The sequence below is a fragment of the Cetorhinus maximus genome, chromosome 4 (genome assembly GCF_964194155.1).
Source record: "Cetorhinus maximus chromosome 4, sCetMax3.hap1.1, whole genome shotgun sequence".
Lineage (NCBI taxonomy): Eukaryota > Metazoa > Chordata > Chondrichthyes > Lamniformes > Cetorhinidae > Cetorhinus > Cetorhinus maximus.
Window position 1 is genome coordinate 27,149,248 of NC_135882.1, and position 144,179 is coordinate 27,293,426.

Genomic DNA, 144,179 nt, shown 5'->3' on the forward strand with positions numbered 1-144,179 from the left:
GTGAGTAATGTGTCCTGTTTCACAGGCCACTGCCTGTAATTATCTCCCCTTGCTTTTGCAGACACATCTGTGAAACTGCCAAGAAAGTCCATAACCCAGGGCCTCCAATTAAGCCCCGAGGGAAGCTCAGAAGAGGAATCTGCTGAAACCCTCCCTGAAGTCCCATCACAGCGCTCACCACATCCTCTACCAGCACAGAAACACACACCTTGGTGGGACCTAGCTTTAGAGTAGCCTCAGGATCACAATCTGGTGAGCATATCACACTTTCTGATCGACTGCGGGCGACGGCAGGAACTTCCCAGGTCTGCTGGAGGCCAGAAATTTGCTGAGATCAAGTCAAATGACAAACCTCTGGACTCAGTCATGTCACAGTTTCTGAAGCTGCAAAGGCAAGCTTGGGAACATCAGGAAAGGATGTCCACTACGCTCCTCAGGTTGCAAGGCATGATGGAGGAGTCCTCTGCCTTCAGGCTGAGGTTACAGCGCCAACATGCTAAAGTACTAAGGTCAACACTGGTAGGATGACGGCCGCCATGGAGACCTTGATCCAGGATGTCGCTCCTGCACTGTTTAGTGGGCTGAACTCCACAACCAACGACATAGTCAGCCTCCAACAGTGTGTACGCAGGAGTGGTGCAGGGCAGCCCGATCCCAGCTACCCCTGCTCCTCAAGGAGTCAGCCAGAGGCCCTTGGGCACCCCTAGGGAAGTGTACATCCCGGGGCTATCCATCCAGGTGACTCCGGGATTGTCAGGCCCATCCGAATCCCCTCTTCCTGTGACCTCAGCAGCCCCAGTTCCACAGGCCGAGGAGGGTGCTACTGCCACACAGCTGGACCCCAAAAGCAGGCGGGGCCCTCCAGGTCACAGCCCCCCAGAGGATGCCTGCCAATGTCATCACAGACAGAGCGTAGCAGTCAGCAGGCTGCCTCCACCTCCGGTGTGGATGTCCAGGGGGCACTAAGACATAGCAACAAGGTTAGGAAAGTTAAGAAGATGTAATTGCACAGCCTTGACAGGGTGTTAATCACTTTTACATAACGTTCACTATTGTCAATAAACTCCCTACAATGTCTCCCTGCCTATGCCTCCTTGTTCTGATGGGCAGTGTTTATATCACTCAGGTGTGAAACCTTTCTGCACAAGATAAAGGCAGGTGCCTCTGTCCAGGGCTTCTTCCCTGTGCTTTGTGCAGCCTTCAGACCAAAGTGACAGCGCAGCCTCACACTCCCTGGCTGCATTACTGATGCCTGTACCGTGATGGTGCGTGTCATTGCTGCCAGAATGTCGTGGGCAGGTGTTCACAGAGTTCCATCATTCTCTCTGTGTGCTCACAGCACTTTTAAGATGTGGCTGGCCCCCATCACTTCAGCATCTGTGACCAGTCATGCTGTGCTCCTGAAGGGCCCAGGTGCTGAAGGCAGACAAAGGGCAGCTGCTTTTAAAGTTTCATGGCTACATCTCCATGATATGCCCATGATCACAGAGTGCAAGTGAGCTGCCCTCGGCCAGGCAGGATTTAGACATTCACAGAGGCTATGTGAAGATCTATGGAGTGTCCTCACTGCATGTTGTTGTCATCCTCCTGCAATCGAGTGACTATTAGGGCCTCCACTGCATCTTCATGACAGGACCTCTATCACAAGAGTGTGTGAGTTGCCAGAAGCCAGACTGGAGTCAAACGTTCACAGATGCAATCTGAGGATCTATGGTGTTTCCTCACAGCATTTCGGCCTTATCCCCCACATATCTTGAAGCTATAAGGGCCTCCCGAGCATGCCTGCCTCATCTGGCCAATGTGGGGGCCTCATCACCAACATTGTTGCCTTCAAGGACCTCCTCACCATCATCACCATCAACGTTCTCCTTATCGGAGGAGACCTCCAGCTCCTGCATCTCCTCCTTGGCCATCTCCTCTTCCTGTTGCGGCACCAGGTTGTAAAGGACGCAGCAGGTGATGATGATACGCGACACCCTCTGTGGACTATATTGCAGGGCTCCACTAGACCAGTCCAGGCATCGGAACCTCATTTTCAGCTTTTTCTATATTGCTGTGGGCTGTCTTCTCCTGAAACAACAGAGGAGCATTGATTAGTCCGCTCTGTACATGCAGCACCATTGCAGCCTGGCCAGCCCCAGCTGAGAAGCACCTGGCAGGGCACTTCCAAGTTGTGGCCCTCGAGCCACAAGGCACTCAGCCCAAGCAGTCAGGGCTCACACCCTTGGACCGCTCCGGTGTCATTGACAGTTGGCACTCAGACTTTAGCGCTCCTGAAGTCTACGGGAAGACGGCCAGACCTTAACACATCTGCAGACTGACCCACGCCAACACGGCACTCACCTTCCTGAGCACAATGGGTTAATGAAGCACTTGTGGCACTGCACCCATGTGCATTGCACAACATGGCTGCTCACCATTGCTGTCACTTCCTCCCATACCCTCATGGTGAGGTGCGGCGGCCTTCTCCTCCCATCCCTTGGGGAAAGGGTGTCCTCCCTGGCAGCCATCTCCTCCAGGAGGACAGCGAGGCACTCATCACTCACCCGAGTGCCCACCTGACCTGCCCTTCCACCTGTCGTGTCCAGCCGCACCTGGGTCCATCGCGAAGGTTCAAGCCTTAATTGGCCCACCAGTGCAAAATGGTGGTCGGAGACCGATCGTGGGCGGAGGTCCATTTCGAGGCCATTTCCAGACCCACCCTCCACGCCTGCCCGAGGAGGGGGAAATAGTGTTTTTGTGTGTTTCGTGTCTGTGCTTTTAAAGTTTTGTCTTGTATTAAATAAATGAAGATTTACAAGGGAATGATAGTCCAGAAGAAATCTGTTTGTCTTCAACCTACTCCCACGATGTCCAACTGGAAACGGTCTAAACACTCACATTTTTAGACACAGAAGAACTCGCCCTCAGGCACACGCTTTCCTTGTTTCATGGAGATTCGCCAACCATGACCACTGTTGTGATTTTCTAGATTGAGATCTTCAACTTGGACAGATTGGATACATTTTGATGGCATTTAACCAGGCCTGGTCAAAGGCCATTACACTTAAAGGGAACATACTACCTGCTGGAAAGAAATTGCAGAATTTTCTGGTAGCAGGTTTTCCCCAGTCTGAATCAGCGGCCATTCTTAAGTACTGTCCCCCAATTAAAGTAGCTGCTTCAGAATACAAGTCAAAGGAACTCCCACGTAGTAGTCTCTGTGAAGCCACAGTAGTGGTATTATTTTAATAATAGAAAAATATCCTTATGTATTGTCTAAATAGACCCAGAAGGTGGAAAGCAACTCTCTTTCTATAACGGCCTCACATCATGATCCCAACCAACAGACACCATAGGCAGATTTTTGCAGCCTCGTTGTGGCAGGGGTGGAGTCATAAAATGCAGTGAGCCTTTCAAAATTTCATTGACTTTGGCGGGACTGTGAAATCCAGCCAGCGCAAAATTCCACCCCATGAGCTGAATTTGCGACTTGCAGCAGGGAGGCCATCAGCATGTCAGGAACCTAAAAGTTTCAGCAGTGTGCGTGTCAGTGACATTTTAACTCAGTCCCAGCATTTGTATCTGACTGCTGGGCTGTGAAACCATGAGCTTCCTGAGGCACTGGTGCTAAGTCATGCCCAGTAACTAATCCACTGCCTGTATCCCCTGCGAACTCGAACGCGGTCCTTATCTCCCTCTGTCCTGTAGAGCAGCAGATGGTTGAGGTTAGGGCTGCTGCTGCTGCTGTTGGTGTTGCTGATGCTGCTCCTCATAAGAGATGTAGGTTAGAGCTGTATAAGCAATTCCATTGCTGCAGTGAAGGCTGACAGTAGGGAAGCACAAAACATTCCAAGGTAGCAGGAATATCCTCTAAATTATTAGAAATCGTCTCTGAAGGAGTGGAAGTGCATCTAAGAGTGTGTGAGCAAAAGCTTTTCACCTTAGGTAAAGAAGCTGCTGGCATTTCTCAGTTTGGCCAATGTGGCAACCAAATTAGAATTCATAGAACCAGATAATGGAGGCCAGAAATATCCCCATGGATCTTGGAAAATACAACACTAGGGTTATCATGGGATGTGTGAGCGATAGTGGGATTTACCGTGGGGATTACGAATTTAAAGGCTTTCATGTCTGTTCGTTTTCCCAACCCAGTTAATCTCTGCTGCCCTCTCACCTTGAAAAAGCTGGCGAGTTCCTGGGAAACCTGTACATCACAGTGTTGAAGTCAGAATCCAGGTTAAATCTCCATTTTAAACACATATAAACAACAGACCCACCTTTCCCAAGGGGGTTTCCTGCATAAACTTTGGTTAACTGTGTAAGTCAGTGGGTTCCTTCGACTCCTAGATACACGGGCAGTTTCTGGTCTTTTAACCTGCTGCCCAAACAGAAATCCACCTGCCTTGACGGATTCAAATTCAGCCCTATAAATCAACGGTAATTTATTCTATGAAGAATATTCACCTGTATATTTCACACTATGGCCAGTCAATCCAGACATTACCTCTATGGCCAGAGAATCGCACCTGCTTGGAAACAGTTGGGCCTGGACACGATGGGAACTGGGGACTGCTTAAAGAAGTGCAGGACTTCTATCTGCATTCAACTCGGCCAACATGTGGCAAACAAATTAAAATTAAGAGAACCAGGCAATGGAGGCCAGAGATATCCCCATGGGTCATGGATAATACAACATTGGGTTTGTAGTGGGACGTGTGAGCTGTCAATAGTGGGACTTAAGTGTGGGGATCACAAAGGTCAAATTGAAGGGCCTGGAGTTATTGACACAGATTTTCAATTTGGAAGGCTGATGACAACTATTCTAAAATGAATACTTTTGGCTTGCAATTGGAAACTCTAGTCTAATATGTTCAGAGCAGGTAAAACAACAGTATTTGTTAATTACAATGGACTGGTGAGTAGAAGAGCTTTAGTGTGAAGCACTGCTCTCCCTTCTGGTTACTAAACTTGACAGAGAGTTCAACAATTTGAATGAATGACCATTAGAAACCCATATGGTTACAAACTCCTGAATATACACAAGTTTAATAGCAATAAAACATTAAACATTGACAGTGCATCAATAAAGTAACAGTGTTTTTGAGCCATGTGTGAATCTTTCACAATGGGCACCTATAAATTATAGCCAGTATTCAGCCAGTCACATGAGTGACTGCAGTACACAGGTTCCACTTTAAATAAGAAAGGAAATATAGCATCTTTCATCACCTCAAGATGTCTCAAAGTGCTTTATAGATGAGTAAATATTTTTATGGAGTCGGGTAAGGTGAGAGCCAATTTGCATTGAAGGACCTACAAACAGCAATGAGATACATGTCATACAATATTGAGGAATAATTATTAGCAAGGATTTTGGGAGAACTCCCCTGCATTTTTTTCAAATAATGCCATGAGATCTTTTTATGTCCACCCAAGAGGCCAGGTGGGTCTAACATCTCATCTGAAAGACAGCACCTATACCGCACTTCACTGAAGTGTCAGCCTGGATTATATGATCAAGTCTCTGAAGTGGGCTTTGATCCTTCAACCTTCTGATTTAGAGGCAAGACTGCTGAGCCAATAAAAAGTCTTAAGACTTTATTGCCCCTTTACTAATCTAAAATCATTTGATATCTTTTTTCCCATCTACTAATGATTTCTCAACAACATTCTTAGATCCCATTAGAACAACACATGAAGGTCAATTTCCTAGTTCAATACCTGTAGCTGTGTCCTGAAACACAATAGTTTAAAATGTAGGACATGGAACACAAAACTGGGGTTTATCGCAGCATGTTTCTTGGACAAATCCCCAGTCAATTTCTTTATGTTGTTAGTTTACGTGTTAACTGATCAAGATATAATACCATCAAAGAGTTCCAATCTACCTCAAGCCCTTCTCTCCACCATAAAGAAATAAGATGCACAATAAAATGGGTATTGATCTTAATAATTGAAAAGTTCATCAGTCATATGCCTGTATTCACCCAAGTACACAATACTTTGTGTAAAGGTTTTAGGCAAAAGTAGATATTAATATAAATGCATGCAAAAAAGAGCAGTTTCCAGGGTCTGTCATATCACCATTTCATACTGTAGAAACATTGTATTGTTATTTGCCCTGATTAATAAAAATACAACTTGATGCATCTGTCAAAATAAATGGCTGTCATTACAGTGAAATGCTCAGTATACAGCACAATGCAATTTGTACCTATAGATGAAAACATTTTTGATACATGTCTGACAGTTAAATATCCTATACAATAAACAATTTGCAATAACTTTTGTCAGAAATCAACTGCTTTTATTTTGGTTTTCACTCATTAGTTTGTTGATTTTGGCCAAAGTTACATGACTGACATATGAAGTATTATTTGTGAATATTCCTGTGAAGTAGGTTTCAATTTCTCTCATCAATTCTGGCATAATCCATTCAAAAAAGCAACATTATGAAAATGGAATGTTAAAGCGCAGATAGGGATGCAGTTAGAAAAATACGTTATTTTTAAGTTGCCTATTACTCCATTATTTTCAATCATCCCTGAAAATATATTAAGATCCCCTAATAATTAACTGGGATCTCCTGTAAAGAAATGTCTTAGAGTCTCAGGTCTAACAAAATGAGGTTAAAGTAAAATAATCTAGGGTGCGATGTTACAATAATGGGCACTAGTAAGGAATTGATGCTAATGAGTCAGGAGGCTTTTTAGGCTCCAAAGCTCCAAAAAAAAAACAATTATTGCATATTGTGTATTGAACACATTAAATAATAGCTCAGTAACATAGCATAAATAAAATAAGAGTTATATTTATGACTTTATCATTCCCTAGCGTAACATATTTGGGAATTCTTGCAACTACAGGTAACAGGAAATAAAGCTTCCAAGTTTAGGTAGCACTTTGTAAGCAAACATTTAAAATAAGCTTACTAGATATAACTCATAATTAAATCATAATAATTGCAACAAAACATAAAATATTAAATGTCTGGATTCTACAGTGCCCCAATCTGAACATAACATGGTTTTATTTATTTTGCATTTGAGGAGTTACTGCCCAGTGCTGAATTACATTGTTCTAGATCCTTGTCTTCCATCACTGCACTTGATCTTCAGCCTGCATTAGTCTTAAATACAGATATAGATATCTGTACCATTCTGGATCCGACTGCAGCGTACACAAAAGGCTACACCAAGACTGGTCTTTACATCATTATTGCACATCTACATTTGGTTCAGGGAACAGGCGATAAATTGATGTCCAAGAGACTCATGCTGGCGTATGTCCAAGGTCCACAATTTCAAAATTCTTTGATGCATGTTCAAAATCATCCAGCAGCACATTATTCTCAAGCAGTCTATATAATGAAAACAATGTAGATGTGATACAATGGTTAAAACCACATTGCCGCTAACACATTATGGAAATGGTATTGACTAAAGTTGTACTGCGCGGATAGTCAGGTAAATGTTTGTCTTCGTGGCCAGGAGAAAATCTCTTATCCATTATAGGCACTGCCTGAATTTTTATTCAAGGGACTAAAATTCAGGCAGGTTTTATAGCAGGTGGATGATTTGTTTCATCAGATTATCGGGGAAAGCAAAATATTACCCCAATAAGTCTATTAAATAAATGAGATGCAAAATATTTTCTAAGAAAAGTCATTACTTAAGAAATCTAAGTAATTTCATTTCATGAGATCCATATTAATAGTTCTCACAATCAGTACAGAAATACGTCATATCAAGTCGATTACTCAGCACATCAGAAAGTAGAGTTACAGGACTGAAGAACTGGCTGGCGATCGTAGAACTATTAAAATGTCTAAATAGGAATTTGTTGTTTAAAATCTCCAAGAAGTATGTTTTTAATTCATTATCTACCGCACACCACCATCCACCCTCATTCCAGTGACAGTCTTGACAGTGTAACTATAGCATTTGTTCATCTAGCACCTGACTCTTTCAAGGGATTAGTCAGTCTGAAGCTTAGTAGCAATATGCCATCATAATTGTCTTATAGTTTAAGAAACTAACAGCAACACTATTTTATTTTACACTACTTTAGAAATAAATAATTAGTTTTTATTTGGTGATGATAAAATAAATTTTCAGAATAACAATACCAGTCACAGTTTAGCAGTCCTTTAACTTCTGACCATTTATATTATACTTTTCAGGAACAGATCAGGTTTAGGACTCCCTTTGTTTCTTGATGCAGAGTTAGATTTGCCACTTTACAAAGCCAAATACTGGTGATTTGTAGACAATGAGACAGCAATGGTTCAAAATACTAATTCTATCCCATCTTCAGAACATGTGCCTATGCTTGATTCCTCAGAAGCTTTCCCTTGCAGCTCAAACTAATGCATTATTGATGTTGAGGAAAGATTTCCTCTGTATGTTATGTACATAAAAACACTTCATCTTATTTATTATGGACACGTTTACATTTTTGCTACACACAGTAGACAAAGTATATCTTCCCTGTGATGCTTAAATAAACACCAGCCCTGATGCTATAGCCCTGAGTTAACAACTTTACTAAAATAATGAGCAGAAGAATTTCAGACAAACACATTTCAGCATTCATACTTTAGTGTCCTACAGCATAATTTCAAGGCCGCTGGGAGCTACTTGATTGGATATCAGGCAAAAGACTGCACTCTAATTAGACAAACTCAGTTTATGACTGCAATGATAGAGGGAAATCAAATTGTTTAATATACATAGGATAGGTCTTTAAAGGAGACTGATTCACAGCTAATACCTCTGTAAAAAGAGTAATATACAATGGAATCATAAACGAACAAGGTCATTGCCTTCTATAGAGATTCTTTGTGCCACCTATTGGCATTTCTGCTACATGGATTTTGAGACCCCACTTGCACATGCTGTCTGAATCTAATGTATTTGGCCTCTTTATATGCCCAAGGGACAATGAAGCTGCTTACATTTATCATCAATGAATTTCCAAATGTAATAACATTTTATTGCTGTGCTTCAAATTTGAAACATTTTGTGATTTTTAAGCAAATGTTTCTGCTTCAAGTAAACAATGCAACACATAGTTCACAGCTTATACATAAGAGGTAAAGTCATCCATTACATAGATTTATGCGGGTATTTATTGATATATATGCAGGATTTATTGATCTATCTATATATTATATGTTCTCTATTATATAATATATAGGTATTTATCTATAATCATCTATATTTTGCCACGTATATATGCATATGTACACATGCATAAAGATAAATTCATGTTGTAACCTGAATCAAATCAGAAAAGTCAACATTCAATTTACAATGCATGGTCAAAGCCCAAAAGATTTAAACATCAGGAGAAGGCGTGTCCCAGTTGGTAGATGGAAAGCATCTCGCACTTGCTGCTGCAAAGCGCATATGCACATCAAAGTTGAATATCGCTTTACCCTCGCTGTTGGAGGAATAATGGAAATAATGGAAAATGGACTGAAGAACGTTCTTAATAACCAAGGCTAGCTGGTATAAAACAAAAAGCAATTTACTTTTATCAAACAGACATGCTAACTTGCTTGAAGAAAGAGAATGCTTGAAAGCTAGGATATTTCTATGAAACATTTTCCTTTTTAATTTCTGGTGAAATACCTAAGGTGCAGTATGCAACAAAAATGGTTTCTCTTTTATTAGGCTTGATTAAAAACATTGGTTCATGCATATTTTTCTGCTTTATGCTGCAGAAAGATTACACTGGCCTACATTGATTATTATAGTGACAGCCATGGCTAAGTTGGTAACATTCTTGCCTCAGTCAGAAGGTTGTAGCTTCAAGTACCACTCCGAAGACTTGAGCACAAAATCTGGGCTGACACTCCAGTGTAGTACTGAGAGAGTGCTACACTGTTGGAGATGCTGTCTTTCACATGAGACATTAAACCAAGAGCCTGCCAAAAGATTCCGTGGTACTATTTTGATCCTCTGGTATCCTGACGAACATTTATCCTTCAATCAGCATCTCTAAAGCAGGTATCTGGTCAGTTTCACATTGCTGTTTGTGGGAGCTTGCTGTGTGCAAATTGACTGTCACGTTTCATACAATAACAACAGTAATGCCACTACAAAAGTACTTCATTGAGCCTAAAGTGCTTTGCGACATCCTGGGGTCATGAAATGTGCTATATAAATGTAAGTCTTGAGCATTACATCTATATGCACTACATATGAATATATATTGCCATACTTATTTCACAACTGTTTGAGTGGCTTATATATCAACAAGACAACCAAAGGTATGGCTGATTATATCATCACTGCTAATTTGAAAAACATTTATCATGGGTCTTGTAGAAAATAAAACAAATTTTAAAAGCTTTGTTTCCTTTTCCTTAAAATCATGGCAACTATTTTATCCCTTAGCTCCTTCATGCATTTCATGTGATAGAAACATTATTTGTTTATACAAACAGCTAGGTCAAAAAGCAACATAGCAGGTCCCCATCCCATTAACATATGTATAACATGCAGTCTTCCTAGATGGAATTAAAACAGACACTATAAAAATGTATTTGGTTTGAGTAGAAGCTCTATCTCAACATCATGGAATATTTTTCGTTGCATCGTGGAACCCTACAAAGCTCACTCCTGATGGTATTAAAATATAGAATTGTTTGATTATTTGAAATATTTATTTCAAATGGCTCTTCTGCCTCTTCCTCTCCTAAAGGTATTGACTCTTGTTGGTCTACGGGTTATACAGTTACTAACCACACCTTATTACCTCTCTGAAATGGCCACTCTGCAGCTTTGAGCTTGAGCAGGGAGTGTCGGCAGGTTATTTGAACAACAGGGATGCGGTGGGGGAGGGGGTACTTGTTACTGCTGAGGTAAATCCTGTCCATGTTTGACATCTGCAGTTGTGAACATTCCAAAATGAGTCAATGGAGAGAACTGGCTGATTGTTTTTCCCTTTCTTAGCTCAGAGGTCGCGGAAGTCAGTTAGCAGGGTGGCCACCTGAGGTCAGCTGTCAGAAATCAGATCTGTATGGATTTCTACCACATTAGGGCGTTTGAATATCCCCTAAATCATTGGAAAATGCCAATTGCATTTAATATTAAGGTTTTTCCCCCTCATTTTCTGGTTAAGGTAACTGCTGACAAAGCTTCTCAAGGTTCCACAGTGCATGCATGATACGTTAGCCAGAAATGAAAGGAGTACTTGAAAAAAGAAAAGAAAGAGGACATTTGACCAAATGAGTAAATATGGACATGCAGTTCTTGTTTATGAATAGTCTTTATCAAAAATCAATTGATACTGACCGCTGGACAGATTTATCATTTCTGGACAGCCTGTGACTCGTCGTCGGGACTTCTTCGATTTCATCAATATCACACGCATCCGCTGCATCCTGTGAGTAGCTGTGCTTCATGACGAGGATACTCCGTCTGCTTAAAGACTGGACACTGGGCTTCACCGGTTGTGGCTGTACTTCTGAGAGGATGGTGGCATCACGGGTGCTGAGGTTACTACGGCTACCTTTAACGCTGGATATCTGGGAACCACAGTGATGGTCATGGATGCATTTCGAAGATGAGCGCCTTAGTTTATGGTAATTCTCAAAGTCATCCACAATATCCCCTAGATCAGCTGCAGCCCCTTTTCCTTTCAGTGAACAGAGTTCGTACTGTGTAGGTTCAAAAACCTCCTGAAAAACTGTTTGGTCAAAGTCTGGTTTTCTTTGGATGAATTTTTTGCGTGGTTGTTTGATCTGAACTATAACGGAGATAACAATGAGAATAATCACAATGAAAGATGTGACCCCGATTACAGTCCCACTAGTGTTGGTAAGCTGGTCCAGCAGACTCGTCTTTCTTTTCTCTGTATGAGGGAAAGAGAAGCGAAATTAATACAATTTTAAATTCAGAATTCAATAATAAAAACTTGACTTAAAACTGCAGCATCCCTTTCTTGGACACTGTGATATCAACAAAAAACAAAATGCATCAACAATTACGATCCACCTAAGATCAAATGTCCTGGTTCAATTCGTGTCAAAGAGATGAATTATGATTCAACGGATAGTAGTAATAATATCTCAGAACAGTTCAATGTGGTTGAATTTGAGCTACTGTCCCTGGATGTTTAAAATGGTGGCACATCATATTTTTAGCCCAAGGAAATTGTGAAGGAAATTGGGCGATTCCTTGATGTTTTCTTCTGTATGTTAGATTTATAAACCATTGATTATGAACTTATTCAAACTAGTATTTCTAAGAAACTATCAGACAATATCTCTACAGATCCATGGACTGGGCTTGAATCCAAGTCCTTTATCGACTACTGTTTAGGGTCATTTGTGAAATGAACTTAGTTTCTCCAAGCAATGTACTGGTGGGCATGGGTTCAGAGTAGCAAACCACTTATAATCTGGTGTTAACAAACAGGCTAGAGTATGTTACACTGGCTTTCTACTGACAGGGAGCATAGTAGAAAATCACGCATACCCTGCCTGCCATTTTTCAACTTCTACAGTTGATCGATCGAAAATTCTGAGCACTCTACCTGCAATTTTCTAACATCCACCAGCTGAATTTAAGACAATACTGATGATGTGGGGCCTTGAGAAAATTGCCTGACCCTCAGAAAAGTAAAAAGGTGACGTCAGGAGAGAGTTACATTGGTACAGTAGTGCATTATGTAGAGAGTTTTGACTGTATCGAGGTTCTGCTGTAACAGACCTGAAAATGCTTAATGCAAGGTGTTGTAGGGTGGCCGAGTTGCGCTACTAATAATAGAGTTGATCTGCATTCTTGGGTGGAAACATTAAGTTTATTTACAATGTAATCAGCAGCAACTACACGTGTGCTTTCAACTCCAACTCTATCTCTACACTGCTGAGGTAGCCTGCGCTAATTCCTATTACTACAGATCATGTGATCTTCCTTAACAAGTATTATTCTTAAAGGTGCATTACACACTAAATAAAACCTTAATTACTACATTCCTCCCCCTTTGAGATATACATATTATAATTACAAGTACATATTTTTTAAGACAACATGATATTTACACTGGTTAAGGAATTTACAGATTCAGTTTTTCATATGGTTTCCAGGTACGTGTGGAATGTCACAGCTCCACAACTTCAGATGCTTTGTCAGGAACCTCCTTTTCCGGAGTTGCCTAAACATCAGGAGCTTCAGTGGGTACTTGCAGTTCTGTATCCTCAACTCTTACAGGGACATCAGACAAGTCAGTCCTGGGTTGAGCATCCTCAACAGGAAATGCAGACCCGGTCATGGTCACTGGTGGAACAAAATCTTGGTGATTTGTCTCTCTCTTCTTAAATGTTCCACATGTTTATGGATGATCGGCCTGTCACCTCCATGTGGTAAGATAGAGGTCCAGTCACCACACTTATTTCATCCGGTAACCACCTTGGCTCTTCCCCAAAGTTTTTCACGTGTACCGGCTTTCCCACGGTAAATTTTCTCTCCGACTATGCCAGTCGTGTGTCTAGTTTTAGGGCCTCCCTGACTCCTTTCCACCTTCCCCTCTAAATTCGGCATTATTAAGCTCAATCTCCTCCTGAGATGGCATTTCAACAATAACTCCGCAGGTGTGACACCTGTTGTTGTGTAAGGGGTAGCCCTGTAATTAAAAAGAAAGCATTATAGCTTGGTTGCCAAGGAACCACCAGTTAGCTTTTTCATGTCTGTCTTGAATGTTTGGACCGCCCTTTCAGCCAGTCTGTTTGATGAAGTGTGCAGTTTTCACATGAGTGAATATCACTGTGGCTGCTAAAACGCTGAAACTCAGCACTGGTAAATAACGTGCCGTTATCGGAAACTACTACTTCTGGTCGTCTGTGAATGGCAAAACTCTGATGTAGTTTCAATTGTAGCAGCCGACGTTGGTGACTTCACCTCATATACATCCAACCATTTTGAATGGGCATCGACAATGAGCAGAAACATTGTTCCCAGGAAAGGTCCAATGTAGTCAATGTGTAACCACACCCAGGGTCTACCTGGCCACTCCAATGGGTGTAACGGAGCTATCACTGGCAACTTTGGCAGTTGCTGATATTGCACACAGTCCTTTACTGATCTCTCTATTTTGCCATCCATCCCAGGCCACCATAGATAGCTGTGTGCTATAGACTTCATTGGGGAAATTCCTGGATGTGCACTGTGTAGTTCGATTAAAAGTGGTTCCCTTCCCTTTAGAGGAACTATCACTCATGCTCCCCACACTAAGATGCCATCCTGGCTGGTTATTTCATGTCTTCTGTTGAAGTACGGTTTCATTTCATCAGATACAGACTCCTGTAGCCAACCCTGTAGCACTTGTACTTAAGATAGGACTGGGTCCCAACTTGTCCAGTTTCTGATCTGTCAAGCACATATTGGCGAGGATCCTAAGAAATTTAACAGTAAAACAAGTTCCTGTGGAACTGGGACATGCTCATAATTTCCTTGTAAAGGCAAATGACTAAGGACGTTGGCGTTTGCGATTTGATTGCCAGACCTAGGTATGAAAGTGTATTCATATCCTGCCAGAATTAAAGCCCATCGTTGTAATCTTGCTGAAGCTATGGGTGGTGTAGCCTTGTCCTCACTAAATAATCCTAGCAATGGTTTGTGGTATGAAATGATTGTAAAATGGCGGTCGTATACATACTGGTGAAATTTCTTGACACCAAAGTTGATGGACAGACCTTCTTTTACCATCTGAGAGTATCTCTTTTCTGCTGTAGTGAGCATTCTTGACAAGTAACCTATTGGCCGTTCTGTGCCGTCATACATTAGATGAGGGAGCACTGCTCCCACTCTGTAGGGAGATGCGTCACATGTCAGCACCAATCTTTTCATCTGGTCGTAATGCACTAATCGATTAGACGAGTGCAACAATTGTTTCACCTTTATGACAGCTTCTTTCTGGGGCACATTCCAAGACCTTTTTGAGTAGAGAATGCAGGGGGGCCAGCGCTGTAGACAAATTGGGTAAGAACCGCCCATAATAATTGATCATTCCTCGGAATGATTTGAACTCTGTGGTGTTCTTTGGTGCAGGTGCCTCTCTTATGGCTCTCACTTTCTCTTCAACCGAGTGGAGGTCCTGTGAATCTGCCTGGTGAACCAAATAGATTTCTTCCTTCGCTTGGAACGTGCACTTTTGTTTTTTTAGACGCATTCCAGCTTGCAAGAAATGATTTAAGGCTTCTTATAAGTTTGCCAAATGCTCCTTTTCAGTGAATTCTATCACCAATACATCATCTAAAAAGACTACAACCTGGGCAGTCCCTGCAGTAAGCTGTCCATTGTTCTCTGAAAGATGACACAAGCGGAGGAGACACCAAAATTTAATTGCGCATATTGGTACAAACCTTTGTGAGTATTAATTGTGACAAATTCCAGGGAGGTATTATCCAACTCTAGTTGTTGATAAGCGTGACTCATGTCAAGCTTTGATAATGTTGTCCCTCTTGCCAGCTTGGCATACAGATCTTCAGTTTTTGGAATGGAGTGCTTGTCTAGCTTGGCTACTTTATTAACTGTCAGTTTGTAGTCTCCACAAATTCGGTCGGGTTTAAGAATAGGGACTATGGCTGAGAACTGAACAGGTTGTATAATGCCCAGTTTCTCTAGTCTGTTCAGATCAATGTCGACTTTTTCTCGTAGGGCATATGGCACTGATCCCGTCTTCATAAAGTGAGGAGTTCTTCCAGAGCCACATGAGCCTTGGCCTGGAGGCCTTGGTTTTTCCCCAGTTCATCCTTAAAGACAGTGGTGTACTTTCTAAGTAGCTCTGGTAGCCCACTTGCTCTCAACTAAAAACTTTCAGACCATTCTAACTTAATCTCCTTTGACCAATTTCACCCCAGGAGGCTTGGCCCTTCACCTGTTATCACCATCAAGGGTAGTTTTGCCGATTGGCTTCCATAATGGACAGTTACTCTGCTTATGCCTTTCACTTGAATGTCTTCACCTGTATATGTTTTTAGCTTGGCGCTGTTTCTTCTAAACTTAATAGATTTTCACTATTATTCAAATGTCAGAAGGTATGTTCCTCAATTACTGTAGTGGAAGCTCCCCTGTCCACTTCCATGCTAACAGGTTTGCCATTTACTTTCACTGTGATAAATATTGAATCTGTCTTTCCAACTTCCAGATTAAACAATGAGTAAATGTCTGAGTTTGTTGTTTCAGGCTCTTCTACATTGTAGATTTCATTGGGTTTCTTCTTTTGTTTGCAAGCCTATTTGAATCTTTCCTTGCATTGCCTCATCATATGCCCATTTCTATGACAATAGTAGCATTTGATTTTTTTAAACTGCTAACTGCTAAAAGACTGCTTCCACCTCTAATAAAATTGTTCGTCAATTTCGCTGCTAAGTTATTTTTCTTCATTCTTTGGCTAGCGGGGGCTGTTTCCCGCTTTTCGGCTTTTTCTTGCATTTTTCGGCTGATGTTTTCTGCCCGATGTGGAGGATGGTGCCATTTTGCGCACCCTGTCGTGCTTTTGAATTTCTTACTGCACGTTCCATGGCCAGTGTTCTTTCTAGCGCTTTCTTGAAATCCAGTTTCACTTCGGACAATAATCTTTTTTGAATAGAGTCCACTTTTATGCCACACACTGAACGATCTCTGAGCATGTTATTCAGGGTCATGCCGAACTCACAATGTTGCACTAGATGCTTCAAATTTGCCATGTAGCATGCAATTGTCGCACCTGGGGCTCTATTTCGCAAATTAAACCTGAACCTCTGCACCATGACTGAGGGCTTGGGTTGAAAGTAACCCTTCATGATGTCCACCAATTCATCAAAATTCTTAGAATCTGGGGCACTGGGCGCCGTCAAACTTCGAATCAGACTGTAGGTTATGCTCCCACAAGTACTCAAGAGGATCGCTCACCTCTTCTCTTCCCTCATAATCTTGTTCACTTGAAAAAAGAACGTGAGGTGTGAGACCAATCGTCTGTGGCTGGTTCAAAAGGATCAACTCTCCAAAATTGTGGAACTTTGAGAGGGGATAACCGCTTCAATTCTAATGGAGCTTGCTACTTACAATCACTAGATGAGGAGTAGTGCTGATTTCTTTTTAACTTGATTTCTTCTGTTAAATCTTCTCCCATCCTCATTGCCAGTTTGTTGTAGGGTGACCGAGTTGTACTATTAATGATAGAGTTGATCTGCAGACGCTTCTTGGGTGGAAATATTAAGTTTATTTACAACATACTCAGCAACAATTACACGTGTGCTTTCAACTCCAACTCTATCTCTACACTGATTGCTGAAGTAGCCCATGCTACTCCCCTATCGGTTATGACAGATCATGTGATCTAACTTAACAAATATTATTCTTAAAGGTTGGCGAGATTCGGGTTGTGGAGTGTGTGTGTGGGAGTGCGGGTATACATGGAAGTGGGGTGTGTGTGTGGGAATGGGAGTGTGTGTTGGAGTGAGAGAGAGTGAGAGTGTGATTGTGTGTCTGCCATACTCCCAGTTTCAGGTTTCTCAGTCACCTTCACCCCCACACACTAACACATACTCACACCCATTCACACCATGGGCAAAGGTAAGCGAGTGAGCACCCTGAGATTGGGAGTGAGCCAGACACACATTCTGACCCTCTCATACTCTAATGGTCATTTTTATTAATTGCTTTTTAAAAAATTATCAATTGATTGCTTTGACATTGTTTTGTTTTTGCTCAGCAGGTTGTTTCTTTACTTCGTGCATCAAATGTATTTTGAAATTCAGTTTAATGCTGTGCCAAACCTTTTCTCTCCGAAATTTGCTCATCAGCCCCTTGAGTGAGAAAATAAAATTGAAATTTAGCCCCCCCCATGCGAAAAGGTCGGACAGGCCTGTTATGGAGGAACCTGGCGGTTCACATACACAAATCCTAAAGTTGATAAGGCTGTTAAAAAGCATTAAGCATGCATGGTTTTATGAATAGAGACATACAAGAACAAAGAAGTTGCACTGAAGCTTTATAAATCATTGGTTCAGTCTCAGCTAGAATACTGGATTGGATTTTCCAATAAGAATAACAATAACGTTCACTGTTATAAAGGCATTAAAAAAGACAACAACTTCAGGTGTCTGCACATGCCCAGCTAAAGATAGAAAGTCAGAAGTTCCTATCAGAGATAACCCACTCCTGCATAGGGTGAACTGTTATTGTCCTTGCTGATAGAATCGATGTAAAAATCAATACAATGGTGTGAACTTGAGGTACTCACTCATTGGGCAGAATTATGCCCTCGGATGGCAGGCGGGCCCCACAGGCTCGGCAGCGGGAGGACAGCCGACACCCGCCGCCGAAACGGGGCCTGCCGCCATTTTTAATGGGCGGGCCAATTAAGGCCCACCCAGCGGCCTTCCTGACAGGAAGCGCTATGCGGTGGTGAGAGGGAATCCCCAGCTGTCAAAGTGCGCTCTTTCGCGCATGTGCGCAAAAGAACGCATTGCTCCCTGAGACTAAGTGCTGTCTCAGGGAGATTAGTGACAGTGCACAAAAGTTAAAAAATAGAAAAATAAAAATATTATTAACATGTACCCCTCATGTGACAATGTCACACGAGATGGGACATGTTAATAAAAACAACATAAACTTTATTACACTTTTAAAAAACGGACATGAAACCCAATCCCGCCAGTGGATGAGGATTCATGCATCATCAGGAGCCCGCTGGGGCTCCTGGCCTGCCCGCCAGCCTTAAGTTTGGAAGAGCAGGTCTTTAATGATCTTAATTAGCCTGTCAATGGCCTTAATTGGCGATTGACAGGTCAGCGGGTGGACAGCTGATTTCGCTGTTCGCCTGCCTTCCTAAAAATTTAAATGGACTGGGATGACGTCGGGGGTTTCTCCCGACGTCATTCCGTGTCATTTTCCCATCGGCGAGCGGGCCCTGCCCCCAAATCGCCGACGGGAAAACTCTGACCATTATTTATGAACTAAAGTTGGCAGAAAAAATTATGGCTGTGCATTAAGGGGAAAATGATTTTTAAACAGTGTCATAAGTGATGATTGGTGCCAAATAACCTCTCTGACACTGAAAAAATAGATTCACAAATGTGGATTCTTATTCCCGCAGAAGATAATTAGTGTTGGAGATCTTTTTACTTTTTCTACCTGTCTTGTCCAAGGCTATGCTCCCTCGTTTTTGAAAGTATGATTTTCCAAACTTTAAACTGACTGGAAATTATGCAATTTTGAAATGAGACGAAGCAAACTGCTTAAAAATGCAAGATCATTTTGCAAGGCAAAGGTGAAAAAGCAAACAAGATGCCCTCAGGGGTGTGTGAAGAGTGGGACATTTCCTATAATTCAAAGACCCATCGAAACTCATCACTGTCTAGGGAAGAGGCATTAAAATGCAAAATGCTGGATATTGAAACAATAGCTGCCACAGGCAGACGAGCCCCAAACCTCCTGGAAATAGACAATGGTTGAAGTATAACAAGCCAGATTGGCAACGACTGCAGAGATTGCAAGTGACTCAGGGAGTACCAAGAACGTTTTTAGCAGAGGAAACAGGCTGAAAAGCCACGCTTTATCCCTCTCTCTCTCCTTCGGAAAAAATGTGTCACCCGGTTTGAGAAGTCAACTATAATAATTGCAACATCTTCTACATCTGACTGCATGCAAGAAACTAGCTAACCCAAATTGGCCACAGCACTTAAAAGCTATGCCCCAAGGAAAACCAAAGGACATTTAACCATAAATTCTTTTAACTGTTTTTTATTGGGCTCTAACTTCCCTTATTTTTGATATCTGTGTGCGTGTGATGTCTTGTTTTAATATTTATCCTCGGGTTTAGTGTTTAATAAATTTAGTCTTTCTTTAACTCAAGGAAACCTTGCTTGATTGTCTCCTTATCGCTCACTGCCTAAATAGTTAAATACATTTGGATTTGAAAAAGGCATATCCTTGTGAAAAAGAAACTTAAACCTTTGTTGTGACCAACCAAAGAGGTTGAATACAGAAAAGCCAGTTCACTCCTTCTCACCTGGTCACAACAGTCTCTCCATACTTCCCCTCTTAATCCCATCCGAATTTCACAATCATTACTTTGCTTTTGTCACATAATTTAAATCTAAAGTATATTTCCAGCTTTATACTTCCTGTTTTTATGCTGCTTAGTCCAGTAAGGATTCTTCAATCTGATTGGCTGAAGAGCCTCACTGTTTCTTTCCCCTTTCATAGACACATATAGAGTGTCAATCACTGAATTAATCTCCGAATTAGTGAAAACCTGTGCTCTAAAACCTACAAAAAACTTTATGGATAGCGATGATGAGGAGAAATTTCTTCACGCAGAGAGTGGTGAGCCTGTGGAATTCGTTATCACAGAAAGTGGTTGAGACCAAAACATTGTATGTTTTCAAGAAGGAGTTAGATATAGCTATTGGGGTGAAAGGGATCAAAGGGTATGGGGAGAAAGTGGGAGCAGGCCATTGAGTTGGATGATCAGCCATGATCATAATGAATGGTGGAGCAGGCTCGAAGGGCCAAATGGCCTACTCCTGCTCCTAGTTTCTATGTTTCTATTAATGAGGTGAACAATGAGCATTGTTCCTTAGCTGTTGACTGCAAAATCTGCACCATTGTGTCTAATTCTGGACACTACACTTTAGGAAGGATGTCAAGGCCTTGGCGAGAGTGCAGAGGAGATTTACTAGAATAATACCAGGGATGTGGGACCTCAGTTATGTGGAGAGGCTACAGAAGCTGGGGTTATTCTCCTTTAAGAAGAAAAGGTTATAGGGAGATATCAATTCAAGTATTCAAAATTGTGAACTGTTTGGGTAAGTAGATCTGGAAAAACTGTTTCCATGGACAAGAGGGGCACAGATTTAAGATAATTGGCAAAATGAAACAAAAACATAGGAGAGGACATAAAATTATTTTACACAGTAAGTTATCATGATCTGGAATACATTGTCTGTGAAGCTGATGGAAGAAGATTCAATAGTGGCTTTCAAAAGGAAGTTGAATATATTTGAAAAGGAGAAATTTGCAGGGCAATGGGGAAAGAGCAGGGAAGTAGAACTAATTGGATAGTTATTTAAATAGTGGACATAAGCATGATGGGCTGAATGGTCTCCTTTGCTATATGAATCTATGATTTTATAACTTGTTTTATTTTTTATCAACTCATTCTTAATATTATCGACCAGTTTCTAAATTCATCTTAGTGATTGTCAAAAATGGTTGCTATCTTAAGTATATTAGTTGTAAATTAGAGAAAAACAAATGGGGAAAAGTGGCATACATGAAAATAAACAGCAGACAAAACAGTGAAGTTAATAGCCAAATGGTTCTAATGTTTCACATTCCCAATCACAAATTTATAACTGGTATAGTGTACAAGCTTGAATATCAATGAATTGAAATTGCTCACAGTGATCATCTTTGGTAACCTAGGACTGTATTTTCCTCTGTTCAGGAGGAAAAAAGGATTAAAGCTTTACTTTTCTTCATTTAATCCCCTAATTAAATTGTGGGAAATGTGTGTTTGCTGAAAATCTGATCCATTAACAGAACCGGTCACCAAATACAATGCACCTATTACAAATCATCCTTTAACTCTTCTCAGACAGCTGGCAAGGCACTGAACCAGCATTAATGTGAGAAAGTTTATTGATCCAGCTGTGGAGTGCTAAAAAGCTGAACAAAAATTACACAAATTTCAAATTACACAAGAGGCACAGCTTATCCAGGCATGCACTCACTGTTTTACGAATATTTCCTTAAAATTAACCATATAATCCTCATCTGCACAAAGCAATGACTGCACAAGGCATTTGTTGTAGTTTCAATACAAGAATGTACAATTTGATGGTTTATATCTTAGAAAATGTAATTGAGATTTTCTTATCAGATTCAAATCTCAACCAGAAAATTGGGCAGAGATGCAGAACACAATATTCCTGCCCACTTTATACATTGTGCATACGTCTGGGGAGTGGAGAAAGTAGAAGCAGCCAAGAAACACTCAAAGGAAACAGCTGGGAACTGCACTGAAGTATTGAACTGCAGCACTGAACGTCCTTCATGCAACTTTACAATGGTCATACCAGGACATTGTGCAGGACTGTTTAAGCACTTGAAAAATGGACATCGAGAGTTGCTATAGGAAATCGAGATGGTAAGTGTTTTTTAAGGACACCAGAAGTAAATTTATTCTGCACTTTTGCATCATTTCTGGATTTCTTTTTTGCTGCCACTTCAGATTAAAAGAGCCTTTATGCCAATTGCTCTGCTGCTTTCTTCTCCACAGCACCCCACCTCCCACCAGCTCAAGTACTGACACCAATGGATTTCCAAACAGGAATCACTTAACTGAGGTGCTTGGAGGATCAGGCAGAGCACCAGAAGGATGTCAAGCCATTCAAGCAGTATTGCAGTGATCAGTGCCAAGCTGTCAATATCCACAGATCCACAGCTACAAACAGCATGAGGGAGGGGAGTGGAGTTGAGTGGTAAATATCTGTTGATGTTCATCTGTTCTCCCACCATGCCTTCAGTTGCAGGACCCAAGAAGAGCTGAGCAAATATAGGTTATGCCTCTTTTGACAGTGTCCTAGGTTGACCTTATAGCAGATGAGCAGGGGAACCATTGCTGGAAATTCAGTTGCACTGCAATGTTCTGCTCCCGTGCTCCCTGCACATGTTCAAATCTGCACTTGAAGCTATGCATAATTATGAGAATGAGCTGATCATGAAAAATAGTACTTCACCATTGGTTAGTGAACAGTCCTTTCAATATATTTGGATCCACCCACCAGTCATATTTGCATCTAATGAAAGTAAGTTTTTATAAGTTTAACAGAGGTTATTTGATACAATGGCACAGTGATTTTTTGGTGCCTGACCAACATTCTAACACTGATCAGGTACGTAGAGGGTGGCAAATAAGGTGATAATTCATCACAGCTGATCTCCAACCACTTTTGTGACTACCCCTCTGTCTCTTCCAGGTGTGTACCCATTAAATTATAAGTTTTGCATTCACATGAATGACCACAACTGACAATGATGTGAATCTGCTGCTAATCTTATGCTGATGACTTCTGCCCAGAACCCTCATTAGCCATACAAGGCAAATTGGAAGCCAGAAGACTATGTTTCATTAGGCTATCATCACTAGAAAGGCAGAAAATACAGTTCTAGTGCAGCCGAAGTGAGTTACACACATCTACAAGACACTGCAGAAAGGTTCTTACAATCTGTAGAACATTTTGAAGACTGGTAACATTTTTTTTATTCTTTCCTGGGAAGTGGGCATCACTATCAAGGCCAGTATTTGTTATACATCCCTAATTGTCCTTGAGAAGGCGGTGGTGAGCTGCCTTCTTGAACCACTGCAGCCAACGTGGTATAGGTACGCTCACAGTGCTTTTTGGCAGGGAGTTACAAAATTTTGACCCAGCGACAACGAAGGAATGGTATTATAGTTCCAAGTCAGGATGAAGTGTGACTTGGAGGGGAATTTGCAAATCATGGTGTTCTCATGCACCTGCTACCCTTGCCCTTCTAGGTGGTAGAGGTCACGGGTTTGCAAGGTGCTGACAAGGGATATTGTTGAGTTGCTGCAGTGCATCTTGTAGATGGTACACTGCTGCTACTGTGCATCGGTGGTGGCAGGAGTGAAAATTTAAGATGTTGGATGGGGAGCCAATCAAGTGGGCTGCTTTGTCCTGGATGGTGTCGAACATCTTGAGTGTTGTTGGAGCTGTACTCACCCAGGCAAGTGAATAACAATCCATCAGATTCCTGATTTGTGACTTGTTGATGGTGACCGGGCTTTGGGGAGTCAGGAGGAGAGTTTTTCTCCACAGAATTCCCAGCCTCTGATGCACTCTTGTAGCTATGGTATTTAGATGGCTGGTCCAGTTCATTCACAGATGCTATTGATAGATATTTTCAATGGTAACCCCCAGGATGTTGACACTTGGGTTTCAGCAATGGCAATGCCGTTGAACATCAAGATGGTCATTGTCTGTCACTTGTGTGGTACGAATGTTACTTGCCACGTATCAGCCTGAATGTTGTTCAATTCGTGCACCATTTGGACACAAAATGCTTCATTATCTGAGGAGTTGTGAATGATACTGAATATTGTACAATTATCAGCGATGGAAGGAAGGCCATTGATGAAGCAGCTGAAGATGTTTGGGCCTAGGACACTACCCTGAGGAACTCCTGCAGTGACGTCCTAGCACTGAGATGACTGACCTCCAATAACCACAACCATCTTCCTTTGTGCTAGGTATGATTCTAACCAGTGAAGAGTTTTTCCCCGATTCCCATTGACTCCAGTTTTGCTAGGGCTCCTTGATGACACACTCAGTCAAATGCTGCCTTGATGTCAAGGACAGTCACTCTCACCATGCTTCTTGAGTCCAGTCCTTTGTCCATGCTTGGACCAAGGCTGTAACGAGGTCAGGAGACAAGTGGCTCTGGCAGAACCCAAACTGAACGTCAGTGAGCAGGTTATTTCTAAATAAGTGCTACTTGATGGCACTGTTGATGACCCTTTCCATCATTTTTCTGATAATTTAAAGTAGACTGATGGGGCAGTAATCGACTGGGCCAGATTTGTCCTGTTTTTTGTGGACAGGACATACTTGGTCAATTTACCACATTGCCGGGTAGATGCCAACGTTGTAGCTGTACAGAGGCAGCTTGGCTGGGGGCGTGGCTAATTCTGGAGCATAAGTCTTTAGTAATATTGCCTGAATGTTGTCAGGGCCCATAGCCTTTGTAGTATCCAGTGTCTTCAGCCATTTCATGATATCATGTGGATTGAATTGAAACGGCTGAAGACTGGCATCTGTGATGCTGAGGACCTCTGGAGGGCTGTGAAGGATCGTCACTCGACACTTCTGGCTAGAGGTGTTTGCAACTGCTTCAGCCTTCTCTTTTGCACTCTCCCATCATTGGGGATGGGGATATTAATGAAGCCTCCTTCTCCAGTTAGTTGTTCAATGCCCAACACCATTCATGACTGGATGTGGTAGGACTGCAGAGTTTGTTCTGATCCGTTGGCTGTGGGATCGCTTAGCTCTGTCTATCGCATGCTGCTTCCATTCTTTGGCATGCAAGTAGTCCTGTGTTGCTGCTTCACCAGGTTGGCACCTTATTTTTAGGTACGCCTGGTGCTGCTCCTGGCCTATCCTCCTGCACTCTTCATTGAACCAGCATCGAGATATCTTGAAGAGGTTTGAATGGTGGCTACCAATGCTCACTCAGTGCTTTGAAAGAATACTTTCACAGGGGTTCCAAGATTTATTTGTGCCCTCAGGACTCCATGACAACAGTTGGAGCATCCTGGATGAAACACAGAAAGCCCTTAGGATTTCTATAGTGAGGGCCCCTATTTCAAATGTCTCTGAACTTGTCACATGCTTTAGATGTTTAGAGGCTGTTATACTGCAAATCCTCCAGTATTGTTTCATATAGGAAGGTGATGGACTTCTCCACTCAGAACAAAACTCTGCACAGTTTTTGCTGGCTACACTTTCTAATTCCCTAGGTTTCAATAGCTCAAAAATTCCTCAGGGCTGCCAACATTCTGCACCATAATTTCAAAAGAGAACCAGCAAAAAACCCAGAGATGCACCTGAGCCAGTTATGCTGCTTCTCTGGGGTTTCCACTGGTTTCACAATGAAGATATAATGTAGGGCCAGCAGTAGCTGTCCAGTACATGAAAACTAATAGGCAGAGTTTTCCCAGACCAGTAAAGGCAGGTTCGGGAGTGAATGGGGGGAAATCCCTGAAATTGACAGCAGGTTGGGATTCCAACATGATTCTGCCTTTCTCCGGCTTCTCTGTAGGCTACTTTGAAGTAAATTGGGGAACCCCCTTGGATCTATCAGGAAAGTCATTAAGACATCGTTGAGGTTGTTAAGTGACACATTTGGAGCAGTTTTAACCCTGAATTCTGGATTTCCTAGACAGGGAACCTGTTTCCTGACCTGTCAAAAACTCACCAGTGTCAAACAGGTGGGTGCACAGAGGGAACGCAGTGAAACTGACAAGCTAGGAAGGTTTTGATCAATGCACTGAAGAGCTCCAGCCATGGCCGCTGAAGTCAAAAAATTTCTTCTCTCAGAGAGTGCTTTCGCCGCTTGATTCATAATTGGAAGGCATTTCACTTGTCTTGCACTTCAGCTTTAGCTGTGCTTCCCCGCTGACAACTTTCAACATGGCATGGGAGCATCTCATGCAGCTCCACCTTTCACCTCTGCCGAAGGTCTAGAGCAGAGGCCACACCACCGCCAACTGCTCCAGCAACAGCAGGAGTAACCTAAGCAACAACAGCCTTCATTTCATGTCTCTTCACAGGACAGTTGGGATGCACACTGAGGTCCAGCTGAAGGGAGGTGATATCCCCCCAACACAGGGTCTACAAGTAGAGGATCAACTCTCTCAACATGTCTGAGCAGCAGTGCCTCAGGAAGCTCAGCAACTCACAACAGGTCATGTTGACAGCTGCAGTCTCCTGGAGCAAGGCCTCCTTTCCAGTGGACCAGGTGGGCATGTACTGACAATGGCCAGCAAGGTGCCTGTCCCTAGTGTGTAACCAATTCCCCACCCCGACAAGAGAATCAAGGGTTAGGGGGAGTGGATAGGAGAGTGGAGTTAAAACCACAATCAGATCAGTCATGATCTTATCGAATAGTGGAGCAAGCCAAATGGCCTTCTCCTGCTCCTAACTCTTATGTTCTTGTGTGTCGCTCTCTCTCTCACCAAGTTGTGTGCTTTCTTCTCCTACAAGGATGGAAAACAGAGGGGTGTGAGTGGTCATAACGACTTGTGTTGAGTGGAGTAAGAGACGCCATCTGTAGAGGGTGACTGTGAGGCATGGGTATGAGAGGGCAATTGGCTGAGGGTGAATGTGAGTGTTAGCTAAGATGTGTATCCGAGGTGCCTGGAGAGAGAGTGGAACTGGAAGGTGTGTTGGCCTGAGCAATGTTGTGAAGGAGAATGCTGAGTAAGTCAAAGTGTGAGGCTTGGCACCTGAAAGTGTTATGCCAGTCACCTGCCATGCCCTCCTGAGGTCCCACATGCTCTTGGTGTCCTGTCTCCAGGTTGGAAGGTGCACATCCTGCTGCTCATTTCCTCAGCCACATCCAGCCATGCCTGTTTGACTGGGGAAGTTGTCTTCTTCCTCCCAACCTTATGAGAGCTCACCTCACTTTAGTCCCCTAGGTCCCACAGCAGGACCTCCAGTTGAGAGTGAGAGACCCAGGACAGCCTTCCCTGGTCTCATCTTCAATCCTGCAGCCTCAGAACCATAAGTAGTTTCTCTGACCCATGCCAAGGCCTGTTAATTAGAAATATTTCCTTTAAATAATAGTCACGTCATCCCATCTGCCCTCTTGAACTGATTGCGGAATCCGGATAACAACTGTTTTGCTCTGGTGAAGTGTAATGGCTGGGCACACCATTCAGAGAGTCAGGTTTCAGACCCAAAACCGGTCCTACCATTCTGGCAGGGACTAAAGTGAGGAGATTCTGCCTGATATATGCAAATTTACTGGAGTGAATCATCTTGTGGCACTTCTGGTTAGTTAGACCTTTTCCTCCATCCTTTAGCTCAAAATATTTTGTCCTACAATCTGTTGGAAGTGTAAGCTCATAACGGCATAGGGAGGACAACATTGCATCAGGGACCTTTGTTAATATTGGGACCAATGAGATTCATCGATTGAGAAATGACCTGGGAAAGGAATGCGAAGGACTTAAATTAGAGTTGGTGAATTCAATATCAAATCAAATATAGAGAAAAAAAGAGAGAGGGAGAAGAAGACTTGATAAAATAAGCAAAGAAAATTGTATCTATAACTTTATTTTTTGAGAACTTCCAACAACAATTCACTGCCTGAAGGAATAAGACTTCACACTTTTATTTGTTCCCTTTCTGGGCCGGAGCAGTTGATTGACAGGCATCAACAATTACCATGTTGTTCTGAGGGTACTTATGTTTAATTACTAGATTTATTTTTCTATGATGAGTTTAATGGGCAGTTAATGTGTAAATGATGCAAGTGCATGATACTCATGAGAAGTTTAAGACTGTGATGTGCTTTATACTAAGATACCAATGGAGCGGCAGAAATTATCAAGCTGCTTGTCGTGATTTGTAATTCACAGGGTATCTCTCCACAAACTGCTGGCTAAATTGCACATTAATAACAGCATGCATCATTCACACAGCATTATTTTAAATAAAATTCCAGCCCAATGTCTCTCAAATGGTTCTTGGATGGATCAAACGGCTGAAGTAGCAACAGGACAAAAAGCACTCATTCTTGCAGGGTGCCAGTTAGCTCAGTTGGCTAGATGGCTAATGTGTGGTTCAGAATAATACCAACAAGTGTGGGCTTGATTCCTGTTCTGGTAGAGGTAGGTTTAGGACCTGCCTCCTCGCCCTACCCCTGAGCGTGGAAAAGTACCAAGGAAACAGCTCAGGCTAAAACAATCTGCAGACAATGAGCCAAGGACTTGCCTTTGGGCTGAGAACACATACCATACTACACTTCATTCTTCTGTTCTACCTACTCTGGTAAAGAGGAAGGAGATTATAATGGTTGTTGAGGAACTTGTCACTTCAGCTCAAGAAGTGCAGAAGATTTTCATGATATAGTTTGTGCTCAGATGTGGAATAAAGCGGGAAAAGGGAGAGGCAGATGTCAATACAATGTGAAGCAGCCCTTAATCGGCCACTTAAGTGTTTCAATTGGCCTCCCAGTGGGCTTTCTGCCTGACTTAGTAGAAGCATTTCCACAGATTAATCTGTGAACCTGGGAATTCTGAACCCTGCTACAAGCCTCACAGGCCTGATGGATACTCTTGAAGGGAGAAACTTGCTGTTGTGCAAGTAAAGCAAATCAAGCCGGCATTGTATTGTGCAGATACCTTGTCAAATTCTGCTCAGTTGCCAAATTGGGTCAGGGTGATGGGAATAGTCTGGTACCTAAAAACGAAACTGGTTGGCTTAGTGTAATTGTGCAGGTCATGAGAACCATGTGAAAAAGCTGCCAGCCAATAAGAAAACACAGAATAAATAAAAATAAAGGCTACCAAGGATGCCAATAAATATGGTATTAGGTAGTTTCACCTGAATCTATGTGAAAGTGCTGAATAGCTTGAATAATATTCCTTTATTACATCTGAACTGATTTGCATTTCCTTGCCTTTTTCTCTCTCCTTCAAATATTCCTTGTTACTTTGCCCTCCCTGCCCTCCACAATATATGGGAGAAATACCCAATCTGAGCCCCACTGTTGTTTTGCAACACGGTCTAGCCCTTTGCTGGTAACATCTCAGCATATGAGCTGAGCTGACATGAGTTTCGAGCTGCTCTGGACTTTTAATGGTGACTAAGCAAAAATAGAAAAATAAACTTTGAGGCTCCTTTCACTCTATTTCTCCACCTTGAACTGAACTTAATTTAGGGACTTTCAAATTCCCATCTGTTGCTTCTTTGTGGGCTCATACTATTGACTTTGGTGGCAGGTGTGGAATAGTCCAAAATCTTCCTGCCTTTTAAACTCACTGGGGTAGAAATCTGTCTTGAGTAATGTAAAACAGGTGGTATGGTGGTATAACCAATATTCAGTTCCACTAAAACCCCAAGGTGAATGTTTACTCACTGATTCAGGCCTTACCTGAAATTCATTTTCAACTTGTGGACAGTCGTGGAAAACTGCCATGAGTTCCTCATTAATGATCTTTGTAAGGCTTTAAATGAGCAGAAACCATCTTTGCTCCTAAACTTTTGCTCACAGTTTAGACTCTAACTTTCGAGAGATAATTTCTCAGATCACTGATAAATACAAATGAACTGCTTGCCAGCACTTTACACCTGTATTTTGCCATCAATTTACTCACATCTCTGTTTTTGTAACTATTATTGAACAATGGGAAATATGGCTCTAAAGTCAGGTGATGGCATCATTACTGCTTTCATGTTATGTACGAGGACACTTAGTATAAACCAGAAGTTTACACATGTGGGATAAATTTATAAATAATATAAAGAATAAAACTTTGCTAAGACAGGGTTAATTAGAATATCCTGGGGCCACCTGGTGAGAGCCCAACTGTGAGAAGGTGGAAGGTCCTGAAGATGCCATTACATCATCATGCAAGCTAGTGAGACATCTCAAAGGGGCAGAAGTGCCCCAAACATGAGATTAGTGGACAAACTGAAGACTGTGGACCTTCAGCTGGTAAAGGTTTGGGATTTACTTGAGGAAGAATTGAGTTCTTTTGACTCAAGATGGCTTCCAGACAGGCAGCCCCTGAGGGAAATCCTTACTGTGAGCTTCTATCCTTCCTCATCCACTGCCATCCTTTGCCTTTTTTCCCTAAGTTTCCTCTCTTCCACTGCTTAAGTTCCCCTAGCTCTAATCTTAGGTGTATTTTAGCCTGACTGCAAGATAACTGCTATTTTAGATTGGCACTCTCATCCTCTGTGTTTGATCTTTGCTTTTCTCAATGAGCACTGGATCTTTTCTCAACTTTTGGCTTCTGAATGGCTGGACTTCTTTGGATATCAAAACTATGTTTCTGCACTGGCCTGCACTAAACTACACTGTAAGACTCAGGTGTTGTGTCTCCAATCCGGTGCTCAGTTACTTACATTTTAAAGTATCTTACAGCTCATCTCCAGTTGTTATCTATTGATCCTGTGACTATTATTCCTAACCACCCCATCTCACTTCCTCACCTACCTTTCTGCCAATTCCACTCACTGGAGGCCAATCTTTCCAACTTCCTTCCCTTCCCACTCAATTCTTCCAATACTGACCCTGTGGACTGTCCCACTGGATCAGCTATAGCTCCCCTCTCTGCATTTCCTCCAGAATGTCCTTTCCCTTGTGCTCAAGGCCCTTGCCATCCATGAGCTTTCTGTGGATGACTGCATTGGCATCATGGTCTTGGTGGAAAGATGGCTTGGGATAATAACATCTTTCCCCTAAGTGAAGCCTCCATATCAAGCTATAACTTCCATCACCCAAACCATTACAGTGTTGGTGTGGTTGTTATCACCAAGTCACATGTTGGCCAGTCCCCCTACTGCCTCTAGCAGGTTCTTCTCAATTGCTTATCTCACCACATTTCACTCCTGTCTTTCAGTTAAAATTCTCATTCTCTACTGCCCAACCAAGTAAAAAGACTATTTTCACACCAAGGTATCTTCACTGCTTTCCTCCCTCAGTCTCTTCCCTGAGCAACTTTCTATTCTCCATGATTTTAACGTGTATCTCAATTCATCATGCTGTCTCTCCTCTGAGTTCACTGACCTCCATATAACATTGCCTGACTCCTCTGTTTATCTGCTGTGGAAACCCTCATCTTTGCCTTAATTTCCTCTGCACTTGACTATTCTCATGTACTCCTGGCTGGCCTCCCATCATCTACCCTCTATAAACTCAAGGTCATCCAAAACTCTGCTGCTCGAATCCTAACTCACACCAATGGTCCCTACGCTCACTGACTTAAATTTGATCCCCGTTAAGTAACACCTTAATTTTAAAATTCTAATCCATGTTTTCAAATCCCTCCTAAGTCTCACCTCTCCCTATATCTGTAATCTCCTCCAGCTCTACAACCCTCCAAGATATCTTTGATCCTCAAACTCTGGCCTCATGATCACCCTTGATTTTAATTTCTTCACCGTTGGTGATCATGCCTTAAAACCAACTTCTTTGACCACGCTTTTGGTTATCTGGGTAGAGATGGCGCCTGGATAAAATGGATGGGAAGGGCCTACTTACTTCAGCAAATAGGTCAGTGACTAGGGTGCATTGATTAAAGTGATTGGTAGAAAGATTAAAGGGGAGTTGAGGGAAAGTGTTTTCACCCAGAGCAGGTCTGGAACTCCCTGCCTGACAGGATAGTAGAGGCAGGAACCCTCAACTTACTTAAACGGTGTCTGGATATGAAACCTCAAAGGCCATAACCTGCAGGGCTACGGACCAAATGCTGGAAAGTGGGATTAGGCTGGGTGGCTCATTTTTTGGCCGGCACAGACATGATGGGCCAAGTGGCCTCCTTCTGTGCCACAAATATTCTATGTTTCTATGACTCTATGATCTGTCCTAATATCTCACTTTGTGACTCGGTGTTGTTTGATAACACTCCTGTGAAGGGCATTGGAGCTATTAACTATGTCAGAAACACTGTATAAATGAAAGTTGTCACTTTTTTGAATAGGAAACTATGTTCTCCCTCCACAGGCAGAGATCAATGTCTTTATACAATAAAAAGAGAAAATGCTGGAAATGCTCAGCAGGTCTGACAGCATCTGTGGAGAGAGAAACAGAGTTAATGTTTCAGGTCAATGACCTTCCTTTAGAACTGTAGCTCTGAGTGTTTCAGGGTTTTCTATTTTTCTTTCAGCTTCCAGCTATAATACACTTGGAGTACTGGGCAGGTTCCTTGTAAGAAGCAGTAAACTTTATTTACAGAGCTTCTGATGAAGCTACATGCTTGTACCAAGACCAAGGCTAGAAAAAACTCCGCCCCTAAGATTACCCGTACTTAGGGTTGATTTGTCTGTACAGTTGCATGATCCCTATAACAGTTTGAAGGGTTTAACTTGAAATTACTACATTCCTCCCCCTTTAATTTTGTTTTAGCTCTCTATTTGCAAAAATATCCTAACCCAAATCATATACAAATATATACATTTCGTGAAATTGAAGTGGTTTTCTGATTCAGGTAGAGCGACTCTACAACTTGAGACTCTTCCATTAGATTGGCTTGACCAGGAACTGCAGCATCAGTGATATCCTTAGACAATGGCAGTTCAGAATTATTTACTTCAACAGAGACATCTATTCTATGTTGAACTGGCACCTCAAGGATCAAAGGTTCGACTTTGATTTCAGGTGGATTAACTGGTTGTTGGAATGTCTCGACTTCTGAGATGATCCACGTGTTTCCTAACAATCCTGTTTTCCACTTCCACTTGATATGACAAAGATCCCGTTTCAGAGATGATTGTATCAGGAACCCATCTCGCTCCAGTTGCAAAATTTCACACAAAAACTGTCTCTCCCACAGTAAGTTTCCGATCTTTACTGTGAACATCATGATTCGCTTTCTGACTACTCCGGTTCTTCTCCATCTTTGCCACTAAGTTATGGAATACTAGGCTCAATCTTGTACGAAGGCGGCATTTCATTAGCAATTCCGAAGGTGTTGAACGGGTAGTTGCATGAGGAGTCGTGTGATAGTTGAAAAGAAACCTTGAAATTTGTGTTTCTAACATTCCTTCAGATAGCTTCTTCATGCCTGTTTTAAAGGTTTGTGCTGCTCTGTCTGCTAAACCACTCATTGAGGGACGATATGGTGCTGTTTTGGCATGTTTAATCCCATTTAGAATCATGAATCTCTGGAATTCTGTACTACTAAAAGCAATGTCATTATCCGAAACAATGACTTGTGCTAGGCCATGAACAGTAAAACATTGACTCAGCTTTTCAATAGTTGCATATGATGTAGGTGATCTCACTTCATACACATCCATCCATTTTTATTGCACATCGATGATCACTAAAATCATGGTACCTAAAAATGGACCTACATAGTTTATTTGTGCTCTAACCCAGGGTCGACCATGCCACTCCCACGGATGCAGTGGGGCTGAAACAGGCAACTTCTGCTGTTCCTGACATTGGAGACAATGTTTAACCATTTTTTCTCGATCACTGTCTACACTTGGCCACCAGATTTAACTTCTTGCGAGCATCTTCATTTTCAAAATGCCTGGATGCGCACTCAGAAGCTCTGTCAATAGTGGTTTGCTTCATTGTGAAGGGACAATGGCTCTTGCTCCCCATAACAAGATACCATCTTGACAACTTGGTTCAGAATTATGAGCATTGAATGGTTTTAATTCTTCAGAGACCTGTGCATTTGAGCATCCTTGCAATACCTGTTCTTGGACTCTTGCTAAAATTGGATCCTAGTTTGTCTAATTCTTTATCTGCTTCACACAGACTGCAGAGGAGTCCAGGAAATTCAGCACAAGTACAACTTCTTGAGGTACTGCAGCATGTGTAATGCTATCTGGCAAAGGAAAACGACTGAGGGCGTCTACATTTGCTATTTGCACACCTGGACAGTGCATAAAAGTGTTCTCATATGCCAACAAAAGCCAATCTTTGAATTGTAGCAGAGGCTATCGATGGGATTGCTTTATTTTCACTAAACAAACCCAACAGTGGCTTGTGACCTGACACTACGGTGAAGCGCAAATATCGATGGAACTTCTTTACTCCAAATATGACAGATAAGCCTTCTTTTTCAATTTGTGAGTAACCCTTCTCAGCTGCAGAGAGGGTCCTGGATACATATTCTTTGGCCTTTCAGATCCATCCTCCGTCTTGTGTGACAATACCGCTTCCACTCCGTAGGGAGATGCATCACAAGTGAGTATTAATTCTTTTGATGGGTCATAGTGTACTGGTAGACATGACGAGTGTAAAAGCTTCTTGAGTTTTATGAAGGCTTCCTCTTGTGGTACCTTCCAGGACCATCTGGGGTTCTTCTTCAACAGTAAGTGTAAAGGAGTTAACACTGTAGGTAGATTAGGCAAGAAGCGACTGTGATAATTTACATTCCCAAAAAAGACTTGAGCTCAGTGACGTTGGTAGGAGAGGGTACTTCCTTGATTTCCCTGACGTTCCTCTCTAATGGGTGCAACCTTTGGGCATCCACTCGATGTCCCAAATATGTGACTTGAGTCGCTTGGAAAGTGCACTTCCCTTTTTTCAAACATATTTTGGCCAGCCTCCAAAAATCTCTTCAGAGCCTCTTCCAGGTTGGCCAAATATTTTGCCTCCATTGATCCTGTGATCAGGACATTATACAGGTACACTATAACTCAGGGACGTCCTTATAGTAGGCTTTCCATGGTTCTTTGAAAAATCACACAGGCACATGACATGCCAAAGGGTAGGCGTGTATATTGGTACAGGCCCTTGTGCATGTTAATGGTTACATACCCTCTTGATGTGTTGTCCAGCCTTAGCTGTTGGTACGCATGGCCCATATCCTGTTTAGTGCAGGATCTTCCTCAGGCAAGTTTAGCGTACAGATCTTCAATCCTTGGGGCTGAGTATTTGTCTAATTTGGCAGCCTTGTTCACAGTTAATTTGTAATCTCCTTTGATGCAAATGGTTTGACCTGGTTTCATCACATGGACTACGCATGATGCACAGTCTGAAACCTGGACTGGATAGATTATTCCTAACTCCTTCAAGCGGCACAATTCTGCATCCACCGTCTCCTTTAGGATGTAAGGCACAGGTCTTATCTTAGAAAACCAGGGTGATGCTTTAGAACCCACGTAAATTTTTAGCTTGAAGGCCTTTTATTTCCCAACTCATCTCGGAATACACTGTCATACTTATTTTAAGTACTCAGGAATTCCTCCTGTTCTGACTTGAAAAAATTCTAACCAGTTGACTTTAATCTCTTTCAACCAATCACAACCCAGAAGGCTAGGTCTTTCACCTGTTACAACAATTACTGGCAGCTGGGCTGTCTGTTGCCTGTAGGATACAGGTACAGATGTGATGCCTTTCACCTGTATTGCATCTCCAGTATATGTTTTTAGCTGAGCAGTGGCTTGCTCCAAACACAATGGCTGGGTGTCGTCTCTGAGGTATTTAAAGATGTATTCTCCACCACTGTCATTGATGCTCTTGTGTCCATGACTACAGGCTTTCCATTTACTTGAAGGGTAACAGTGATTGGTTCAGTTATGCTGGCCTTAAGATTGTATTGGGAATATATATCAGTATCAATAGCTTCTGGTTCATTCATATTGTGCACTTCATTCAACTTGGCCTGCTGTCTGATTGGCTGGCTTGATCTTGCTCTGCACTGTTTTACAGATGCACTTTTCTTGTGACAATAATGGCACTCTGCCTCTTTAAATCTGCAGATTTCTGGTACATGATTTCCCCCACATCAGTAACACTTTAATTTCTGGAACACTGGTGAGCTGCTTCCAGCATTTCTTTTTGTTTTTTGAACGGTAGGGACCATGTCCCGCTTTGCCATTATCTCCCTAGTTTTCACACCATGCCCGGCAATAGGTTCTCGTCCTAACTGAAGAACGACTCCATGTTGCACATTCTGCAAAGCTTGAGAGTCCTTCTCAGCGCTATCTCTATTACTAGCGCTATCTCCATGGCGCGCTTCAGGTCTATATCAACATCTACAAGCAAATGGTTTTGAATGGCATCGTTGCGTACACTGCAAACCAAATGATCTTGCAACATGTCATTTAAAGTATCACCAAAGTCACAGTGCTCCGTTAACTGTTTTGGCTTCATGATGTATGTTGTGATCGACTCACTGGGGGTCCTTATTCTTGACTTGAACTTGAATCTTTGCATGATCACCAATGGTTTAGGCTGGAAATGTGCCTTCACGAGGTCTATTAGCTCGGTGAAGGATCTAGAATTTGGTGCATTTGGAGCCGTCAAACTATGGATTAGGTTATAGGTTTTGCTCTCACAGACATTTAGAAGAATTGCTTCCAGGATTTTTCATTTGCCACAATGTAGATACCTAGGCGCTCTATGTACTGACTCCAGTCCTCAATGGATGAGTCACACGGGTCAATTCTGCCGAAGAGTGGCATGACTGGCAAGTTTACTTTCCTTTCTTCCCTTAAAAATCAACATATTCACATCCAAGAGGCAATCTACAGCATTCAAGCTGTTTACCCTTTTTGCCAATTGTAATAAACTTGAAGTACCGGGCAGGTTTCTTGTAAGAAACAGTAAACTTTATTTATAGAGCTCCTGATGAAGCTACATGCTTGCACCGAGACCAAGGCTAGAAAAATTCCACCCCTAAGATTACCCATGCTTAGGGCTGATTGATCTGTACAGTCACCTGATCCTCATAACAGCATGAAAGTTTTAACTTACAATTACTACACCAGCACTCGCATGCAGATTTTGCTCTCGTATCAAAGCCTTTACAGTCACTTCCTGGAACCTTATGCCAGCTTCTGTACGGAAGCTTTGGGTGTGATGTTGCACGAGACAGACAGGGGAGAATGTTGTGTGACCCACTACATCTTGGCCCCCTCCCCCAACCCACAGCCACTATGTAGCAAACAGGGAAGCACAGCTGGTCCTGGAAGAAACAGAAAGGGAAGAAATTTCTTGATGGGGCAGTTAAGGCAGTGTTAGGCCTCAACACCTGAAATTTCCCTAATTCCCTGTCAAATTCTGGCCCAATTTTGATTTCAGGTGGGACTAAGGAAGAGGATTCCACCCATCCCCCCCCTACCAAAACACCCCATTGCTAATAAGCAACATTCACTTTTCAATTGGGAACGCAGTGTCCTCTCCTGCTCCAATCTCCATGGAGTCCGAATGGGCCCTTTTTCTGAATTGCCTTGTGCGATTCAAGCATTCACTTTTTAGAAGACTCCAGCACCGTTTCAAGATCCAACCTCTATTCTCTTACAGGTCAAACAGCATTTGTTACTTTCTTTCAAACCCAGTTTACCCTTGACGATGCTGTGGATATACACAAGAATTAAATACAAAGTAGAGCTTGACAGAATTCATACTATGCAGTCAAAGAATAACAGCAGTCTGTCTGTGGAGATGCAATTCAATTTACATGTCTCTGCTGATCAATCAGTGAATTAAGGCAACAAACCTTAACCACTTTGTTTTATAGATCCAGAGCTACTGTCCTTTAATTAAACGGTGCAAAAAATTCAGACCTTTCATTGGCTGCCTTGTTCTACAATCAACCCTTTCTTGTCAGCTGATCAGCAGACCTCCATGATCAATAGCAGGGAGACCTCTCCTCCAGCATTTTATATTTTAACAGTAAGTGAAACAGTGCTCCCATGGAAATAAGCACAGCAAGAGCCAAAATGGATCTTATGTCGTCCAAGGTGGATGACTTGAATATAAACATATTTAAACTGATTACTTTTTTTCATCACACAGTTGTTTAGAAGTATACATCATGCTTGAGGATGTGGGAAGTTGAAAAGGAAGAAAGTCTGAGTATTTTAATTGGACAATTTCTTCAGAAAAAAATGGAAGAGGCTATTACCTTTGCAGTGATTTTCATCCCAGGGGTACACGCAGTTTTGCACGCCATTGCAGACCAATGTGTTATTGATGCACATGTTGCTGTGACAAAAGAAAGCGCTACCTTCACAGGGAGCTGGAAAAGAAACATAGGTAAGTTCAAATGCATCTACCTGTAGTGGAGGGTGAGACATAAACTGCCTGGCAGGCACTTTCAGACAACAACTGCCCCTCTCTAGTTGAGGGCTGAAATTTATTTTTCCCCATGCCCTTCCCCAGATCCCAAACTTGGCTAATATTTATACGTTCTATTCTGATCACTGTGACTGAGTGGATTCTCCGTTTTGAGCTGATCCTTTCATGCCTGTTGACAAGTTATTCATAACTTTCCATGCAAAGAGCGACAGACTGACCAGCTCAAGTGTCACATTGGAAACAAAGGACTCAAACCTGTTTCTGAAGCATTTTTCCAATAATAATAATAATGCAATGCTGCAACACCATCTGAAAACCTGCAAAATTAATTTTTTTAAGTTCAAAAAATTAGTTATAGATTACCACCTATATTTCCAAAACCCAAGCCATTTTATACTGGCAAATCAAAGTGCAAAGTCATGTTAAAAACATAAAAACACTATGTTAAATTCCAGTATTTCTTTTTAGGGAGCAAAATCATTTAACTTGTGTGTTACAAATATGAAACAATAAATTGCCAGCCCATTGCATCAATTTTTTTTTTAATTCATTCACGGGATTTTGGCTTTGCTGGCTGGGCCAACATTTCTCGCCCATCCCTAGTTGCCTTTGAGAAGGTGGTGGTGAGCTGCCTTCTTGAACCGCTGCAGTCCATGTGGCGTAGGTACACCCACAATGCTGTTAGGGAGGGAGTGCCAGGATTTTGACCCAGTGACAGTGAGGGAACGGCGATACATCTCCAAGTCAGGATGGTGAGTGACTTGGAGGGGAAATTCCAGGTGGTGGTGTTCCCATCTATCTGCTGCCCTTGTTCTTCTAGATGGTAGTGGTCTTGGGTTTGGAAGGTGCTGTCGAAAGAGCCTCGATGAATTCCTGCAGTGCACCTTGTAGATGGTACACACTGCTGCTACTGTGCGTCAGTGGTGGAGGGAGTGAATGTTTGTGGATGTGATGCCAATCAAGAGGGCTGCTTTGTCCTGGATGGTGTAAAGCTTCTTGAGTGTTGTGGGAGCTGCACTCATCCAGGCAAGTGGAGTGTATGTGCAGTCTGGCTAACACACCAGGTGGATGTAAGAGATCTGTTAGATTATTCAAAGAGGACCAGGGAGTTCGGCAAATGTTCCCATAACACTTCTTTCTCATCACCATAAACAGATAGGTCTTTCACCTCACTTACTGTTGTGAGTTCTTGGTTTGTACAATTTAGCTGCCGTGTTTCACGATATAACAGTGACGGCATTTCAAGATTAATTTTATGTGAAACATTTTATGACGCCCTGAAGAGCTGTTAAGGTTCTCAATAAATGTAAGTAATATTTTTGTTCTGTAACCACTTTCCACCCAATCACTAGCCACACCCACAGGCTGAACCAAACTATTTGCGACCTTTGCATCCGATTTGACTCATCCTTGCAATTTAACTTTCTTCAGCCCCTCACCCATTCAAACACTCTGTATTCCTCTAATTCTGGCCTCTTATCCATCCCTCACTCCCTTCACCCCACTGTTGGTGATCATGCCTTAGCTCAGGAATTCTCATCCTAAACCTCTCCACCTCACTCAACTCCTTTAAGATTCAGCCAAGACCTACCTCTTTGTTGAGCAAGCTTTAGGTTAATGATATTAAATCAAATGCAGGGGGCATGATTAAGAAGTTTGTAGATGATATGGAAATTGGCCATGTGGCAGATAGTGAGGAAGAAAGCTGTTGATTGCAGGAAGATATCAATGGACTGGTCAGATGGGCAGAAAAGTGGCAAATGAAATTCAATCCAGAGAAATGTGAGGGAATGCATTTGCAGAGGACAAATACACCAGGGAATATGCAACAGATGCTAGGTTCTTGAACAGCATAGAGGAAAAGAGGGACCTTGGGGTGCATGTTGATAGATCCCCGAAGGAAGCAGAACAGGTAGATAAGGTGCTTTAGAATGCATATGAGACATTTTCCTTTACTGGCTGAGACCTAGAGTATAAGAGCAGGAACGTTATGCTAGAACTGCAGACATGTTTTTTGAAGATTCTGTTTGTTTTCAGGATGATGTTCCTTGTAACAGCATGGCTCTCATTTTATATTTGTTGTATAGCGATGCCTGAGTTATTAACTGGAGTCAAGAGCCATGTCAGAAGGGGATAACCCTTGTCGCTCAACAATTAGCTTTTAACTTGGTAGCTTGGTTGGAATAAAAGAGTCATGCAATGAAAGAGTCATGACTGTTGCCAGGAAAGCAGAGACAAAGTTGCATGATGTGCTGACTGTGGTTGCAAAGCAGGTATATATTGAGGGAATTAAAATCCCTTTCAATTGATGAATATTCAGGATTTTGACGAGGAGCATACAAGGCAATATAGGCACAGTAAATAGCACCTTGCACCTGGGGAAGCTTTTCATGTAGGAATAAACCTTATACACTCTTGTACTGCTTCACTCTGTCCACAGGGAAGGAGATGTAAGTGTTTCTCATGGTATATAGTGCCTCAGTGACCTCCCTGATACAACATTGTAACTTGTGTGATACTCTAGCGAACACTATCCCTGCACTATGATGGTGCACATTTTGTCAGAAGGATGCATATGCATCTTGGATGCCGTTCTGGATCCTTGGGTAGTCGCATTGCACCTGATAAGCAGGAGCTATGCGACCTAATTCCTCGGCGAATGTATTATCCTTGTTCACATGCTTGTACTAAAAAAGGTAACCACTAGATGGTGATCTGATCACATTATAGTTGAGCAACCTCTGACACAGCTAAATCTTCAACTATAAATAAAATCCCTTGCTTGCCTTTGTAAACTCACAATTAAATTCTCCAAATATGTAAGTGAGTGAAAATTCAGAAAGTTAGAGCATCGTTTTAAGAAGCAAGTTATGTTTTGCTACTCTCTAATTCAGGTTGTTCCAATGCTGGGTGACGGACATGCTGCTTCTAAACTAATTTCAGTTCTCAGTAATCTTGTCCTACATTTGACATGCTGGGAAACAAGGTTTAACATAGGAATATATCACCACTGCAGTCACAAAAACAATTAAACGCCAGCATCAATCATGCCAGCCATTGTAAGACAAATAATGACCTTTTCACATCAATATTCAAGGTTAAATTTACTCTGCTGTGGAATATTCTTTTTATATCTAGTTATGATTAAGTCCTGAGGTCATGCATCAGGGAACCAAGTATCATCTACTCAATGCAATGTTTTCTCTCAACGACAAATTGCTCTGTAGAACAGTCATACGGACTCTCCACAGATGCTGTTAGACCTGCTGAGTTTTTCCAGCATTTTCTGTTTTTGTAACAAAGTTCAAACATTTGTTTTAAGTTGATTTTTTTTTTCTGCCATTCACCTGTCCCCATTCACTAAGATCATAGATTTCACCTCTCAAGGACTGAATACTTGTCCGCTTATTGCATTGATTTCCATTGAGGTCTATGGAGTCCAATATTAGTATCTTTAATTGGCTGCAACAGTGTGCTTTCACCCCAACTTTAAAATGTCCTTCCAAATGCACCAACGATAGTTTTCTGTTTGCAGTGCCAGTCATACTAGTGTCTCCTATAATTGAGATAACAATTTAACAGACGTTGTGTTGAATTACAAGCAGCTTTATAAAAATTTTAACATGATCAGTTGTCAACTATGGGGAGAATTTTCAGCATGTCGGGCGGGCTGTGCGGGAGTGGGTATGGAGCTGATTGCTGCCTGCAATTGGTTCTGCACCACCGTTTTATGTGCGTGGGCCAATTAAGGCACGCCCAGTGTGAATCGCGGCCCCCGAGGACAGCGGGAGTGGGCGGGTGGCGGTGGGACTCCAATGGCGACCCGACAGCCTGTTGAAAAATCATGCAGGCAGCCTTCCAAAGGCTACCAACGATGGCGCACACAGAAGGATGTCTGAGAGCGCTCTCGGAGAGCAGGCCTGGCAGGAGGGCAGGTCGCCGGGGCATTGTGCCCCTAGATTCTCGGATGAGGGCCTCGAGGAGGTGGCCGCACGGCGCGAAATCATTGTGCCAAGGGATGGGAGGAGGAAGTCCCCCCGCATGACAAAACGTACCTGGGAGGAGGTGGCAGAAGGGGTCAGCGCACACAGTGCGGTGAGATGCACCTGGGTTCAGTGCCGCAAGCGGTTCAATGACCCCTTGTGATCGGGAAGGCTGAGTATCGTGTTGGCATGGGCCACTTAGCACAGCAGTTAGGTGGCCCCCCCTGACCCCCTTCCCCCAGCTGTGAATGTAGTTACTGCATTGAATCATTCACGGCATGTGGCCTTCGCTGGGTGGGCCAGCATTTATTGCCCATGTCTAGTTGACCCTGAGAGGGTGGTGCTGAGCTGGCTTCTGTATCCACTGCACGTGGTACACTTACATCCACAGTACTGTTTTGGGGGTGACCTCAAGGACCTGTACCTCGGCGCAGTGCTGGAACTCCAAAACATGTCAAAGTCAGGCTGCTGACTGACTGGGAGGGGAACTCCCAGGTGGCAGGGCAGCCATCCATCTGCTGCCCTTGTCCTTCTAGGTGGTAGTGCTTCCTTGCTTTGGGAGGTGATACAGTTTGGGTGGCAAATGTGATGGAGGCAGCTTCTGGGCAACAGGGTCAGCCCTGGCTGCTTGGAGTGAGTGTATAGCGGCTCCAGGATCACAATTCACTTGAGCTCTGCAAGGTTTCACTCAGGTGGGGGTGGCAGGGATGCAATGGCAATCCAGGTACAGGGTGGGCTAATCAATGCTCCTGCCTCCTTTTCAGGAGAAGACAGCACACAATAACTCTGAGCAGATGCGGACTGGTGGAGGGCAGGCCCAATTACTCATTCTCACCAGGTACGAGCAGGAGGCTCTCGAGATGGAGAGGCGCCATGCACCCAGGTTAAGCAGCCGCAGTGAGGTTGGGGTGTCACTGGGAGGTAAGAGTGCCGTGCACTGAGGTCACAATGTCTGTCAGTGCAAACCTTCCACTGTTGACTGTTTATTGATTTCAGCCTCCAACATGGGTTTCCCACTGATAATGGAAGGAAGACCACATCCTGATCCAGGGGCCAGGCATACACATTAACAGTGTCTCGACTTCAACTAATCAAATGTCCTTGTTCTTCCTTTCAGCCTCACCGGAGTAACGAGGGGGCAGAGGGACTGTCACTGACACCTGAGTGCCCTGAAGAGATACACGCACCAGTGTCACACCATCTCAGCCAGGCAGATACCAGCCTCTTGGTGGGGATAGTGTCCCGGGGCAGAGCGGTGAGGGCACTTCACACTCGCTTGAGGTGCAGGCGGAGGCAGCGAGTGCCCAGGGCGCCAGCAGTTGGAGGACTGCTGGGGACCAGGAACATGCTCAGTCGATGGCTGATGATGTGCCTCTGTGGGAGGATCTGGTGGAGATACATGAGGGAATGTGTGCCATGGTCTCCATGATGGAGGAGTCCATGCGGAGCATCAGCAATGCAACGACCCTCATGGTCGTGCACACTGCCGCCTCCATGGACAGAGTGACGACTCTCAGGGAGAGGCTCCTCCAGGAGAACAATCAGGGCTTCGTGGGGATGTGCTCGGACCTGCAAGCCCTCACATCGGCATTGACCTCAGCTGGTCAGTATCAGTGTGGGAGATGGATTGGGCGCCCAGTATCCGAGCTAGGTGCCCATCCATCAGTGGTGAGCAGGGAGGTCCGAAGTAACCTCATGTTGGCGCATAAACTGCTTGTCGTCTCTGTGGGCTCCTCACAGGGTTCTCTGGATGCGCCAGCAGCTCCTCCGCCCCGCTGCCAGGGACCGTGGGATCCGATGAGGCTGCGGCGACTGGGGAGATGCCAGCTGTGGCACTGGCCGCTCTCTCCCAGGCGGGGCCAGCACAGGCTCCACGGGCCAGAGGATGCTCGCCAAGGTCATCAAGGCCAACAGGACAGCAGAGTTAACAGGCTGTCTCCAATGCTGGTGCCAGCGAAAGGGGGAGCACCTAGACATAGCACCCGAAAATGTAAGTGTAAGGCACCACGGGCTTCTCACTGGTGGTTTTATGTTGCCCCAGTATTAATTGTTTATTAATCGGTGTGCAGCTCAACACCTCTGAATGAACTTTCATTTCTGTTTTGCTTTATGAAATCATTAAATGTTTTAGTTCTGAATAAGGCTCAGGGTGCTTTATTACTTCTGCAGGTGAAGGGGAACCCATGATGTTATGAGTGAATTGTTTGACATTGAGCTTTATTGACAAGGCACGTTGTTAATGTTCCTATCCAGGCAGATGCTGCTCTCAGGTATCGAGTATGGAGCCTGCAGCCCTGGCTTGTGTTGGAAGTCCATTTGTGGTGGGCTCGCTAAAGGATCATTGGATCCAAAGCCTCCCAGGTGTCCCTGCCTCCCTGGAGGTTGCCCGGGTCAGCATCTATCCTCTCAGCATTCTCCTGTGCATGCTCACCCTTGGACTCACTACTGGACTCATCGTGTACAGCCACAGCATCAACGTCTACATCTTCTTCCTCCACTGTGTACCCCCTTTACAATGCCAGACTATGGAGAGCGCAACATGCAACCACTATCAGTGACACACGATCTGGGGGGTATTGCAGTGCAGGCATTGGAAGCGCATCTTGAGAAGACTGATGGTTCTCTCTACCGCAGCCCTTGTGTAGACATGACTCCTATTGTACTGCTGCTCAGCCTCTGTTCTTGGATAGCAGAGCGGCGTCATGAGCCAATTTTTGAAGGGATAGCCCTTGTCATCCAACAGCCATCCATCCAGCCGGACTGGAGCACTGAAGAGTCTCAGCACCTGGGAGTGTCTGAGGACATAGGTGTCATGGGAGCTGCCTGGATACCTTACACAGACTTGCAGAATCAGCATCCTATGATCACACACTATCTGCACGTTCATGGAGTGGAAGCCCTTCCTGTTGACGAAGGCACTGGGCTCACCTGCTGGCGCCTTGATGGCCACATGTTTGCAGTCAATTGTACCCTGGACACGGGGGAAGCCAGCAATGGCCGCAAAGCCGCTGGCTCACTGTGTCCGGCTGGCCTCATCCCAGTGGTAGTGAATGAAAGTCAATGCACACTTGAACAAAGCGTCTGTCATCAGCTTGACACAACTGTGGACAGCTGACTGGGAGACTCCGCAAAGATCACCCACCGACCCCTAGAAAGAACCGCAGGCACGGAAGTTCAGGGCAGCCATGACCTTCAACGCCATTGGCATGGGGTGTCCACCCATACAGTTGGAGCTGACCTCAGGGCCTATCATCTGACAAATGAAGGTCACTGTCTCCCTTGAGGGATGGAGCCTCTTTTGGTACTGCATCTCAAACATATTGAGGCAGCTGCTTCGCTGCCTATAATCCCTAGCAGCAGGATAGTGGTGTCTTCTGCGGCCCCTTCTGCCTTGCACTTCCTGTTGGCCCTGCACCCCTTGTGCCTGCACCTGTCCTCCCACAGGTGGCTCCCCTGGAGGCTGAATATGGACTCCTGGCCCCCCCCCACTTCTGGCCCTCTCTTCCTCCTCAAAGGAGGTGCCTCCAGTGCAAAGCACAGCTCCCATTCCCAGGGTAAGGGAAGGTGCCTGAAATTTCCAAGGCCCCAAGAATAATGTTTACTCCACAGTCCTGACCTGAAGCCTGTTATTCCTGTACAAGCAGCTCTGAAGAGATTTGAAGCTCTCCTGTTCACACACAAGCAAGTAGCAGCAAGTTTAAAACTAACAAATAGCACTCGCAAGCCCACTCACCCCTCCTATCCCGCCTGTGGATGAGGTTTTTAAAAATGTGGCCTAGCCGCCTGCCCATTGGGCCCGTGCGACGCTCTGCAGATCGCACGAAGCCTGAAAAATCTCGGAGGGTTAATGCCTCAAGGGCAATAAGTGGCCCGTTAATTATTGGTGGGCGCGCATCTTTGCACATAGCGCACCCGCCCACCGAAATATCGCGATGGCGCGTGGTGTTGTCGGGTCACACGCTCGACGTCACCGCGCGTCATTTTACGCGTCGGCGTGTCGGGCCCACCACCGCATACTGATGTCAAAATTCTGGCCTATGATACAGACCACCATCGCCCAGATCCAAAATATAAATGGGTTGTGTGCTCACAAACCACCCAAATACCTGCCTTCTTAGAACTGATGTGTGATATAATAGAAGGAAAATCTAGTGGCGTATGCACACGGTAACTGTAATAAGTGGCAAGTCATTCTGTGGCATGATTCTTAATTTGGCATAACGTGAGCCTGCTTCTTATTAAGCACAAAAACCTATCTGTGGTATGGAGTGTATTTCATATCTAGAAGGTCAAATGCAATGTACTGTGTAGAGCATACATATTCCTTCTGCAGGTGTTAAATATTTAATACACAAGTGTTTTATTTTGTTTTCCACTCCAGCATTATTTAATAAAATATCAAAAGATTGCCTTTTGCCAAGGTAGAGGAATGTAAAGAAATATTTTGGTTTTACCTACTTCTGGCATTTAACAAGAGAAAAAAAAATCCATGCTAAACCAAGTGGTGTTTGTAAATATAATTCAGCGCGTGGATAGAATACAAGCTTGTGAGTTCACCTAATGGATCATTATGAGAAATTTTTGCCTAATCTCATGGGACAGTTGTGGGTAAAAGCATGAGGCAGACTTTTAGCTGCTAAGAGGGGATGGGAGGGGTGGGCTCAGATGCATAAGAAGGGTTAGACCCCCAAAAAATTCCGCAGATTGGAAAACTGACGCGACCTAGTTCACTTCCCAGTTTTTCAGGGATGCATTTGCAGGGCATTCAGGAAAATCTGCAGAGCCAGAGCATGGGTTTCCCGAGCTGAGTGGGACTAATCAGAGACACCAGAGTGAGAACAGAGCACGGAGCCATTAATCAATGAAACAGACAGGCTAGGAAGCATTTAAACAGTGAAACTGCATAGCTGCTGTCCTGCAAATGTGAAAGGTTATTGCTCACAGGACTTGTTTTGAGTGCGCGCTTTCTGTGCTTTACAGGTGATTCCAAATTCTTGGAAGTAATTTCTCTCACCTTGGATTTTGTTCATTTTGGTCTGAATTTCCCAGCTGGCAGCCTTTACCATAACAGAAGCTATACCATACATCTCTGATGAGGAACAAAGGAAGCTGCAAGATCGGCAGCAGCAGGAGGAGGGGGGAGGAAAAGGTTTGCCAGGTTAATACCTGGAATGGGCGGGTTGTTTTATAAGGACAGGCTGGACAGGGTAGGCTTGTGTCTGCTGGAGTTTAGAAGAATAAGAGGTGACTTGATTGCAACATATAAGATCCTGAGGGGCCTTAACAGGGTGGATGTGGAGAGGATGTTTCCTTATATGGGAGAACCTGAGAATCACTGTTTAAAAATAAAGGGTCGCCCATTTAAAACAGCGATAAGGTGAATTTTTTTCTCTCTGTGATTCTTTGGAACTCTCTTCCTGAAAAGGCAGTGGAAACAGAGTCTTTGAATATTTTTAAGGCAGAGGTGGATAAATTCTTGGGACAGAATTTTTCCCTTGTTAGGCGGGCTCAGCTGGGATGGTCGGGAAGCCAACCACCGCCCGCGATCGGCTCCGCTCCGTGATTTCACGCAGGCGGGCCAATTCAGGCCCGCCCTGTGAGGATCACGAGCAACAGCGCTGGGTGCTGCCTGTGCGGGTGGGGGGAGGAGGGAGAGCTGGGGCTTTTGAAGCGTCCGTGGGTGAGGTTTCATGCTCTTTCTAATGCCCGTCAGGGCTCCTGGCCTGCCTGCCAACCTTAAGGTTGGACAGGCAGGTCCATTAATTAGTTTAATGACTCTGTCAATGGCCTTAATTGGCCATTGACAGGTCGGCGGGCGCACAGCTGATTTTGCTGGGCCCCCACCTACCCGAAAATTTAAATAGGGTGCGGAGAAGTCGGGAGTTCCGCCAGATGTCATCCCGCATAATTTTACGCGTCGGCAAACGGGCCCCGTCCCCCGCTCACTGACGGGAAAATCCTGCCCTCTGTCACATGAGACGGGATATGCTTTTAATTCGAAAATAAAGTTTTTATTTAATGTGTATTAACTTTAGGAAACCTCATCCTGCTCGTGGATGAGGCTTCCTAAAAAATGTAAAGGCCGCTTGGCCTTTTCACTTGCCTGCCAACCGTTAGGTTGGATGGGCAGTGTAAATGCCGAGTTAATGAGGTTGTTAATGGCCTTAATAGGTGTTTTAGTTATCGGCAGCCGCGCAGCCATCTCCGGCATGCATCCTCGGAACAAAACACCGCAAGACTGTGCGTTGTCCTTGGGACGCACGCCTGACGTCATCGCGCATCATTTCACGCTTCACATATGCCCAGCGTAATATTCTGGCCTTGGTAAGCGAGGGGGTGATAGGTTATCAGGGGTAGGTGGGATGCAGATTTGAGGTTGCTATCAGATCAGCCACGATCTAATTGAATGATAGAACAGGCTCGAGGGGCCAAATGGCCTCCTCCTGCCCCTTGTCCATATGTTTGTATGTTCATATGAGAAACAATAATAACACCAATGGCACCAGCATCAGCAAGAACACAACAGAAGCTCTCATCTCCATGGTCACATATCCCTCAACAGGAGAGAGGGGATGGGCACAGAGCTTTATTTCAAAGGAAATGATGCCCCATCATAGGGTATAAAGTCAGAGGATTAGCTTCAGAAGAGGAGGAAGAGGAGGGACCTGATAGGGCCACACATCTAGCTGCCAGAGAAGCCCATGATGGATTCATCCAGGCATGGTTGAGATAACATGAGCCATAAGGCACAACAAATACACTACCCTGGCCAAACAGAAACCATTCATACAGTCCGAGATCTCTCCATCTCATTCACACACTTTACTTGTCTTCACTTCTGGTCATAACATTCTCCTCAAGACTAATGTCCATTTAAAAGACAGTAGGCAATAAAGGAGATGAATGGATAACAGGAACTTGAAATAAAGTGCATGATTCATTTATATTCCACAATAAATTAACACAGTTGCATTTTTACACTCAGCCAAGTGTAATTATTAAAACTTTCACCGCTGCTTCCGATTACCCCTAAGTGGTGCAACCTCTGTGGTCTCAACAGAGTGAGAGGTAGGCTGCTCAAACCCCTGCTCTGAGAGATGAGATGCCGATGGTGAACATCCTTTCAGTTTTGGAGGCCATGAGAGCCCCACCAAACACTGTCCCACCAGCACCTGCGCAGGGGCAGATTTGGTCATCAGGTCAAGGGGAAAAGTGTAGGGCTCTGACTGAGGGACGGGGTGAGAAGTGAGAACACCTTGAATAGAGTCCCAACTTCCATGTTCCCTTCCTTCATTTTCGCTCCCCTGGCCCCATCCACACTTCCTTGCTTATCAAGATCTGGAGAGCGCTTTGCTGCACTACAGTGAGACACTGAATGGCTAAGTTGAGGTTTTTTCTTCCATCCTGTTTAAAGTGGCAGAATGAATATGCAGGACATTGGTCTGGGACAGCATACAATTGATTGCCTGCTGCATCTGATGCTCCATGCAGATGTCCACACTTTCCATGGAGGTGGACATCAGTGCATAATGCCTGAGACACCGAAGCATTCATGTTTGAGATGGATTCCTCCAATCTCTCTCCAAGGGTTCACAAAATCTCTGGAAATGTTTGAAGGAACCTCACACATCCTGTATTGCTACTTCAGAATTGTCCTTTTCATGGTTGACCCTGGAGGCTCAGCATTTGCATCCCACTGAGAAGAGTTTGGAGTTTCCCTTCCTTGACCTCTCTGTCTCAATTTCTGGTGGTAAACTATCCACCAATATTTATTACAAGCCCACCGACTCCCACAGCTACCTCGCCTACAGCTCCTCACACCCTGCTACCTGTAAGGACTCCATCCCAATCTCTCAGTTCCTTCGCCTCCATCGCATCTGTTCCAATGATGCCACTTTCCAAAACAGTTCTTCTGACACGTCTTTCTTCTTCCTTAACCGGGGTTTTCCACCCAGGTTGATTGACAGGGCCCTCGACCGTGTCTGGTCCATCTCCCGCGCATCCGCCCTCACACCTTCCTCTCCCTACCAGAACCATGATAGGGTCCCCCTTGTCCTCACTTATCACCCCACCAGCCTCCGCATTCAAAGGATTATCCTCTGCCATTTCTGCCAACTCCAGCATGATGCCACCAATAAACACATCTTCCCTTCACCCCCAATGTCGGCATTCCATAGGGACCGTTCCCTTCGGGACACCCTGGTCCACTCCTCCATCACCCCCTACACCTCAGCACCCTCCCACGGCACCTTCCCATGAAACTGCAGAAGGTGCAACACCTGCCCCTTTACTTCCCCTCTCCTCACCGTCCAAGGTCCCAAACACTCCTTTCAAGTGAAGCAGCACTTCACTTGCAATTCCCTCAATTTAGTCTACTGCATTCACTGCTCCCAATGCGGTTTCCTCTACATTGTAGTGACCAAACGCAGACTGGGTGACTGCTTTGCGGAACACCTTCGGTCTGTCTGCAGGCATGACCCAGACCTTCCTGTCGCTTGCCATTTCAACACACCACCCTGCTCTCATGCCCACATGTCCATCCTTGGCCTGATGCAATGTTCCAGTGAAGCTCAACGCAAACTGGGGGAACAGCACCTCATCTTCCGATTAGGCACTTTGCAGCCTTCTGGGCTCAACATTGAGTTCAACAACTTCAGATCATGAACTCTCTCCTCCATCCTCACCCCCTTTTTGATCCCCCTTTTTTCTTATAATTATTATTTATTTTTAGATATATGTTTTTCTTTTCCCACCTATTTCTATTATTATTTTTAAAATTTACTTCCATCCATTGTTTTATCTCCACCTTTTAGCCTATTTCAATTCCTTCCTCCCACCCCACCCCCACTAGAGCCATCTGTCACTTGATCATCCTGCTTTCTACCCTTAATGTCACCATTAGCTCATCCTTTAGCTAATATCACCACCTTAACACCCCTTTGTCCATTTGTTTATGACTTATTTGGCAATCTCTCCTTTGCCTCCACCTATCACTGGCCCTCTAACCAGCTCCAGCTGTCCCACCCCCCTCAAATAGCTTATATTTCACCACATTTCTTATTCCTCTTTAGTTCTGATGAAGAGTCATATGGACCCGAAATGTTAACTCTGTCTTCCTCTCCACAGATGCTGTCTGACCTGCTGACTTTTTCCAGCAATTTTTGTTTCTGTTTCAGATTCCCAGCATCCGCAGTATTTTGCTTTTATCTAAAAGTTTGGAGTCTCCTCTCTCCTCCAGTGGGGGAGTCTCCTCTGCTGTCCCTGTCTATAATACATATTCCTGCTCACAAGGGATGCATATCTCACTATTTGACAACCTTTAACCTCTATCTCCTATGGAGTCCCCACTGATGGCATCTGAGCTGATGGAGGGTATGAATGAGTCACATGATGATGCTTCCTCAGAGTAAGCAGCCTCCTCTGGCAGACTGCTCATCTTCCTGCTTCAGCTTCTGTGTCACACTTGACAGACTAGTGGTAGATGAAAGAAATGAATTAGAACTGACATGCTGGAATGCCAAAACGTCACCACTGTGCAAATGTTCACATTTCAATTTGTGGTGACAGCAAAGCAGCATCAGTGATTGTTATGTGCCAACTGGCAGTGCGATTTCTAATTCTATCATCAGTTATCTGGGAGACCCCCACCTCTCTATTACTAGTAGCCATCTCCGCCACCTTGCAAGCCTCCTCGTCCATGGTCAGGGTGACTATTACTGAAGGGCCATCCTCCGGTTCTCTGCCTCTCACTGGAGTTGTGCGCTCTCTTCTCCTGCAAGGAGAGAAAGCAGAGTTTTGAGTGTGATAAATGGAAATGTGGAGAGGAGGGGAAGACAACATTTGTGGAGGGTGATTGTGAGGAATGAGGTGGCAATAATAAGGAGAGGGTGAGTGTGAGCATTGGCTGTTCAGATGGGGATGTGAGGAGATGCCTGGAACAGGAAGAATGAGTGGAGCTGCAAGGTCTGTTGGTCTGTACAGGAAAATGTTGGGAAAGTCAGAACATAAGGATGAGCGCCTGAAAGTGGAATGCCACTCACCTTTCCTGCTCTCATGAGGTCATCGAAACTCTTGTGGCACTTGTACGAGGGATCACAATTCTGTTGCTCACTTCATCAGCCACTTGCTTCCATGCTTGCTTGGTTTGAGAAGGTGGTCTTTCCACCTGTCCACTGGTAACAGCACTTCACTGTGGGACCTCACAGCCAGCCACACAATCTCCAGGGAAGAGTTAGAGAATCAGGAGCAGTGGTGGGGTAAGTGGGGGACATTCCTCCCATGTCCGGCTTTCCATCCTCTGGTTGCTGAAGCCGCAGGGATCAATCACTCTGACCCCTGCGGGGATCACTTTAACCAGAAAACCTTTCATTGACAGCAACAGGTTTTCATCACACCCGCACTCTGTGATTCGTTGAGAAACCTAGCGGTGGGATACTAATGCTTTGGTTAACTTAAAGAGCAATGGCAAAGCCCTTTTCTCTCACAATCAGGTTCAAGGCTGGCTGCTGCACCCCACCACACACCCCCATGCCCCCCATCCCACATCCCACCTGTCTGCGTACTGCTACTAGTGAGTCGCTTTCATTCAAATTCAGCACATGCTCTGTGAAAGTGGAGTTGAAAAGGAGAGGGTAACACCTGATGTTATACTCAGGCTCACATATATTCATCTTTCACAGTCTGCAAACAAATACAGTCAGTTTACCAGAACAAGTAGTCAGTTAACTCTACAAGGTCAGCTAAAAGTAAACAAAGGCATTAAGTTGAGTTTAATACTACCATATGCTGCTTTCCCTTCCGACTTCAATACTCCTTTTTTCTGCACCAGGGACATCCTTAGAAAGTGGCAATTCAGGATTAGGCAATTCAACCGAGACATCAGGTATGCCTATTCTAGGTCGATCTGCCACCTCAGGGATTAAAGGTTCGACGTCAATTACAGGTGGAATAGCTGGTTGTTGGAATGTCTCTCTATTCCTTGGATGATCCACACATGCTTTCAAACAATCCGGCCTTCCACTTCCACTTGGAATGACAAGGATCCAGTTTCAGAGTCAATTATACTAAGAACCCAACTAAGTCCATTCCGAAAATTCTGCACAAAAACGGGATCTCCCACAGTAAATCATTAAGCTTTGCTATGAATATCATGATTTAATTTTTGACGACTCTGATTCTTCTCTACCTTCCCTTCTAAGTTTGGAAACACCAGACTTAGCCTGGTACGAAGGCGTCATTTTATCAGTAATTCAGATGGTGTTGAACCCATAGTTGCATGAGGAGCCTTGGGATAATTGAGAAGAAAACATGAAAGTCGAATTTCTAGAGCACTTTCGGATAACCTCTTTGTTCCTGATTTGAAAGTTTTCACTCCTCTTTCAGCTAACCCATTTGATGAGGGATGATATTGTGTCGTTTTAATATTCTTAATTCCATTTACACTCATGAACCTCTGAAATTCTGTACTGTTGAAGACAGTACCATTATCCAAAACAATGACTTCTGGTGGGCCATGTAAACTAAAACATTGGTGCAGCTTTTCAATAGTCACACACGATGTCGGTGATCTGACTTCATACACATTCGTCCACTTAGAATGCGCACCGATGATCAATAAAAACATGGTACCCAAAAATGGACCTGCATAGTCTATATGTAGTTTAACCCAGGGTCGACCAGGCCACTCCCACGGATGCAGTGGAGCTGAAATGGACAACTATTGTTGTTATTGACACTGGAGATGGTGCTTGACCATACTTTCAATGTCACTGTCTATGATTGGCCACCAAACATAGCTTCACACAAGCATCTTCATCTTTGATATGCCTGGGTGCGCACTGTGAAACTCAATCAAGAGTGGTTCTCTTCCTTGTGAAGGGGCAACAACGTTTGATCCCCACAACAAGATTCCATCTTGACAACTTAACTCTGTTTTATGGGCATGGAATGGTCTTATCTCTTCAGGCACTGGTGAATTCGATCATTCTTGCAATACCTGGTCTTGGACTTCTGACAAAATTGGATGCCTGTTTGTTCAATTCCTTATTTTCTTCAGACATGCCGGCAAAGAGTCCAAGAAATTCAGCACAAGTACAACTTCTTGTGGCACTGGAGCATGTACAATGCGATCTGGTAACGGGAGATGACTGAGTGTGTCTGCATTTGCTACATGCACATCAGGACAGTGCGTAAAGATGTACTCATACGCTGATAAAATCAAAACCCAACACTGAATTCTTGCTGAGGCTACTGGCGGAATGGCTTTATCCTCAATGAATAAACCCATTAGTAGTTCATGGTCCGACACAATGGGGAAATGTCATCCATGCAGGTACTGGTGGAACCAGCTTCTATTCTGTGTGATAACATCGCTCCCACATCGTAAGGCCACGCATCACAGGTTAATATTAATTCTTTTGATGGGTCATGATATATTAGCAGACATGATGAATGTAATAGCTTCTTGACTTTCATGGAGGCTTCTTGTTGTTGTGAATTCCATGACCAATGATATTTATTTTTCAATAATAAGTGTAAAGTTGTTAACACCGTTGATAAGTTTGGCAAGAAGCGACTATATTATTTCAACAGGTCCAAAAAAGTCTTGAATTCAGTGACACTGGTAGGAGAGGGCACCACTTTGACTGCCCTGTCTTTGTCCTCTATTGGATGCAACCCCTTGGCATCCTCTCAGTGACCCAAGTAAGTGACTTCAGTCGCTTGGAAAGTACACTTCTCTTTCTTCAATTGTGTAACAGCTTCCAAAAATCTTCTTAAAGCCTCTTCTAGGTTGGCCAAATGTTCGGCTTCCATTGATCCTGTGATGAGGATGTTATCTAAGTACACTACGACTCGGGGAAGTCCTTGCAATAGACTTTCCATGGTCCTTTGGAGAATGATCTGCATGTGCAATCTTCCAAAGTGTAGGTGCATATATTGATACAGGCCCTTGATGGTTACATACCCTCCAGATGCACTGCCCAGCTCTAGCTGTTGGTATGCATGGTTCATGTCCAGTTTGGTGTAGGATTTCCCTCCAGCTAGCTTTGTACAAGTTTTCTATCCTCGGGATAGGATATTAATCTAGTTTGGCTGCCTTGTTCACACTCAATTTGAAGTCCCCACAGATGCGAATAGTTTGATTAGGTTTCATCACAGCGACTATGGGCGCTCCCCATTCCGAGAATTGGACTGGCTGGATGATGCCTAACTTCTCTAAGTAGCACAATTCTGCATCCACCTTCTCCTTTAGGGCATACAGCACAGGTCTGGCCTTAAAGAGCCGGGGCATCACCTCCAAATCTACATATTTTTTGCTTGTAAGCCTTTAATCTTTCTCAATTCATCACAAAATATGCTGCCGTATTTCCTTAACAGCTCAGGAACTCCTCCTGTTCTCACTTGAAATATTTCTGATCAGTTGAGCTTAATTTTTTATAACCAGTCTCGGCCCAGAAGACTAGGCCCTTCACCTGTCACTATGATTACTGGAAGCTGGGCTGTCTGTTGTCTATAGGACACAGGTATTGTGGCGAAGCCCTTTACCTGTATTGACTCTCCAGTATATGTCTTCAGTTGAGCCATGGTTTGCTCCAGTTTCAGTGGCTGGATTCCTTCATTTAGGTATTTAAATGTGTGTTCTCCCACCGCTGTGGCCAAGGCTCCCGTATCTACCTCCATGACTAGAGGCTTCCCATTCACTTGAAGGATAATGGTGATTGGTTCAGTTTTTACTGCTTTGACATTGTATAGGGAATAGATATCAGTATCGGCAGCTTCTGGTTCTGTTATATTATTCACATCAATCATCTTGGGGTGCTGTCTGATGGGCTGTCTCGATTTCGCCCTGCATTGCTTTATTACGTGCACTTTTTTTGTGGCAGTAGTGACATTCTGCCTCCTTGAATCTGCAGGTTTCCAGTACATGGTACCCCCCACACCTGTAACAGATTAACTCCAGAGTCGCTGCTGAAATGCTTCCACTAGGCCTTTTTGTTTCTCAAACAGCTGAGGCTGTCTCCCGCTTTGCTGCTGTCTCTCTGGCTTTCGCGCCATGCCTGGCGGTAGGTTCCCACCCCAACTGAAGAACGGCACAATGTTGCACACTCTGTAAAGCCTGTGAGTCCCCTGCAGCACTTTCCATGGCTAGCGCTATTTCCATGACGCACTTCAAATCGATATTAACTGCTGCAAGTAAACGGCACTGAATGACGTTGTCGCTAACGCCACAAACTAATGGGCCCCTCAACATGTTATTGAGTGTGTCTCTGAAGTCACAGTGCTCAGTCAACTGCTTCAACTTTGCCATATAAGTTGCAATGGACTCTCCCAGGTCCTTAATCTGGAGTTAAACTTAAACCTCTGCATTATTACCAATGGTTTCGGCTGAAAGTGCGTCTTCACAAAGTCTACCAATTCTTTAAAAGATTTAGAATTGGGCGGGTTCAGGGCTGTCAGACTGCGGATGAGGTTTTACATCTTGCTACTACAGACACTTAACAGAATTGCTTTCTGCTTCTCCTTCGCATTTATTTCATTCACCATGAAATAAAAACCTAGGCGTTCTACGTACTGGCTCCAGTCTTCCATGGATGCGTCATAAGGGTTGATTCTGCCAAAGAGTGGCATGACTGGTGAGTGTGCTTTTCTTTCTTTTCTTAAGAACGGGTGTACTCAGATTCATGAGGCGAGGAGCAGCATCGGAGCTATCCCATCCTCATCGCCAAATGTAATGGGCTTGATGTACCAGACAGGTTTCTTGAAACAGGTAACATGTGCTGCTTTCCCTTCTGGCTTCAATGCTCTTTTTTCTGTTGCCTTCTCCAATGTGACTGCCAACTTTAGGTCTGTCCCCTCTCTCCCACCCCCTTGCAGACTTCAACCCTCTCCTGATACTACTTTCTCCTGTGTTTAGTACTCTCTCCACCCTCCTTTTAACTATAGTATTGCCTTTTGATGCTCTCTTTCACCCTCCTCCTGAATTTGTACTGCCTCCCAACACTCTTTCACCCTACTCTCGACATCAGACTATGCTTCCAATGTTCTGTCCAGCCAAACACGTAACATTTAAACTGACCTTTGCCACACTTCATTCATCTGACCCTCAACTTCAGTCTCTGTAATGAACTTGATGTACCAGGCAGGTTTCTTACTTGAGATGGATAACTTTATTATGAAGCTCTTTTAGAAGCGACATGCTTGAACTAGGTCCATGACTCGAAAGCTCCACCCCTCGGATTACTCGCGCTTAGGGCTCATTCGTCAGTGCAATCATGTGACCCTAAAGGCAGTAGAAAAGGTTATACCTACAATCACTACAGTCCCCAAGCTCCTGCTGCCTCTCTCAGGTAACAGTAGTGGTCGGATTTTCGTCACATAGTGGGGGAAAGAGAAGCAGGGTCTGTTTTTGTGACAGAAACCCGACTCTAGTGGAAAACTGATTGAAGTTGAGACTTTCTTGGAGGTGAGCCCTTAATTAATATGGAGGAAGTTTTCCTGTCCAAGTAAAGCTAGTGGGAGCAGGAGTGCAGGTGGGTTTCAGATACCGAAGGCAGCCATCACTGATGCTGTTAAGGGAGAGAGTTTGTGCCAAAGTCTTCACAGCACCAGAGGAAAGTGAGAAGACAAAGGGGAGCCAGAGGATTGGCACCCACAGGGGACAGAAGAGAGTTCCTCTTCCAAGAGGGTGGCAGGAAGAAGCCACCTCATCATGCCATAGGGCCACTTCTCTGTTTGGCGTCATCTCTCTCTGCCTCCAAATCTTCCTCACCCCCGGACTCCTTCCTCCCCCTGGACTCCTTCTCCATCCTCCTCTTCCCCCAGTGAGATGTCTTCTTCCAGGGCCTCATCGTCCTCAAGGTCCACACCTCCCAGGAAAGCCAAGTTATGGAGAGCACAGCACACCACCACAATGACCAGGACTCTTGCAGGAGGATATTGCAGGCTGCCACCTGACCAATCCAGGTACAAGGCCTAGTGCCCTCTAAGCCTGTGATGCCTCATCAGTTGTGAATATGAAATATTTTCCAGTCTTGACAAAGAGAGCATCTGTCACCTGGGTGAGGCACCCTGTGCATGCACCTGTGAGATGCTGCCAAGGTCCACACTGACGAGGTCACAGATTCCTGTGACCATCTGCCTAGAGAATCGCAGTCTCCTTTGACACTGGTTGTCAGACATCTTCAGGTATCTTTGGCTCTGCCTGTTGTGAGGTCTCTTGCTGGGGATGATGGTGACCTCCTTACAGGTCCTCTTATTTGTGTGGAAACCATTGCCAAGGTGGCTGTAGTATTTCCCAATTATCACCCAAGCATCTTTCTTAACTGTCTGAGTCCTTACACAACCCATCTTGAATTCCTGGCTCAGAGTGATGTCTCCTTCCCCTTTGTGCCCCTCATCCCTCTCTTCTGGCCTCCTCTGCTCTGCTCTTCCAGTGGACTCGATTTCTGAGGGTGAAGCATCCATTTCTAGCTGAATCCTTCTTGGTGCTTGTCCAAACAGCCTTGCCCACTGCTCTGATGTCCACATGAAGCCAGTAGGGTGATGAGGCCCTGAACTGGCAAAGTTCATAAGGCTTGCTCCTCACAAGACCTGTGATGTGTTGCTGCAACTTTAACTTCAAAGGGGGTATAAGCACTTTAACCTATGAAAAGCATTAACACTAATCTTTTGAAACTTTCCTGACCTCCATGATTCGTCCCCGATATGGTCCATGCCTGACTTCAGCCAGTCTGAAGCAGACAGCTGCTGAGCATCAGCCGCCCTCAGCACAATTCAAAACATTTTGCAGAGGTGGGTTTTTAACAAGCCCTCAGCTACTCTGATAAACCTGTTTAGAAGAGCAAAAGAGTTTGGAGGCCCGCGGTCTCGCGAATATCACTGAAGCTGGAAACGGGGGCAGGAAAACGCTACCATCATTTCCTGTGTCCGCTCGCCTCTGCTCCTGCCCGAATCAGACTATGAAAATTGGGCCCAAGATGTTGCATAATCGAGAACTACACTATTTTAAAAATATGACAATATTATGTTTGTTCTGAAGAAAGGTTACAGACCTGAAACGTTAGCTTTGTTTCTTTCTCCACAGCTGTGGCAGATCTGCTGAGTATTCCCAGCATCTTCCGTTTTTAATTTTGTGTTCGCTATGATAGGTTGTAAAGGTCAAGGGATTTGGCATGACATAGCATGTGACAATTCGCTTCCTTTGGTTGTGGGAATAAAAATTCAATTCTTTCAAGTGCATAAACTTTTCTATTTTAATCATGAAACCATTTCAAATCAGTATTCATAGTGGTCGTTTTGGTGCCAAGGAGACAGAATTACTGGTGAGCAAGCCAAAATCAAATCAGGTTATTTAATTTCTATTTTGCCTTATGGGTTGATATCCCCTGTATACTCTCACATGTCCTGTGCAGTTCTGAAGAAATATCTGTATCACATTCATCCTGCAATGCAGTAACATGTTGAAAAATAAATTATTGTTAGAATCTTCTCCAGTTATTTGCAGTTTCTTTTCAATATCTTTTTCAGTACCTAGATCAATCACATTGCTGTGTTATTCATGGCAAGAGCACTTTAACAGCCTCATTGTTATTCATTGCAAATGATCAAATTGAAAAATTGCAAGAAAAATGTAGCAGTATGACCAAACTTAAAGATTTGTTTCCAGACTAGCAGCACAGCCAACTTGATCACTGTTTCTGACTTCAATGAATGATTTTGAAGAGAAAATGGTTGAAGATGTCTTTCATAGTCTAACCCAAGTAATGGGTATGGGTATAGATGAGAACCCCACTTCTATAACCCCAATTTTACACAGAATTAAACAGTCAGATATGTAACAATCCTTAAATGTCTAAAATTCTCCTCTGTTGTTTCTTCACTCATTCTGTTCACTTTCCACATTCTTGATTGACAGGAAATATCTCCCAAATAATAGTGACTGTCACTGAACTGAATGCAGCATAAGGCTTATGGAACAAATTGAGAAATGTTTTTGTGAAATTGGTGTAGCCCAGAATGAGTTGCGACTTTCTCAGTGACCCTCTCATGGTACAACATTCACCCAAGTATAACAGTGGCTCCCTTCTATAATGTGCCAAAATAAAATGTTGCTCTTTTATATGTATTATATATAACCTCATAGGTCATGGCTGTGTACTTTTGGCCTACCTGTATACATACAACCTATTGACGAATTGGGACTTAGTGCAAAGGATTTTCCCAGCCTTGGCAGCAGAAAAATAACAGGGAGCCAGATAGGGATGGCTCCACAATATATTCACAGCATCGGGGAGATTTTGCAATGGTGGGACCGAATGCACATGAGTTGCTCGCTGAACAGAGTTGGGCAGCATATTTAAATAATTCAGGCCCTTATTTGAGAGCTATGTTGTCAATGGTGAAGTCCTTGTGACTTAGAGGAGATGTAATTGCCTTGTCAGGTGAGTGAGAACTATGTAAATATTGTCCAAATGTTAGCCAGCCCTGGAATGGAAGGCCCATCATGAGCTTTCCCGATAGAAGAGTTGTCTTTTTTGCTGTCTAATCAAAGTGGACTCGACTGAAAGACTGAAAGCATGGAGTGGATTCTCAAGACACTGTCATGGAGATAGCACTGTCTTGCCACCACTACCTGTCATGATAATAGCTGATTGTGGTTGTGGACTCCAGTATTAGATACTATACGGTACTCTGTACGATGTAAGGGGTCACCTGACCTGGGGTTGGAGGTCAGATAGCACATGTTGGAGCTTGTCTTGATAGAATTCAGATACCGCAGATATGTGTTCATGTTAGGAAAATGTGATATCAATAAAATTAGATCAGCTACAATGTCAACGGCCTGTGCGCATCATTAAGAAACAAGAAACAAGACATGGATGAAAATTTTCTCCCCGTCGGGCGGGCCGATCGGGAGTGGGCGTGGGAAGGCGGAGAACCAATCACCGCCTGCGATTAACTGCACACTGCCATTTTACGTGGGCAAGCCAATTATGGCCTACCCAGCATGACAAGCACCCGGAGGTGCTCAACACTATCTCTACGGGCGGGGGGAGTCCGGGGGGGGGGGGGGGGGGGGGGGTCGGGCCTGCGCTCTTTCGCGCACATCTCCCCGAGGCATTGAGCTGCCTCAGGGAGATTAATTTCATAATGTGAATTTTAAATAATGAAGCTAAAAAATTATTTATACATGTCCTCTCATGTGACACTGCCACATGAGCTGGGGCATGTTTTTAAAATGTTCGAAAAATATTTATTAATGTAATAAACCCTTCATGAAACCTCACCCCACCCATGGATGAGGTTTCATGAAAAATGCGAAGGCCACTTGGTCTCTTCACCTGCCTGCCAACCTTAAGGTTGGATGGGCAGCCCTGTCAATATCTTTAATTGCTTTATTAATGGACTTAACAGGCCTTTGCCAGTTCGACGGGCAGGCAGCAGTCTCAGGTGCGCGCCCGCCAAACTAAAGATCGGAATGACTCAACGTGATGTTGGGACACACGCCCAGGGTCACTGCGCATCATTTTACATGTTGGCATTCAGGACCCGTCGCCACACGCTGAACAGAAGCTTCTGCCCATGGTGTCAGAAGCAAACTAAATGCAACAATGGATGCTCTGAAACTACTGTTTGGAGGCCAATCTTGCCGAAAACTGGAGGAGGTTTTGGCAGCGATTTGAGCTGTACCTCACAGCGACGAGCAGTGATAAATAAGACCCTCAGGTACAATCTTCCATCTTTCTTCATGTAGCAGGGGAAAAAGCCATAGAAGTCTATGGCACATTCACATTTGAAAGTGATGAAAAGCGAAATGGCATGAAAGAAATACTGGAAAAAATTGAAGCCTACTGCAGCTCTAAGAAAAACACCACGTACGAAAGATATTGATTTTTTGCGTGCAGACAACGCAGTGACAACATTAGTCAGCGTGTAATTGAGCTGAGAAAATGAGCTAAACCATGAGAATTTGGAGAGCTTGAAGAATCACTCATCCGAGTTAGGATAATTTGCAGGATCACAAATGACTCTCTGTTTTGAGAGAAGTTGATTTCACGTTGGAGAAAGCAATAGGTATCTATAGAGCAGCAGAGACAGCGAAATGCCAGATTAAACAGATGACAGAAGATGACAAGCCACACACCATCAAGCAGTTAGATGTAGTTAAACAGAAACAGCCCTGGAAAAGAACAAATAGGCAGCCTGAAGGTAAAAAGAACAAAACTGCTATTAAAACATTTAAATGCAGCCGATGCGGAACAGAGCATTTACCACATAGTTGTCCAGCTTACAGATAGCTGTGTAAGAACTGCAATAAACAAAATCACTTCACTAAGATGTGTAAATCAAGGGAAGTACACATGATTGCGGATGACAGTACAGGCACTGAAACTAAACTTTTTGTTGGTACAGTGACAACAAATTCCAAAGACGACGAATGGAAGGCTGCTTTAAAAATTGCCAACATGATGGTGAATTCCAAGCTTGACACAGGTGCACAAGCAAATGGCATTCCCCTAAGCCTACATCGTAAGATAATCAAAGAAAAACAGCTAATTAAAACTAAAGTGAAGCTGTCTACTTATACAGGTGAAAAAAATGCAGTAGAAGGCAAGTGCACACTTAAAGTGAACTATTAAAAATAGTCTCAAGCATTTCCATTCACAGTGGTGAAAACTGATGTAAAACCCATTCTTGGAATCAAAGCTTGTGAAAATCTGAAGCTAATCAAGAGAATAATGACTGTCACCACTGATGACATACTGAGCGAGTATAAAGATGTGTTCCAGGGGATTGGCTGCCTAAAGGGAGAACACAGCATCAAGATTGACAAAACTGCGACACCTAAAATACACCCACTCAGGAAAATACCAGTAATGCTGAGAGACCGACTGAAAGCAGAGTTGGACAGAATGGAGAAACTTCACATCATCAAGAAAATTGAAGAAGCAACAAAGTGGGTTAATCCAATTGTAATACAGGAGTCCTGCACAAACTTACTTCCAGCAGCAAAGTTGTCTCAGGATTATCCCAGCAAAAGAGAAACGCAAGTGACCTGGAAGCGACTCCTTGAAGAAAAGTTTCAGTATTAATTTTCTCTTCAGCGTTTGATCAGAGTACATAATGAAAAATTAGGTGGGGAGAATTGCATGACCATAATGGAACCTGTTAATAACATAGAGTAAAGGAACTGATGCAGTGAAGTTACCTTCTTGGCTTAGCCAATTTCAGACCAATATCACAGATATTGGACAGGATCTTCCCAGTGCCACAGAGGCAGCTTTGAAAGTGGGATTCGGAGCAAGATAAGAGATAAGGGGGTTGAATAGGTATCCTGATGTGTTCCTGCCTCCTAGCAATCCTGCTAGAGTCAAGTGAACATCAGTAATATCCATCCGGTGACAAGCCAATGATGATTAATTAAGGAATTGATTAGATAGAGGGGGAGAACTCTGCCTGGTGATGGAATGGCCTCCCGCTGAGTGTGGAAACCGACAGCTCTGCAGGGGCAGCCTTCAGGCAGCAGGCTGGGTGGCTTTCAGAGCCAAAGGCAATATGCCCCAATGACAGGGCAGTGGGTATGAAAGGCCAGGAGGGATTTCGCCTTTGCTGCAAACCCAGGGCGGGTCTGGAGCTGGAAATGGTTCAGCTAAACTATCACCAGCAGATTCTGCCCATAACATTATTTCGAAGAAGGACGCCTCTACCAAAGATGGCAATGATGGTGTAATGATAATGCCACTGAACTAGTAATCCAGAGGTCCAGTCTAATGCCCTGGGCATGGGGTTCACCATGGCAGCTGGGAGAGTTTAAATTGAATTAATAAATCTGCAATATAAAGGGATATCTGGAATAAAAAATCTATTCTGACCAAAGGCAACCATGACAACTGTTATCAATTGTTGTAAAAACCTAAGTAGTTCATTAATTCCTTTAGGGAAGGAAATCTGCCATCCTTAGCTGGTCTGACCTACATGTGACTCCAGGTTGAGAGCAATGTGGCTGACTCTTAACTGCCCCTGAAATGACCTACCAAGCCACTCAGTTCAAGGGCAATTAGGCATGTGCAACAAATACTGGCCTAGCCAGTGATGCCCGCATCGCATGAAAGGAGAAAGAAGAAAAAAGCAAAATCTTGTTCTCACAGCAAGGCCTTTAACATTGGCCAGGACAATTCAGATTGGTGGAGTGTTGTGTCCCACCATCCGAAGAGTCGGCGGGAAACACATCCCGCTTGAATGAACGTCAACTGGCTGCAGGCCGGACTTCCGCCCCTCACTTGGGAGAAAGTCCCTCCTTAGAGAGCTGCCAGCCAATCAGATTGGCTGGCAGCTCGCTAGACTCTGCAGCAAAAAAAGCTGCAGTGGACAGATGTGGAACTTTGTGTAATCCACGGAGTCTAAGTCCCAGGAGTGCAGGAAAAGCTGAGCTTCCGGGGCCTCAAGGCTGGGTGGGGAAGGCCAGGGAGGGTGGATAGTGGGGGATTGGGGTGTCGGGAGAGAGGCTGGTGTGGGATGGGAGGTCCAGCGGCCTCCAGACCTTTAGTGGGGGGATGCCTGAAGTTAGAAGGGGCTTCTGATGAAGGTGACACCCACCCCCGCTCCTGCCCGAGTCCTAAACCTGATTAGTTTCAGACATCCCCCACACCCGGGAAATCCTCCTGCCAGCCTAAAAATTGAGGCTGGTGGGAAATGGCCCTTAAGTGGTCACCTAAAACCTACCACAGGGGAGCATGTAATCCAAGCCAGTGTGTGGCGCAGAATGACCATTATGCACAGACCTAGCAGCCTAAAACTGAACCCTCCTAAGGCATTATGAACCAACAGCAGCAAAACCTTATGCTGTCACAATCTGCAAATCTGCCCATCACTCTTCCATTGCCATCAAGTTTAAAGACCTCCAATTCAATATGCATGTAGAGAATATGCTAGGAGCAGCATCAGCCATAGCTTAGGTACAAGTAGCAAACAGAATTATTTGCATTTAAACACAATATTGGACGTGTTATAGACAAAGCAATGGATAAGAATGAAATGGTGATGAATGGTTGTGAATAATGAGATAATCTCTATGATTAAGCATGGCAGTGCCCAGTACCTGGGCGCAAGTACAAGGCTAAAACTTTTTCCTCAGCTACCTCACAAACAACACCTTCACTTTAGCAAGTAACATTCATACCACACAAGTGCCAGGCAATGACCCTCTCAAACAAGACATTCAATGGCATTATTATCACTGAATGCCCCGCTATCAAAATCTTGGGGATTACCATTGATCAGAAACTTAACTAGACCAGCCATATAAATACTATGGCTATAAGAAAATACTGGGAATTCTGTGGTGAGTAACCCACCTCCTGACTCCGCAAAGCCTGCCCACTATCTTCAAAGCACAAGTCAGGAGTATGATAGAATACTCTCCACTTGCCTGGATGAGTGCAGCTCCAACAACAATCAAGATGTTTGACACCATCCAGGACAAAACAGCTTGCTTGATTGGCACCCCATCCAGCACCTTAAACATTCACTCCCTCCACCAACAACGCTGAGTGGCAGCAGTATGTACCATCTACAAGATGCACTGGAGCAGTTCACCAAGGCTCCTTCGACAGCACCTTCCAAACTGTGATGTTTACTACCTAGAAGGACAAGAGCAGCAAATGCATGGGAACACCATCACCTGCAAGTTCCCCTCCAACTGTTTTTGATTTATTATTAAACTCCATTGAGGTGGAACGTAGCCACTATAACTGGTTGAATACTGCTAATTAGAGCTACAATTTGAAAAGAAAAAGGGCATATTTAAATATTAAAACAGTTGATATTATCAAAAAGTCATTCATGTTATATAATACAATATTACTTCAGCTCTCTGTGTGAGATTAGGATGTCAGAGTAGGCAATCCGTGTTAACTATGTACAACATGGCCTGATAGTGCCAATTCCAAGAAATGAAAACAATCCAAATATTGCATTTCAAGCTTACGTTCTTGAAAGGATGTGAAAAGCATCTGGAAGTGACTGCTCCGACTCCCCTCATCAGCCCACATGCGAATGACGCCTATTCCTGTGCGAAGCATCAAATCGTTGGCCACGGTGCTGCAGAATTTGGCTTTAAGATCCTCCACTGAATTGCTTCCATCATAGATGGCCACAAAATTGCGCTTACACTCATTTGAATTCTGCATCTCGTAGTCAAGAAATCTCAAGTAAATCTAATGAAAGAGAAAAAGAAATGACTCACATAAGACTCATAACTAAAATTCTTCAAAGTTAACCAAGGGATATGTGCTGGCCTGTGATCAGCCAACTTTGATCTAATAATGAAGAAATACTGGAGGCACATGTAAACTGCTTTACCAAACTGAGGAGAAATTGAATAACTGAAAGAATGGACTAAAGGTTTCTTCCATCAGTCATTCACCCTATTCTCATTTACCAAAATGCTATTTGCAGAGCACATTATTCCTATTCAATCACATTGTAAAGGCACTAGTTCTATGCCTAGTCCAGTATTAAAATAAGATAAATTCAGCAGCCAGTCCTTCAGTGAGAATGTATTTAACTAAAAGGGAACAGACATTAAAGGCCATGTGACTATACTGCAAAGGCAGGTTACAAATGGACAATCAACAGCAATGAGTCAAGTTTTGTATGCCAAGAACCAACAAGACTTTTAACTGACAAACAAGCTGGGAGCTGAAATGAAAATTAATCATAAACAGGCATAATTAAATGACTTTATGAATATGCTATCCAAGAGATATCTGATGCATACGGCCAAACAGTGGTATGTGTTTGTCCAGATTTAAGTGACTGTCTTGACCATTGAACTGATATGTCTGGGTCGACACCCACATCCCTTGGAAATGCAAATTCCAAAACCACTTCAAAGTGTTAATAGGTCCAGAATATTCCCCATTTGTATGTTAATGGACTATTCACGCACCCAGGATGTGGAATTGATGCAAGATTTAAGATGCTACAATCAAAAGTAGTAGGGGTGCAGGGGTGCAGGGGGGGTGGGGGGCGGTGAGGTGTTTTGTCAACCATTGTCACGGGTGCAATTTCCTTGAACTATAAGAAGCTTATGTTTTGGGACAAGGAAACAACTTGCAAGGGTAACCACAGATTGATCACCCACACTGATTGGAACGTACTTCTTTGAGTGGTCATCAGGGTGAGTATTGTTTGAAATGGAGGCGGGTGAAAGGGAACAATGTTTGTGAGTATTGATTGAAATTGAAGGGAGCAGGTTCCTGACGTTTGTATGTTATCAATAAGCAGTTAAAAGAACATTGAGTTGTACTACGTTGTGAGCATTCTCCATTTTACCCCACCTGGACATGCTCAAGTTGGGCTCTGGAATTAGAGCATGAGAGGGAGGTGCGGATTCACCCCTCTACAGTGGTTATAAAGTTGATTATCTCACTCTTCATAGGTTAATTAAATCAATGAAATTGTCAAAATGCGGTGGAATATGATTAGTGTGATCACCCAGAGCAATTACCCAACTTATCACACTAACCAGCTAATAACACTAACTCAATAAATTGTTCTGTAGCAAAGTCCAATTGCAGTTGCCTTATCTGAAACCACTAATGACTTAAGACTCAGAATCAAAGGGCGAGATTTTAACTCATTGAAATCCAATCCATTTACGCAGAGTTAAAATCAAAACCTTAGGGCAGAATGTTACGCTGATTGGGCGGGCGTGCGCCCGAACTGATCCGGCATGAAGTCGCGCGAGATGACATTGGGCGAGCGTCCCAACATCATCCCGCGCCCGCACGATATTTCGGTTGGCGGGCAGGCACAAAAGTCGGAGGCGGGCCCATCAACAATTAAGGGGTCAATTAAGGTCATTAACAGCACAATTGTCTTTAATTTTACATTGTCTGTCCAAGCTTATGGTTGGCAGATGGGCGAATCGGCCAGGCGGCCTTTACATTTTTCATGAAACCTCATCCAAAGGCAGGACGAGGCTTCCGTGATGAAATAAATGAAAAATAAAAATCGGTGGACAGCATTTGCATCATGTATATTTTCGGGTGCCTGATTGGGACGCTTGGACATTTTTTCTGCTTTTCAAAACTCTATTTTTGATTTTTCAGGTCTTCAGCTCCCTGAGACAGCTCTCTGCCTTCAGGGAGCTTTCTGTCTGCAATGGCCCGCGCCCACATTGACGTCAGTGCTCGCCCCCTTCCTGCCCCCACCCAGCAGCACTGAGCTTCTCAGCAGCGTTAATTGGCCAGCCAGCGTGAAATCGCAGTCGGGGGCCAATTGTGGTTGATAGTCCGTTCCCCGGCCGATCCCATCCCACCGATCATGCCTGACCACCAACCTAAAAATCCTGCCCTAATGTCTTTCTCTGATAAAATTTCATCATATACTTTATGATTGCAACCACTGTTAATTGGATCCCACTTCCATTTTAAAATCTGTACTTACGTTCAAGTGTTGGGTAGCTCAGCTGGTTGAGTGCAATTCACTGTTTTGAATCACTGGCCAGACTTTTCCAGCCCCTCATGCTGGCGTGATCTTCTGGTCCCGCTGATGTGAACAGAGATTTCAATGGCTCGCTGGCCCCGCCACGGGGAAACCCGCCATGAGGGGGCTGGAAAATTCTGGTCACTCAGTCTTTTATCCTCTGAGGCCCATAAATTGAGTATTATATCTCAGGATATGGAAAAAAAGCAGGAGATTGCACACAGTGCTCACTACACTGTCACAATAGTTAGAATGGGTGTTCAGCATTAAAAACATGGATCAGCATAGTCCAAAATAGTGTCTGTGTCTAATGGAAACTAAGTCCTGTGAGCAATTTCATTCTTTTGTTTAGATTGTCCACAAGCTGTGTACCATTTTCCAGTAAACCAGGTGGGCAGATAGCTCAAGTACAGGCCATGTCCCGCTGTATTCAACACTGCGCACATCTGACTAACGTCCCAGCAGAGTCTGGCAAATCAACAACAGCCTTTATAGCACTAGCAACCACACTGTTTCACTGACAGTTCTTTCCAATTGCATTCACACTTATCAACCCTCCCGCTTACAAACTTGTGGGGATGTTATTGCATGTGTTAACAAAAATATTTGTAACAACAGCCCTTACTGTCTGCTTTCAGTTACTTAGATTCTTTGGGAAGCACAATGATAACGACAAGAATATGAGTGCAGGTACAATGTCTCAAAACCAGCAATCTCGGCCCAAGTCTGTGCCTGATTTCGAAGAAAGAAATTGGAACCTTAATTCAATGAATAGGAGACACATGAAATTGAGCCAAGCCGGTTTAGGTGGGGTCAAGTGTTGCTTGGACCGCTTGGAGTGTGGTGAAAGACTGGCGCGAAGCCAATAACTACTCTGGTGTGCCACCACGCCAATGCACTACCTAGCCGAATTATTCCGGTAAATTATTTTACTCATTTAATAACAATTCAAATTGTTGCATGGTAGCTTATACAAATGTCCGGTTTTTGGACAACTCCAGTTTGCAGGTAGCCGTATTTGACACGGTACCTGTATTTTGCATCACTTGAATGGGGAGAGGGCATTGAATACAACGTCCAATGGGCCAGATCCATAAAATTAAAATGCGCCCTTTTACTTAACAATCACATTAATTAAATAAGCTGTAAATAATTATATTATCAATTGAAATCAACCAGAAAATGAGGGTGCATTCCAAGTTGATCAAGTGCTACTATTTAAATGTGTATGATTGAAGCTGCAAATGTACTACTCATTCAATATTCATGGTGCAGATGACGTCCTGACTGCATTCATAACATCAGTTACATGTTGTATTCAGAGTATCTTTTGACATTACGGTGTCATCCAGTGAGTCATCCAGTGAGTTACATTGTGTCAGCCAAAGAGTCAATGACCTCAGTGAGGAGCCAAACAGCACCGTGCTGAGAGCAAGTAATGCAGCCAACGCACTCTTCTGGTGGTGGTGTTGGCAGGAGGCCCTCAAACACCACTCACAGAAGGGAGTAGGAGCACATGGTCTGGGAGGTTAACTCCCGGAGTCTGTACCTGAGGACCAGGCAACAGTTGAATGATTTCAGACAGGTGGCCAAGATCAATGAATGCATTTCCACATGACATCTGATTCCCACTGCTCCACCAACCACTCATACTGATTTCAACATTGAATTGTACATTGTCAACATTCACACATTGAACTCTATATAACCATCATTCACACAGTTTGAGCTGTATATCACAGAATCAAATCACAGAATTTTATGGCACAGCAGGAGGCCATTTGGCCCATCATGTCTGCACCGGCTCTCCAAATGAGCAACTCACCAAGCTCCATTCTCCCGCCTTCTCCCTCTAATCTATACTTACTTTTCAGATAACAGTCTAATTCCCTTTTGAATACTTCAATTGAATCTGCCTCCATCACACTCTCAGGCAGTGCATTCCAGATCCTAACCACTCACTACATGAAAAACCTGTTCCTCATATCACTATTGCTTCTTTTACTTATTACTTTAAATTCATGCCCTCTCATGCTTGACCCTTTCATGAGTGCGAACAGTTTCTCCCCACCTACTCCGTCCAGACCCCTCATGATTTTGAATACCTCTATCAAATCTCCTCTGTGCCTTCTTTTCTCTATGAAAAACAGTTCAATTTCTCCAATCTATCTTCATAACTGAAGTTCCTCATCCCTGGAACCATTTTCGTGAACCTTTCCTGCACTTTCTCCACTGCCTTTACATCCTTCCTAAAGTGCAGCACCCAGAACTGGATGCAATACTCCAGCTGAGGCTGAACTAGCGGCTAATACAATTTCAATATAACCTCCTTGCTCTTGTACTCTATGCCCCTACTAATAGAGCTCAGGATACTCTTAACCTGTCCTGCTACCTTCAATGATTTATGCACATATACACCCAAGTCCCTCTGCTCCTGCAGCCCCCTCAGAGTTGTACCCCCTATTTAATACTGTCTCTCCATGTTCCTTCTACCAAAGTCACTTCAGATTTCTCTGAATTGAACTTCATCTGCCACCTGTCCGCCCATTCCACTAATTTGTCTATGTCCTTTTGAAATTCTAAACTATCCTCCTCACAGTTCACAATGCTTTTGAGTTTTGTGTCATCCGCAAACGTTGAAATTGTGCCCTGTACACAAAGATCGAAAGTCATTAATATTTAGCAACGAAAGCAAAAGTCCCAACATTGAACACCACGGCAAACTTTTCTCCAGCCTGAAAAACATCCATTATACATTAGACTCTGTTTCCTGCTGCTCAGCCAATTCCCTATCCGTGTTGCTGCTCTCTCTTTTATTCCATGAGCTATAGCTTTGCTCACAAGTCTGTTGTGCGGCACTGTATCAAACACCTTTTGGAAGTCCATGTACACCACATCAACAGCATTGTCCTTAGCAACCCTCTGTGTAACAACCCTTTACATAATCAAAATTGAACTGTATATAGCCATCATTCATGCAGTGAATTGTATGATGTCAAGATTAGCACATTGAACTGTGTATTGTCAACATACTCAGATTAAAATTATATACTCAACATTCATGCATTGAACTGTGTATAACCAACATTCACATTTTGAACTCTATATTATCAACATTAATACATTGAACTGCTTATAATCAAAATTCATTTACTGGACTGCATATAGCCAACATTCATGCTTTGAATTGTATAAAGTCAAGATTTGGGGAAGGGATGGCCGACATCATTGCCCTCACTGAGCTTGAGGAGGCTGCAGTCGAGCTGGGTGGGGAGGACAGGGATTGCTCCTGTGTGGAGGGGGAGATCACTTCTCCCAGCAACCCAGTACGGATCACAGCTCCATCACTTCACTGACATGTCCCCGCAGCAGTCAGAGGCAGGGACAGCCCAGGTCTCCAGCACTCGGAGGACTGCTGAAGACCAGCCACCCGCTCGGTCTGAGTTAGATTACGAGCCTTTGGAAGAAGCTATCAAATCTATGCTGGAGATGCAACGACAGGAGGTGGAACATCAGGCAGTCACTTAGCAGACTAGAGCAACTGATGGAGGAGGTCATCCACGTTCTGTCTGATGTCATGGCTTCGATATGTGAATGTCTTGAGGTCACTATGGAGTGAAGACTGGCAACCACCATGGAGACCTTGGACCAGCAGTTCTTGCAGATTTGTACTTGCCCCTGCACTCCGTGTCCATACACCCTGGTGGGCACCATCAGGATTAGGCAGCATGGGGACGAGGCACCTTGACCCCCCTCTAGGTGCATTATTTCCTGCAGGAGTCAAGGCGGGCCCCTCGGACACCCATAGGGAGGATGAACAACAGCAGGACATCCAGGGGGCCTCCTTTCAGGAAACTCCAAGGGTGCACAGCCGCTCACAGCCCCCTCTGCCTGTGACCCCATCCGCTGCAGCTTCTCAGGCCACCGAGGTCGCATCTGCCCCTGAGCAGGTGACCCTTATCAGGCTGGGGCCCTCCAGGCTACCAGCCACTAGAGGGCATCCACCAAGGTCATCACAGACATCAGGGCATAGCAGTCAGCAGGCTGCCTCAGCTGCTGATGTCAGGCCTGCACCCAGGCGTAGAACTAGAGTTAGGTAAGTTAAGAAAAATTGATGTCATTTTAGGGTCACGGATGTGTTAGGCATGTAAATAAATTGCAATTTTGTTAATACATTTGATGGTTATGTGAATGTTCCTGTCAACTGAAGGTGTTGTGACTTTGTACTTTGGAATCCTCTTATTTCGAGATTTAGTTTTCCTCCCACTCAGTGATAGTGTCCCACTGTGAGATTCACATTCCTGTGATATCAACCTCAATTGAACTAGTCTCCGCACCCTTTGTGCGATGTCAGGGAGTGTTATAGAGTTGACTTTCCAGACAACCTCTCCTAGTGGAAACATTTAACTTTATTTACAAGACAGCAGCAGCAACTACACATTTGTATCAAACTCCATAACTAAAGAACTCACCTGTAGAGATTCCCCGCACTGTTAACACATTGGTTTGCACAGATCATGTGATCTTGCAACACAGGATTTTTCTTAAAGCTACAGTCCTACATTTCCCAAAACTATAATTACTACATTCCTCCTCCTTTACCTTTTCTGTACATTTTATATTTACAAGGATATTTATCTCAAGACATTACAATATTTACACAGGTCGTGAAATTACAAGTTCGGTCTTTCCATTCATTCCCTGACCCGTGTGGAACGTTGCAGCTCCACAACTTCAGATTCTTTTGTAGAAACCACATTCTCTGGAGCTGCATTAAATCAGGTACCTCATCAGGCACATGCAGTTCAGTGTCTTCGACTCTGACAGAGACATCAGGCATGTCTGTCCTTGGTTGAGCAACTTCAACACGAACCACTGGTTCAGTAATAGTTACAGGTGGAGCATCATTTTGTTGGGATATCTCTCTTTGTCTTAAACGATCCACATGCTTGTGGGTTATCCGGCCCTTCATTTCCATGTGGTACAACAATGGTCCAGTCACAGAACTCACTTTACCAGGTAACCACTTCGGTCCTCCACTGAAATTCTTTACATATACTGCTTCTCCAACAGTAAATTGTCGCTCAAGGCTTTGCAAATCATGAGTCACTTTTTGATTCCCTTGTCTTTTTTCCACCTTCCCCTCCAATTTGGGAAGTATTAGGCTTAGTCTTGTACGAAGGTGGCACCTCATCAGTAATTCTGCATCCTCTTTCTACATGCCCTCTTCTTTCTACCACAGAATTTAGTCTCAGCCTTCTTTTTGACTTCACTGTCGACCAGACTTCTCTCAGATGCAGTCTCAATTTGTCTTAGTTCAGTAGTTGAGCTACCCATAACTTCCATTGTCTACTCACATCTTGGAGAGTTCTTCGACTTTTGCCTTCAAAGCCTCTTGAGCTTCATTTAGCTGATTCTCCAGCTCTTCTGTCTCCTTCTTGTATCTGCTGGCTTCCTCCTGGAAACTTGAATATCGCTGCGTCTTCTCTGCTAACTGGTTCTTCAGTTTGTTGAGAGAGGTGTTAAATTATTCCTGTTTCTCTTCATAACTTTTTAGAGGCACAAACTTTAATTGGGGGGATCCTTGTCGTGTGTGAAAGTCTATCAGCAGGTTTTCCTTTTCTTTGCAAAGTTTGCTCGCTTCGTCTTGAACTCTGTCATTCAGCAGACTCTCTGGGTTTCTTCTGCTATTCTACCATGTTGTTGTTTAAGACAGTCTTTATTTCTTCAGGTTGCTGAATGTTTACATATTCTTTTTTCGCCTTGTTGCAGGCATTGGGCTCTCCAGGCTCTTTCTGAAGTACCTTGCCTTGTTCCTTTACTCAAGACAGGAACTCTTCCAGCTTCCTTTTGAAATCTCATTGACCAATCAAGATTAATTTCCCTCAACCAATTTCAACCTAGAAGGCTTGGTCCTCTACCTTCTAATACCATCACTGGTAGCTGTGCTGTTTGGTGTCTATAATGAACAGTTGGTCTGGTGATATCTTTTACTTAGATTTCTTTGCCTGGGCATGTTTTCAACTGACAGATGTTTGTTCCAAATTTAATAGTTGATCACATTCATTTAAATATCTGAAAGTGTGTTCTCCTACACACAGTGGTAGAAGCACCTGTGTCTACTTCTATTATTAATGGTTCACCATTCATTTGCACTGTAACAAATATTGGCTCTGTCTTCCCAGCTTTCATGTTGAATAATGAATAGATGTCAGAATTGGTTGCATCTGGCCCTCTTACACTATAGACTTCATTGGACTTTGTTTGTTGGTAGGAGGCCTGTTTAAATCTCACTTTACACTGTCTTTTTATGTGTCCACATCTGTGATAAAATTAAGATTATACTTTTTTAAATTGCCAATTGCTAGAACACTGATTGTTTCCACATCAATGAAAGTTATTTTTCGATTTAGTTGCTAAGCTGTTTCCTCTCATATTCAGTTGGCGGGGGCTGTTTCCCGCTTTGCGGCAGACTCTCAAGCATTTCATGCCACTTTCGGCTGACTGTTCCCTCCCAACTAGGGGAGAATGGCTTCATTTTGCACCTCTTGAATTGCTTGTGAATCCCTTACAGCACTTTCCTTTACCACCGTTATTTCTAAAGCTTTCTTAAAATCAAGATTCACTTCAGCCAGCAGTCTTCGCTGTATAGTGTCTTCCTGCACACCACATACTAAACGATCTCTAAGCATGTCATTCAGGGCTTCACCAAAATCACAATATACCATTAGTTGTTTTAATTTTGCCACGTAGGTAACAATTGTCTCCCTCGGGGCTCTATTCAGTGAATTGAACCTGAACCTCTGCACTGTGACTGAGGGCTCGGGTTGAAAATATCCCTTAACAAGGTCTATTAATTAATTAAATTTCTTTGAACCTGGGGCACTGGGGACGGTCAAGCTTCAAATTAAACTGTAGGTCTTGCTCCCGCAAATACTCAGGAGAATTGCTCTCCTCTTTTCCACCCCCGTGATTTTGTTTGCTTGAAAGCAGAACATAAGGCGTTCTATATATTGAGGCCGATCATCTGTGGCTGGCTGAAAGGGATCAGTTGTGCCAAATTGTGGCATTTTGAATGAGTTATTTTATTCTTTTAGTCTTTTATTTTTAACAAACTTAGATACTCACAATCGCTGGGTGCGGTGCTGCACCGAATCTGATTTATCCTTGAAACCAGTTTCCTATAGAGTTGATTTTCCAGGGAACTTTTCTTCGTGGAAACATTTAACTTTATTTACAAGATAGCAGCAGCAACTACACATGTGTATCAAACTCCATAACTATAGAAGAACTCCCCTTGAGTTTCCCCATGCTGTTAACACATTGGTTTACACAGATCATGTGATCTTACAACACAGGATTATTCTTCAAGCGGCAGTCCTACATTTCCCAAAACTCTAAGTACTACAGGGAGATGCATTTAAATCTTTATTGGAACTGTGTGATATAAGCATTTCTAGCCCTTCTTCCTCAAAGAATCTACTCTGTTGTGCCCTGTAAGAATTCTGTATGTTTCAATGAGATTTTTCAAATATTCATATATTGAGCTGTACATTATCAATATTCACAGACTGTAATGTATATTGTCAACATTCACATATAGTGATGTATACTGGCAATATTCACATATTGTGATGCATATTGTCGACATTCATACATTGAGCTGTCCTTGATTACTTTTTACACTCTTGAGGGTTCATCTTATCAACCGTGCAATCACCCAAGATCTGCAGTGAGAGGCCCAGATCATTCCATGAGCCGGGCCTCATTTACATTGAACAGGAGGTTGTTGACCCAAACAAGTACCTGAGTGCAACTTGTTAGAATTGGGCTGCAACATTAGGCAACCAAGAGGTCACCTACCTGGAAACCAGCTAAATTGCTAGGCAGGTATTGGAGTAACACAGTTTTTCAATGGCCTGGATTATTTCTGTGGGGCCCCTTCCCCTTCAAGCCCAATAAAATTATTTCTTCACAGGCCAATAGTTTCCACCAAGTGGAATGCGCAATGATCTTTCTGCTCAGGCTACAGACATTGGTTTTGGGGTACTATCTGTTTAATAGGTTGATTTAAAATGCAATCATGTGGTTTCAGGCATGTGGTTTAATCTCCTATTAAATCAATTGTTGAAAAATAGCAGTGGGACAAGAAATAGGCAGCGGGAGTTAATATTCTCCCATGGGCTGGTACATATATTGAACTAAGTCAACCTTCATATATTGATAGTCAACGTTCACATATTATGTGAATGGTTAATCTTTAATATTGTGCTGCACATGATTAATCTTCAAACAACAAGCTGGGCATAGTAAATTCCCATGCACTGCAGTCTTCTTATTTTTTTAGGTGTTCATTTATTACATTGCACTTTTTTTTGTTTCTAAACTGCACGGTGTTAATCTTTCAGATGCTTATTCACTGTATTTGACTGTATTACGGATCTTTTTCATTTAATAATGGTATATTGTAAAGGGACTCATGCTGTGTCCAGCATCAAATAAATCTTTAGTGTGGGCCTTCTTGCCCAGGAGATGCAAACAAGTTGAATTTGAACATGGTTAGCAAATTTCAAATCCGTTTGATCAAGAGAACTATTTGGCACCAATTAAGGATCACTGGAAAACTATAAAATGTGTCTTACACACAGCAGATAAATCAGTAACTGAAAATAATGAGTAATGTTTTATGTGGAATCCTAATTCATAACAAAACAAACCTCTCTTAACTTCTATCAGATTTTAATTGAGCTGCTGTGTATTTCTAGTGTTTTATTTTTGGTTTGACTTTGAAACTGTTTGTTCTAATGGGCATTCTTCCTCAGAAATGGAATTAAAATGGATATTTTCGTCTCTCAAACACTGATGGAAAGATTACATGCCCGGCATGGCAGAAGGAGGAGGAGGGAGTCAAGGGCTGGTTGCAGCATTGTAAATCCACTGCAAAAGTGCTGGGCAATATTGGAGGTTCAAGGAGCTTATGCTAATGTGCCTGATCTTTATTGAAGGCTTCAAAAACGTTTACGCAAGACAGCAGAATCTTGCTTCATACTTCCAGCACCTCCAGTGCAAAAATAGCCGACATTGGTTCCTGATCTGACAATGCCCTGATCCTAAATATCTCTCTTCAGTTCTGAGGAAGAGTCATATTGGATTCAAAATGTTAACCCTATTTCTCTCCGTGCAGATGCTGCCAGACCGGCTGAGTTTATCTAGTACTATCTGTTTTTATTTCCGATCTTCAGTAGCCGCAGTATTTTGCTTTTATTAAAATTCTCATCGTTTTTTTCAAATCCTTCTGTGGCCTCTTCCCTTCTTATCTCTGTAATCTTCTTCAGCCTCAGAACCCTCCTTGATATCCCCCCTCCACCAATTCTGGGCACTTGAGCATCCCTGATTTTCTTCACTCCACCATTGTGGGCTATACCTTCAGCTGCTTTGACTCTAAGCTCAGAAATTGCCTCCCCCTAACCTCTCTGCCTCTCTACCACTCCCTGTCCACCTTTCAGTTGCTCCTTTAAAACCTACTGCCCTGACAAGCTTGTGATCACCTTGGGCATTTACTTTGTTGAAGGCACAACATAAGTTTCTGTTATACATATGCTAATCCTTCCTACATAGTGGTGTGGCAGTCACTGACAGTGTTAAAAAGGTACCCAAGATAGAAAAAATCACTAACACGAACATAGACATAACATACAAAGGAACATATATCTTGCATTGAAACAGGCCTGAGCCATCTAAACCATCAATTAGATCTGTTCTTTGTAATGATTGTTCTCTTATTATGCTATGTGCTTTGCTGCTCATTCCTTGCTTGACTTTGAAAGAGGTTTTTCTATTAAATCAAATCAACTATTGCATTGTTATGCTGTTAGACTTCACCTCATTGACACATTTATGTAATTAATGATGTTTAAGTTATCAAATTGATATCTTATATATCTTATAACTTTTTAAAATCAGACATGAAACCTCATCCCGCTGGTGGATGAGGTTTCATGTTTTTTCAGAAGCCCACTGGGGCTCCTGGCCTGCCCACCAGCCTTAAGGATGGATGGTCAGGGCCTTTAATTGGTTTAACTACCCGGTCAATGGCCTCAGTTGGCCACTGACAGGTCGGCGGGCAGACAGCTGATTGTGCTGTCCCCCCTGCCTTCTTGAATATTTAAATGGGGCGGGTTCCCCCTGATGTCAACCCACGTCATTTTCGCGTCAGCGAGCGGGCCCCGCCCCCAGCTCGCCGACGGAAAAATTCTGCCCATTATTTTCTCAGGATTAACTTTTTAGGGTCACGTATGAAGATTGGGTACTTAGGCTTGGAGGGCTGTCAGAGCCTGTGGAACCAAATGCTCACAAATGTCACCTCCCTCAGGATGAGTTGAGGACAAAAAAAGTGTAAAAAATTACAGATATGAACACAATAAATCAAGCTGTTCTAAGATTTGAGGTGATTTTAACAATGGACCTCAATCAAATAAATTGACAAATTTGTTAACAAAAACTTATTGTGCTTTGCAGGCTAATCTGCTACGTGAGTTCCAATATTTGCTTCTTTAGACCACTGTAACAGTTTGCTTAAGGCAGCAGTAGGTCTTATTGACCAGAATGCCGTTATGATTGGCTGTCCCCTACTCAGGGCCACAATGTTCTGCCCTGGGGGTCTTCCTGTGACTGCACAGGCCGATTCTCCACCTTCAGATCTTTAGGTACATGGACAGAATGTCCCAGGAGGTAGTGGAATCCAGAGAAAATGCAAGAGTCATTATTAAGGAAGAAAAAGCAGGGCATTTAGAAAAAGCTTAATGCAATCAAACAGAGTTAACATGTTTCTGTGAAAGGGAAATCATATTTGAAAAATTTACTAGAGTTCTTTGAGGATATAACAAGCAGAGTTGATAAAGGGGAACCAGTAGACTTAGTATATTTGGATTTCCAGAAGGCATTCAATAAGGTGCCACATAAAAGGTTATTGCACAAGATAGGAGCTCACGGAATTGGGGGTAACGTATTAGATGGATTGAGGATTGGTTAACATATAGAAAACAGAGGGCTGAATTTTTCCTTCGGCGAACAGGGGGCGGGGCCTGCTTGCCAATGCGAAAATGACGCGAGATGACATTGGGGGTAACCCCCAACGTCATCCCGCCCCATTAAAGTTAACACTTATTAAAGCTTTTGTGAAATTTATTAACATGTCCCATCTCATGTGACATTGTCACATGAAGGGGACATGCTAATGATTTTTTTTATTTTTCTATTTTTAGAGTTTGAAAAACTTTCAGTGACCTCCCTGAGGCAGCACTTAGCCTCAGGGAGATGTGCGCTCTTTCGCGTGCATGCATTTGGGGAATCCACCCCCACCCCCCACCCCCCCACACAGGAATTGCATAGGCTTAATTGGCCCACCCACTTAAAATGGCGGCGGGGCCCGCTTCTCCGTCGGGGATCGGCTCCCCGTCCGCTGGAAATTGGATTGGGCCCACCCACCTGACAGGCAAAAAATTCAGCCCAGAGAGTTGGGATTAATGGGTCTTTTTCAGGTTGGAAAGACGTAACTAATGGAGTCCCACAAGGATCAGTCCTAGGGCTTCAATTATTTACTATCTATAATGACTTGGAGGAGGGGGCAGAGTGTAATCCAAATTTGCTGACGATACAAAAGTAGGTGGGAGGGCATGTTGTGATGAGGACATAGAGAACCTGCAAGAGCATATAGGCAGGTTGGGTGAGTGGGCAAATACTTGGCAGATGGAGTTTAATGTAAGAAAGTGTGAGGTCATGCACTTTGGTAGGAAAAATCAAAAGGAAACCACTATTTGAATAGAGAGAGACTCCAAAAATGTGCAGCACAGAGGGATCTGGGTGTTCTTGTGCACAAAACACAAAAGGTTAGCACGCAGGTGCAGCAAGTAATTAAGGAAAATGCAACTTTGGCCTGTATTGCTAGGGGGTTGGAGTTTAAAAATAGGGAAGTCTTATTACAACTGTACAGGGTGTTGGTGAGGCCACAACTGGAGTACTGTGTACAGTTTTGGTCCCTGTATTTAAGAAAGGATATACTGGCATTGGCGGCAGCTCAGAAGAGATTCACTAGGCTGATTCCTGGGATGAAAGGATTGACTTATCAAGAACGGCTAAACTGGTTAGGCCTTTATTCATTTAAGTTTAAAAGAATGAGGGGTGACCTTATTGAAATGTACAAGATTCTGACGGGGCTTGGCAGGGTAAATATTGAGAAAATGTTTCCACTCGTGTAAGGAATCTCGAACTAGTGGACATAATTATAGAATAAGGGGACACTCATTTAAAAATGAGATGTGAAAAATTTCTTCTCTCAGAGGGTAATGAATGTCTGGAATTCTCTACCCCAGAGAGTTGTGGAGGTTAGATCACTGAAAGTATTTAAAGAGGAGGTAGATAGATTTTTGAAATATCGGAGAGTTGAGGGTTATGAGGAGCTGGCACGAAAGAGGAGTTGAGGCCTGGGGCAGATCAGCCATGATCTTATTGAATGGCGGGGCAGGCTTGAGGGACCAAATGGCCTACTCCTGTTCCTATTTCTTATGTTGTGTTCTTATGTTCCCTACCACAACTAGACTTGCACCTTCCAAGTAATATGTGACCTTCTTATTCTTGCAACCAAAATGTACTATCTGACATTTTATTTGCATTGAACTCCAGTTGCCCAGATTACAAGTTTATTAACGTACTCTTGTAATTTGTTATAGTCCTCCTTAGTATTGAATATCCCTCCATTTAGGTGTCATCTGCAAATTTGGATCTGGAGTTGAGTGGTTCTGGGGAAGCCAAGTTGAGCACTGGTGGGCAGAGGGTTAGTAAACACTGTATTAGGGAGGCTAGGGAGAGTTTGTGTGTGGAAGCTGAGATCATAGAGTTAGAGGAAAGAGGTGAGAAGAGCACTGAATCAACATGATATGTACCAGGGCAACAGCACCGCAAACTGAAATGCAATAGGTAAAGGTGAAAGCAAACAGAAGCTACTGTTACAGTAGAAAATAAATATTGAGCTGCAGTCTTTCATTTAATTTGTTTAAATGGGTTATTGAAATAGCATTGGGGAAGGTGGAGGGTGACCTTCCCACCCAGAAGCAAATGAAAAATGCGAAGGCCGCCTGGGCTCTTCGCCTGCCCGCCAACCTTAAGGTTGGACGGGCAGCTCATTTAACTGTTTTAATTAGTTTTTAACAGGCCTTAAGCTGACTTGGCTGCGCACCCGCCGAACTGGAAATCTAAATGAAGTGCAGTGACGTGAGGACACACGCCCGACGTCACCGCGCATCATTTTACGTGTTGGCGAGCAGGGGCGGGGCCCACTCGCCGACCAGAAAATTCTTCCCTAAGTTAGAAACTGTAGGCCTGCACTACGCATGAAATACACAAATTTCAAAATATGTGAAGAATGCCTTTTACCAGATTAGAAAAATGTGGTGAGTCTATTTCATAGTTGCAGAGTGCACAACAGGAGCTTCATCTTCTTCTTCTCATAGCTGTAATTTCCCTTTGACCAGGATTTCTACAGTTGGGTTTCAGTGTTTAAGGGTAACACATCGTCTGAATCACTGAAGCCACTATGAGTTCAAAAATCTTGTTCTTCGGTGGTTAATGTCAAAATATTAACCATCATTGTACAAGGCAGAATGTGTAAAAAAATTAAAGGGGGATATGTGTAACAACATAAATATTTGACATCAGGACGCAGCTTATTTAACAGTAAAGTGTTTTGGCAGGAGTTTTCAAAGTATATACCAAAGGTAACCAACTTAGTATTGTTATTTCATCTAAGTTCCACAATCAAAAATCACTGACTGGTTGATACCATTGATGAAAGTTTGACAAGTAGAATCATGGGACAGGGATATCACAGCCAAAAAAGGTTCTATCAAAACAACAAATAAATATTTGCAAACAATTTCTTCTAATGCGTCAAAATGATTGTAGTGCTAGGGACAACACTGACCTTGGATTTTGGTGGCGCTCGAATGTACCATTTACAATCAACTGCCTCCGTGGGATTGGCTTTGCCTTCCTGCACGACTTGCTTTGATTCAATGATCCCCTCAGGTCCTCCCATTTCAAACTCACACACTGAGTCAGACAAAACAAAATATCAAACGGGGAATCACATGGCATTATCAGACTGGTCAAAATGAGTCTTATTCCTGTAAATGTTTATCTAATGTGTTTACATATGTACTAACCTGGCAATGGTTTCAGGGCACCAAGGTGTGCAAATTCAGGATCTTTAAAGATAAAAAAAAAGTTTATAGTAAAAATCCAAGCAAAATTTAGATTGATTTTAATTAAATAAAAACTGCTAATTCTGCTGAAGCATAAAAAGTTACACATTACAGGAAACCATATACACACATAGTCTTTTTCATGGTGTACATTTTAGGATATAATATTGAAGCAATAATTAAAGGGGAAAGTATCCTCAAGGCAAGTGCTCCAAAGGATTAAAGGAACATTGTCACTGATAATTTCTAAATAAGGTGGACTTGTTTATTCTGCAAGAAACCACAACTAATATATTCATCAGCTCTGTGATCAAAAAGACAATAATTTAGGTTAGCATATAAATATTTAAGCAAAGCATTAGCTGATGTTTGTTAATACTGAGTTGTACTGTAACAGTAGGATTTAACACTGCATCAGCTCCTCTTCATGCTGAAATTACTTCTGCAGCTTGTCTCCATGGACATGACACTTGCATAACACAGTTTTCTACAAATATGCAACATTTGGTACCAAAATTAATTAACTATGTTTAATCGCAACCATTTTCTCTGTTTAGTGACCTGAACTTGGATAACTAATGGCATATGAATGTGCTACTTTGTTCAAAAATTAAATACATTTGCTCTATAAGTAGCATAGTTACCATTCAAGTTATTATTATTTTGAGCAATCATGTAGCAAATTGAATATTTATAGTGCATACAATGGACATGCTTACAAAGCTACATATCCCAATCTTTGTCAAGGTTTACTCAAAATAACTATTTGTTTAACAGCTCCTCTAAAGGGTCGATGTGCAACACTATGCTGTGGGATAGACTGAGATTTATGATACTGCTCCGGCTTAGTGTATCCCCTCATGTGTGACTGGAGCTTTGCAAGGAGGCATCAGTGTCCCTGCAGTGACAATCATCTGTTCAATTCCCTTAACAAACACAATGTCTGACGTCCCAATTGACTTAGCTTTCTTAAACACTAGCAGAGCAAACCAAAATGATTACTCCAATTGCATCAGTGATCTTTATATTTCCATATACTTGTAATTGATTTGATGTAACAGATATAAAGAGTAAACACTAAAAAGCCCAGTACACAGTTGAATCAAACAAAGAGCCTTTGCTATTGTAACATCCACAAGCGGGGAGATGGAAGAAATATACAAAGATGATGGAAAGCTCTCGAATTTTAAAATAGCCAAAATAAAGAAGTAATAGAAGCCTAGTGTAACACTGTAGCAAGATAAGACAAAATCGCAAATTGACTGGGTGAATCTCATATAAAAACAGAAAATGCCAGAAATATCTGCTGCCTGATCTACTGAGCATTTCCAGCATTTCCTGTTCTTATTTCAGATTTCTAGCTCCTAGTGTTCTGCTCTTCGATTAGGATGAATCTCAAATAGTTTCTGAATATTATAATACGCCAAGATTAGACAATAGCTGCAAAATTGCTTGAACCTGTTTGTTATCTAATACATATATATATAAATATATATGTGTGTGTATATGTAACTATATATATATATAGTTACATTTAAACAAGATTTAAGCACTTTATTTTCAATATTATCAAACCAATGGAGAAATTTCTTGAGCTACAAAGGCTGAAGCCCCAGAAGCTTCTTATTTGCAGTTGGGTGGAAACACCCTCTTGGATTTGTACGAACAAACCAGTCTGTGGGTTCTGTTTGCAATAAAAATCAAATGGATCTTGGTATCTTTTTCTTTCCTGTTTCTTTCAAAGTGTTTGCAGACAACCATAGCAGTCTGCATCATATGGCATGAATCCTCTAGAAGATTTGGAGGCAGCTCCTTGAACTTCATGATCCTCAGGACCTTGTTACCAGCAACAAAACTCACCTCGGGTATCCCTTAGGGTTATACCAACCTGTTAAGGGGTCAAGGATTTCTTTCCCAGCTTGTAAATTTGGTTTGTTACATCATCAGGTCTGGGTTTGCGCCACGTTTCATCTGTATGATAGTGTTGACTGGGACAGGCCCTTGCCCAGAGTGTGCATGCAACCCATATGGCTTAGAATAATTAAGGTTGTAGTTATTTAAGTGATCAACTGAAATAACTTAGAAGAGTTCCTGGATTAACAAATTAATATTGCACAGGAATTTTCAAAGGAATATTAAACTTGTTTGGGGACAATGTTAGCACCAGTCCTCTTGATTGCCAGTTCATCCACCACCTTAAACATTCATTCCCTTCACCACCAGCATACTGTGGCTGCCGTGTGTACCATCTCCAAGATGCTCTGCAATAGTTTGCCATGGCTTGCTTCTTCAACACCACTCGCAATCTACAACTTCTATCACCTAGGTGAGGGCAACATTTTCATGGGAACTCCTCCAAATTCCTCTCCATGGCACACAGTATCCTGACTTGGTCATATATTGCTGTTCTTTCAGTGTTGCTGGATCAGAATCCTGGAACTCCGTATATAACAGCACTGATGGAGTATGGACTGCACCAATTCAAGCAGAGGGCTCACTGCCACCATCTGAAAGGCAACTAGGGATGGGTAAAACATGTTGATCTGGCTAGCAATCCATATCCCTGAAACAAATACAATATACAGCTCTATAAAGACCTTGTAGGCAAAAATGTGTGTTCCTAGTATGTACATAGGTGTATGTGTGCATATAAAGGGTAGCTCAGGTGGTATCATTCCAACAGGAGCAAATTAAAAGATTTTTCTTGCAACCCAAACTTATAAGTGAGTCAAAAAATGACTTTATTTTCACAACATTGTGAAATGTGAAATATTATTTCACTGAAATGTCCTCCCACACACCCAAAAATTGTAACATGCTAATAGATACACTTGTAAAAGTTTATAAATAGATATTTCACGGAATGTGTGACAGAGATTGTCAAAATGCTGTCACTAGAGCAACATTTCGTTTTGAATTTTGAGAGATGCAAAGAACGCCTCCGTGCTTTGGTGGCTGTTAAGGATCTTATACAAATTGGGGTGAGGTGATCTCAATTCAATTCACAGTCAGCAAGAAAGGAAAATCTTGCATTTATAGAACAAATTATCATGTCCTCAGGATATCAGGTTCTTGTCTAATTAATTCCATGTTAAAGTGTTGACTTGCCAACCAATCCGCACCCTTTTCCCCTGTAAAAAGGTTGTTGTGATCATCTGAAATTTGGCATTCTTGGGCAGAATTTTGCCCTCATTGGGTGGGGCTCAGTGAGGGCGGGTGGGGGTGGTCGAAATTCGACCACCGCCCGCGATCGGGGCCCGACCGTGATTTCATGCTGGCGGACCGATTAAGGCCCGCCCAGCGTGAAACGTGGCTCGTCACTTGCCGGGGAGGGCCGAGTGGGGCGGGGGCCTGGCGGCCGCCGGGTCCAATGGCAGCCCGTCGGCCTGTTTAAAAACGGCACAGGCAGCTCCAGAAAGGCTTCCAGGGAAGGGTATCTGTCTGCCATTACAAGGATGGAGCCCAGTGTGTCAGCAAGTGCCAGGCGGGAGGGCAGGTCGAGTGGGGGGGGGCGGAGACACTCAGCACCCCCCCTCCCCCCCGTTTTTCTAGTGAGTGCCTCGTTGCCATCCTGAAGTAGGTGGCTGCCAGAAGGGGCACTCTTGTCCCCAGAGATGGGAGGAGGTGGCAGCCCGGGTAAGCAGCCATGACATGATGTGGCGCACTTGGGTGCTGTGCCAGAAGTGCTTCAATGACCTGCTGCGCTCAGGAAGGGTGAGTACCATGTTGGCATTGGTCAGTGTGTTCAATTGTTTTGGGCTGGCCGTTCCCCCCCCCTCTCCCCCGTGGAGCTCCAGGGTGTTAGAGTCTGAGTGCCAACTGTCAATCATGTTGGCGCTGGCCAAGGGGCTGAGCCCTGGCTGCTTGGGCTGGGTGCCTTGCGGCTCAAGGGCCATGACTCAGATCTGTCCTGCAAGATGTTCCTCAGCTGGAGTTGGCCAGACTGCAATGGCGCTGCAGGTAGAGAGTGGACTAATCAATGCTCCTCTGTCCTTTCAGGAGAAGATATCCCATAACAATATTGAGTGGTTATGGACTAGTGGAGGACCCCCACAGCTCCTCATCCACTCCCGCTATGAGCAGGAGGCCCTGGGGCTCGAGAGGCGCCATGCACATTGGTCAAGCAGCCACCGTGAGGCTAGGGTGCCAGACGAAGGTAAGAATGCAGTGCACTGAGGTGAGAAATTCGGCTACTTCAACCATACTAGTGCAATCTCTTCACTGATGTGAGCCTCGAACCTGGAGTCCCCATTGATCATTGAAAGGCGATGGCACCATGATGCAGATCTTCACTGTCTCACCAGGGTGCCAGGCATGCACAGTGACAGTGTGATGACTGTAACTAATGACAAGTCCTTCTTCTCCCTTTTAGGTTCACCAGCAGGTGTTCGCTCTCTGGACCCTGAAGGGCCACCCCTGACCCCGGAGGACCACCATGCTCCCCAAGCACCTGTGTCACACCTGCTCCCTGAGGCAGGCAGCAGAGCAGCTTCCAACACTTTGGTGGGCATTAGTTTGGCAGCTAGTCTCGGTGCACATTGATGAGGGCACTTCACGCTCGCTTGAGGTGCCGGTGGAGGCAGAGGATGCCCAGGGCGCCGGTGGTCAGAGAACTGCTGGGGACCAGGACAACACTCAGTCGAAGGCTGATGTTGGGCCTCTGGAATGGTCCAATAGGCAGAGGATGCTGGACATCCAGCGGGGTGTGTGGGAGGATCTGGTGGAGATCCAAGAGGATATACATGCCATGCCCTCCGTTGTGGACCTTCATGGCCGAGCACAATGCCTCCTCCATGGAGAGATGCAGAGGTAGCTCTAGGAACAGAATCAGGGGTTCCTGGGGCTGCACTTGGACCTGCAATCTCTCACAAAAGCACTGATTCAGCTGGTCAGCGTTCGTGTGTAAGATGGATGGGCACCCAATATCCCAGCTAGGTGCATGTCCATCAGTGGTGAGCAGGGAGGTCCAGAGCAACCACACATTGGCGCACAAGCTGCTTGTTGTCTCTGTGGGCTCCTCTCAGGGTGCTCTAGATGATGGCAGCAGCTCTTCCGCCCCTCTGCCAATGACCGTGGCATCTGATGAGACTGCGGCAACTGGGGAGATGCCAGCAGTGGCACTAGCTGCTCCCTCCCAGGTGGGGCCAGCACAGGCTCCACTGGCCAGAGGACGACCGTCATCAAGGTCAACAGGACAGCAGAGTCAGCAGCTGGCTCCAATGCTGGTGCCAGCGAGGGGGGAGCACCTCGATGTAACACTCACAAACGTAAGTCTAAAGCATCTTAAGCACAAGAGGGACTGGTCACGGGTGATCTTTTGTTCCTCCATTTTGTTTTTTTCTTTTTTTTTAATGATGTGACTTCCAACACCAGCTTTTTCCTGTTCAAGGCTATGTGAGTTCCAACATAAAATTGCATTTGCTTTTGTGTTATTGGCCTGAGTATGCTTCGTTTATTTTGTAGGTGCGGGGTATGCCAGTATGTAATGCAGGACGTGGGTGGCTTGAACCTTTATTGCACAGGCGCTGAGTGTATCTTGGGGGCCAAGGAAAGGGTCATTGCTGTGATCCACGATGGAGGCCGCAGCCCTAGCATGAGGTGGTAGTTTTTATTGAAGTATTTTATTTTATGAAGCCTAGCTGAAAGAGCATTGGAACAGAGGTGTCTCTGCATCCCTGGAGGTTATCGAGGTCTGGCTCCATGCCCTCAGTGTTCTCCTCACTGTGCTCCTCTTCTGACTCACTACAGGATTCATCATTTGTGGCCTGTGCAGCTACGTCAAGATCCTCTTCCTCCAGTGGGTCCCCTCTTCCCAGTGCCAGATTTTGGAGTCCGCAGTATGCAACCATTATCAGTGCTCCCCTGAACGGTCCGGGCATTGGAAGCGCATCTTGAGAAGACCTATAGTTCACTCAACTCCCGCCCTTGTGGAGGCATGGCTCCTGTTGTACAGCTGCTCCACCTCTGTTCTTGGGTGGCAGAGAGATATCATGAGCCACCTTTTCAAGGAACAGTCCTTGTCACCCAGCAGCCATCCATCCAGTCAGGCTGGAGCAATTAACAGCCTCAGCACCTGGGAGTGTCTGAGGATGTAGGCATCGTGGGAGCTGCCTGGGTACCTTGCACAGACTTGTAGAATCAGCAACCTGTGATCACACACTATCTGCACGTTCATGGAGTGGAAGCCCTTCCTGTTGGCGAAGGCACCGGGCTCACCTGCTGGCGCCTTAATGGCCACATGTGTGCACGCAGGGAAAGCCAGCAATCGCTGCAAAGCTTCTGGCTCGCTCAGCCTGGCTGCCCTCGTCCATACGGAAATTAAGGAAAGTCAATACCCACCTGAACAGAGCTTCTATCACCAGCTTGACGCAACTGTGTACAGGTGATTGGGGTACTCCACACAGATCCCCCACTGACCCCTGGGAAGAATCGGAGGCATAGAAGTTGAGGGTCACTGTGACCTTCAGAGCCACTGGCATGGGGTGTCTGTCCACACAGTCAGAGCTTATCTCAGGCCCGATCATCTGGCAAATGGAGATCATGGTCTCCCTTGAGAGGCGGAGCCTCCTTCGGCATTGCACATCAGACAGATTAAGGTAGCTGCATCACTGCCTTTAAACCCTGACAGCAGGATGGTGGCGTCTTCTGCAGCGCATTCCGCCTTGGACTTCCTGCTGGCCCAGCGCCCCTTGTGCCTGCGCCTCTCCTCCCACAGGTCCCTCTCCTGGAATCTGCATTGGGACACCTGGCCTCCTCTGCTTTCTGCCCCTCTCTTCCTCCTCAGAGGAGGTGCCTCCAGCGGAGCCCACAATCCTCATTACCAGAATAGGTATAGGCTGTCTGATACCTGGGTGGGTCCACACAGTCCGAATCCTCAGGGGGCCTGGAAGACACCAATGAGTCCAGAAATGAAGCCTGGAAATGTAAGAATGAGGCCTCAATCAGAGAATAGGCTGTCAAGTCTCAATAAGCCACCAGCAGCAAGTTACCTCCAAAATTCCTCACTACTCACATTGACAATGTTGCTGACTATTCTTATCCCACCCATGGATGCAAATTGTGGCCTGCCCGCCTGCCATTTTGCCCATGTGATGAACAAAAAAAATCACACGGGCAACATTAAATTGCTGTCAATTGGGTTCCCAAGGGCCTTAACTGGCCTGTTAATTAATGGCAGGCGCAGTTCCGACTCCTGCGTGTGCCCACCAAGCAGTGACATCAGGATGCTCGCCCAATGTTATTGTGTGTCATTTTACGCTTGAGCGGGTCGGGCATTCGCCTACCCACTCAGCAAAAAATTCTGCCTCTTGCGTTTATCCTGATGAGTGCAAGACAAAAAGCTTCAGCAACATGTCTCTATTTATTAGCAAAATACATTTTGAAGTGTAGACACTGTTGTGTCATGGACAAAAGCAGCATCCCAGCAATGAGTTGTGTCCAGTGAATAATGAAATTAATGGCTTGCTTTTGGTATTGCTGACTGAAGGGCAAGTATTGGTCAGCTTACTAGGAAACCTTGTTCTTTCTTTCAAATCATGTAACAGGGACTTTTGTATCCATCTTATCTAGGCCTTGGTTTAAAATTTCATTTAGAAGATTGCTTCCCCAACCGTGTGTCATTCATAAGATCATAAGAAATAGAAGCAGGGGTTGGCCATTTGGCCTATCAAGCCTGTTCTGCGATCCTATGAGACCACGACTGATCTGATTGTGGCCTTAACTCCACTTTTCTGCTTGTGTTCCACGTTTCATTGAAAAGGTTGTCTAAAAAATGTAATCTGGTTCTGGAATGTGACTTGAATCCATGACCTTCTGACTGAGAGACAGGCAAGCTAGCAGTTGAGCAATGCTGAAACTGATAGAATAAGTTGATAAAAATAAAAGTTGACTCTATTTAAGAAGTAATTTTATTCTAATAGGCCACAAGGATTGTCGAAATGTTGAATAAAAATTTCACATAGGAACAGTCAAGGCCGAGTCTAAACTGCTGTGTTAGACTGCTGTAGATGAAGTTTCATATTACATAGAACCGATTCTATACTGGGCTAGTTAAACTGGTGGGCAAACTAACCAAAATAGCACCATATATCTTAAAGTTATAAATCATGATTATATTTATTTTCAGGTCATTCTTGGACAATATGTTATTTTTCTCATTAAAATTGCAATAGTCTTTTATTGGTGTTGACAGAGAAAAGAGTGGCTGGAACTTCTGCTTCTAATGCATTATGTGTGTCTGCGTATAAATGAGAGAACCTCACATACCAATGACAGGTCTGCTCATTAAGTATTTTAGTAATGTGCTTACTGTGTGACCCACTGGAGTAGCTGAAACTTAGACTATTATTGGAATGAAAGGAAAACTGGATATTCAAAGCAGAAAATGATACCAGGTTATGGTGAGAATGGAGCAGTTGGGTTAGTTGTTGATTACTCAGCAAAGTGTCTGCGCAGACACAATAGGCTGAATGACCTACATGGGTGCGGCAATCACGAATAGTTCTAGGTTCTCAGTGCTACAGGAGTGAGAAGATGGGTTGTTGGGTACCAACAACAATACCCATTTGGTGCTACTATTTTTTCTCACTATAAGTAAATTGGGACACAATGCTTCCTTTGATGATTGGCCATTTGAGTCCAATGAAGAGATGTTGCCTTTGGATACTAGTCTCCCCCGCAGCACCAAGCACAATCAGATGTCATGTGGCTAAGATATTGCTTAGTAACCCTGATGGGGAGGAATGCTCTTTAAAATCAAAGTAAAATTATCTGGTCATTATCACATTGCTGTTTGTGGGAGCTTGTAGTGCTGAAATTGGCTGTCACATTTACTGCATTAATCAGTGACTATACTTCAGAAGAACTTTAATAGCTGTTAAGCACTTTGTGATGTCCAGAGGTTGCCAAAGGTGCAAAATAAATTTTCTTTCTCTATTCCTTTCGCAAGCATTATTGGTTGCTGAAATCTGATGCCTAGTTAGTGTCCCACCTACTGCATTATAGTATTCCCCTGAGCCATTCGTGATCCTCTGATCCAGCATGTTGCCACATTAGTTTCTGCGCTCAATCACGTGCATCCCGGCTCAGGGAACCCCGCCGCCTGCACAGGGAGTGCACAGTGCTTCCGGGTGTGCATCATGCTGGGCTGGCCTTAATTGGCCAGCCCACGTAAAATGGCGGCGCGGACCCGATTGGGGGTGCTGATCAGGTCCGCGCCCGCCTGCGCCTGTCCCCACACAACCCCACCAACGGGGGGAAAATTCTACCCCAAGTCTCTGAAAGGAACTTTAAACCACAACATCCTGCCTCGAAGATGAAAAAGTCTCTCATGGAGCCATGGCTGAAACAATATATACACAAGTCACAACCAAAAGCAGTTTGACAAAGGTAATGATCAATGGTCCCTCATTAGTTTCACTAATTTGTTTTCTTCTCTCTTCCAATCTGCCATTTTTATGCCCTTGCCCATCCTGCCTTGTAAGTGCTAACGTATGCTGTAATTGATTTCAATAAGCACCAGATGTTTCTTGGTACTTTGCATAACACCTCAACTCGTGAGTCTGGGAAGTGAGTGTCAAAAGGCTATAAAATCATTTCGATATCACATCCAAGCCTGACACTATCCTTATTGGCAGCCCACACATGTTCACTTCCAGCAGGAATTAAGTAGATGAAAGGAAGGTTTTGCGGCTGATATTTCCTCAGAGGGCTGAGTTAACTGTAAAGGTCCCATTAATGTCATTGGCTGAGAGTGAGAGCACAGAGGACAGGTCAAATCAGAATATTCTTGGTTTGTATGGTGCCATGCCAGAATTAATGGCACATTTATACAATAATCCATGAGGAGCAGGAGTTTATTCATTCTTTCTTGAATAGATTGGATTCTTTCAAATGTGGAAAAGGAAAATGATTAACTTTCTTCCTACTTAAACCTTTTGCTTTGATTGGTTGACCTAAGTGTAAATTGGATCCAGAATTGGCTGAATGGCAGAAAGCAGAGGGCGATGGTCGAGGGGTGTTTTTGTGACTGGATGCCTGTGTCCAGTGGGGTTCCGCAGGGATCGGTGGTGGGTCCCTTGCTGTTTGTGGTATATATAAACGATTTAGACTTGAATGTAGGAGGGTTGATCAGTAAGTTCACAGATGACACAAAAATTGGTGGGATGGTAAATAGTGAGGAGGATAGCCTTAGATTACAGGAGGATATAGATGGGCTGGTCAGATGGGCTGATCAGTGGCAAATGGAATTTAATCCGGATAAGTGTGAGGTGATGCACTTGGGCAGGACAAACAAGGCATGGGAATACACAATGAATGGTAGGACCCTGGGAAGTACCGAGGATCAGAGGGACCTTGGTGTGCATGTCCACTGGTCCCTTAAGGGACAGTTAGATAAGGTGGTTAAGAAGGCATATGGGATACTTGCCTTTATTAGCCGAGGCATAGGATATGAGAGCATGGAGGTTATGCTGGAACTGTATAAAACGCTGGTTAGGCCACAACTAGAATGCAGTTCTGGAATCCGCATTATAGGAAGGATATGATTGCACTAGAGAGAGTGCAGAGGAGATTTACCAGGATGTTGCCTGGGCTGGAGAGTTTTAGTTATGAGGAGAGATTGGATAGACTGAGGTTATTTTCCCTGGATCAGAGGAGATTGAGGGGGGACAAGATTGATGTATATAAAATTATGAGGGGCATAGATAGAGTAGACAGGAAGGAACTTTTCCCCTTGGTGGAGGGATCAATAACCAGGGGGCATAGATTTAAGGTAAGGGGCAGGAGGCTTAGAGGGGATGTGAGGGGGAATTATTTCACCCAGAGGGTGGTGGGAATCTGGAACTCACTGCCTGAAAGAATGGTAGAGGCAGAAACCCTCATAACGTTTAAAAAGGATTTGGATGTGCACTTGCGATGCCATGGCATACAAGGCTATGGGCCTAGTGCTGGAAAATGGGATTAGAATAGTAAGGTACTTGCTTGACTGGCGCAGACTCAATGGTCTGAAGGGCCATTTTCTGTGCTGTAGACCTATATGACTCTATGAGCCTATGACAATGAAAAATACAGTTTAAATTTTGCAATGTTTTGGGTGCATACCTGGTCAATGAAGTGCAGACTGGAGAATTAGATATAATAGTCTGTACACATAATCTGAAAATCTCCCAATTTTCAGATGATTGAAATGAATCACAGGAAGATCAAAAGTGTCCCTTTAACATTTTGAGAGTGTTTACTCATATGGCCTGCAAACAATTCTGTTTACACTTATATTATAATACTGCAATGAAATAAAGTTCAACTTACAAAGGGCACAAAGGTACACAAGCCAATCAGGATGTTGTTTTAGTTGGTTCACAGGATGTGAAACCAGCCAATCTAACCTGCACAGATATTAAGTTGTATAAATTTGCATATGACAACAATGCCCATATATTGCTGATCCTAGGTGGTTCTGGACATTATTGTAGAATAATTTTCATGCACTATGTCCACCAGAGGACCTAGCTCAACAGACAATACAGTTGCCAGAAGCTTCCAAACCAAAGAGACAGCATTCAGATTGGCAGCTTAGAGGACAATCCCTAATACACAAAATTGAAAGACAGTGTTTCTTGGCAGTCTGGAATAGAGAGTGACACAGGAAATTTTCCCTATTGTTTGTTAGAGGAATTCACCAGGCTGAGGGAAGAACATCAGAGGCTGGATTTTCCCCAAATAATGATGAGTCCAGAGATTTCTCGGCCTTGTGATCTTGCCTTCTGCCTACCAGTGCCTGCCCACATTATTTTCAGAGTGGAGTGGCAGGGACAGGCTGGAGTCAGGAACAACAACTCCCAAGCAGGCCCAAGACAGAAATTGAGGTGGGCAGAGGCAAATGTGGGCAGGTTATAAGGCCTGACCTTTTCCACTAAGGCACCAGACCAGTTCTGTACATAAGTGTTAGGCATTCTAGGCCTCATCCATCACTCCCTCACCCCCACATTCAACATAAGAACATAAGAACATAACAACTAGGAGCAGGAGTAGGCAATTCAGCCCCTCAAGCCTGCCCCACCATTCAATATGATCATGGCTGATCTCATATTGGCCTCAACTCCAATTTCCTGTCCTCTCCCCATAACCTTCGACCTGTTACTAATTAAAAATCTGTCTATCTCCTCCTTAAATGTATTCAGCATCCTGGCATCCACTGCACTCTGAGGTAGTGAATTCCACAGATTCACGACCCTTTGAGAAAAGTAATTCCTCCTCATCTCTGATTTAAATCTACCACCCCTTGGCCTAAAACTATGGCCTCTCATTCTAGAATGCCCCACAAGGGGAAACGTCTGCTCCACGTCTACTTTGTCTATCCCCTTTAGCAACTTAAATACCTCAATTAGATCTCCTCTCATCCTTCTAAACTCTAGCGAGTATAGGCCTAAACTGCTCAATCTCTCCTCATAAGACAAGCCCCGCATCTCTGGAATCAATCTAGTGAACCTCCTCTGAACCACCTCCAATGCAACTACATCCTTCCTCAAGTAAGGGGACCAAAACTGTGCACAGTACTCCAGGTGCAGACTCACCAATGCCTTGCACAGTTGCAACAACACTTCCCTATTTTTATACTCTATTCCTTTAGCAATAAATGCCAAAATTCCATTTGCCTTCCTTATTATCTGCTGCACCTGCATACTAGCTTTCAATGATTCATGCATGAGGACACCCAGATACCTCTGCACCAAAGCATTCTGAAGGATCTCTCCATTTAAATAGCAATTTGCCTTTTTATTCTTCCGACCAAAATGCATAACCTCACATTTATCCACGTTAAACTCCATCTGCCAAATGTTGGCCCATTCACCTAACCTGTCCATATCCATTTGTAAATTTCTTATTTCTTCATTGCAACTTACTTTACCACCTATTTTGGTGTCATCTGCAAATTTAGCTATAGTACCTTCTATCCCTGAATCCAAGTAATTAATATAGATTGTAAATAGTTGGGGCCCAAGGACCAAACCCTGTGGCACCCCACTAGTTACAGCTTGCCATCCAGAAAAAGACCCATTTATCCCGACTCTCTGCTTTCTGTTGGTTAGCCAATCCCCTATCCAAGCTAATATATTACCCCTAACTCTGTGTGATCTTATCTTGTGTATTAATCTTCTGTATGGCACCTTATCAAAGCCCTTCTGGAAGTCCAGATATACTATATCTACAGGCTCCCCATTATCCACTTTGCTTGTCACATCTTCAAAGAAGTCTAGAAAATTAGTCAAACACGATTTACTCTTCATAAAACTGTGCTGACTCTGATGGATTGCATTTTGACTTTCCAAATGCCCCATTACTACTTCCTTAATAATGGATTCCAACAATTTCCCAATGACAGACGTTAAACTAACTGGTCCATAGTGTCCTACTTTCTGCCTCCCCCACTTTTTGAATGAGTATTATAATAATATTAGCATTTTTACAATCCATTGGAACCGTTCCAGAATCCAGGAAATTTTGGAATATTATAGCCAATGCATCCACTATCTCCGCTGCCACTTCCTTTAAGACCCTGGGATGTAGGCCATCAGGTCCTGGGGACTTGCCACCCTTTAATCCCAATAGTTTGCTCAGTACTTTTTCTCTAGTGATGATGATTGTTCTAAGTTCCTCCTTCTCTATACCCTCTGCACTACCTGTTATTATTGGGGTGGTACTGGTGTCCTCCACCGTGAAACTGAGGCAAAATATTGATTAAGCGTCTCTGCCATTTCTGCGTTCCCCACTATTAACTCCCTAGTCTCAACATTTACTTTAGCTACTCTTTTTCCTTTTATTTACTTGTAGAAGCTTTTGCTATCAGTTTTTACATTTTGCGCTAGTTTTCTTTAATAATTTAACTTTACTTATATTATTATTTTTTTCGTAACCCTTTGTTGATCTTTAAAAGTTTCCCAATCTTCCAGCCTGCCACTGACCTTTGTAATTTGGTATGCCTTAGTTTTTGCCTTTGTTATCTTTAACTTCCTTGCTTAGCCATGGATGCTTTTTCCCCCTTTTACCGTTTTTCTTCCTCTTTCGAATATATTTTACTTGGGAGGAATTGAATATCTCCTTAAATATCTGCCACTGTTCATCAACTGTCCTACCTTGTAGCCTTCCTGCCCAGTCCACTAGGGCCAAATCTGCCCTCATGCCTATGTAGTTACTTCTGTTTAACTCCATAACACTACCGTGGGACTCAAGTTTCTCGCTCTCAAACTGAACTTGAAATTCTAGCATGCTATGATCACTTTTCCCTAGAAGATCCTTTACTATGAGATCATTAATTAATCCCATCTCATTACACAAAACCAAATCCAGAATAGCCTGCTCCCTGGTTGTTTCCACAACATGTTGCTCCAAGAAACAATCTCTAATACACTATATGAACTCTCCCTCGAGGCTATCCTTGCCAATTTGATTAGTTCAGTCTATATGCATATCAAAATCATCCATGATTATTGCTGTGCCTTTCTTACATGCTCCCACTATTTTCTGGTTTATACTGTGCCCTACTGCTGAATTACTGTTTGGGGACCAGGGACTTCTTTCCCTTACTATTTCTTATTTTACCCAGACTGAGTCTACAACTTGCTTTCCAGTGCCTATATCATTCCTCACTATAGCACTATAACATAACCCCTGTCCTTTCACCCCAACCCGCCCCTCCATACCTCCTGCCCCTCCATACCCCTGCCCTCCCCATATCATATTCCCCCATATCCCACATACTCCTATGCCCCCTATATCCCCCATGCATCCTCCATCTCTTCCATATTGCTTTACACCCTTTCACCCAGTATCCACTGTGGGCAGAACTCAGGAGCACTATAAGAAAATTGGGATGTCTTTGAGATGCTTGTGGAACTGTCAAAATAAGCGAACAGCCATTCAAATGCTATTTGAAAAGAAACTTGATCCCCTTAACAGCTCATAAAATTGTCAGTTAAACACAACCATTCAAACTTCAGTTAAAAGATATAATCCTATTAGGTCAGAAAATGTCAAAATAAGTAAACGGCCATTCAATAAAAAAATCTCAAAAAAACATAATCCTTTTAGAAGTTCATAAATCTGTCAATCTAAACAAAGCTCACAATCCCCTTGACAGCTGTGTAAACAATACAGCTGAATTTGTTAGTGGTGTTTGCAGCTCATTCATACATGCATAATGAGATTACATTGCAAAATGATGTCAACAAATGATCTCAACAGCTGAATATATTAACGCCTTTGGAGTTGTGGATCAGGTAGCCATCTGTTACACTGCTTTAAAGGCTGAACAAGTGGCTGAACTGTCAATCAAATAACTCAGCCATCTATTGCACTGCTTTTTTGAACAAGTGAACGATCTGCCAATCAATGGAAAGATCAAATCACTGGGTGCAACTGATACAGTAAAATCTGAATCTCAATACTGTTCAATGCAGAAGGGCACTTTATTTACTAGATAAATTAATCAAATACATCTGATCACTCTCCCACTTTCACAAAGCTGATCAACTTAACGGTTACTTACCTTTCCTAAACAACGCCCTATCATCAATAACTGCATTAAAAGCATAATTAACTTATCATACAGTATTACACAATGACATATAGGCAGAGATGAAGAGCTCTAGAGATAACTGAGAACATATGTGAAAGGAGACTGTGATTTCCTAAACAGATGGTCACAGACGTTTGTGCCCGCATCAGTATGGACCTCTGCAGCATCCAGCAGATGGCTGCAAACCAGTGCATCATGCAGGTGACAGGTGCCCCCTTCAACAAGGCTGGACAACACATCAGATTCACAACTGATGTAGAATCATATGCTCAGAGGGCACAGGGTCCAGTGCCCAGGCCATTCAAGTAGTGCCCTGCAATACCTTCCTGCAAGGGTCTCAGACATTGTAATGGTCTGCTGTGCACTCCACTTTATGGTCCTAATGAAAGGTGTGGACTTTGAGGATAGTGAGGCCCTGGAAGGGGATAGTACAATGGGGAGGAGCAGAAGTAGGAGGTGAGATAGGAAGAGGAATTTGAGCTAGAGAGAAATGACACTGAACAGAGAGATGCCTCGGTTGAATGATGAAGTGGCCGTCTCCTGCCACCCTCCGGGAAGAGGATCTTTCTCCTCTCCTTCATGGGTGCCAGGCCTCCAACTCTTCTGTGCCAACTCAGAACCATGTGGTGCAGTGGCAGGCTTTGGTAAAACTCTCTCCTACAGGATAATCAGCAGCTTCAGTGATAGCTGCCTTGGGTGTCTGAACATTCCTGCACCTACTAGATTTAATTGGACAGGAAACCTCTCTCTATATCAATTAAGAGCTCACATCCATAAAAAATTGAACTTCAGTCAGATTCCTGTTGGAGATAAGTTTCAATCACAAAAACAGACCCAGTTCTTGTTACCTGTCTTCAATGGGAAAATCAGGCCCTAGGCGTCCAACAACAGTGATCTCATCAAGCAGAGTCAGCAGCCAATCACATTAAAAAATTCTCATGGACCTCAAAGCAGAAGTAAAGTGCACTGGTTATCCATGTCTTTTAGGTAAATTTTATAGAGTGAAACAACGGATAGTGACATACATTTGGGATTACGATAGAAGCTGAAATACCATAAACAAACTTTTGCAAAATATATTTTTTTAAAATTGCATTTTTCGCATCATAATGGAGAAAGTTGACGGTTCACAAATTGAAAATTTGTTTTTCATGAAAAGGAAACACTTGCATTGAAATAGCCTCAAAGCTCTTTACAGCCATTGAAGTACTTCTGAAGTGTGGTCACTGTTGTAAAGTAGAAAACACAGCAGCCAATATGTTCACAGCAAACCCCTACAAAAAACAATGCAATAATGATCAGGTAGTCTGTTTTTGTGATGTTGATTGAGGGATAAATATTGACCAGGACACAATGGATAACCCCCCCTGCTGTTCTTTAAAATAGTGCCATAGAGATTTTTTACATTTGCCTGAGCAGGCAGATGAGGCTTTGGTTTAATAACTCATCTGAAAGACAGTATCTCCAACAATGCAGTATTCCCTGCACTGGATTCTCAGCTTTGATGTTTTAATTCAAGGCCTGTAATGACGCTTAAAACCAGAACTTGATAAGCAACAGGAAAATAAACTGAGCCACAGCTGACACTTTTGAGAGTGAGAAAGGTTTTTCAGCAGTAATGATGAACCCAGGACACCATTAAATCCTAGCTACACCTCATTCAAAAAGGTATAACTTTTTAATGGGTTTTTACAGAGCACTGACAACATATAAGGGCAAGCTTTTATCAGTTCAGTGATTTCTAATTGATTGCAGTCTGGGGTTACTTCAATAGCACACCCTATGGAAAAATACAGAATCATTGCCAGCAACTTCTGAATTTTTGTGTATCGCTGTGCTTGTGCAGATACCAGAACTTGCTGTTGGTTTCAGAGGAGCAAGGATGGGAGAGCCTGACAGCTTCACCATCATTGTTAGCACAAAATGTGGGAAGCTCTTGTAAAATTAAAATTACATTTTAATTTATTCACCCAGATTTGTCTCTATTGATAACTGTGAGGCTGTCAGTTCCCTTGTCATTACTGCATAATACTGACCGCAACTTCTGACATTTGTGCATGTGCAGCTAAACAAAGAAATCTAGTAAGTTGCTATAAATGATACCCTGCTCCTCCACAGGATGCACTGCTTCATACTTCGATGATGGAATCTGCATATCAGTCAATGTTAACATGTGAACTTCAGCAAGTTATCCACTATTTTCACATTAAGAGCAGGTACAAATAATTAATCATTGCTCAATCAAAAGAAACTGAGTTTTTTAATGGCATAGTAATTCATGATTACTCGTGAAAACCCTCTTTGGCACTGAGAAATGAATGAAAAATGAATTTTACGATTGTGGGCTGTCATTCCCTCAGAGGAAAACCAACTTGTAACTTTAAGCTTTTGTGTTTTTCTAATTGAGTCCCTCCCTTAATTCCATATGTATGTCCCAGTCTTTTTTTTTCGGTATAGTGATTTAAAGATATTTTTATTTCTTGTTTTTTTATTTAATTTTATTTCCTGCTTTGCAATCTCTGAGGATTCTTCAACGTGATTGGTTGATCAGCCTCCCTGCTGCTTGTCCTGTTCACAAACACCAGAAATCCCCTGTAGAGGGAGCTTGATTCAAACTGATGCTGGAAAAGAGGAGCGCCCATGTTCTAAAGCCAGCAAAAACTTTGTGGACTGCTTTTTTTTAAAGTGAAAGGTGAAATCTTTCATTCATTGCTGAACACAAAATCTGGGCCACTGCTTAATTCAAACAAACTTCTCATAAACAGCCAGAAGTCCACATTAGTTTTATTCCCCTGGAAAGTGTGTATGACGACCGCAATGGATCCAGGAGCCTCTGCATGCTGCGAAAGGAGGAAGGCACTGAATCTCCAAATAGTTAAAAACTCTCATGGTGATGTTTTAATAGCAATGCAACTTGCTACAGCCAGTTATCCAGTCTCTGTTGATCAGCACTGACACATCCCATGTTACAAGATGAAAGAACTGCCATGCAAACAACACAACCCATTAGGGAAAAATACACACATAACAGGGGAGGCAAACCTCCAAGCCTCTTAAAACAGGTGAATTTTAATTTAGCACACAGCACACAACTCTCTGCACCTCTAACTAATCTAATGTGTGCTAGGTTCGATCTCACAGCTTTCCCTGAAGGAATACAAGTCTCGGTTGTAACACATTGCATAAAATGATCAAATTAATCAAGGTAATTTACATATTTACATTGTAAAGCTTCTTTCTGCTTCTGTTCTCAGAAGGTGTTCCTTTTGGACCCCTGGCATCTTTTAAACTGACTTGGACTTAATTTGAGTTCATGGAGAATAAGAAGACCCTTGCCTGTGCTATCTAAACATTTAAACTGTAATCACTGGGAAAAGAGCTGTGTGTGTGCCCGTAAGAGCATGTGCACTGAGCTTTGTCCTCAGCAGGAGAATTGTCTTTGGAGCAATGCAGTATAAAAAAGTACCGCCTGAGTGGATCTGGTACTGCAGCTTCTGGATTCAGATTACTGCAATATAAATACAACACAAGCATCTCCACTGTACAAAACCTTTCGATGACCTTGGCTGGAAGCAGCCCTAGATTTGTGATTTATTCTGTATCGATACCAGGATCTTGTAATCTATTTGCTGCTCTAAGGTACCAATATATCTGATTAAACATCTGGTAAGGTTAAAAAAATGCATACATTTAGCTACATCAAAAGTCACTGACCCTCTGCTCTCAGTGGGGTGCCGCACTTAGAGGGTACATGAGTCAAAGATCAACCCTGTTTCTGGTGTAGCTCTTCTGGTGTACAGTCCCACACTGGGGATAAGGAATTCATGAATGGAGTCATAAACATTTTAGAGCCCCTTCACTATCACTGGATCAAAAGCCTTTCATAACAACACAGTTTGTGTACCTACACTACACATACTGTAGTGCTTCAAGAAGTGGGCTCCCTTCTCAAGGGAAATTAGGGATGAGCAATGAATGCTGGCATTGCTAACGACCCATGAGAGAATAAAATACAAGTGGCGAGGGAGGGGAGAAAAATTACAAAAGAGCTATTTTACACCATTAATGATTTTTAAAATTATGTTAAGCAATTTACAGTCATTGATGCAGGAAATTCATGGAATACATAGTTGAATGTGACCGGCTAATTACCCACTGAAAAGGTAACACAGAGTTTCAGTGGAGAGGGACATGAAAGTTGTCAATTCATTATATTTCCTGCAGACATTTTACAGTAAGAACATATAAAATTGATATTTTAGAAGTATATTTGAAGTAGGAGAAAAAGTTGTGTCTCCATAATTATTACTGAGATCTAAACTGTTCTTAAAATTTGGTTCACAGTAGTACAATATAATTTTTTTCATTAGTCTTGTTACAGTAGGGAAAGAATTTTTGCCAGCTTTCAAAGGTGTGTTTCGGTGCATGAATGACCACAATTCGGGTAGATCCTTGTGGAGGTGATAGGGGTCTCAACCTCCAGCCCATACCATACTCCTGACTGACCTAAAGTAATTCTCCTCTGAGGGACCCTCGGTGGGGCAGTCGTCTAAACTGGGGACCTTTCACCTCTGGGACTTGGAGCAAATTGACAGGATGAAAGTTGCTATTTAGCCATTATACAGATATCACCTTAAATTGATTTGTTTACTTCCTAACAAGAATGAATCCACAGCACAGCAGATAAATAGGTGATGTGAAACATTAAAGCAGTGGTTAGTTCTTGGGGGACAACAAAGACACTCTCATTGAGCAGAATGACAGTGTCACAACTAAATCAAACAGCCTACAAAGCTTGATGAAGTTTGCAAGGTCAAGCAGTGTATCCGAAATGGAAGTAAAACTCAGGAAATGGATGAAAGATGAGCATGAATGGTATGCAAATCACATAATTAAGGGGACAAGAATATCCAGATCACATGTAATCTGTGCTTGAACTCAAATGCTGCACAGATATTTTTCATCTAATTGCCTTGAATGGATAAGGGGAGACTTTAGTACTGTCATTTAAAAAAAAATCTCCTCTCAAACATTGCAACCATCCCAAACAGATACATTATCCTTGTCACAGATGCATTCACTCTTACATTTTTCACCTACTATTCTTGCATATCCTCTGGTAGATGTAGTAAAAGTCACATTAGTAGACTCACAAGGCCTTATCAAAGGTATTCCTGACCAAGATGAATCTTCCAGACGGGTGTCACATTCCTCTGCTAGGGAAAGCACCATCATTCCTCAGAGTGAGAGTTCAGCTTTTGAATATATATCTAGCAGTTTTCTAATCGTCTGCAAAAGTCCATGAATCTAGTAACTAGTAATATGCATTTATTCTTCAAGGGGTGGCTTGTTTTAAATGCAGCAGTGATCCATTTTTATATTATTATTTGGAATGGTATGTCATACAAAGATTTTGACTTTAATTCTGCAGGTCCCTCCTGTTTTGTTGTGTGGAATGTATGGGTTTAGGCAGGGCTTGGGGATTGTCTAGTCTGCCAACAGTATGCTGCTCAAGTCCATAGTCTTTTTAACCAGAACTAATTATTCACATCAAGTATTTATACATTTGGACCTCCACACGAGGTCAGAGCTACTGACCTCTCCAAGATCTCACTTACTACTTTTTTTAAAATTCGGTCATGGGATGTGGGCATCACTGGCTGGGCCAGTATTTATTGCCCATCCCTAATTGCCCTGTTCAGAGGGCATTTAAGAGTCAATCACAATGCTGTTGGTCTGGAGTCACATGTAGACCTGGCCAGGTAAGGGCACCAGATCTTCTTCCCCATAGGACATTAGTGAACCAGATGGGTTTTTACAACAATCAGCAATAGTTTTGTGGTCATCATCGGACTTTTATTTCCAAGTTTCCAGGTTTATTGACAGACAATGTCAAGACACCACCATCACCATTCCTGGGTATGTCCTGTTCCACCAGCAGGGCAGGGCCAGCAGAGGCGGCATCACAGTGGTATGCAGTCAGGAGGGAGTTGCCCCGGAAATCCTCAACATTGACTCTGGACCCCATGAAGTCTCATGGCAACTCCTGTTGATTGCCACGTACTGTCCCTCCTCAGCTGATGAATCAGTGTGTTGAATACCACTTGAAGGAAGCACTGAGGGTGGCAATGGTGCAGAATGTCCTCTGGGTGGGGCCACTTCAATGTCTATCACAAAGAGTGGCTCGGTAGCACCATGACGGACCGAGCTGGCTGTGTCCTAAAGGACATATCTGCTAGACTGGGTCTGTGGCAGATGGTGAGGGAACCAACAAGAGGAAAAAACATGCTTGACCTCATCGTCACCAACTTCTAAACTGGACTAGCTATATAAATACTATGGCTACAAGGGCAGGTCAGAGGCTAGGAATCCTGCAGTGAGGAACTCACCTCCTGATTCCCCAAAGTCTGTCCACCATCAACAAGGCACAAGTCAGGAGTGTGATGGAATACTCTCCACTTGCCTCGATGAGTGCAGCTTCAACAACACTCAAGACGCTTCACACCATCCAGGACAAAGCAGCCACACTTGATTGACACCCTATCTAGAAACATTCACTCCCTCTACCACCAACGCACAGTGGCAGCAGTGTGTACCATCGACAAGGTGTACTGTAGGAACTCACCAAGGATCCTTAGACAGCACCTTGCAAACCCATGACTGCTATCACCTGGAAGGATAAGGGCAGCAGAGGCATGGGAACATCACTGCCTGGAAGTTCCCCTCCAAGTCACTCACCACCCTGACTTAGAAATATATCGTTATTCCCTCACTGTTGCTGGGTCAAAATCCTGGAACTCTCTCCCTAACAGCACCGTGGGGGTACCACATGGACTGCAGCCGTTCAGGAAAACAGCTCACCACCACCTCATCAAGGGCAATTAGGAATGGGCAATAAATGCTGGACTAGCCAGTGATGTGCACATTCCACGATCGGATAATTTTTAAAAATTGAGACCCTGGTCCTGTTTCAACACTGTGCGATCTTGGTTGTGGAGTTTTTTCAGCAACATTGGTTTCGGACACATGCTCTCTCCCAGGGTGTCATCACTGGTAATGTTTTTTTTTAACTTGGCCTTTAATTTTCCCTGTAAACTATCTTGGAAATTGTTTCAGAGTGTAGTGCTCTAATTCTTATCAAAAACTTTATCCACCTTACAGATCAATTTCAGTTTTAGACATGCCTTTCTGCTAAGTTGAGAGCATTCTTAATTTTGAAAATCATAGAGAGCTTCAGCCATTTCTTGATCTTTATATTGCAGCTTTGCCATGAGCTGGCCTTTCACTTTTAGCGCAGTCCCCTCCATCCTCTTCGAGCTTAACACTCCAATAGTTGTTTTCAGTGTCATTTATCTCTCCTAGGAAGGTTGGTTTCTGTTCGTGTGGTTCTTGTGGGGAGAGCTTGGGAGGATGGCATTGAGATAAAGGATCAGCCATGATCATATTTAATGGCAGAGCAGACTCGAAGGGTCAAATGACCTACTCCTGTTCCTATTTTCTATGTTTCTATGTTTTCTTTGTTTCTGTATGCTTCCACTTCTTGTATGTGACTCTGCTTTAAAATTTTCTCCTTTTTACACGTTGTTAGCACTTTTGAGCGACAGTTTTAAGGCGGCCTATGTTTTCCACACTCGTTGCACTCTCCTCCCCTGCTGGACATTCTTCCTGTTTGTGCAGCTCGACCTTGCCACACCGGAGACTTTTTCAAATGGTGTATGGCACACTTTTCAACGTTTTGGCAGACTGAGATTTGTTTTCCATTTTATGGCCCACAAATTGAATGGTCATACTCGATCTTCTCCACGGGACCTCTCCTTCACCATGAATGGACATCCAATTCCATTTTCTAAGTTCCGTTTATCTTACAATCTGCACTGTTTTCACCGGTGTTAAATCCTCCCTTGTCTGTAAGAAATTTGATAATGCTTCATCTAACACCCCTACAACAATCCTGTCATAAATCAGCTCATCTTTTAAAATTCCGTAAGTGCAGTTCCCTGCCAGCTTCATTGATAAATGAATCCATGTTTCGCCTGACCTTTGTTTTTTTTTTCTATTCAATTTAGCCCTTTCAACTATTAAGTTCTGAAGGATGCTGAAATAAGAGTTAAAAGCTTGCATGACTTCTTCATAAGAAACTGAATTCTCATCACCCTCTGCCTTGCTATCATGTTGTCAGCGATAGTGCCCACAGCATAACATAGGTTATTGACCTGGCCATTCTTCTATAACCCTGCCACCCCTGCGATGCATTGATGTCTTGGTGAGTCTTCAAATTTTTTCTTTTGTCCTTCCTTTGAGATTCTATTTTCTTGTCTGCCAAGTAGATTTTTTTCAGTTTTTGCTGTGTTTTTGGCTTGCTGTCACCATAGTTTGTTGTGTGGTAAGGGGTTTAGTCAAGGTTTGGAGATTGTCTAGTCTACAAAAAATATGCAGCTTGAGTCTTCTTAACCAGAAATACTTATTCACAGCGAGTATTTACATATTTGGCCTCCACACAAGGCAAGAGCTTCTGCTCTCTTCAAGGCCTCTCCCCACTGCCCAGTCATGTGATCTGATATCACTATTACACTAGCATAATGTATGCTCCTGATGTTAACCATTTACTCTAAACCCACCAAAATTTCCTGCTGTAAAAATTACCAAAATATTTGTATTCATGTGTCTTCATCACATAATTCTGTCCGTTGATCAGAAAGCTACAATGCCCCTAAATGTGTAACAATTCTACACCATTATCTTGAGTCAGAACTCAGTTTAGGAATTCAACTATTTAATTGTTTATTTTATTTGACAGCAAAGCATCATTAAATTAAACTGAATGAATATTAACCAACTAGAAACATAGGTAGGTAATTAGCCATAGTACACAAGGGACTGTAGGCAGCTCTCTCTATTAAAGAAAGACAGTTAATTACATTGCTTGAGGGGCATTACTGCATGTCAAGCCTGGGGCAAGGAAAGGAGGCAGGTCCCAAGTCTATATTAGCCAGAACAGGAGTTGAATCTGTGCTGCTGGCGTTACTCTGAAGCACATGTTAGCCATTTAAGCTAACCAGCCCTTTAGCTTGAACATAGGGTGGAATTTTCCATGCCTGCTGGCATTGGGTGTGTTCAACGGTGTGAGTGGACAATATGGCAAGAAGGCCAAAAATCAGTTTAATGACGTCATGAAACCAGTTTGCGATTGTCCGCTCAGCCCATCGATGGTGGGCCGTGATTCCCACCATCAGACAGCGGCAACCTCAGTGTAATACACCTGCATATCTCTATAAAGCCAGCCCACCGGAACCATCCCCAATGTTGGCGGGAAAACACGCCAGTGCAGAACAGGTTTTGATAAGTGTGCTGTGCAGAAGTCGGGCTTTACCATCGGGCTCACGTTGTGGATATCCGAGGAGCAGAAGATGCTGCAGCCTGACAGCAATGGGACCCTGGAGGAGCATTCATGGCATGCTGAGGTAGATTCTCATGGACATAGATCCACCACAAAGCAACACATGGAAGGCGGAAAGTCACCATTCAGGGTCTGCTCACAACTGATGATGGTTGAGGGGGAGAGGAAGGTCCAGCTATGTTTGGGAGAGGAAGATGTACCGGGGGGTGGGAGAAGAAGGTCTAGCATTGACTGGGAGAGGAAGAGGGGTTGGGCTGTGTGAGCATAGGAGGTGCGAGGTGGGGTTAGTTTAGGAGAGGGGGAATGAAGGTGTCGGGGGTGGTGAGGTTTGGAGGGAGGGAGTACCGGGGGAGGGGGGTAATGGGGAGAAGATGGCAACTGGGGAGGTAGATGTAAGGGGTTTGGAAGGCGTAAGTGAAGGAGTTCGGAGGGGGGAAGGAGTGCAGAGATGGGAAGGGGTCTGGGGGGAGGGAGGAGTGCAGAGAGGGACGGAGTGCAGAGGAAGAAAGGAGTGTGGAGAGTGGAGGGAGTAAGGCTGGAGGAAGAAATAAAGCTGGAGGAAGGAGTCAGGAAGTGGGGAGGACTAAGGGCTGGGGAGAGTCCCATAGAAGAGGAGGAATTCCAGGGAGAAAGGAGTTCCAAAGGGGAAGGGGTTCCAAGGTGGGGGGAGGGGTTCCAAGGGGGGAAGGGGTTCCAATGGGGAAGGAGTCCAGAGGGGTTTGTCCAGGTGAACATGCAAGGTAGGGGTCTGATGAGTCCATGACTGTCTCCTGATAAGTGAACTGAGGGTAGGTAAGGTATGAGGGAATGGTGAGAATGACCGAGGTCAGAGTGAGGTAGTAGGGTGGGAGGGCGAGGGGGAGGGTGAGGGTTTGATGCTATTGGTAAAAGGGATGGGGAGAGTGGGTGGTGGGGACTCTGAGGCAGACCTGGATCCTGGGGATGGGAAGGAAGAGGTCAGGGAGATTAATGTGAATAGGGGTGGGATTTTCAGGAAGGAAGGGAACATGCACCTTCACCTGGACATCCCTGTAAGAAAAGGATTGTGGCTGGTAGGTCACGGAGGGGAGGTGGAAGGTGATGCTGGGGGTGGTCAACAGTGATGGGGGAAAAGAAATGGGTGACTGGGGAGGGGAAAGAACAGGGGAGCGAAAGAAAAACTGTCTTACTACCATGCTGTCTAAATCGAAAGAGAAATGAGTGTCAAGGTGCGCAAGATCAGGTGCTGCATGGGAGTGTGATCAGTGGGGGGACAGAGATGCAGGTGGTCAATTGAAAGCGAACCCCAGCAGTCAGCACTGAAAATGCTCAGGACATTGAGATGAGTGTGATACGGGAAGGATCTGTGTGCGTGGGAGAGTGCTTGCACGAGGCTCTGAAAGGCCCTGCCACACACACACTTCTCCCTCCAGAATCGCTCATGTTCTGGCTATGTGTATTTGAACTGCTATTGAGGGGGTATGCACTGGGAGGACTCGTGAAGCCTGTCAATGAAGCTGAAAGACACCATTACACATAATTCAGTGAAAGTGAATATATTTCCAGGTTGTGAAGTGACATAACGTGTTCACCCATGCAACCAACTGTGATCAGAACAAAAATAAAAATACCTGGAAAAACTCAGCAGGTCTGGCAGCATCTGCAGAGAGGAACACAGTTAACGTTTCGAGTCCGAATGACCCTTCAACAGAACTAAGTAAAAATAGAAAAGAGGTGAAATATAAGCTGGTTTAAGGGGTGGGTGGGGGTAGAGCTGGATAGAGGGCCAGTGATAGGTGGAGATAGCCAAAATATGTCATAGACAAAAGGACAAAGAGGTGTTGAGGGTTATTATCTAAGGAATGTGCTAATTAAGGGTAGAAAGCAGGACAAGCAAGGTACAGATAGCCCTAGTGGGGGTGGGGTGAAGGGAAGGGATTGAAATAGGCTAAAAGGTAGAGATAAAACAATGGATGGAAATACATTTAAAAATAATGGAAATAGGTGGGAAATTCATCAGTACTTGAAGAAGGATCTTAGTAACATGACTCATCAGACTTATAGCGCAATGGAGTTAACATTCAATTGCTCTGGGCTTTTGGGGAGTGCAATAAATATTGATTTACTTAAGTCTTCTGGGATTTCTCCCATGTCGTAAACGTCATTAAAGATGAGAGTCAATTTGTCTGTTCCAAAGTCTTCTGAACTCTTAATTTGAGCAGCTGAATAAAATTTCTTTTTACCCAACTTAAAGATTTTACATTTGCTCTACCTTTATCCTTTCTCATAGCTACTCAAAGTCTAACTGAATTATGATCACTAACACGGAAAGTGCTCTCCCAATGATACCCCTTCTACCTGCCAAATTCATTTGCTAAAACTAAGTCTCTCGCTGGGCTTGCTAAAACTAGCTTAAAAAGTTACCATGGAAACATTTTAAATACTTCCAAGCCATTTGTCATTCTTTTTTTCTAGTAGTATGTCTAAATATCATTATGCAGAGTTTTCAATATGGGGAGATGCTAGGAACAAATAATATGATTAGCAACAATCACAAGAACACAAACCCATTTAAAAGTATGAAGCTGTGTTTGTTTCTCAGACTGTCATCCATCAAAGTAGGTTGGACTTTTAAACAAGGATAATTCGCCATCGTTGCTGCAACACTTGATAGTGGTATCACTGTGGAGCATAATTGTAGGAATTGCTTCACAAAGCACATTAAAATACAGAATGCATCTTGCCACTTAAGAGACAAGTCCCTAAAACAACCCAACCACTAAGTATAAGCAGTTTAGTGGTAATGGGCCATAATGACTGCACTAAGAGGGAGATATTTAGTGCTTTAACAATTGCAATTGATGCACAATCCAAAATCTAACTATAATAGTAGCAGACCTATAGCATTACTTATGGTGAGTTGGATGTTTTAATAGGAAAGGGATGTTCTGTGGAGTCATATTAACAGGAACAAGGGCATTAGCATTTTGGGTTTTCCCTGGAAATTGGAGATTGGTCATGCGGCTCAGAGTCCGAGGGCTAGTTCTAGGTTGGTGTGTGGGCACGATTGGCGGGTCTGGGAGCGGCCGGGGAACGGACTGCCGCCTGCGTTCTGCCAATTAATGGCCAGCCAGCGTGAAGCGTGTGCTGGAATGCTCAGTGCTGCCAAGGTGGGGCAGGAGGAGGACGGGCACTGACATAAGCGCGATGCGGCAGAGCGCAGAATGAAAGCTCCCTGAGAGCAGAGAGCTGCCTCAGGGAGCTGAAGAATTTAAAACCAATAAATAAATAACCTTAAAATCCAGAAAAAGATGTCCACGCATCAGAATCAGTCACCTGAACATAGACATGATGAAAATTCTGTCCAGACATTTTTTAAGATTCAGTAATGGAAACCTCATCCCCATTTGGATGAGGTTTCATCAAAAATGCAGTTTGCCTGGCAGATCTGCCCATCTGCCAATCATGAGATTGGACAGACCACGAAAAATCAGGGACAATTGCAACTTTAGTGGGCTTAATTGCGCTCTTAATTGTTGGTGGGTGTGCTTCCGACTTTTGCACATGCCCACTGGCTGAAATATTGCACAAGTGCAGGATGATGTCGGGGCTCTTGCCCGATGTCATCACACGCTATCTTACATTCGAACGGGTCAAGCACATGCCCGCAAGCCGAGCTAAAAATTCCGTCCCTGTAGTACTTGAATGGAGTCTCAGGATCTTACAATATTTTTGGGAGGTGGAGGGGAGAACACTGAGTCTGGGAGAATTGGGAGGGTTGTACTAGACTTCTGGGGATACTTGGGAGGGATTTTATAGGTACACTGGAGCGGGGAGAAGGGTTTGAGATCATTGACAGAGGGATTTTAGGATCTGGAGTCGGTGGATTTGGAAATATGCGTTGGCTCTTTGTGGGATCAAGGACTATTGGGAGTTTGGTCTGGAAGACTGAAAACACTGAGCCATCCTTACGCGATCTGGGAGCAAGGCAACAGCCTTGGTGAGGACCCTAGGATACAATAAGATTGAAGTTTTGGAGTACAGGAAGTATCTTTCAGTATCAAGGGATGTTAGGATTTCCAGTATTGGTGGGGTTGGGTGGTTGGCATGCACAGGATCTAATAGTTGTCTGGAAGGATGGCCCAGAAGAATAGTAATATAGGAGCCTAGAAATAGGGATAAGCCATCCAGCTCCTTTTCATCGTCAAAACATACCTAAATGTGTGTTCTCCATTTACTTGCGTTTCCTCAATATACTTGGATATCCTTAACTAGTAGAAATCAGCCAAACTACCATTGACCTGCTAAAGAAACATCAGGGTGCCACCACACTGCTTTCATCTATCAGCTTCTTCCCCAACCCATTTCCAGGCCCTTTAGCACTTCCAGATACACCACCACCACAATCAAGTACCCCATATGTCAATTGGAACGTGTCTCTATGTTCATGCCTTACAGAATTTAAACATATAAATTCCTGCTTCTGTGAGGAAATGATGGAATAGAGATATGCAACTTGCTCGTGCGCACTCGGCATGGAGAAGTGGAAAATCCTTGGTATTGGTGAGTTTGCCACCTTATATAGTTTCCAATAAACATAAAAAAGCCATTTGAATAACCTGCAGGGAACTTAATAATGAATCAGGAGTTCCAAAAGCTGTGCAGCCAATGGGTTACTCCAAAAATCAAACACACGTGACTACTAACAGCCCAGAACAAATACCTTTATTTAGATTGAGTCTTGGCAGTGGGCTGGAAGTGCCAACATGCTTTATCTATCTTGTCTGAAATCACATTAAATCACTTAAAACAGCTCACCTTAGTTTTAAAAAATTGCTGAGAAACACAGTGAGAAGCAATTTCTTGTGTCTGAACAGCCCTATTTTTAGAAATATGTTTCACGATGAAGTGAAAATCTCAGTAACATTATCAGGCTTCAAGGTGAGTTAATAAGCACCTTGGGCAGCACATCTGGGCAGCAATCTACCCCCAGGACTGCATCTGAGGATGGAAGTACTGCATCACTCGATCATTTTGCCTTTCCATCCTGCAGGTCCACACTGCTTGGAGATGAGGGGACAGGATATAAAGCAAATGTTGGTACAGGATGATGAGGAAGAGGAGAGCCTGGAGGAAGATGAAGCAGCAGGGCAGCTCTGGGAAATCAGGAGAAGGGGTGTGGGCCTTTCCTTCCCCACACTGCACTGTCAGGGTGCTAAAGTGGGGTTCAAAGGGGATCCGCATATTGTGCCCTCCCCCCAATCTGCCAGCACTGCCTCATCATCGAGTACTCCCACTTGGCAGCAGCCACACTCATCACCACCTGCCGCTCACCACAACCCCTTCACCCCCAAACCTGCCTGTCCAAGTCACAGAGGGATCCAAACAGTACAATCACCCCTGCAGAGCTGGTACGATGGAGTTCATTCAACTCAGCAGCTGTTACAAACATCAAAAGACCAGGGAGAGTCAGAAGAGCAGGAAGTTGTGTCCTGGCCCCCATTGGTGTTATGGCCAAGGGTCGTTGAGGAATGGAAACAGAACTTCAGGAAGTCCAATGTGATGACAGCTGGTGCAGCAGCATCTCAAATATGTACAAACTCTGAGGTCCGTTCAACATAACTTGTATTTGCTCATGGCTGTTGTTTAAACGGATTAGGTCAGGAGATGGATACATTTTACCAGTAAGTCCTTCAAGGGCATTCATGATCAGACAGAGGCCTTAACAGCAACCCTGTAACTGATACCCATGGCCCAGCACTCCTCAGTCAGTCTCACCTACTGCGAGAACACACCTAGTAAAAGAGGAACATACTTCTGACTCTCTGGCTGGCAGCATTTCCCAGGGCCAGTGGCATAAGCCTTTATGAGAACATGGTGTTCAGGAGTGTTCTCCTTGAAGTTAGCCAGCAACATCCCCGTCACAGGAGGCTACTGTCAGAAGTCAAGAGAAACCTCTGCTTCACATCCACTCAATACAGCATTGGACACCCCGCACTTCCAAACTCTCTGATCCTGTCCAACATATCATAGCACCATGCAATATGAGCGATAGGGTCATTTCAGCCTTGTGGGGGGTTGTGTGGAGGGAACGGGGTGGAGCGCAGTGTCTCAAGGGAGCCGGGTGCCTGGTTCCATCTCACACTCACGGGTTCCTTAATTTTTAATTGATCAACTCTCCACCACTGTAAATAGTTAGTGATGCTCTTATTTTTGTTTAAAGCAGTCCTGCTTTTTGTCATTTTAAGAAAATGGCTGTCTTGGCAAGTAAATTTATTTTAAAGGGCTGTTACAATAAACTCTTTACACAGTTGCAATTCTTTGCGCAATTTGATATTTTGCAATGTCGTTACTCTGTCATCGATACTGGCCTTTCAGCCCACAGCCACTAGCTTGTGACAGTTCACTTAGCAATAGTGTAAAGATGGTGCATGTGTGCCTGAACTCTACCAGTTCACCTGCCCAGCAACACTGCTTCATGTAGAAGGTTATGGACCTCACCATCTGTGTCTTCCAATTTGAAAACTGTTCAATGTTCGGTTATAGTTTCTGGTTGAGTGTAAGCTTTTCAGATATTCTGAAAAGTTGAGTGCCGCTGGTTTCTCAGCACTTTTTTCGTCAATGTTGTTTGCCGACTGTAAACTTAATTGCTACTTTGTCATTGAATTTGTCTATTGTTTGTCACGTTATCTTGCCTTTCATTCCTTGTGTTCATAGACTCACCAAGATCAGACCACTGAGTTTTTCAGTCGGTGGGTGGGCTTGGAGTGAGCAGGCAGGGGGCAATCGTGGAGCCGACCGCCGCCCACGATCGGCTCCACGCCACCATTTTACGCGGGCGGGACAATTAAGCCCCTCCCAGCGTAAGATGCGAGCGGTAAGTTCAGCACTACCTGGGCGGGCAGGGGCAGGAGGGAGGGTCGGGCCAGCGGTCTTTCGCACCCTTCAATCGCGCCTCAGGGAGATTGAAGCGCTCTTGAAATAAATAAATGGATTAAAAATTTAATGAAACATGTCCCCTCATTGTCACATGAGATGGGACGCATTTTAATATTTCAGAATTTTAAAAAATTTAATTAATAAAAGCTTTAGGAAACCTCATCCCGCTCGTGGATGAGGTTCCCTAAAAAACGTGAAGGCGCTTGGCCTTTTTGCCTGCCCGCCAACCATAATTTTCGACGGGCAGCCTAAAGTTGACCTTAATAGGACGTTTAAATATTGGCAGGTGCGCAGCCGACTCTGGCACACGCCCGCCGAACGAAACATCGCGAAACAGCGTAATGATGTCGGGACGCAGGTCCGACGTCATCGCGCGTAATTTTACATGCCAGTGTGTCGGGCCTGCTCCCTGTGCGCCGAATGAAAAATTCAGGCCCGGGTTTTGCAGACTCCCACATGCAATTTGATTTGGTAGGTTTAATTTGGCGTGGTGGGAAGTTATGAGGTTTGGGAGTTACCTCTGGTCCCACCAGCCAGTCTCTGGTTGGCCTGGCATGAAAGCCATAAATCACATTGATACCAGCCGGCTAAGGGTCCACTCGCAGCCATTATCTTTTAGTCTAAGTTGCTGTGGGGTGAAACCTTAAGCAAATCCAAGAAATTTGCAGTCGCCATTGTTTGGAATGGAACTACATTAATCAGCTTTTCTTGTTTTCAGTGAGCCTGTTGGCACAGCAATGTAAAAGTCCTTGGAAATTAGGGTGCAATGTGACTAACTCACTTTCATTATAATCTTTTACAGTGCAAGGAACTCCCAATGCCATTCAAATGATGTGAGTCACCTGGGTCAACGCATTCACTGCTAGCAGAATGGGAGTATTTTTTGACTTTGGATGTAATTATAAAGTGGTCAATATTGGATCAGCCAACCAGTGTATATCTCTGCCAAAATTGTTATCCACCAGCTTATGCTATCGGCCATAGCCATAATGCTCCCTCAAAGCTATTAATTTTGATTCTGTATGTGGTTTTAGGCTCTGGACAGCAGATGGCAGCATAGAGCAGCTTACGTTTCTCAGCCTCCAGCTACTTCAGCCACGGTTATGTTGGTAACAGAAATGGCATGTTAAAACAAAAAGGGGCCTTTTAAGATTATTTATTGCCCTGGGCTAAAACCCTGACAAACCTTCCCCCAACCTACTCCCAGCACGCCCAAGTTGAGAGCGAATAAAGTCTCACCTATGATTCAGGTTGTCTCCCTTGCCCGCAGAGCATTGGTTCTTCCCCTGTGCTCTTGGGTACCCAGGCACAAACTGGAGCAACCTCACTGAGGCATTACTAGACCTCACAGTCAGATCTCCACCTGCTTCCTAGTATCCCCATTGACCCCAATTTCAAATCCTTTGGCCAGCTCACTGGTGCCACCCCTAACCCCCCACCCAACCTCCCAACCCCCTTGCTAATTCCTCATTAGCTGTAACATTTACCCCTCACAAAAGCATGTAGTGGGCCTCCACAGTGCCTCTCCCTCTCACTCCACAGCCCCTTCCTTGACCCTCTCCATGCTTTGTCACAATCCCCACTCACTTTTTTCAGAAATTTCTTCTCCTCTTGACTACTCTCTGCCTTCTCATCAGTTCTTTCTTCTCCTATGTCATGTTCTGTCTCTCCCATACCTCATCTTAGTCCCTTTGAGGTCAATAGAACACTCAGCGTGTGTTTCCAAGCAGTTGGATCTTCGATTTTACATAAATTAAGGTGTTATTTTAGCTTTTACCAAATGTACATAGTTCTAGTGTTACCCGTGCTTTGAAGTGAGTAAAAATGACCTAGCTAAAGCTGGGAAAGGCATGCGGGAAGTCCTAATGATCTGATAGAGGCAGAGACCTATAATCAAATGCTATTGGGGAGGGCAGGAAAGCAGGAAACATAGAAATTAGCAGGAGGGGTTCATTCAGCCCTTTGAGCCTGCTCCGCCATTCAATATGATCATGGCTGATCCTCTATTTCAACACCATACTCCCATTCTCTCCCCATATCCCGTTATGCCTTTAGAATCCAAAAATCTATCTATTTCCTTCTTGAATATACTCAGTGACCAGGCCCCCACGGCCCTCTGTGGTAGAGAATTCCACAAGTTCACCACCCTCTGAGTGAAGAAGTTTCTCCTCATCTCAGTCCTAAATGGTCTACCCCATATCCTGACACTGTGACCCCTTTTTCTAGACACCCCCAGCCAGAGGTAGCATCACCCCTGCATCCAGTCTGTCCATTCCTATCGGAATTTTATACATTTCAATGAGATCCCCTCTCATTCTTCTAAACTCCAGTGAATACAGGCCTAGTCGGCCAATCTCTCCTCATACGACAATCCTGCCATCCCAGGAATCAGGCTGGTGAACCTTTGCTGCACTGTCTCTATAGCAAGTATATCCTTTCTTAGGTAAAGAGACCAAAACTGCACACAATATTCCAGGTGTGGTCTCACCAAGGACCTGCACAGCTACAGTAAGACATCCTCGCTCCTGTACTCAAGTCCTCTCGCAATGAAGGCCAACATACCATTTGTCTTCTTAACTGCTTGCTGCACCTGCATGCTTGCTTTCAGTGATTGGTGTACAAGGACACCCAGGTCCCTTTATACATCAACATTTCCCATCTATAACCATTTAAATAATACTCTGCCATTCTGTTTTTCCTACCAAAGTGGATAACTTCACATTTATCCACTTTATACTGCATCTGCCATGTATTTGCCCACTCACTCAGCCTGTCTAAATCGACATGAAGCCTCTTAGCACCCTTCTCACCGCTCACATTCCCACCAAGTTTCGTGTCATCAGCAAACTTGGAAATATTACATTTGGTTCCCTCATCCAAATCATTGAAATATATTGTGAATAGCTGGGGCCCAGGCACTGATCCCTGTGGTATCCCACTAGTCACTGCCTGCCACTCCAAGGAAGAACCGTTTATTCCTACTCTCTGTTACCTGTCTGCTAATCAATTCTCAATCCATGCCAATACATTAGCCATGTGCTTTAAATTTACACACTAACCTCTTAATGTGGGACTTTGTCAAAAGCTTTCTGAAAGTCCAAATACACCACACCCACTGATTCTCCTTGATGTGCTCTGCTAATTACATCCTCAAAAACCTCCAGTAGGTTTGTCAAACATGATTTCCCTTTCACAAATCCATGTTGACTTTGTCTAATCCTGTTGACATGTCCTAAGTGTTGTGTTATCACATCCTTTATAACAGACTCAAGCTTTTTCCTTACTATTGGTGTTAGTCTAACTGGCCTGTAATTCCCTGTTTTCTCCCTCCCATCTTTCTTAAATAGTGGGGTTACATTTGCCACCCTCCAATCTGCCGGGACTGTTCCATAATCTACAGAATTTTGGAAGATAACAACCAACACATCCACTATTTCCATGGCCACCTCCTTTAGTACCCTGGGATGTAGATTAACAGGCCCTGGGGATTTATCAGCTTTAAGTCCCATTGCTTTCTCCAGCACTATTGTTTTAGTAGTACTAATTTCCTTCAAATCCTCATTCTCACTAGAGCTTTGGTTCCCTAGCATTTCTGGGAAGTTATTGGTGTCTTCCTCCATCAAAACAGACTAAAGTAGTTGTTTAATTGCTCTGCCATTTCCATGTTCTCTATTGTAAATTCTTTGTTCCAAACTGTAAGGGACCTATATTTGTCTTGACTAATCTTTTTCTTTTTACACACTCATAGGAGCTCTAACATGTTTATGTTCCTTGCAAGTTTACTCCCATACTCTAGTTTTCCCCTCTTAATCAATCTCTTGGTCCTCTTTTGTTGAATTCTAAACTGCTCCCGATCCTCAGGCTTGCTATTTTTTCTAGCAACATTATATGACTCCTCTTTGGATATAATACTATTCTTAATTTCTGTTGTTAGCCTTGGTTGGGCTGCTTTTCCTGTTGTGTTTTTGCGATAGAAAGGAATGTATAACTGTAGCAATGCATGCATTAATTCCTTTAATATTAGCCATTGTCTATCCACCATCTTTCCTTTTAATGAAATTCCCCAATCTGTCTTAGCCAACTCACACCTCATACTTTTGTAGTTTCCTTTGTTTAGATTTAGGACCCTAGTTTCAGATTGGACTACTTCACTATCCATACTAATGAAAAATTCTATCATGTTGTGGTCACTGATCCCCAAAGGACACCACACAACAAGATTACTAGTTAACCCCTTCGCATTGCACAATGCCAAATCTAGGATAGCCTATTCCCTAAAAGGTTCCTTGACATACTGGTCTAAAACTAAATCTCGTACACACGCCAGGAATTCATCTACCACAATATGATTGCTAATTTGGTTTTCCCAGTTGAGATGGAGATTAAAGTCACCCATGATCACTGTAGCACTCTTGTTACATGCATCTCTAATTTCCTGTTTAATGCCACCCCCTACCTTATCACTACTGTTTGGAGGCCTACAGATAACTCACACTAATGTTTTCTGCCCTTTGTTGCTTCTTACTTCCACCCAGACTGATTCTGTATCTAAATTTTCTGAGCCAATACCCTCTCTCACTATTGTGCTGCTTTCATCCTTAACTAAGAATACCACACCACCCCCTTCTCGTTTTTGCCTGTCTGTCCTAAATATTGTGTGCCCTTTGATATTCAGCCATCAGCCTTGGTCACCCAGCAGCCATGTCTCTGTAATCGCTATCATATTGTATCCGCTTACATCTATTTGCGCAGTTAATTCATCTACCTTATTGTGAATGCTTCATGCATTCAGATGCAGTGCCTTTAGACTTGTCTTCTTGAGATTTTTTACATATCTTTTTTCGTGCCATGCCCCTATTTGCTGCTAGTCCTTGTTTCCTCTATCTTCTGTTTTTACTTTCTACTTTTATGTCTTTCATTCCTATCTTCGCTTCCCTTTCTTGTGTCTCCCCACTCAGGTTCCCATCCCCCTGCCAGGCTAGGGCATTTCACAGATACCCTCCCCCCCAAAAAAAAAATCAGAGAGAGCAGGGAGAGGTCAAAGCACATTCCCTTTGTTTCACTCCCCTACTACCTTTGTCTCCTCTCAACGTTGTGAGACTCCAGTTAGCCCAGTGCTGCCAGACCTTAAGATTCCCAGTGCTCACATGTACCCTAAACAATGCTAGCTCCTCACAAACACATGCACATCCCAAAAAATCCCAGAATCTTCAACACCTCTCACTACTCAATGTCCATGGCGCCCGCTCACACATCTTAGGATCACCCAAGCACCTTCATGCCACATCTCCAAAACACCTTCAATAATCTGAGATGCCACTTTTTCTTTTCAATTCTCCCCTGTAATGGTCCCAGACACCAGCTTCTCCAATGAAGATTCTTCTCACATTTCTCCAATTGTTATCAATAGCTCAGCCTCTAAAAATGTCCTCTCCCCTCCTAGAACTTCTTTAACCTTCCATTAGACACTAATCTCCTCAGTACTGCCACATTTCACAAATTCCTTATCTGTACTACTTTAAGCACCACCATTCCAGCAGTGGTGTAGAGTTTACCATGTGGGACACAATTGATAGCCTGGGTGCAAATTGAACTGTTTTTCCAAAGTGAAGCTATGCTTCAAATTTCTGTTCAAACTCATTCATATAATCGCAACCGTAAAATCTTCCATGAACCAGCAAAATTGGTCAATGTAAGTTTCTCTTTGCACTGACAAACATATCTATTGTTATATTTAAGATTGGTAACCTGGTACAGTTTTATTAATACAACTGAAAAAAGTTTTAATAACAAAGGATAAGCATTTTGGATAAAAGTGTCTAGTCCTTCATGTGCGAGTAACCTGATTTTAAATAACTGAAAATGAATTCAAATAATTATACAAAACCATTTAATGGTTTCATTGGTGTACACTTTTCAGTTTCTTCACAAATTATGCATTCTTAAATATTTAAAATGAGCCTACTAGTGCCTCTGAGCCTAAAGAAAAGCTTCATTTTAAGAAGAAAAGCAAAACACTGCAGATGCTAGAAATCTGCAATAGAAACAGAAAATGCTGGAAAAGCTCTGCAGCTTCAAATCTCTGAAGAAGGCTCATACGGACTCGAAACGTTAACTCTGCTCCTCTCTCCACAGGTGCTGCCAAGCCTGCTGAGGTTTTCCAGCATTTTCTCCATTTTACTTTGTTTTAAGAATCCCTTTGAATGGTTGTTCGCATGTGCAATTGACCACACTTTGGGCAGGATTTTCCGGCCCCACTCACCGTCGGGATTGTCCGGTCCCACCGAAAGTCAATGGGCTTTTGGCTGGCACGCCGCATACTCTGCAGTGAGTCCTACCACAGCGGGGCCGTAAAATCCCGGGACGTAGCTAGTTTTGTGGGAGGGCGATCTTCCCCCTTAATGTTTTTTTTTAAACCAGTGTTAATGATTGCTGAAGCTCAAGCTACGCTTGGCTTAGCTTGCTTTTTGAAATTCTGCGATCTATTGCACTGGTTTGTCCAACTTTAGCTGGGCTGAACTAATAAAATCAATGCAGGCTAGTAGGAAGTGTAGGCCACTGCCGCTACCAAGAACTATCATCCTGCCGCAGCCACATTCATGTACCGCACATGAATCACAAATTAGCAGTGATTAGGAAGATAAATGGAATGTTGGCCTTTCTTGCAAAGAGGATGGAGCGTAAACATAGGGGTCATCGCCGAGGTCATGCTGGCAGGGTCTGGTGAGTGGAGAGGGGGGTGGAGTGCTGGGGTGGACAGGCTATGCGGGGAGTGGAAATACCGGGAGAAAATGTGAGGGGGGCCTCCGATGAACTCTGGGGGCCCGTTAAGATGGTACACACTCCCTTATCTGCGACCTGTCTGCTGCAGGAAAACCTGTTGCAGGGGAAGGCCACTAATTGGCCACTTGAGGACCTCAATTGGCCCACGGTCGGGTGGGCTGACTGAGGCCTTGCTCACCGCATGTAAAATTGTGGTAGGGCAGGCAGGTAGGCGAAATGAACAGAGCCCGTGACATTGCACCCAATTTTATGACCCCTTCCCTTCATCTGCCAACCTGCTCCTGAGGGGATGTAAAATTCATCCCATGGATGCACAATTAATTGATGTTAACGGAGACCGATTTGAGTCACTCCATGTGATATCAAGAAATAGCTGAAGGCACTGGACACTGCAAAGGCTATGGGTCCTGACAACATTCCAGCAATAGTACTGAAGACTTGTGCTCCAGATCTAGCCTTGTCCCTAGCCAAGCTGTTCCAGCTCAGTTACAACACTGGCATCTACCAAACAATGTGAAAAATTGCCCAGGTATGTCCTGTCCACAAAAAGAACAAATCAAATCCAGCCAAAAACTGCCCCATCAGCCTCCTCTTGGTCATTAGCAAAGTGATGGAGGCGGCCATCGACAATGCTATCAAATGACACTTACACAACAATAACCTGCTCACTGATGCTCAGTTTGGGTTCCGCAAGGGCCACTCAGCTTCTGGTCTCATTACAGTCTTGGTCCAAACATGAACAAAAGAGCTGAACTCAAGGGTTGAGGTGAGAGTGGCCGCCCTTGATATCAAGGCAGCATTTGACTGAGTGGCATCAAGGATTCTTGGCAAAATTAAAGTCAATTTGAATTAAGGGAAGAACTCCATTTGTAGGAGTCACACCTAGCACAAAGATTTGGTTGTATCAGTCATGTGCAGCTCATCTTCTTATCCTCCCAACCTTCTTGTCAAGGGGCTAAGTTTTGGGGGTGGCAGGGCGTGTTAGAGTTATCAGGATGTTCCTTCCTTTATGCTCTTGAAATGCCTCAGGCAAACTCAACATTTGAGATCTGTATGAGTTGAATTGAGACCTCCTACAGCATGGTAATTGGTCCTGCAGGGGGTTGATTATTTACTCGAATTGAAATGGGTCCTATGGGAACCAAAGAGTTAAGAAAAAAAATTCTTTAGCCACTTGAGCCTTCAGAGTACTCCACTATACCTTTCACTGGGGCAGGAGATGTGGGCGGGCGAGGGGTCAGTTAACTCATGCCACTGCATCCACTGCTGATGTGCCCTTGCAGTTACCAGTAGTCCACTGCTACTGTACAAATGACACCATTTCAGGATCTTTTGAGGGTTTCTAGCCTTGTGTCAGGGTAGAGTGAGCCCCCTGGAATTTCCAGGCCTATGATTTTAAGAAATATTTTTGCAAGTGCAAAACTTAGGCTTATTCATCGTAAACATAAAATGTTTGTTGCCTGAGTATATAAACATTATATTTCATCTCATTAAATTTGTACAACAGAGATAGGGTCACTAAACGATAAGCAAATTAATGCATTAAAGGAGGTGGAAAAAATACTAAAGAAAGTATAGAAAGAAAGATTTGGCCTTTCTAGTGCCTAGATCTCAAAGGGTACATGAGCAATGCCATGAAGCAATCACTTAAGCAAATGGAGTGTTGGATATATTAAGAGACAACTATAAGCCTCTATTTTGTCCCTGTACAAGACCTTGGCCAGGTCCCACTTGAACTACTGTTTCCAGTTTTGATTTTCTCTAATGGTGGATGATACCAAGGGTTTGGAAAAGATGCAAAGGGGGAGGTTGGGGAGGGGGGTTGGTGGTGGATAAAATAAGTCATCCACAATCCTAGGCTTCCTAACTCCCCAAGAAGCACTGGGAGTTTCCTGATAACACAGCTTTCTATCCAAAGCGATTGCCGCTAGCAGCCCAGACGACCAACAATTTACATTTCCCCTGTAGTGCACCCACATAAACAACAGGCACTTGTGTGAGGCACTAAACAAAGCAAATGATTGTAGCAGTCTGAATGTGAGACTATAGATTCATCAATGGTTCAATTAAGAGGCACTTTGCACAGTACACTGATGTCTTTCAGTCTAGAAGGAGGAATTGTTAGTAGGTGACGAGCACCAGAAACTTCCTTCAATACCAATTTTTTTCCAACCATAATAAATCATGCTGAGTTCCCTTCCCCCTTTATTATTCAATGCTGAATTATTAGTGCAAAAGGTTATAATATAAGGCAAAGTTTCAGAGATGCTGAATGAGAATTGAGAAAGTGAAGTGTAACGGTAGAACCACAGTGAGTATGTGGGGTGTTGGCACTGGACTAATTCTCAGAATAAAGATTTTAGTTATCAAGATAAGCTAAAAGAGTTTGGCCTGTACAATTTAGAGAAGCATAGACGAAGGTATGATCTGATTGAGGTTTATAAAATGGTGAAGGGAATATATGGTGTTCCAGTTGACATTTTGTTCCAATTTAATAGATTAGGAAGGATCAAGCCTCACAATTTCAAATTGTATGAGGTCAGACCTAGGTTGGATGTCAGGCAATGGTTCTTCTCCCAGAGAATAGTGAGCCTTTAGATCTTGATGCTCTGTCATGCGATGGATGGTGACTGGCTGAATTCTATCAAGTGAAAACTGATCCTATTTCTGGTTGGGTCAGGCATCACCCTTTTGAAAAGATTCAGGGAATACAGGGCCAGAGAAACCTCCTGGCCTAGCTTAAACCACCTGGATGGTTCTGGGATAAATTTCCCATATTTTTCCCCCACACATTGGCTTGGGTTTTTTTATCTGTTTTCTCGTCTTTCCAAAAAGATCACATAGTTTTGCAAAAGGTGGAAAGGGCATATAATTTGATACATAAAGGTATCGCAGTTGTGTGGGACAGGCTAGAAGAATTTGAGGGTCTTTGCCTGTCTGTCATTATTCATATAGACGGTCAACTCGACTTTCTAAAAATGCACGGATACTGAAAAAATATTTTGGGCCATTTGTCTTTTACTGTGGGCTTCGTTGGGTTGAAAAGTGAGACCAGCTTAGCAATCTCACTAGAGGTTACCTCTGAATTGGCTGCCTGCGGGCAAGTCAGCCTAAGCAAGCTCCTGATGCTGCCAGCCCAATCAGAAGGCTGGCAGTTCTGAGATCTCAGCAGTGACACGGGGAGAGGTGGGCGCTGCTGAGGCAGGCAGGTGGCCTTGAGGCACCACAAAATAGCATCTCACACAGGTAAATAAAAAGTAAAATTTCGGACGGCTGAGGGTAGTAGGCCACACCAATTTCAGGGAAAACTCCACCAGTGGATTATTAGGACCGCGAGGGTCTGCCTTTTGCGTCCACAACCACCTTAGGGCATAGACACTTTGGGCAGGATTGTCCGGTTGGTGAGTGGGGGCGGGGCCCGCTCGGCAACGTGTAAAATGACGCGCGGTAACGTCGGGCAAGCGTCTCAACATCACCGCACGTCATTTAGATTTTCAGTTCGGCGGGCGTGCAGCCGAATTGTCAAAGGCCTATTATGGCCATTTAAATGGTAATCAATTCAATTAGCTGAGCTGCCTGTCCAACCTTAAGGGCAGGTGAAGAGCCCAGGTGGCCTTTGCATTTTTCATGAAACCTCATCCATGGGCGGGATGAGGTTTCATGAAGTATTTTAAAAGTCAATAAAAATTTTTAAAATAATTCTTTCACATGTCCCAGCTCATGTGACAGTGTCACATGAGGGGACATGTTTTAAAAGTTTTTATTCCCCTTCATTTAAATTTACACATGTCAAACCGATCTCCCTTAGGCACTTCCGTGCCTCAGGGAGATTTCTGCGCTCTTCCGCGCCCATGCACAAAAGAGCACAGATCCCGACTCAGGGAATCCCCGCCCGCCCGCACAGGGAGCGCTCAGCGCTTCCAGGTGAGCATCACACTGGACGGGCCTTAATTGGCCCATCCACGTAAAATGGCGGCGCATCCCCGAAGAGGAGCGCTGATCGGGGGTGCCAATAGGGTTCACACCCACCCGCATCCGCCCCCGCACAACCCCCCTCAATGGGGGAAAATTCAGCCCCCTGTCCCCGCTGGCCTCACAGATTGTTGCAGGGAGGCCACCTCCATGAAGCTGGTGGCTTCCTCATGCCAGGCTGCCATCAGCAAAATGCCAGTGACACAGTAAAATCACCCTTAATTATTCAAATTGGCTGCCTGCCTCCATGGAGAAGGTAATTCATCCGCCTCGCAGTCAGTTGGTGGGAAACCTTCCGGTCGCTAAAATTCAGCCAATTGGGACAGCTGTCATGAGGCTACTAAAGAGAAAATGACAACAGCAGAAGAACAGGGACATTATAAAAGCTAAGAGACACCTAAAGTAGAAACAAAAGATATTGGACAAATTAACCAAAGTTAAGCTGGACCCTTGGTCCAGATAGATTACACTCACAGATATCCAAAGAAACTAGGGAGGAGACACCAGATGCACTATTATCAATAGAAAAAGGAGCAGTGCCGGGGGAAAGACAAACAGCAAATGTAATTCCTATCTTCGAAAAGGGGAATGGAACCAATCCAAAGAACCATAAATCACTTAGTTTAACATCAGTGCCAGGAAAGAAAACCAGATATTTATAAAAAGATTAGATAACAAAACATCTCAAGATGCAGCATATAATAAAAGTGGTCAGCCCTGAGTTCTAAAGGAAGCTCATCATTCGACTTAATTTATTGGGTTCTTTAAGGAAATAGCAGAAAGAATAATGCAGCGAATGTGGTGTACACAGACTTTCAGAAAGACTTCAGAAAGATACCATAAAAGGGGTTCAATGCAAAGGTCAGGGAGCATGGAACATGGGAACAAGGAGTAGGCCATTTGGCCCTTTGAGCCTGCTCCACCATTCAATAAGATCATGGCTGATCCAGTTGCAGTCTCAGCTCCACTTTCCTGTCTTCCCCCATAACCCTTGGCTCCCTTGCCAAACAAAAGGTCATTGATAAAGATTGTAAATAGTTGCGGACCCAGCACTGATCCCTGTGGCACTCCACTAGTTACAACTTGCTAATCCGACAAAAGACCCACTTATTCCTCTCTGCTTCCTGTTAGCCAACCAATCCTTTATCCATGATAATATGTTACCCCCTACACCATGTGCTCCTATCTTGTGTAGTAACCTTTGATGAGGTATATTATCAAGAGTCAGAGACCAAATAGCAGAATGGAATGAAATATTCCACAAGACAGAAGATATAGGGTGGAAGTTAAGGGATGTTTTGTGGACTGGCAGAAAATAGGAAGTCATTTTCAGTAGGACCTCAAATGATTTGGGACAGGATTTTCCTACCATTGTGGAGGAAGTTTAAGTGCGAGCGCTTGGATGCGCGCCTCTGATCGACGCCCCTGATTGGGGGCGCGTCGCCATTTTACGTGGGTGGGCCAATTAAAGCCTGCACAAAAGAGCACACTCATCTCCCTGAGGCTAAGTGCTGCCTCAGCGAGATCGGCTCTACAATAAAAAATCTGAAAAATAGTAAAAAAAAAATTCCCTGACATGTCCCCTCATGTGACACTGTGACATGAGTCGGGACATGTCCATCACTTTTAAATACAGTTTAATTACATTTTTAAAAACTTACATGAAACGTCATCCCGCCCGTGAATGAGGTTTCATGCTTTTTCTAATGCCTGCCAGGGCTCCTGGCCTGCCCGCCAACCTTAAGTTTGGACGGGCAGGTCCACTAATTATTTTAGTGACTCTGTCAATGCCCTCAATTGGCCATTGGCAGGTCGGCGGGCACACAGCTGATTCTGCTGAGCCCCCGCCTACCTGAACATTTAAATGGGGCGAGGTTCCGCCCAACGTCATCCCGCGTCATTTTACGCATCGGTGAGAGGGCCCTGCCCCCGCTCACTGACCGGAAGATCCAGGCCTTGGACTCTTAAATTAGAATTATGGAGGAAAAAATTGTAGATAATAGAAATAAACTGGCTGTATTTATATTTTGTCTTTCACAACATCAGTGCACCCCAACGCACTTTGTGAATAAAGTACTGAGGAAGTGTAGTCACTGTTGCACAATAAGGTTTCACAAACAGCAATGAGATACTGATCAGATAATCTATTTTTTTAGGGATATTGGTTTAGTGATGCGCTACCATGTCAGCTACGTTACATGCTCAAGTCTCTGGCGTAAGGCCTGAACATATAGGACGGAATTTTAAATTCCTCTGCCGGCAAGTTTGTAGGCAGGGGGTGGCTGTAAAATTTGTTGGATGGCCTTTCTCTCAGGCTCCCACCCAGCCCGAACTCCCCACAATTTTACACTGGGATGGGTGAGGCCTAGGCCAGTCTGCCCAGCCTTGCCCTAATTGAGACCCTCAAGTGGCCAATTATCACTTCAATGTTGTTTCCTACCCAGCCTCAATTTTCAGACCAGCGAGAGGAGTTCAGGGGCAGGGGAAAGCTCAAAAATTAACTTTTCCAGGCCTTGGATGGAAGTGGCCAGGGGTGGGGGGTTGGGGTGGTGGTTTTGGTGATGGCACCTCCATTAGCAGCCTTCTTTGAACATTGGGCGCTCCCGCCCCCACAAAATAATTGGCCACTGCAGTCTTCCTTCCGCACCCGCCGATCTCTCCACCAACACCCCTACCCTGTGGGCTTCACCTCTCCCCCCCAAACATACCTGGTTCTGTACTCTCAATACTTACACTGCTTGCAGTCCCAGTCCCATCCACTGCAGCTTCTGACACCACAGGGACTAGAGAGCTGCTGACCAATCAGATTGGCCAGCACCTCTCTGAGGCTGGACTTCCTCCCAAGTGAGGGGCAGAAGTCCCACCTCCAGACAATTAACGCTTGTTGGAGCATTAAATAGCTGTGGGGTAGACAGTATTGGCAGGGATACGTTCTCGGCTGACTCCTCGGAAGGCAGGAAGGGAAATCCCACCATCCTAAAAATCCAGACCATAGAGCTAAGTCTGACACCGAATTTGGTATCACATTGGGGTACAGCTAATAACATGGAAAAGTGTGGCAAAGATCAGGAAGAAATAAACAAGCCTGCAAAGCTGGCAGATAAATGGCAAATGAAGTTAAACACAGTGAAGTGTAAGCTGGCTCATTTTGTAACATGGAATAAGCAGATCACTTTTCCTTGGAAGATATGAGAAACTAAATAGGACAAAGAAACACAGAGATTTGGGAACAGAGATAAAGCGTTAAAAGTAGCAATACAAATTGATGAGGGCTAAACGAGTGAAGTGTACTGGGACTCATTCTTAGTTGAACAGAGTACAAAAGCAGAGAGGTAATGTTAAATTTATACAGAGCTGTGGTTAGATCACCATTGAGTGTTGTGTACAGTTATGTTTTCCATGGTGCATAAATGGATTTTGACATTACAACAGCGACTACACTTCAAAAGTCTTTAATTGGTTGTTATGTGCTTTGGGATGGCCTGAGGCACTGGCATGTGTTATATAAATATATTTTTTTCTTTTTATACTACAAAAAGGATATTGAAGCACTGGAGAAAATGAAAAAAAACTTACAAGGATTTAGCCAGAATGGAGAGGATACAACTATCAGGAAGGATTGACAGATTTTACTCTGGAAAAGAGAAAATTAAGAGGCGGCTCAATAAAGATCTTTAAAATTATAAAGAGGTTTGATAGGGTAGATGAGGAAAAACTGGTTCTGTTTGTGGGTGTTTCTCGGACAAAGGGCGCATAATACAAGATAGACCCCAAAAGATCACATAAAGAATTTCAGGGGGCAGGATTTCCCGGTCGGTGTGGGGGGTGTGGGGCCCGCTCGCCGATGTGTAAAACGACGCAGGATGATGTCGGGAAAAACTCCCAAAGTCATTTCAATTTTCAGGTTGGCGGGGGCGCAGCCGAATCAGCTCTGCGCCCACTGACCCGTCAACGACCAATTGAGGCCATTTAAAAAGTAATTGGAGTAGTTAAAGGACCTGCCCGGCCAACCTTAATGTTGGCGGGCAGGCTGGGAGCCCTGGCGGGCTTCAGAGAAAGCATGAAACCTCATCCACGGGCGGGATGAGGTTTCATATAGGTTTTTAAAAATTTAAGAAAAGTTTAACTAAAAGTGATGGACATGTCCTAACTCATGTGACAGTGTCACATGAGGGGACATGTTAGGGAAATTTTATTTTTCTATTTTTAACATTTTTGAATTTGGCGCTGATCTCCCTGAGGCAGCGCTTAGCCTCAGGGAGATGAGTGCGCCCTTTTGTGCACATGCGCGAAAAAGCGCACTCACAGCTTAGGGAATCCCCCCCGCCTGCACAGGGAGCACACAGCGCTTCCTGGCGGACGTCACGTTGAGTGGGCCTTAATTGGCCCATCCACGTAAAATAGCGGCATGCCCCCGATCAGAGGTGCTGATCAGAGGCGCGCCTGCACGCGCCCAATCCAGAACATTCCCCCCGACAGGTGGAAAATTCTCCCCAGAGGAACCTCTTTACAAGGAGAGTGCTGAGGATGTGGAACTCACTGCCACATGGAATCGTTGAAGCAGAACGCAATGATGCTTTTAAAAGGAGGCTTAGTACATACAGAAGAGAGAATGGAATAGTGGGGTATGGGGGAGGGTGGGAAGACTTTGATGAACATTTGGGCAATCTGCTCCACCAAATTACTGCCTAGGAGATGGAGCTGAAAATGTACACCAGTATTGGTGTAGTTGCGAAATGGTAGAAGGGAAAATACAAGAAGGCTGCACTGCTGGAGATTGGCCTTGCTCAAGAGCAGGAGTCAGAAATAAAGCTATAACTATGTCCACTGGTTGCGGAGATTCGGGAGTATAGTCTGAATATTAGAGCCTGACCTTTCAGAAGTGAAGTTAGGAAACACTTCAGCACAGAAAGGGTGGTAGAATTTTGGAACTCTTCCTGCAATTGGCAAGGTCAATTATTAATTTTAAATTTGAGATTGACAGATTTTTGTTAACCAAAGGCATGAAAGGATATGGGCAAAGGCAGGCTTATGGAGTTAGGTTGCAGATCAGCCATGATTGCATGGGATAGCAGAATAGGCTCATGGGCTACTCTTGTTCCTTTCTTCCTACATAGCACCGAAGGCTGGATTTTCTGCCCATCAAATGGGCGAAGGATCTAGTCTTTCAGCTCTGACGCTCTGTTCTGCACCCCCAACTCGTGAGAATTCTGATGAAAGATCATTGACTTGAAATGTCAAATTTGTTTCTCTCAACACAGATGCTGCCTGACCTGCCAAGTATTTGTAGCATTTTTGTTTTTTATCAGTGTGACTTAACTCTGAGAGCACAACCTCACAGAAATTTGCCCTAGAGTTCACACTGAATGGTACAATAATACGCAAGTAAAAACATGGGCCTGGAGTTTTTCCTCGTTGGGCGCGCGCAATCAGCAGACCCGGGAGCGGCCAGGAAATGGGCCCCCAATGACGATTGGCTCCCGACCGCGATTTCATACTGGCTGGCCGATTAACGGCTAGCCGGCGTGAAACGAGCGCTGAAAAGCTCAGCGCTGCCGGGGTGGGGGCAGGGAGAGGGTGGGGAACGACGTCAGTGCGGGTGAGCACCGGAGAGAACTCCCTGAAGGCAGGCAGCTGCCTCAGGGGGCTGTAGACCTTCAGATAATATAAAGCTCTAAAAAGCTGCAAAAAATGTCCATGCATTAGAAACAAGCACCTGAAAACATACCTCATAAAAGTGCTGTCCCCAGATATTTATTTTTATTAAATTTCCAAACGAAGGTTTCATCCCGCCCTTGGATAAGGTTTCATGAGAAATGTAAACATAATCGGGGGCCGGTTTCCTGGTGCTCCCGGATCTGCTGATTGCGCGCGCCCAGTGAGGAAAAACTTCAAGCCCGTGTTTTCACTTGCGTATTTTTGTACCATTGGCCAACCATAATGTTGGCCGGGCCATGAAAAATCGCAGACAATTGAGCCAATAATGGGCTTAATTGCCCACTTAATTGTTGACAGGCTCACTTCTGACTTTTGCGTGGGCCTGCCGAGTGAAATATCACGCAGGTGACGTCGGGACACTCGCCCGGCGTCATCTCCCGCGATTTTACAACCGATCGGGTCAGGCGCACGCCCATGGTCTACAATGTAGAAGAGACGCTGGTCAGACGATCCATTAAGCTCTTGAAGAATGCTACTGTCATATTAAGGCTCACATGCAACAATCACGCGAAATGTGGAGGAAAACTATTACGTCCAAGAAAGGTGGAAAAATTGAAAAGAAATAACTTATAAAAATGCTATAGTCTCTCAGTTTCTGATTCTACTGGAGAATGTGAGGTGAATTCTTTCAGGCCAGTGAGAAGTTCACAATCAAAGACCTTTCCATCTTCCCTATCCTTCAATCTCATTTTCAACCTTCAGCATCAAGGAAATATAATATTTTGCAGCATATCAACTCTATAACTAACTGTAAGATCACCGCCTTCGGCTAGCAGAGTGCTGTTTTAGTCATACCATCACAAATAGACCTATTAAGCAAAATGTTCCAAATCTCATAACTTGTGTTATTTCAAATGGCTACTCTGAGCATTACGTGGGTGGTAAAGATAAACAAACAAGTAATGACGATATCTATAGACAAGATCGTAAGGCGTAAGTAGTACCTTCAGGCATGTTTGACTTAACCCGGTTCCAGAATCTAGATAACAAACATATTGCCCCGTACAACCAAATAATTCTATCCAGCTGTCAACCAATTGAAAGGTTGTATCATGCTCAAGTGATATGGACTTACGGACTTATAGACTATAAATTCAAAATGGACACTACTTTGAAACAAAATAGTGAATAGTCTTTTGCTAGTATAGAACTTGAGCATTGCTGAAGGAACAAGACCCTGCCTAACAGCCATCAGTTGGCAGAGAATTCAGCAAGTCACCAGGTCACTGAGACAAGTGCACAGCAGGAAGTCTTCTTCAGTGTGTTATGATGTGGCAGATGATGTGTCAGGTGGATCAAATTCATGAGGGAAACTTGTTCATGCGGTCACAACGATTTTGCAATTTGCCTTTCATTTCGAGTGGCATGCCCTGAACTCTGTAGTAATAAGTCCACCAAGACTCTAGAGACTTTTTACAAAGCTAAATTAAGCATTTTTTTAACAAAATCAAGATTTCAAGCACATACATAGGTCTACAAATTACTACTATAATAACTCCTAAAACCCTTAATTAATCTGACTTCTAGTTACACCCCTGTTAAGGCAATGGTAAAAGAATGTATTTAAATAGATCCAGGCAAGTCAACATAATATCCTGGACAGTAGAATTGAGAGTGGCTTTTCCCAGCTTCGGTTTCTGTAGGCAGCAGGCTTGATGCACAAATACCGGAGGCTTTTCACACTTCTGGTAGATCTTACAATCCCTTCCCCTTTGGCACATAGCATCATTCTCCTTTATACATGTTTCTCCCTTTTAATGCAAACCCCATTGTTCCCATATGCCTTTGGAACTTTACCTTTCTCATAATATAAATCATTGCGTGGTGCTAATATCATCAGTAAGCTTTGGGAAAAATAAACACACTGCTTGGCCTAGCTTCTCTGGCTAGGTGTAACATCCTACCATCTCTTTGAAATTCAAACTACCCTGATTTATCTAAAAATCCAAATTCTCCTCACCTCACATTCAAAAACTTCAGCCATGTTTACCTATTTAGCATTTCAAACCTAGCTTCTTTTGATGAGCCAAAGCCTCCAGACCAGCTGCCTCCAATTCAATTAAATCACCACAGACACACATAGAGAACTTATCCAAACCCCACTATTAACCTACTTTTACAATAAATCACGATAATATTCTGAGAATTATTATGCTTTCGTGACAAGTGAAACTGGGAAGACTTTGATCAATAGCACTGAAGAGGCTTGGCCATTGTGAGACTGCTGTTCAAAGCACATCTTCTCTCAGAGAGTGCTTTCACTGCTTGACAGGTGATTGCCAACTTCTTGGAAGACACTTCAATTGTCTTGCACTTCACTCACTTTCAGCTGCTCCCCCATGTTGCCAGCATTCACCATGGCTTGGGAGCAACTCATACATCTCCATCTTCCACCTCCGCTGAGAGGCAAGACAGAAGCTAAAGCACCACCAACTGCTCCAGCAACAGCTGGTGTATCACCAGCATCAGCACCAGCTGCCTTCTCCTCAGCTACATGCCCCTCCACAGGGCAGATTGGATGGACACTGAGATCCAGCTGGAGGCGAGACTGCAATGCAGGCAGAGGATCAGCTGTCTCATCATATCTAAGCACCAGTGCCTCAGGAGGCTCAGGCTCTCACGCTGACATCTGCAGCCTCCTAGAACAAGACATTCTTCCCAGTGGACCAGATGGGCACACAAAGTGCCTGTCACTGGACGGCCACCTGTAACACCACACATGTCATTCCCATTGAAAGGAGTAGGCATTTTACAATACCGTAAATAAAAATGCTACACACATAATAACTAGTGTCATCTCCACATAGATCCGAGATATAAAAAATACAACAAAGTTGCTACAAGGATGATGACAAAGCTTTAAATTTACTGACTCCTACATCTTCCCTTTCTTCGCCAGGAGATCCACCAATGGATTTCGGAGTTCAAGACCTACTTTCTCGCTACAGGAATAGACAGTTGAGATGTAGCAGTGATCCACAAGACGGCAATGCTCATGCATTTTCTTGGGGCATCAATTTCCCCCCATCGGGGGGTGGGCGGGGGTGGTTTGCGTGGGAGCGGGCACGGGCGGGCAGGTTCCCGATCGGCGCCTCTGGCTGGGGGCGTGCCGCCATTTTACATGGACAGGCAATTAAGGCCCGCCTAGCATGACGTCCGCTTGGAAGTACTGAGCGCTCCCTGTGCGGGCAAGGGGCGATTCCCTGAGCCAAAAGTGTACTCTTTCGTGCATGCGTGCAGAAGAGCGCACAGCACGTGGCTGATAAATTTCTCAACCCCATTCTCCCGCCTTCTCCCAGTAACCTTTGATCCCCTTACCAATTAAGAACCTATCTATCTCGGTCTTAAATACTCAGAGAAAAGTAAACAGACTGTAGAAAGAGTTGGAAGCTAGAGCTAGAAGCATTCAGTAGACATTTTAAAGCACTAAAAATAAAAACTGTTACACACATAGAGACTAGAGTCATTGCAACATAGACCTGATATATAAAATATGCACCAGGAATCACACACTGTAGCCAGTTTACACTGACAAGCCAGTGCATTCCAATCTCATCCACCCAAATCTGTTAAGTAGCTGATTGGTTGAAACCAGTTCCAAAGATTATTTTTCCATGTTTCCGAATTTTGAACGTCACAATCGACCTGGTTGGGCTATTATTGTGATCGGCTCCTTTTTCAAAAAGGACATCAAATACTTCCCAAATTGTTGCATAAACACCTCAGCAGAGCTGACGCAGCTAAAAGAATTTATTATGTTAGTACTTCCCTTAATGGGTTAATATTGACAGAAACAAATAGAGTTTCCTTCCTTTCCTGAAGTCATTTTAAATACATAGTAAAATGAAAAATGGGTGTAAAGCAATTTGGAGCCACTTCAGGTCCATCAAAAACAAACTGGATTCAACTAAATGATTTGGGTAAGGCAATACCAGTAATTGAAAAAGCTTCAGAACTCATATTAAATCAGCTAATTTGGCTCACTTGCTGGTCTGCTTTCCCAGCTTGTTTTTTTAGATAGCATTTGACTTGATTTTATTTAACAGGTGATTGACAACTGTTACAGATAGGTGTAGCTAAGGACTGTCAACTTGATATTGTTCATGTCCCATGAAATTAGATCATGCAGTGCCAAGAAAATCTGATATTCTAAAGCTACACTGACTGTCACATCTTGGTGAGAGAATGACGCATTTAATAATGATAATAATCTAAGACGATCATTGGAAAATGCACAGCCAGAGCAACTCTATGAAACTGTGCCAGAACAGTGATGCAGAAACATTTTTCATTAATTCTGCTGTGAACTTTGATATTCTCAATCAGCCATTATTTATGTATAGCCATTTCCTGCTTGCGTGTCAAGAATTATAGAACAATATGTACTTAATAAAGGATTTGCTGAATATACAATAATAAGGAGGAGCTTCACTGCTTAACTGTTAAAATATTTGCAGTTGTCCCAGCATAGAGGAATGCAATCTGCAAAAATAGACTGCAGCTGCTTTTATTAAAAAGAAAGGTACACTGATATCAAACCTGCCATTTCTTGAGATTGAAAGCCCCATTGGTCCACCAAACATAAGGGTCCCAAGTCAAATGAGTTTTGTCAATATGAACGCAGTTGAGGAAGCGCAAGAGCCTTGCCATGCACCTTTTTAGTCTGTCCAGATTCACTACAACAAATTGGTTCTAGTTGTGGCTCTCAAAATATACTCCAGTCATGATTCTGTTATTACTTTCAAGTAATGTACAGAGCATATGTGGTTTTATTTCCTCTAGATGCTTCACCAATATGAGTGAACAAATACTTGTTCATTTTTAGAACAAAGTTTGTTAAAGGGGCAGTGGTGGACCTGCTTTGTGTACTTCCTGGGCCTTTTGGAGATAATCCACTCCCCCACCCACTCCCAAAGTCATCCTCCCCCATTAGCTCACCGTCCTGGCCTCATGAACCCAGCCCTCAATCCCTGTCATCCCCTTCACCAAGACCCCGACCCCAGGACTTACCTGGGTCCTCAGCAGGATGGGGCTGCCTGTAGTCCTGGCAGTGGCTATCATTCCTGGCTGGCTCCGCTGGGATTACAGAACTGCAGGCTATCCGGTTAGCCAGCAGCTCTCTAAGGCAGTACCTTCTCCCAAGAAAGGGGGAAAGTCTTGCCTTAAAAGCAATTAATGCTGCTCCCAGTGCTATAGGGTAGCTGTTGGGACCACCACCGACTTTTTAGCCGGGGAAGCAGGGACCACAGAGTGCCCTAAAATCCAGCCCATGGTTTCAGTAGGCATTGCTTAGAATTGTAAAATGTAAATCAGATATCCAGATATGTCCTGTTGATTCTGCCTGTGATATCCTGAGATGCCCCTGGTGTCACTTGGGGCTACTAAATGGAGGAGGAGCCTGAAATGGGGGGGGAGGGGGGCAGTGTCGAGTAAACAGTTAACATCAGAAACACTTGATGCTGCTGTAACAATGATGCAAAGTCACATGATTAAGTAACAGAGAGCTGGAGGGAAGGAGAAGTCCAATCTTGTGTAAAGCTACTGAGATGTACATGGGGCTGTAAATAAATAAAAATAGTTTTTACAAACTGCAGTTTTAAGTTGCTTCCTTAGGGAAATAAACAAACCCTGAACAGCCCCACTTAAATCCCGAATGCAAGAGGAATCATGGTAGCAGCAGACAGTGAGTAAAAAAATTAAGGGCGGAATTTCCCGTGCCCGCTGACGTCGGGTGCAGTTGACGGTGTGAGCGGACAATATGGCGAGGAGGCCAAAAACCGGTTTCACGACCTCATGAAACCAGTTTGCAAGTATCTGCTCTGCCCGTCAATGGCCAGCTGTGTTTCCCTCCATCAGACGTCAGGAACCTCATTGTGATACATCTACTATTGTTATAAGCCCAGCTTGTGGGAATCATCCCCCCACTCTGGATCAGCCGAGCATGTCGGCGGATTGCCACTGCGTGTTTCACAGCAGCATATATAAGGCGTGCACTTGGCGGGCTGCACTTTGAGCAGAATTCGGAGGTGAGTGCACAGTAACAGTGTGCAGCACTCGCACGGGTTTCCTGTTAGACTTAAAGGCTGAGGCACCGCACATTCAGCCGAGGGCAAAGGCAGGTTGCTTTGTCCTAGCTGGCTGACGGTGTGGTGCCAGGGCAAGGGCTGCCCTGTGGTTGAGGCAACTTTGGGGGGCAAAGCCTGGACTACGGTTGTGGCCACTTGTGGGGCATGGCAAGGGCTGCACAGCGGTTGATAGTAGTGCACAAGCACGTTCAGGGTGAGTGAGAGGGAAGTGGCCATGCATTAGGGAAACTTTGTATAAAGTGACCATTCCTCCACAGCTGAGACAGTTCAGGCGCAGCCACATTGACGTGCTTTGAGTCGGGCCTCTAGCTTATCTGCCCACTCAAGCAACACAGAGGTGTGCCAGTGCCACCAAGTGCTCCAAACCTTTTCACACCTCAGGTTCAGACTGCAAAATAATGAGCATTTTAGTGGACTGCGGAAGAATTGGACAACTGGGCACATTGTACAATCTCCTTGCTAAAGCTAGCCATTGAGCAGTCACTGGTGGAGGCACTCACCGCTCATTGCAACGTAGAAGGCAAAAACAGTTCAGACCAGTACCCTTATTTCCCAGTTTTTACTGGTGTTCAATTTTATGGCATACAAGATCAGTTGAGATTCGTATTCTTATTTCCCTGTTTTTACTGTTTCTTCCTTCTGAGAAAGACATCATCCTGGTTTGGACCAGTCTCCCCTATAGTTCACGCTAGCATTGCAGCCTTGCAGTGTGGGTTAGGTGAATTCCTGCACCTGAGCTGAGAGCACAGCATGCAGTCCAATGGGCAAAGCTGCTGCCAATTGGTCAGATGGAGCAGGGTGGGGTTTCGGGCAGCCATGCAGCGCACTAAACTCTGGCCATCCAAGTGGTGGCCAACGCTCGCTGGAATGCATGAAGGGGCCTTCAGACTTAACAAAGAGAGGTTCTTAGAATACCCATGCTAACCCACGCATCTCTCTCTTTCATCCTGAAGGAGGAGTACATAAGGAGCATGGAGTCTGGTGACTTAGCTTTATGCATCATGGCTTACAGAGAGCAGAGATGAAAGAGAAGAGAGTGAAGGAGGCATCTGACTGGGCAGAGGGAGGAGCAGCACCCTCAGGAAGAACAGCTAGCTGGGGCTCCCGCATACACGGCTGAAGAGCTACAGCAAGCTATCGCTGTTTGCTGCCTAGCTAGACCCAGGGTGTATAGATGTCGCTTTCATTGCTGCAGATGACTGAGAACTTGTGTCGCCGCAGATTGCGCATGTCTAGGGAACTGGTTGGTCACATTGTTCCCGGCAACTGCGGAATTTGGTGCCATGGGGACATGGAGGGCATCCACTGCCCGTAGCCATGAAAGTGACGGAGACACTCAATTTTTACACCAGTGGCTCCTTTCAGGGCTCCACAGGTGACCTCTGTGGAATATCGCAAGCCTCCACCCACAAATACATCCATGAGATCACAGGCCCCATCTTTGCGAAGGCACATAACTTTGCGCATTTCGCCTGGGACCAGGAAAGCCAGGTTGCAAGAGTGCTGGGATTTGCCCAGGTTTCAGGTTTCCCACAGGCGCAGGGTGCCATCGACTGCACTCATGTGACGCTCAGATCTCAGTCACAACATGCGGTCGACTATGTCAACCACAGGGATAATTAATTGGGGGAAAGAAAAGTTCGATGGAATGAGAATGCATCTGATTCGAGTGAGTTGGAATCAAATATTGGCAGAAAAGACAGTGGCTGAACAATGAGCAACCTTCAGAGAAATAGTATTGCAGGCAATGTCAAGATATAATCCCTTGAAGAGGAAAGGTAGGACAAATAATTCCAGAGTGCCCTGGATGACAAGAAAGATAAAGGTAAAGATGAAAAGGAAGAAGTGCACGTATGAAGGTGTCATTTGGAAAATACAATGGAGAATCAGGCTGAATATAGAAGGACCAGAGGGGAAGTGAAGGAACTAGAATAAACCAAGGAGAGAGCATGAAAGGAGGCTGGCAGCAAACAGAAAAGGGAATCCCAAGGTCGTCTATAAGCATGTAAATAATAAAATGGTGGTAAAAGAAAGAGTAAGGTCGATTAGGGACAAAAAAGGGGACTTGCATGTGGAGGCTGGAGAAATAACAGAGGTATTGAACGAGCACTTTGCATGTGTCTTTACAAAAGAAGAACTTGCTACCCAGGCCGAGTTGAAAGAGGAGGTAACTAGTACACTCGAAGAACTTACAAACAAGAGGAAGAAGGAGTTGGATAGGCTATCTTTACTTAAAATAGATAAGGTACCCGGACCAGATGAGATGCATCCAAGGGTGCTGAGGGAAGTGAGAGTGGAAATTGCAGAGGCACTAGTGATAATCTTCCAGTCTTTGTTGGAAACACAGGGGAGGTGCCAGCGGACTGTTACAGTGAATGTTACACCCCTGTTCAAAAAGGGGTGCAAGGATAAAACTGGGAACTACAGGCCAGTAAGTTTGGCCACAGTGGTAGGGAAACTTCCAGAAACTATAGTACGGGTATAAAATCAAATTCATTGAGACAAGTGCAGGATAATTAAATAAAGTCATCATGGATTCATCAAGGGAAAATCATGTTTAATGAACTTGCTGCAGTATTTTGAAGAGGTAACAGGGAAGGTTGATAAACAAAATGCTGTTGATGTAGTGTATATGGATTTTAAAAAGGCATTTAACACAGTGCCACACAACAGACTTGTGAGCAACATTCTAGGTCAATAAAGGGAAAGCAGGCACTTGGATAAGAAATTGGCTGAGTGACAGGAAACTGAGAGTAGTGATAAATAGCTGTTTTTTATCTTGGAGGAGGATTTGAAGCGAAGTTCCTCAGGTGTCAGTGTTGGGACCCTTGCTCTTCCTGATATATATTAATGACCTAGACTGTGGTGTGCAGGGCATGATTTCAAAATTTGCAGATGACACAAAGATTGAAAATGTTGTCAACTGTGTTGTGAATAGCCTTGAACTTCAAAAGGGCATAGACATGTTGGTGGATTGGGCAGACAAGTGGCAGATGAAGTTCAATGCAGAGAAGTGTGAGGTGATTTGTTTTGGCAGGAAAGATATGGTGAGACAGCATAAAATAAAGGGAAATACTCTAAAGGAGGTGCAGGAACAAAGGGACCTCAGTGTATATGTAGATAAGTCATTGAAGGTGGCATGGTATGTTGAGAGAGTAGTTAATAAAGCATATCGTATCTTAAGCTTTATTAATAGGGGCACTGAACACAAGAGTAAAGAGGTCACATTGAACTTGTATAAGACACTAGTTAGGCATCATCTAGAATACTGCAACCAGTTCTGGGCACCATACTTGAGGAAGGATGTGAAGGCATTGGAGAGAGTCGAGAGGAGATTTACAAGAATGATTCCCAGGATGAAGAACCGTAGCTATGAGGATAGATTGGAGAGGTTGGGACTCTTTCCCTTGGAGAAAAGGTGGCTGAGAGGAGAGTGGATATAGGTATTCAAGATCCTGAGGGGTATGGACAGGGTAAATAGTAATAAAATTGTTCCTACTCAAGAGGACATCAAGTGCTAGAGGGCACAGATTTCAAAATAATTGACAAAAGGGAAAAAAATGATATGAGGAAAATTGTTTTCACCCAGAGGGTGGTTGGAGTCTGGAATAAACTTCCTGAAAGGGTGGTGGAGGCAGGTTCGATCGAAGTATTCAAAAGGGAATTGGATTGCTATCTGGAAAGGGAGAACGTGCAAGGTTATGGGGATAAGGCAAGAAAGTGGGAGAAGGTGGAATGTTCTTTCAGACAGCCAGTGCAGACTCGATGGGCCAAATGGCCTCCTTCTGCACTGTAAAGATACTGAGATACTGTGATGCTAGCTGAATGTTCAGCTGGTATTCGACCACCACAAACCACCACAATGTCTGCGCACGGTTCCCAGTGAGTGTCCATGGCTCCTACATTCTCAGTTGGTCACAGCTCCCTGAGGCCTTCCAGGGTCCACAGAGGCTGCAGAGATGGCTCTTTGGGGACAAGGGTCACCTGCAGATGACGTGGCTGTTGACATCTATGTGGTGGCCTCAGGCTGCAGCAGAGTGAAGGTATAACGAGGCTCATGCTGCAACTCACAACGTGGTGGAGCAAACCATCAGGATGCTGAAAATGAGGTTCCAGTGCCTGGACCACAGATAGTGTCATGCATCATCATTGCCTGCTGCACCCTTTACAAGTTGGCACTGCAACTGGGAGAGGAGATGACAGAGGAGGAGGTGGAGGACCTGGATGTCTCCTCCGATGAGGAGGATGTCGAGGGGAAGGAGGGTGAGGAGGTCCTCAAAGGTGACAATTCTGGCGATGAGGACATCGCACTGGCCATTCAAGGCAGGCTTGCTTGGGGAGGCCCTCATAGCTGCTAGACTTGTGGAGGATGGTGACAACATGCAGTGAGGGGACACCATGGATCTTCACGTTGCATCTGTGAACATTTGACTCCAGTCTTGCTGATGACAGTGCAAATACTCGGTGATAAATTTTCTGTCATGGAGACGCAGGGGAGGCCCTAATAGTCACTCAGTTCCAGGAGGATAATGATGACATGCAGTGAGGACACTCCATAGATCTTCACATAGCCCCTGTGAATGTCTGACTCCTATCTGGCCGAAGGCAGTTTGCTTGCGCTCTATGATCAGGGTCATACATGGAGCTGCAGCCATGAAACTTTAAAAGCATTTGATCCTTTGTCAGCCTTCAGCACCTGACCCCTTCAGGAGCACAGCTTCACTGGTCACACATACTGATGAGATGGGAGCCAGCCCCACCTTAAAGGTGCTGAGAGTACACAGAGAGAATGCTAGAAATCTGTGACGCCTGCCCACGGCATTCTGGCAGCAGTGACAAGCACTATCGCGGTGCAGGCATCAGTAATATGTCTACGGAGCGTGAGGCTGGACCATCACTTTGGTCTGAAGGCTGCACAAATGAAAAGGGAAGAGGATCTGGACTGAGACACCTGCCTTTATCTTATGCAGGAACCAAGGTTTCCCATCTGAGTGACACGAACACTGTTCATCAGGACAAGGGGCAATATACAGGGAGACATTCTTGGGAGTTCATTCACAGTTGTGAACATTATGTATAAATGATTAGCACCCATGCCCAGGCTGTGCAGCTACATCTTCTTAACCTACCGAACCTGTTGCTACATCTTGGTGTTCCTCGACACCTACAGTGCAGGTGGAGGCAGCCTGCTGCCTGCTACACCGTGTCTGTGATGACCTTGGCAGGCATCCTCTGGACGGTTGATACCTGGAGAGCCCCAGCCTGCCTTCGAGGGGTTCTGCTCGGCCTGTAGAAATGGACCTGCTGAGGTCACAGGAAGAGGGGATTCGGATGGGCCGGACACTCCCAAAGTCACCTGGGCGGATGACTCAGCGGTGTGCACCTGCTGATCCTCCTTTCTTTTGGTGCCCAAGGGCCCCAGACTGACTCCTTCAGGAGAAGAGGTAGCTGGAGTTGGCACACCTCTCACATACACACTGTTGGAGGTTGACTATGGCATTGGTGATGGAGTTTAGCCCACGCAGCGATGCAGGAGCGACATCCTGGACCAGGTCGCCTTGGCAGCCACCATCCTATCAGTGTTGACCTCGGTGCATTGGCATGCCGGCGATACCACTTCAGCCTGAAGGCAGACAGACTCCTCCATTGTGCCTTAAAACCTGAGGAGTGCAGCGGACATCCCTTCCTGATCTTCCTGAGCTTGCCGTTGCAGCTTCAGCCAATGAAACATGACTGAGCTTAGAGGCTTGTGATCTGACTCGGACTCAGCAAATTTTTAGCTTCTGGCACTTGGACACCTGGGAAGTCCCTGCCCTCACCAGTTGTCGATCATTCAGTGCAACGTGCTCACCAGATTATAATCCCGAGGCTGCTTTAAAGCTGGGTCCCACTGAGGTATGTATCTCTACGCTGGTGGAGGGTGTGTGTAAGCGCTGTGATGGGTCTTCAAAGAAGGTGCCTTCGTGTTCCTCTTCAAAGGCTTCTTTGAGGCTTTATTGGTGGTATACTCTATCGGCTGTGCCTGTGAAAGCAAGGAGGGATAATTGGTGCAGGGCAGTGGTCTGTGAAACAGGACACATCACTCACAGCATGATTGTCTGATGGGTGTTGCGCTGTTGGACCCTCATTTGGTTGAGCACCGCTGACCACACCATCAGCACAGGAACAGTCCAGATCCTCACTGACCAGCAGGATGGCTCTGATTTCAGGCATTCCTCCACCAGTTGTTGTGTGCCAGCTTGTCCTGCATGAATAGAGATGGAGAGAGTGTAAGCAGGACACCTGGCAGGCCGGATGATAAGTATGCCTGACATGCGTGGGTGGTGAGTGGTCCCATGGATGGGATGAGGTGTATGAAGGTGTGTGTGAGAGAGTGAATGGTGCTGTCCCTTGAACGGGCAGTGAGTGAGATCCCTGTGGATGTGTGATGAGCTTGAGAGTGTGTGAGTTGAGAGTGATGAGAAAAATGACTTACCTTGGCGGAACGGAGGAGATCATTTATCCTTTTTTCGGTACTGGGTGGCTGTCCTCTTTTGTAGGGTATTGGCGCTGACCGCTGCTGCCGCTACTTCCCACGCTGGATTAGTGATGTCGCTGCCCCTTCTGCGGCTAGACCAGGGGTAGAGGACATCACGGTGGGCCTCCACTGCATCCAAAAGACGTTCGAGGGACACGTCATCAATCTGGGGGCCTGGAGGGTGGGTGGGGGCTGCAGTCT

The 144,179-nt window shown here is 44.0% G+C and overlaps 1 protein-coding gene and 1 pseudogene across 1 annotated transcript; both read right to left on the reverse strand.

Moving 5' to 3' along the window:
- Window positions 1–5,000: 5,000 nt before the first annotated feature.
- On the reverse strand, window positions 5,001–83,688 carry LOC144679409 (neuropilin and tolloid-like protein 1). Its single transcript, XM_078539767.1, has 7 exons — window positions 83,658–83,688; window positions 82,975–83,016; window positions 82,734–82,861; window positions 66,252–66,480; window positions 38,110–38,223; window positions 11,286–11,844; window positions 5,001–7,342 (listed from the first exon to the last, which is right to left on the reverse strand). The coding sequence occupies exons 1-7, from the start codon at window positions 83,686–83,688 to the stop codon at window positions 7,255–7,257; spliced, it is 1,191 nt and encodes a 396-aa protein (XP_078395893.1). The 3' UTR covers window positions 5,001–7,254.
- An 894-nt stretch (window positions 83,689–84,582) lies between these two features.
- Window positions 84,583–85,040, reverse strand: LOC144679410 (small ribosomal subunit protein uS15 pseudogene; annotated as a pseudogene).
- Between the last annotated feature and the right edge of the window lie 59,139 nt (window positions 85,041–144,179).

What these genes read in the sequence shown, in the direction of transcription:
- LOC144679409 (XM_078539767.1), bottom strand. Translation starts at nt 83,688, where the DNA reads ATGATTGCTCAAAATAATAATAACTTGAATG. An exon ending in AAATAATAATAACTTGAATG is followed by an intron (nt 83,017 to 83,657) that starts GTAACTATGCTA and finishes TTATCTTTAAAG; the next exon opens with ATCCTGAATTTGCACACCTT. An exon ending in TGCCCTGAAACCATTGCCAG is followed by an intron (nt 82,862 to 82,974) that starts GTTAGTACATAT and finishes TGTCTGACTCAG; the next exon opens with TGTGTGAGTTTGAAATGGGA.